The sequence below is a fragment of the Salmo salar genome, chromosome ssa26 (assembly GCF_905237065.1).
Source record: "Salmo salar chromosome ssa26, Ssal_v3.1, whole genome shotgun sequence".
Lineage (NCBI taxonomy): Eukaryota > Metazoa > Chordata > Actinopteri > Salmoniformes > Salmonidae > Salmo > Salmo salar.
Window position 1 is genome coordinate 37,750,647 of NC_059467.1, and position 144,179 is coordinate 37,894,825.

The window sequence follows — 144,179 nt, forward strand, 5'->3', positions numbered from 1 at the left end:
CTAACGGATAGCATCCCTAAGTCTATATATTGCTGTTACATTGTACAACCTTTAATGTTATGTCATAATTATGTACAATTCTGGCAAATTAATTCCGGCCTTTCTTAGGAATAAATGGACTTCACACAGTTCGCAATGAGCCAGGCGGCCCAAACTGCTGCATATACCCTGACTGCTTGCACGGAACGCAAGAGAAGTGACACAATTGCCCTAGTTATAAGAAATTCATGTTAGGAGGCAATATTAACTAAATATGCAGGTTTAAAAATATATACTTGTGTATTGATTTTAAAGAAAGGCATTGATGTTTATGGTTAGGTACATTGGCGCAACGATAGTGCTTTATTCGCAAATGCGCTTGTTAAATCATCACCCGTTTGTCGAAGTAGGCTGTGATTCAATGAGAAATTAACAGGCAACGCATCGATTATATGCAACGCAGGACACGCTAGATAAACTAGTAATTATGTTAAGATTGATTGTTTTTTATAAGGTAAGTTTAATGCTAGCTAGCAACTTACCTTGGCTTCTTGCTGCCCTCGCATAACAGGTAGTCAGCCTGCAACGCAGGCTCCTCGTGGAGTGCAATGTAAGGCAGGTGGTTAGAGCGTTGGACTAGTAACCGGAAGGTTGCAAAAACGAATCCCCGAGCTGACAAGGTAAAAATCTGTCGTTCTGCCCCTGAACAAGGCAGTTAACCCACCGTTCCTAGGCCGTCATTGAAAATAAGAATGTGTTCTTAACTGAATTGCCTAGTTAAAGATAGTGCACTACAAAGGGAATAGGTTTCCATTTGGAACAGAGACATTGTAGCGAGAAAAACTGTGGGAAGGTTTAAATTGTCTCTGAAGCAACGTGATAGCAACATCATCCAAAACGTGGAGAGCAGTTGCTATTTCCACACAGAAGAAGGAAAAAAAAAAAATGGGCTATTATAGCTATTTGGTTCTTTCCATAAAAGCTTTAACAATATGTTGTTATTGTCTTCCGTGCATCCTGTTTTGACAAGACCTTCATATTTTACCAGAATTCAATAACACAATCTAACAAAACGTCAATGTATTATCTACAATCTAATAGCAGTAGTAGCTGAACTTGTATTACGCAAAATAGACGTCATGACCTCCATGCATTTTATAAAACGCATCCCAAAAGAACTACAAATCCCCAAAATACAGCACCCAAAAGAACTACACATCCAACAATGCAGCCTCCAAAAACACTACAAATCCAACAACGCAGCATCCAAAAACAATACAAAAAAAATATCTAATTAATATATACAATTGAATTCGGAAGTTTAAATACACCTTAGCCAAATACATTTCAACTCAGTTTTTCACAATTCTTGACATTTAATCGTAGTAACAATTCCCTGTCTTAGGTCAGTTAGGATTACCACTTTCTTTGAAGAATGTGGAATGTCTGAATAATAGTAGAGAGAATGATTTATTTCAGCTTTAAATTTGGGTGTGTCAGAAGTTTACATACACTCAATTAGTATTTGGTAGCATTGCCTTTAAATTGTTTAACTTGGGTCAAACGTTTCGGGTAGCCTTCCACAAGCTTCCCACAATAAATTTGGTGAATTTTGGCCCATTCCTCCTGACATAGCTGGTGTAACTGAGTAAGGTTTGTAGGCCTCCTTGCTCGCACACACTTTTTCAGTTCTGCGCACAAATTTTCTATAGGATTGAGGTCAGGGCTTTCTGATGGCCACACCAATACCTTAACTTTGTTGTCCTTAAGCCATTTTGCCACAACTTTGGAAGTATGCTTTGGGTCATTGTCCATTTGGAAGACCCATTTGCGACCAAGCTTGAAACTTCCTGACTGATGTCTTGAGATGTTGCTTCAATATATCCACACAATTCCTCATGATGCCATCTATTTTGTGAAGTGCACCAGTCCCTCCTGCAGTAAAAAACCCCCACAACATGATGTTGCCACCCCCGTGCTTCACGGTTGGGATGGTGTTCTTCGCCTTGCACGCCTCCCCCTTTTTCCTCCAAACATAACGATGGTCATTATGGCCAAACAGTTCTATTTTTGTTTCATCAGACCAGAGGACATTTCTCCAAAAAGTACGATCTTTGTCCCCATGTGCAGTTGCAAAACATAGTCTGGCTTTTTTATGGCGGTTTTGGAGCAGTGGCTTCTTCCTTGCTGAGCGGCCTTTCAGGTTATGTCGATATAGGACTCGTTCTACTGTGGATATAGATACTTTTCTACCTGTTTCCTCCAGCATCTTCACAAGGTCCTTTGGGATTGATTTGCACTTTTCGCACCAAAGTACGTTCATCTCTAGGAGACAGAACGCATCTCCTTCCTGAGCGGTATGACGGCTGCGTGGTCCCATGGTGTTTATACTTGCATAGTATTGTTTGTACAGATGAACATGGTACCTTCAGGCGTTTGGAAATTGCTCCCAAGGATGAACCAGACTTGCGGAGGTATACAATTTTTTCTGAGGTCTTGGCAGATTTATTTTCATTTTCCCATGATGTCAAGCAAAGAGGCACTGAGTTTGAAGGTAGGCCTTGAAATACATCCACAGGTACACCTCCAATTGACTCAAATTATGTCAATTAGCCTTTCAGAAGCTTCTAGAGCCATGGCATAATTTTCTCGAATTTTCCAAGCTGTTTAAAGGCACAGTCAACTTAGTGTTTGTAAACTTCTGTCCCACTGGAATTGTGATACAGTGAATTATAAGTGAAATAATCTGTCTGTAAACAATTCTTGGGAAAATGACTTGTGTCAGGCACAAAGTAGATGTCCTAACCGACTTGCCAAAACTATAGTTTGTTAACAAGAAATTTGTGGAGTGGTTGAAGAACGAGTTTTAACCTGTTAGGGCTAGGGGGCAGCATTTGCACGTCTGGATAAATTTTTTTTACCCGATTTAATCTGGTTACTAATCCTACCCAGTAACTAGAATATGCATATACTTATTATATATGGATAGAAAACACTCTAAAGTTTCTAAAACTGTTTGAATGGTGTCTGTGAGTATAACAGAACTCATTTGGCAGGCAAAACCCTGAGACATTTTCTGACAGGAAGTGGATACCTGATGTGTTGTATTACCTTTAAACCTATCCCATTGAAAAGCACAGGGGCTGAGGAATATTTTGGCACTTCCTATTGCTTCCACTAGATGTCACCAGCCTTTACAAAGTGTTTTGAGTCTTCTGGAGGGAGATCTGACCGAACAAGAGCCATGGAACGATGATGTCCCATTAGACACCTGGCGCGCGAGTTCATGTTGGGTACCCTCGTTCCAATACGTTATAAAAGAGTATGCATTCGTCCACCTTGAATATTATTCATGTTCTGGTTAAAAAGGCCCTAATGATTTATGCTATACAACGTTTGACATGTTTGAACGAACGTAAATATATTTTTTCCCCTCGTTCATGACGAGAAGTCCGGCTGGCTTAGATCATGTGCTAACAAGACGGAGATTTTTGGACATAAATGATGAGCTTTTTTGAACAAAACTACATTCGTTATGGACCTGTGATACCTGGAAGTGACATCTGATGAAGAGAATCAAAGGTAATGGATTATTTACATAGTATTTTCGATTTTAGATCTCCCCAACATGACGTCTAGTCTGTATCGCAACGCGTATTTTTCTGGGCGCAGTGCTCAGATTATTGCAAAGTGTGATTTCCCAGTAAGGTTATTTTTAAATCTGGCAAGTTGATTGCGTTCAAGAGATGTAAATCTATAATTCTTTAAATGACAATATAATATTTTACCAATGTTTTCTAATTTTAATTATTTAATTTGTGACGCTGACTTGACTGCCGGTTATTGGAGGGAAACGATTTCCTCAACATCAATGCCATAGTAAAACGCTGTTTTTGGATATAAATATGAACTTGATAGAACTAAAAATGCATGCATTGTCTAACATAATGTCCTAGGAGTGTCATCTGATGGAGATTGTAAAAGGTTAGTGCATCATTTTAGCTGGTTTTATGGTTTTGGTGACCCTGTCTTTGAATCGACAAAACATTACACACAACTCTTGTAAATGTACTGTCCTAACATACTCTAAATTTATGCTTTCGCCGTAAAACCTTTTTGAAATCGTAAAACGTGGTTAGATTAAGGAGATGTTTATCTTTCAAAGGGTGTAAAATAGTTGTATGTTTGAAAAATTTGAATTTTGACATTTATTTGGATTCAAATTTGCCGCTCTTGAAATGCACCTGCTGTTGATGGAGTGCACCACGGGTGGCACGCTAGCGTCCCACCTAGCCCATAGAGGTTAACCTCTTGACGTTACCCTAGGATAGGGGGCGCCACAGCGCATTTTGGAAAAAATTCGTGCCCATTTTCAACGGCCTACTAATCAGACTCAGAAGCTAGGATAATTAATACCTGTGGATAGAAAACACCCTAAAGTTTCTAAAACTGTTTGAATGGTGTCTGTGAGTATAACAGAACTCATATGGCAGTCAAAACCCCGAGACAGATGGAAACAGGAAGTGGAATTCTGAATTGCGAACTCAACTTCATCACGTTGCCTATTAATCACACCGTGAGATATCGTTTATTGAGCACTTCCTATTGCTTCCACAAGATGTCGCCAGTCTTTACAAAGTGTTTTGAGCCTTCTACAGTCGAAACTCAGTGAATGAGACGCGTTGGAAATTGGTCACAGCGGGAGGGCCATCACCATTATGACGCCGGCGGCCCTGTCTACCCCCACCTTTGGAAACGTTTTGAAACACATTGAAATCGTCCCCCTCGAATCTTATTGGCTCTCTTGTTGAAACAGGCCCTGAAGATTTATGTTATACAACGTTTGACATGTTTGAACGAACCTAAATGGGAAAAAATTGCTTTTTTCCAACACGGCTGTCCCGCGGCCGGCAGAGCTTTGGAATACTGCCTTCAGACGCGCTAACAACAGCAAGCTAATGGAACATAAAGGATGGACTTTTTCGACCGAAAATACATCTGTTGTGGACCTGGGATTCCTGGAAGTGCTTTCTGATGAAGACAACTAAAGGTAAGGGATTATTGACAATATTATACAACATTAGATTTGATATGCGATTGTTCCAAGATGGCGCCGAGCTGTATTTACCAGCTCATTTTCTGAGTATCGCATCCCCTTTTATCGCTAAGTGTGATTACCCAGTAAAGTTATTTTTAAATCTGGTATGACAGGTGCTTTCAAGAGATATTCATCTATAAATCTTAGAATGACAATATTACATTTTAAACATGTTTTCGAATAGTAATTCAGTAAATTGTAGCACTGTTTCATCGGATGCTTTTGACGGGAAAATAGTTAGTCAACGTCAGACGCCGATGTAAAATGCTGTTTTCATATATAAATATGAACTTTATTGAACAAAAGAATGCATGCATTGTGTAACATGATGTCCTAGGTGTGTCATCTGATGAAGTTTGTAAAAGGTTAGTGCTGCATTTAGCTGTTTTTTTGGTTATTTAAGATGCTTGTGGTTGGTCGGAAAATGGCTATGTTGCTGCTTTTTACGATGGACTCCTCTAACATAATCTAATGATTTGCTTTTCCTGTAAAACCTTTTTGAAATCGGACGACGTGGGTCGATTCAGGAGAGGTGTATCTATAAAACAAAAACAAAAAAAAACACAAAAAAAAAAAAATTATTACATTTTGTTATGCTAATGGCGATATGATTTTTTGCTGGATTTTGATCCCGCTGACGGGATGAGACGCTGAAGAGGTTTGACTCCAACCTAAGTGTATGTAAACTTCTGACTTCAACTGTATATTTTTTGTATACACTTCATGTACACATTCATTTAACATTCCTTAAAATATACTGATAAAAAAAATAAAGGGAACACTTAAACAACACATCCTAGATCTGAATTAAATAAATAATCTTATTAAAGACTTTTTTCTTTACATAGTTGAATGTGCTGAGAACAAAATCACACAAAAATAATCAATGGAAATCCAATTTATCAACCCATGGAGGTCTGGATTTGGAGTCACACTCAAAATTAAAGTGGAAAACCACACTACAGGCTGATCCAACTTTGATGTAATGTCCTTAAAACAAGTCAAAATGAGGCTCAGTAGTGTGTGTGGCCTCCACGTGCCTGTATGACCTGGGCATGCTCCTGATGAGGTGGCAGATGGTCTCCTAAGGGATCTCCTCCCAGACCTGCACTAAAGCATCCGCCAACTCCTGGACAGTCTGTGGTGCAACGTGGCGTTGGTGGATGGAGCGAGACATGATGTCCCAGATGTGCACAATTGGATTCAGGTCTGGGGAACGGGCGGGCCAGTCCATAGCATCAATGCCTACCTCTTGCGGGAACTGCTGACACACTCCAGCCACATGAGGTCTAGCATTGTCTTGCATTAGGAGGAACCCAGGGCCAACTGCACCAGCATATGGTCTCACAAGGGGTCTGAGGATCTCATCTCGGTACCTAATGGCAGTCAGGCTACCTCTGGCGAGCACATGGAGGGCTGTGCGGCCCCCCAAAGAAATGCCACCCCACACCATGACTGACCCACCGCCAAACCGGTCATGCTGGAGGATGTTGCAGGCAGCAGAACGTTCTCCATGGCGTCTCCAGACTCTGTCACGTCTGTCACGTGCTCAGTGTGAACCTGCTTTAATCTGTGAAGAGCACAGGGCGCCAGTGGCGAATTTGCCAATCTTGGTGTTCTCTGGCAAATGCCAAACGTCCTGCACGGTGTTGGGCTGTAAGCACAACCCCCACCTGTGGACGTCAGGCCCTCATACCACCCTCATGCAGTCTGTTTCTGACCGTTTGAGCAGACACATGCACATTTGTGGCCTGCTGGAGGTCATTTTGCAGGGCTCTGGCAGTGCTCCTCCTGCTCCTCCTTGCACAAAGGCGGAGGTAGCGGTCCTGCTGCTGGGTTGTTGCCCTCCTACGGCCTCCTCCACGTCTCCTGATGTACTGGCCTGTCTCCTGGTAGCGCCTCCATGCTCTGGACACTACGCTGACAGACACAGCAAACCTTCTTGTCACAGCTCGCATTGATGTGCCATCCTGGATGAGCTGCACTACCTGAGCCACTTGTGTGGGTTGTAGACTCCGTCTCATGCTACCACTAGAGTGAAAGCACCGCCAGCATTCAAAAGTGACCAAAACATCAGCCAGGAAGCATAGGAACTGAGAGGTGGTCTGTGGTCCCCACCTGCAGAACCACTCCTTTATTGGGGGTGTCTTGCTAATTGCCTATAATTTCCACTTGTTGTCTATTCCATTTGCACAACAGCATGTGAAATGTATTGTCAATCAGTGGACAGTTTGATTTCACATAAGTGTGATTGACTTGGAGTTACATTGTGTTGTTTAAGTGTTCCCTTTATTTTTTTGAGCAGTGTATTTCAAACTCATGAGACATTGGGACCAAAATACACTATACATTCAAGAATGTAATGTTTTGCACTGTAGTTTTGAAGGCCGGTCGATGATCTGTGAGCCAAACTTTTGTGAGTGTAATGTAAAACTATTCATTTTTTCTGGTCTATTTCACTTTTGTTTAATATCTATTTCACTTGCATTGGCAATGTAAACATATGTTTCCCATGCCAATAAAGCCCCTTTGTCACAACGTCCACAGAAGGTGGCGCCACTCCTCGGTCGGGCAGCGCTTGGCGGTCGTCGTCGCCGGCCTACTAGCTGCCACCGATCCATGTTTCATATGTCTGTTAGTTATGTCTGTTTAGTACGCACCTGTTCCTTGTTTGTAATTAGTGGGAGGCTATTTAGTTTGTCCGTTTCTTGTTTGGGATTTGTGCGGGATTGATTTGTGTTACGTTGAGGTAGAAGGGCTGGATAATTTTTGGATAGGCCATAGGGTTGCCGGGCTGCGCCCCGTGTATTTTTTGAGTTTGGAGCTGTTCTCCCTCTTGTTTGTGGTTTGCACCCTGCCTAGTCGCTGTGTTCACTCTGGACTTTATAAAATATATATTCTACGGACCTTTCATCTCCTGCGCCTGACTCACCCGTTTCCTGCTCCTTTAAATACGTGAAACCCTTAAATTGAAATTGAATTGAAATTGAATTGAGAGAGAAAAAGAGAGAAAAAAAGCGCAGACAGATCAAAAAAGCAAGAGAAAAATAAACAGAGACAGACAGAGAGGGACAGACAGACCGACAGGCAGACAGAGAGACAGTCAGACAGAGACAGACAGACAGAGCAGGCCCCAACAGGAGTTTAAAGAGAGGAAATGCACATTAAAACAAGGCCCAGCTGCCAGCCCTAAAACGCCTCTCCTTCCAACAGATTGAAGCTAAATAAACATCAAAGAATGTAAATATTGCTCAGAAACCCATGATTTATGAGACCTACACCAGGACGACTCCTGAATACTAAACTACTGTACCACAAAGACATGGGGAAGAAGATGGCGTCAAGGATTGGGCAGTAACTGATTACATGTCAGTTACATGTAATTTGATTACAAAAAAACTGTAACTGTAGTCAGTTATTTCACCAGCGAAAAATATTGTAATCAGATTACAGATACTTTTGAAAAACTATACAACAACTTCTTGGAATATTTTATAATTCAGAAAGGATGTTTACGAAAAAATGTATTATGGCACCTTGCTGTTTTCTCAATGAAATTCAATTCAGCATTGAAAAAAGGTGCAAGTTTAAGTTTGTTCCACCTGAGCGAGTCTGACCATGATGAAACACCAAATGGGTTTGATGGATCCTTTTTGTCTTCTTCTAATGCCTCTTAAGGGGATGGCGTTCAAATTGGAAAAGGTTTTAATGCTCTGAGGCATTTCAAGGGGGTCACGTCAATTCAACTCAGTCAATTGACCATCACACAGTCTGCATGGATGGTCTACTTCTCTCCTTCCTTCAAAGCTTCTGATGGATTACTTCTCTCCTTCCTTCAAAGCTTCTGATGGACTACTTCTCTCCTTCCTTCAAAGCTTCTAATGGACTACTTCTCTCCTTCCTTCAAAGCTTCTAATGGACTACTTCTCTCCTTCCTTCAAAGCTTCTGACGGACTACTTCTCTCCTTCCTTCAAAGCTTCTGATGGACTACTTCTCTCCTTCCTTCAAAGCTTCTGATGGACTACTTCTCTCCTTCCTTTACAGCTTCTGATGGACTACTTCTCTCCTTCCTTCAAAGCTTCTGATGGACTACTTCTCTCCTTCCTTCAAAGCTTCTGATGGACTACTTCTCTCCTTCCTTCAAAGCTTCTAATGGACTACTTCTCTCCTTCCTTCAAAGCTTCTGATTACATTTGAACCCTACTGACTAGAATAAGTTATGCATAGAAGTTACAAAGGGGCCTAATAAACTTCCATGTATGGTAATGAAGCTTTTGAAAATCAATTAGACCACAACCATAACATTACTGTTATCTAATGTACATGCAGTTGTCACTTCGACTATTGATTGATCGTTACTAAAACAATGACAAAGTACAGCCACACTTCACAGACATGGAGGATCCACTCTCTCACTCCAATCCCTTTCCTTTCCCTTCCAAAATCCACCAAATCAATCGAAAGTGGCAGTGGCGGTCCAATGGTATCCAATATCCACTATCCACCATTCAACATTTCTGTCACTCACCTGTAATGGTGCCGCAGTCCTTGGGCTGCTTGTCTGCAGCTGTGGATCCAGGGGGAGGGACAGAAGGAGGGCTGGTCTTGGCTGAGCGTCGGTGTCGGACCACCCTGTGCTGCAGCCCGGAGAAGGAGCTGGAAGAACTGCTGGCCGGCTGGATGAAGAGACTGTCCTCTCCTGTATAGACCAGTCCAGTCTGAAGAGAGACAGAGAGAGAGAGAGAGAGAGAGAGAGAGAGAGAGAGAGAGAGAGAGAGAGAGAGAGAGAAAGAGCAAAAGAACAACAGAGCAGCCGTTAACATTCATACTCCCCTCATGTTTTTAGGCTAGATCAGCTTTTAACATATCTCTTGGTTTTCTCTCACGAGATCCCAGATAGTTGTTTGCATCATGCCACCTCCCCTTTCCCCCCGATCAGAGCTGCCTCAAGCCCCACCTCTATACCCCCAACCTCAACCCCAACCAAAAACCAGCCCCTGGCCAACACCATGCAGGGCCTTATAGGAACAAATACCTTATAGTCTAACCCAAAGCCTTCACTGACGTAGTCCAGTGAAACGTGAATAAACTGCAACGTATAAACACGGCCGGCCCGCTCAATAGGCAGGATTAGTCGGCCGCTTATGGCGGCAGATTGACGAGGGCAGCGTTTTCTGAACTAAACTGACCAACACGCATTTTGTTTGTCCACATTTTGTTACGTTACAGCCTTATTCTAAAATGTATTAAATCGTTTTTTCCCCCTCATCAATCTACACACAATACCCCATAATGACAAACCAAAAACTGTTTTTTATACATTTTTGCAAATGTATTAATAAAAAAAATGAAATATCACATTTACATAAGTATTCAGACCCTTTACTTAGTACTTTATTGAAGCACCTTTGGCAGCGATTACAGCCTTGAGTCTTCTTGGGTATAACGCTACCAGCTTGGCACACCTGTATTTGAGGAGTTTCTCCCATTCTTCTCTGCAGATCCTCTCAAGCTCTGTCAGGTTGGATGGGGAGCGTCGTTGCACAGCTTTTTCAGGTCTCTCCAGAGATGTTCGATTAGGTTCAAATCTGGGCTCTGGCTGGGCCACTCAAGAACATTCAGAGACTTGTCCGGAAGCCACTCCTGCATTGTCTTGGCTATGTGCTTAGGGTTGTTGTCCTGTTGGAAGGTGAACCTTCACCCCTGTCTGAGGTCCTGAGCGCTCTGGAGCAGGTTTTCATCAAGGATATCTCTGTACTTTGCTCCGTTCATCTTTCCCTCGATCCTGACTAGTCTCCCAGTCCCTGCTGCTGAAAAACATTGCCAGGTTTCCTCCAGACGTGATGTTTGGCATTCAGGCCAAAGAGTTCAATCTTGGTTTCATCAGACCAGAGAATCTTGTTTGTCATGGTCTGATAGTCCTTTAGGTGCCTTTTGGCAAACTCCAAGCGGGCTGTCATGTGCCTTTTACTGAGGAGTGGCTTACATCTGCCCACTCAACCATAAAGGCCTGATTGGTGGAGTGCTGCAGAGATGTTTGTCATTCTGGAAGGTTCTCCCATCTCCACAGAGGAACTCTGGAGCTCTGTCAGAATGACCATTGGGTTCTTGGTCACCTCCCTGACCAATGCCCATCTCCCCCATTGCTCAGTTTGGCCGGGTGGGCCAGCTCTAGGAAGAGTCTTAGTGGTTCCAAACTTCTTCCATTTAAGAATGATGGAGGCCATTGTGTTAATGGGGACCTTCAATGCTGCAGAAATGTTTTGGTTCTATTCCCCAGATCTGTGCCTCGACACAATCCTGTCTCAGAGTTCTTCGGACAATTCCTTCGACCTCATGGCTTTGTTTTTACTCTGACATGCACTGTCAACTGTGGGACCTTATATAGACAGGTGTGTGCCTTTCCAAATCATATCCAATCGATTTAATTTACCACAGGTGGACTCCAATCAAGTTGTAGAAACATCTCAAGGATGATCAATGGAAATAGGATGCACCTGAGTCTCATAGCAAAGGGTCTGAATACTTATGTAAATAAGGTATTTCTGTTTTTTATTTCTAAAAAACTGTTTTAGCTTTGTCATTATGGGGTATTGTGTGTAGCTTGATGAGGGAATTTTTTTTTAATAGAATTTTATCAATTTTAGAATAAGTCTGAAATGTAATAAAATGTGGAAAGAGTCAAGGGGTCTGAATACTTTCCGAATGCACTGCAATACTGCCCAAAAACAATGACAATTTCTCTCAACCAATGGCAAATGGGCTTTTTAGTTGAGCACTGATGCTGCCCTGTGATAAACAATGCCCACTTTGTCAAAGGCAGGGGTGCAAAATATTTAGCTTGTCCATTCCCAGCGCGCCTCTCAAGGGTGCTGTTGGAGAGACACATCGCTGCGGCGCTCCACCAACATTTCATCATAAAAATCATCTAACATAAATCATGTAGCAGATATAGGGTATGGTAGAAAGAATATGTGGCCTTTTCTGTAGCCTACAGGCTGGAGATAAAATGGATGACAATGTAATGAGACGGACACTTTTTACATCATGCAGGTTTCTCCAATCAAATAGCCTAACCTAAATGGCACCCAATCAAATTAAAAATGGGCTGTCATGTTAACAAACAAAATACCCTGAGAACAGGACAGGTCAAAGTAAAATGGACATTATGGAATGGACAATCACAACTGTTGTACAGAAGTTTCACCCTGTTGGCATGATCAGTGGTTTCAAGTTTGTATCACAGGAAAAAATAAAATACTTCAACATTTCCCGCTGTGTAAACACACTGCAAAAAGGCTCACGATAACTCCTGATAAAGTTGGGTAGCTGATATTCAGAGCTTAAATCACCAAATTGATTAGTCACAGAATTCCATTGCTGCCGACATGGTAGGCTACACCCCAGTAAGCATGAGCCGACGTCTTTTGGTCCAGACCCTATGTATTTTTTTGTGTTTACAAACGGTAGTCTTACCACATAGATAGGCATTCATAACATTTCATTTTGGAAAATACGTATTTTTCCGCCTAGGGTGGCAGAATGGCAAGAACCAGCCCTGTGCATCACAGCTCCTTGTGTAGGGTGCACTGCCAAAAGAAGAGTCAGCACAAACTCTCCAATTTACATCTCAGCACACACCTCCTCAGGGCTAGGGAGAGGAAGCATGGAGGAGTGCTGAGAGAGAGGGGAGAAGAGAGAGAGAGTTGAAGAGAGAGAAAGAAGCAGAGAGGAGTGCTGAGAGAAATAAGGAGGAAGAGAGAGAGAGAGAAAGAAAGAAAGAAAGAAAGAAAGAAAGAAAGAAAGAAAGAAAGAAAGCAAGAAAGAAAGACCATAAACCTCACTCTTTCATCCTCTCTGACAGGTACAGACAGACACAAACTCCCTACAACATGAATCATGGTGGGAAAAGTAGAAGTGGAGTGCTTTAAGGTTTTGTAAGGCTTTACAAAGGATCCATCGTTGTATTGTAAAGGTGCGCCTGGCAGGGCTAGTAAAATGAGTTGACATGGCATTAACAAGCAATCCAGAGCCACACACAGTGTCTTAAAGGTATTCCAAAAGCCCAGCGGCAGCAATTATAGGACCTATGAGCCGTTTCCATGGCAACTAGCATTGGAGGGATAATGTTGTCTTCTTCTCGGTCAGAACAAGCTGAAGGTAAAAAAGACGCAGATGATTAATTGTCCATTCAGCAATCACGGTTATGTACACAGTGAAGTAGAGAGAGAGAGAGAGAGAGAGAGGGAGAGAGAGAAAGAGAGATAGAGAGAAAGAGAGAGAGAGAGAGAGAGAGAGAGAGAGAGAGAGAGAGAGAGAGAGAGAGAGAGAGAGAGAGAGAGAGAGAGAGAGAGAGAGAGAGAGAGCGAGAGAGAGAGAGAGAGAGAGAGCGAGAGAGAGAGAGAGAGAGAGAGAGAGCGAGAGAGAGAGAGAGAGAGAGAGCGAGAGAGAGAGAGAGAGAGAGAGAGAGAGAGAGAGAGAGAGAGAGAGAGAGAGAGAGAGAGAGAGAGAGAGAGAGAAAGAAAGAAAGAAAGAAAGAAAGACAGACAGACTTAGCCCTAAACAGGCATGTGGCTGTTCACTTGGCCACATTCACAACACGACACAATGTGAAAGCAGAGAATGCATGCGGCCAGCCTCGGAGCTTCCAGTGTGAGGCAGGGTTAAGTGAATAACGGCTGGTATTTCAAGGTAAAATAGAACACTGTGCTAAGTGTGTTACAACATACTGTAGCCACAGCAGGCTAACACAGGAAAGACATCCACCGGGCAATAGCTCCAAGCTAAGCCTCAGGGTAAACTATGCTGCTGCAGCACAGCAAAGACATCCACCAGGCACTAGCTCCAAGCTAAGCCTCAGGGTAAACTATGCTGCTGCAGCACAGCAAAGACATCCACCAGGCACTAGCTCCAAGCTAAGCCTCAGGGTAAACTATGCTGCTGCAGCACAGCAAAGACATCCACCAGGCACTAGCTCCAAGCTAAGCCTCAGGGTAAACTATGCTGCTGCAGCACAGCAGAAAACCATTTCATATTTCCCCTCACTTAAAGGGTGGTACATCAATCGTATTTTTTCACACCACGTGGCCTGACCAGCAAAATATCTACAGCCAATTATAGTGTATGAAGTTGTTGCCTGGTGATGGTAGTTGTAATGCTGCTGTTCACTCCCGGACACTGATGTACTGTCTCTTGTACTGTATAGGGTCCTATAAACAGACAGACTGACAGACTGACAGACACACACTTCCAAGGCTACAAGGCCAGGTAGGGGGATACTGTCACATGGAATGACGCTGGAGAGACGAAGCAGGTACGGGGAGTCAAACATTTAATAAAGAACGGACATAGAACGAGACAGGAACAGCGTCAGCAAACTAGTAAAACAAAGACAAAAAACAATCAATGCAGAAGCGGGGAACAGAGCTGGGGAACTGACAAATATAGGGGAGGTAATAACAGGTGATGAGTGAGTCCAGGTTGGTCCAATATCGCTGATGTGCGTGACGAGGGAAGGCAGGTGTGCGTGATGGATGATAGGACTGCGTGATACAGGGCAGCCTGGTGCCCTCACGCGCCAGGGGGGGGAAGAGCGGGAGCAGAAGTGACAGATACTTCCAGTGACCTGGCCACAGACAGAGAGAGCTATCCAGGGAAGATAACTATTAGGGCCCACTTTGTCCTGGGTCTTCTCCCCTCAACTAGCCTACTGACACTAACACAGAGAGACCACACACACACACAGACACACAGACACACACACACAGGTGGGACTGGTCTCTCCAATGGTCTTAGTCTGAACTGAACTCCGGCCAAAAACAGCCCAACGATTTAACAACACAAATAAAACTGTCTTGAAGTGCCACTGTACAAAACTAGGGTTTTCACATATACACGCACTTACACACACACACACACAGTTTGTCTTACCTTGCATTTGACCTACTGAGCAAAAACAAACAATTAAATGAACAAAAGGAGGGCCTGCATAGTGTGTCTTTGACATAGTGTGTGTGTGTGCGTGCGCACGTGACTTTGTGTGTGTGTGTGTGCGTATGTGTGTGTGTGTGTGTGTGTGCGTTTCATGCGTGTGTTTGTGCGTACGTGCTGGCACACACATGCATGTATGTGCACACACACCCACACAACTTAAGTCAGCCTTCGTCCTTATATACGGCTGTAGGTGTCAGCTATCCTGACCCACTTCTTTCCCTCCAAGAATGGATAGAACATTTAAACAATCGTGACCTCATTTTCCAGATAATAATATCTCACGCAGGCCTGGGGAGAGAAAACAACCTGCCAGGCCCACTGAGCTTAGAATACATGAAATGCCAAGAAAAAGATCATGCAATTTGTCCAATTCTTTTGACTTTAACTCATATGCTCATGTTGGTTTGGATCCATCCGATCTGACTCTACTGTCAATGACATAAGATGCTGTGTGTAATACAGGGTAGTTATTATGGTGTGTGTAGTACAGGGTAGTTATTATGGTGTGTGTATTACAGGGTAGTTCTATGGTGTGTGTAGTTCAGGGTAGTTATTATGGTGTGTGTAACACAGGGTAGTTATTATGGTGTGTGTAGTACAGGGTAGTTATTATGGTGTGTGTGTAGTCAGGGTAGTTACTATGGTGTGTGTAGTACAGGGTAGTTATTATGGTGTGTGTAGTACAGGGAAGTTATTATGGTGTGTGTAGTACAGGGTAGTTATTATGCTGTGTGTGTAGTTCAGGGTAGTTATTATGGTGTGTGTGTAGTACAGGGTAGTTATTATGCTGTGTGTGTAGTACAGGGTAGTTATTATGGTGTGTGTAGTACAGGGTAGTTATTATGGTGTGTGTAGTACAGGGTAGTTATTATGCTGTGTGTGTAGTACAGGGTAGTTATTATGGTGTGTGTAACACAGGGTAGTTATTATGGTGTGTGTAGTACAGGGTAGTTATTATGGTGTGTGTAACACAGGGTAGTTATTATGGTGTGTGTAGTACAGGGTAGTTATTATGGTGTGTGTAGTACAGGGTAGTTATTATGGTGTGTGTAGTTCAGGGTAGTTATTATGGTGTGTGTAGTACAGGGTAGTTATTATGGTGTGTGTAGGTCAGGGTAGTTATTATGGTGTGTGTAGTACAGGGTAGTTATTATGGTGTGTGTAGTACAGGGTAGTTATTATGGTGTGTGTAGTACAGGGTAGTTATTATGCTGTGTGTGTAGTTCAGGGTAGTTATTATGGTGTGTGTAGTACAGGGTAGTTATTATGGTGTGTGTGTAGTACAGGGTAGTTATTATGGTGTGTGTAGTACAGGGTAGTTATTATGGTGTGTGTAGTACAGGGTAGTTATTATGCTGTGTGTGTAGTTCAGGGTAGTTATTATGGTGTGTGTATTACAGGGTGGTTATTATGGTGTGTGTAGTTCAGGGTAGTTATTATGGTGTGTGTAGTACAGGGTAGTTATTATGGTGTGTGTAGTTCAGGGTAGTTATTATGGTGTGTGTAGTACAGGGTAGTTATTATGTTGTGTGTAACACAGGGTAGTTATTATGGTGTGTGTAGTTCAGGGTAGTTATTATGGTGTGTGTAGTACAGGGTAGTTATTATGGTGTGTGTAGTACAGGGTAGTTATTATGGTGTGTGTAGTACAGGGTAGTTATTATGGTGTGTGTAGTACAGGGTAGTTATTATGGTGTGTGTAGTACAGGGTAGTTATTATGGTGTGTGTAGTACAGGGTAGTTATTATGGTGTGTGTAGTTCAGGGTAGTTATTATGGTGTGTGTAACACAGGGTAGTTATTATGGTGTGTGTAGTACAGGGTAGTTATTATGGTGTGTGTAGTACAGGGTAGTTATTATGGTGTGTGTAGTACAGGGTAGTTATTAAGGTGTGTGTATTACAGGGTAGTTATTATGGTGTGTGTAGTTCAGGGTAGTTATTATGGTGTGTGTAGTACAGGGTAGTTATTATGGTGTGTGTAGTACAGGGTAGTTATTATGGTGTGTGTAGTACAGGGTAGTTATTATGGTGTGTGTAGTTCAGGGTAGTTATTATGGTGTGTGTAGTACAGGGTAGTTATTATGGTGTGTGTAGGTCAGGGCAGTGTTATGAATGGAAGTGACAGTCATCTGAGTGTGTGTGTGTGTGTGTGTGTGTGTGTGTGTGTGTGTGTGTGTGTGTGTGTGTGTGTGTGTGTGTGTGTGTGTGTGTAACAATAGAAAGCTACCGTATGAATTCCTGAACACTTAAAACTTCCCAGAATAATATCAGGTGAAGGAGAAGTAGTTTACCAGACCGCCGCAGGTGTTGAGGGAGGCAAAAGAGTCGGTGTGGTTGACAATCCATCCCGAGTAAAAGCAGAGCTGGTCTCTGGCCAGGTGCGACCATTTAGGGGGGTCTCTTTCGCCTCCCCTCTCCTCGACCACAAACCCCTCAGACAGAAAAGAAGCATCCCTTTTCAGGCGTAAGTACAGGTCTTTTCCAAAAGCAGGTAAAGAGAAAAATAAGCTGTCCTCCACAGAGTTTAGTCCACCCCGGGAATCGACAGAGCGCTGGCCGCGTCGACGCGCGCTGCGCCTGGATGAGTCATGTAACAGGTGAGCTTCCTCTCCAGAGAGCTCCACCGGGACCACCATGTCCACTAAGTCCGTGTCATAACAGGAGTGATCTATGGGAAAGGAGAAGGGAATAACTTATTAAACATTGAGTGTAACTTTCAGAGCTTTCTGTGTCAACGTCTGTTAGAAAACAATATGCTATTGTTTTCATATTGCCAAGTCGCCTTGAACTGTCTGTGGTGTGATGTAGGCTAGTTATTCAATGACATAGCAGCCTATTTCACAACAGATGGGGAGAATTGTACTATGTATTGGTAATTAAATATGGTATATTTGGGGTCATCTAAGTTATTCAAGTCACTTATTCAACTCATCTCGCATTGTGCGTAACTTCGTTGTGAGAGGGGCGCTGGAGAACCGCAGAGAAAACGCAGCCAAAGCTGCAGCAAAGTTACTCTTGCAGAGCAGCACAGAACATTTTGAGAGAGAGATAGAGGAAGAGAAAAATAAAAGAGAGCGAGAGAGAGATTCCCCAAGCAAATAAAGCCCATTTAAATTGAATTGAGAGAGAGAGAGAGAGAGAGAGAGAGAGAGAACCGACAACCGCTACAGGCTCCCTGGCAAAACAATGATTCAAAGTTACAAAGTATCTACAACGCTGGTGTTACGTTGTACTTACCAGTCATCGCCTTCACTCCGAAACAGAAGAGGAATATAGACAGGAAAAGCTGCGGAGCATGGCTGTCATACATGATAAAGACTAGCTGAGTGACTGCAGAGGGTGTACGCGCCTGCAAAGCGAACCAGGACTGCAGGGAACTTTGACAAAGTTAATCGGAACTCCAGGCAAAGTGAATTTCAAGCGCTAGACACGCCTGTCGCACTTCGGCACTGCCTCTGTGACCACCGGATTGGTTAGGGTAGTTTAACCAAAACATCTCTAACGTTTGATTGGACAGAAACAACGTTAATCATCGGGGGGCTGCACCTTAACACGTGGTTTTAGTGTAGAGGAGAAAATATTTGGGAATGTTATATTTAGGAAAGTTTTCTTTCAAGGGTTGTGCAGTGCAGTTGCAATATAACCCACTGTTATTTGATATATACTTGTTTATGAACTTGTGGGACAAAGTCCACATTAAATGTGTAGGGCCTGTAATAGCCTATCGACAGTATTTTCAGCCCAAGTGATAGGAATCAATAGGCAACTAAATGAAAGCTGTGAATGAATTCATGCAGTGCAATTGTAGCTTGTTCAGCCTGTATTTGCTAGACTGATTGAGATGACTGTAGGTCTAGCTGGCTACATGTCTGTTCACAGGCCAAGAAACATGTTGCTTCAATTCAAGCTCTTGGATAAAACAAAATGCACAAGAAGAAAAGCATGCAGAAAAACCACAGTACAAATCACATAAGGGGGCTTTAGCTGGGCTAGCTAATGGACTGTTAAAGTCTCTCATCAGCTTCTAATTGCAAATGGGAAGAAAATGTGTTTCAATTAGTGAGGGAGATATTACACATCAGTGGTTGGCCTCTGGCAATGTGTCCCAGTTTGATAAGTCAGGATGAAATTCCCAGCCGTCCTGAGTGTGCTTACATTGTCTAGTGTACCACAACAAGGGCCTCTGTGTGCCGGTCTGCCTCCCTGTCTGTCTGTCTGTCTGTCTGTCTGTCTGTCTGTCTGTCTGTCTGTCTGTCTGTCTGTCTGTCTGTCTGTCTGTCTGTCTGTCTGTCTGTCTGTCTGTCTGTCTGTCTGTCTGTCTGTCTGTCTGTCTGTCTGTCTGTCTGTCATGGTTCAATCTGTCTGTCTGTCTGTCTGTCTGTCTGTCTGTCTGTCTGTCTGTCTGTCTGTCTGTCTGTCTGTCTGTCTGCCTGCCTGCCTGCCTGCCTGCCTGTGGGTGTGTCTGTGTGTCTGTGTGTCTGTGTGTCTGTGTGTCTGTCTGTCTGTCTGTCTGTCTGTCTGTCTGTCTGTCTGTCTGTGGGCGTGTCTGTCTGCCTGTCTGTCTGTATGCGTGTCTGTGTGCCTCTCTGCCCATCTGTCTGCCTATCTGTCTGTCTGTCCATCTGTTTGTCTGTGTGCACACACTGCTCTTTTCATCAACAACCAAACGGTTTTCTAGATGATATAGCCTACAGAGATAAAGGGTGTGGAGAGGGCAATCAGTTTGCCTCTGTCTCCAGCAGGCAGCACAGCCTCTGCATCAGCCACGGTCGAACACTGCCACCAGATATGGATGCAGTCATTTACAATAGGCCAACCCGGTCTATCCTAACCCAGCCCAGAGCCAGCCCCACACACAAAAATACTATTCTGTCTATCCAACTACACTGGCAGTCATTTGATTGCCTTTACTGCTTCATTGGTTATGGGGTGTGCTTCAGAGCATCAATCACAAACAAATAGACTCAGCCCATTGGAAGACACTTTAACAGATCAGCACTGACCGGACAAAAGCTGATTGGTGGCACTACTGCCGACTCACGTTCCTGTTCAATCGAGTAGAAAAATGGCTGAAGTAACTGAATTGTGTGAAAGAAGCATGTGTGTGTGTGTGCGTGTGTGTGTGTGTGTGTGTGTGTGTGTGTGTGTGTGTGTGTGTGTGTGTGTGTGTGTGTGTGTGTGTGCGTGCGTGCTACACCAGGACTACATCCCAAATGGCACTCTCTTCCCTATATGGTGCCAGACTTTTGGACCAAAGTAGTACACTATAAGTGGCAATAGGGTTCCATTTGGGACGTGGCCATGGTTCAATCTAATTTCAGTGGTAGCCATGGTTCAATCTAATTCCAATGGTAGCCATGGATCAATCTAATTCCAGGGGTAGCCATGGTTCAATCTAATTCCAATGGTAGCCGAGGTTCAATCTAATTCCAGTGGTAGCCGTGGTTCAATCTAATTCCAGTGGTAGCCGTGGTTCAATCTAATTCCAGTGGTAGCCATGGTCGAATCTAATTCCAGTGGTAGCCGTGGTTCAATCTAATTCCAGTGGTAGCCTTTCTCATAACTCTCTGTCTTCCATCAATAGTCCATACATCATCCAGATCACAGGAGTCTGCTGGGGGAGGACCACTCATAATAATGCCCAGAACGGAGCGAATGGAATGGCATCAGAGAGTTATGAGAAAGGCTACCACTGGAATTAGATTCAACCATGGCTACCACTGGAATTAGATTCAACCATGGCTACCACTGGAATTAGATTCAACCATGGCTACCACTGGAATTAGATTCAACCATGGCTACCACTGGAATTAGATTCAACCATGGCTACCACTGGAATTAGATTCAACCATGGCTACCACTGGAATTAGATTCAACCATGGCTACCACTGGAATTAGATTCAACCATGGCTACCACTGGAATTAGATTCAACCATGGCTACCACTGGAATTAGATTCAACCATGGCTACCACTGGAATTAGATTCAACCATGGCTACCACTGGAATTTGATAACATTCCACCAATTCCGCTCCAGCCATTACCACGAGCCGGTCCTTCCCAATTGAAGTGTCACCAACCTCCTGTGATCCACACCCATATCAACACAGAGATTGTTTTATCATACCTCTGGTTTCCTATCCTGGTCCTATCTGTTTGTACTGCCTTGCCAACTCGTTCATTGTGACACCAAACAGACAGACTATAGGATCTGGTAGGGCAGCAAAGATCTAGGACCAGGCTATACTCTTTTCCTCTGAGAGTGACTGAAAATCTTTTGTCATTGCAGTTTGGTTTTGTTTCATGGACCATGGTTAGACTGTGGGGTAGTGAGTCTGGCGACATTACATTTCTTCTTTTGCCCAAGTGGCTTGAGACCTGACAGACAAGGCCCAGAGTATCAGGACTGAAGGAAGCTAAGCTGTCTTTTCTAAGGAAGGAACAGGTCCTAGACTAATCCTCTATGGAGCCTGTCGTCTGTATAGACCCTCTGTGTATGTATGTGTGTGTGTAACTCTGGAATGAGTCTCTAGAGTGAGTCTGTCTCAATAGACTCCGGCTTGTGTGTGTTTGCGTGCTTGTGTGTGGATTAATCCCAATTCCAGGGCTTTGATTTCTAACGTTCTAAAGCTAGGGGAACCTCCAAGGACCTCTGCTTTCTCTCCTGGACAAGCAGCCAGCCACCATGACGGTTGACCCTAAACACTGATCTGAAGTCCGTCAAATATTTTCCTTATAATGGCAAACGATAGGATTCAGGGAGGGTAAACTGATCCCATATCTGTGCTAACCAATAAAACAGAGCTATCCCACTATAGCAGACCCAGGGACCATCAACTAGATTCAGCCGCCGGCAGATTTTCTTCTTGAGCAGATGGTCGGGGGGCCGTAATGTAATTACAAATAAATTGTAGGCTGCAGATTGACCGCAAAAAGCCGAAACAGATACAATATTTGACAAAAACATAGTAATTTCAAACCTTGCTTACATTTGTATACAATCACATGTCTACTATGCGTGGGAATATTTACAAACAGATTTTCTAAACTAAAATCACTTGGAGATGATTTCCAGGTGTTTTTACAGTCTTAAGTTTACTCAGAAACCTTGGGGGCCAAGTAAAATCACCCATGGGTCAAATTCGTCCCGCGAGCCGCCAGTTATAGAACCCTACAGTGTCGAGTGACTGGGAAGTGATTTTCATCACTGATAGACTAGGACAATGTGATCAACTTGACGCTTTCAAATGACTCCACATCAATCAAATCAAAATTATTGTTCACATACAGATATTTAGCAGATGTTATTGCATCTATAGCGAAATGCTTGTGCGATCACGCATACACACACACAATCTGTGCACCTCACTTTGACATTATAATCCCCAAGCCATAGGGCCCTGAAAAATTGCTTATGTCATAGCAGGCAGTAAGTAGTGCATCCCAAATGACACCCTATTCCCTATAAAGTGCACAATAAAGTGCACTTCTATTGACCAGAACCCGATGCCATTTGGGACAAAGCCTTTTTCTCATTTTTTTGTCCAACATTTCCTTGCTGAATTCAGGGGTGTGTTCATTAGTGCACGTGACTGAAAAAAATTGAAACAAACTACTCAAATGTCTTATTGGACAAACCCGGGTAAGTCCCTCCCTGTTTCAGTTAGTTTTCTTCTGTTTGGTTGAACACGACCCAGGTAAACAGTCTCCACCTCTGACAGACTACGGCCAGCTTTCTATTCTCTCCGTCTCATCCAGGTTTGTGACTCACCATAGTTATACCTGGCTCGTATCAACAATCCTTTCAGCGATGTCCGTCTCTCTTGCCCACCAATGGAAAATGTCTAATTCAAAACTGTTAAAGAATCTCTCCACCTTGTAGATAAGTGTAAACAAGCCTGGCTTGAACCAATGACCATACAGTTCCAATCAAAACAAGCACACTAACTCCTACGCCAAAAAGGTCCAGACCTGCACTCTTCCTACAACATAGTATTCTTTGTTCCAGCCCAGCACTAACACACCTGATTCAACCACCAATTCATTTAACATAGGTGTTTTAGCACTAGGATGCACCCCACCCCCATCCCTGCCTCCCCTCTAGACTTGGAGTTGAGTTTCACATAGGAGGGACCTAGGACATGACCTTTGACCCAGAGGCTGTATGTGTCTTATTTGGGCTCCAGACAGTCAGGCGGTAAGACAGGCCGACGGATAGACAGATGGAAATGGACAGACGGAGACGGACAGACAGATACAGACATACATATACAAACAGACACAGTACATGCAGACAGACAGAAACAGACAGACAGAAGCATCTCTCAGTCTGTGAGTCTGGCATTCCACACGGTGAAGTACAGTTGTGGCCCGTGTAATATTCATGTGTAAACATACTGAATTATAATTGGATGCATTTTACCGCCGTATCATACTGTGCTATGATTGGTTAAGACCACCCAGATGGTTAGGTCATGGTCAGTTGATCATGGTTGGAGATAAGTGAACATGCCAGTTGTAGCTAGCTAATAAAGAGCTACGTTAAGAAATATCCTGTAGTACTGCATTTTATTATTTTGTACAAAGCGTGCAAAACAAGACAGCCCGCATTTGCTGTTTTCAAGCCTGCTCACTCTGGTGGGAACAATCCTGGAAGCATTCAGTGTCAGTCAGGAGTGTGTGTGTGTGTGAGACTTTCATCCCAAGTATGAAAGCCATGACAAGGGAGGTGGAGTTTGAATTTAGTCACTGAATGTGTTGAGAATGATTTCTGCTTCTCAAAGAGGGCTCTCTTTGACTGAATGGGTTACCCTGGGAATCAGTGGTCTTGGATATACGACTCTTAAAACTGCAGAGCCAGCAATCTCCATCCAAGTTGGTTTGACTGAAGACCGTGGGGATCTACTCCCTCTAGAGGCCAGTTGTGGTAACATAGGACTGGTACATCAAACAGATGAATGACACACAAAAGACAATGGCATGATAGTATATAAAATTAAAATAAAACATCAAAAAGACGGCGTCCAAAAATTGCACCTTACTCCCTATATAGTGCAGCAGGGTCCATAGGGCGCAGGGCAACATTATTGCACTATAGGGGATTGGGTACCCCCTGTATATAGCCTCATTATTGTTATTGTGTTACTTTTTTCACTTTAGTTTATTTAGTAAATATTTTCTTAACTGTTGGTTAAGGGCTTGTCAGTAAGCATTTCACGGTAAGGTCTACACCTGATGTATTCGGGAGGCATTTGGGACACATCCCATAGATGTCATCAGATAGCATGGCTTTTGAGAATCTCTCAGGATATTCCCTACAGAGCCATTCCCTACAGAATCTCTATAGTATACAGCTCAATTCCTGTTAACACAGTGCACCTACTTCAATATGATCTTAACACCTTAGAAATGTGTTGGGTTGTATAAATCTGATGAATAGGAAAGATTTGTTTTGGACCAGTAGAAAGATGTCACACACACACACACACACACACGGTGCTGGTCGAAGACAGGTTTATTGCAGTACATAAAACACACGACATTAGACAGTTATAGTTTCAAGGTCACGTGCACAAGTACAGTGAAATGCCTTTCTTTCGAGCTCTAGTTACAGTGGGATGTTCACTATAACATCCCAATCTTCACCTTTTAGAAACCTGTTTTACAGTGCTTCATTAAAACAGTGTAACATTGTTTCATTGTTACGTAAATGTTTCTTCAGCATTCTGAACGACATAGGATCTTTCCTCTGGCTCACACGTTCTCATAAATCATTAAAACAGGTGTAACATTGTCTCATTGTTACGTAAATGTTTATTCAGCATTCTGAACGACATAGGATTTTTCCTCTGGCTCACACGTTCTCTTGATGTAGTATTTAATCATATGATTAAATACTACATCAAATAAATGCACTTGTAAAATACAGACCATAGTTACTGTATGGGTCAATCAATTAGCCAAATATTGGCATGTTGTTTTTAAAAAATCTGAGGAAATGTACATAAAGTACTAAAAAGTGTTGATCGTATTCAATAAAAATGCTTGTGGCAAGAGATGAAAGGAAAGAGAGGACAGAGAGTAGGAGAGAGGGAGAAGGAGAGGGAGTAGGAGAGAAGGAGAGGGAGTAGGAGAGTAGGAGAGAGGGAGTAGGAGAGAGGGGGGAGAAGGAGAGAGGGAGTAGGAGAGCGGGAGTAGTTAATGAAGGAGAGAGGGAGTAGGAGTCAGGAAGTAGGAGAGAAGGAAAGAGGGAGTAGGAGAGAGAGAGTAAGAAAGAAAGAAAGACCATAAACCTCACTCTTTCATCCTCTCTGACAGGTACAGACAGACACAAACTCCCTACAACATGAATCATGGTGGGAAAAGTAGAAGTGGTGTGATTTAAGGTTTTGTAAGGGAATAGGAGAATGAGAAGGAGAGAGGGATGAGAAGGACTTGTAGAGACACAACCCCCCCCATAACTAACCCCCATAGCCAGCAGAGGTTGAAATAAAACATGTCGGCCGCTAGTGAATGAACGCAGCCCATAAACTATAAACCCTTGCCAGGCCTTGATGGATGAAGGGCTCAGGCGGAGCGTCCGTGTGGCACCGCTTTACGACATGCTTGCGCACCACCTTTCTGCAACAATACTGAACAGATTAAATATGACGATGAACAAAAACACAAGGGTTTTAGTGTTTTTTGGTTTTGGTTTTCTGGTCTTTGTCTCATTGCTGTCTGAGGAGGGTTCCATGTGAAACTGTGCCATCGTCAACATTGTTTTCCTTGAAGATGAGAGGAGTTTGGACGTAGAAGAAACTACAGGCCAAGAAAAACGGTCTCTTTCTGTGTGTGATGTATTTCTTTTTTTGCCAGGCTACACTCCAATTTCTAGAGTCATAAATCTTAATCTAAATGTTTGTCTGCTTGCTGTTGTTTTTCCATATGGGATGGAATCTGTTTTGTGTTGTTCCAGCTTCTCCTATGACCTTGATCCCACCACTCCCTGCCTCTGGTGCAGGGCTCCGCCAATCATGACGCGAGCTTGGTCAGTAGACGGTTTTTGATGGGCAGACGTTCTCCGAGAGAGATAAGTGTCTGAAGCAGCCGTTGTTGCCCTCCTTTGTGCCCAGTCCAGAACCGTTGGTGTAACAATAACTGCTCTCCTCTTTTTCCTCTTCAGTCAGACTGCTTTCTTCACCATCCTCCTCATCATCACTTCTTTCATCTCTGGTCATCTGGAGTAGAGAGAAAGAGACACAGAGACACAGAGACAGAGACAGAGAGAGAAAGACACAGAGAGAGAGAAAAAGACAGAGACATAGAGAGACAGAGAGACAGAGAGAGAGAAAAACAATGTACTCAGAACATACATGGAGATATAATGCCACTTTCTACCTCAGAGACCATCATCATCATCATCATCATCATCATCTCTAACACAGTAGTTCCCATAGTTCTCTCTCTAAAGTCATTATTTGTGATCCAAGAAAATAAAACCAGTGTCTCAAGCCAGTACTCTGTCAAAAAATAAATCAGCTGTGCCCAACCATTTGGGAATCGCTGCTCCTGCATCACATACAACACAGTTCTGTGTAGCCCAATATCACTCAGAACAAAACATTCACCTAAAAGTAGCATTGAAACCTGGGGCTGCATGTATTGAGCGTCTCAGAGCAGGAGTGCTGATCAAGGATGAGTTTAGCCTTTCAGATCACAATGAATAAGATTACATGGATAGCTGATCCTAGATCAACAGTCATACTCTGAGACGCTACATACATACAGCCCTGAGCTATTTCAACTAACGCTGAAACCCAATTGGCCGCCTTCGATCAATCAAAAACACCTGGAGTTTAATCCATGGTAGGTCAGGTCAGTCTTTCAAACTTACCATAATAGACTCTATTCTCTCTCCTTGAGCCGTCTGACCACTCTGAGCCACATTGTGTTTTCCAGAAATATAATTATGTTCGGCACAATGCTAAATCACCAATAATTAGGTCCCAATGGCAACCCACTGTTGCCTTGTGACCTCGTGGGGGTTGAGTAATTGCCCCTGGCACCTTAGCTGTTTTCTGCCATTGCCGTAGTTGACAGGGATCAAGCACCTTGCCAAGCCCAACACAATTGCGCACACACACACGCGCGCACACTGTTCTAACTGCTCAGTTACTAAGTCTACATGGACAGAACGAGAACAATGAAACAATGAAAAAAAGGAGCGTTGGGTTTTCGGCTAGATTCTAGACCACACTGACAGAGAACAGACACTGTAGTCAACTGACAGAGAACAGACGCTGTAGTCATCTGACAGAACAGACACTGTAGTCACCTGACAGAGAACAGACACTGTAGTCATCTGACAGAGAACAGACACTGTAGTCAACTGACAGAGAACATACACTGTAGTCATCAGACAGAGAACAGACACTGTAGTCATCAGACAGAGAACAGACGCTGTAGTCATCTGACAGAACAGACACTGTAGTCATCTGACAGAAAAGACACTGTAGTCAACTGACAGAGAACAGACACTGTAGTCATCAGACAGAGAACAGACACTGTAGTCACCTGACAGAGAACATACACTGTAGTCATCAGACAGAGAACAGACACTGTAGTCATCAGACAGAGAACAGACACTGTAGTCACCTGACAGAGAACAGACACTGTAGTCACCTGACAGAGAACATACACTGTAGTCACCTGACAGAGAACAGACACTGTAGTCATCAGACAGAGAACAGACACTGTAGTCACCTGACAGAGAACAGACACTGTAGTCACCTGACAGAGAACAGACACTGTAGTCATCAGACAGAGAACAGACACTGTAGTCATCAGACAGAGAACAGACACTGTAGTCATCAGACAGAGAACAGACACTGTAGTCACCTGACAGAGAACAGACACTGTAGTCATCTGACAGAGAACAGACACTGTAGTCAACTGACAGAGAACAGACACTGTAGTCATCTGACAGAGAACAGACACTGTAGTCATCTGACAGAGAACAGACACTGTAGTCATCAGACAGAGAACAGACACTGTAGTCATCAGACAGAGAACAGACACTGTAGTCATCTGACAGAGAACAGACACTGTAGTCATCTGACAGAGAACAGACACTGTAGTCATCTGACAGAGAACAGACACTGTAGTCATCTGACAGAGAACAGACACTGTAGTCACCTGACAGAGAACAGACACTGTAGTCACCTGACAGAGAACAGACACTGTAGTCATCTGACAGAGAACAGACACTGTAGTCATCAGACAGAGAACAGACACTGTAGTCATCAGACAGAGAACAGACACTGTAGTCATCTGACAGAGAACATACACTGTAGTCACCTGACAGAACAGACACTGTAGTCACCTGACAGAGAACAGACACTGTAGTCACCTGACAGAGAACAGACGCTGTAGTCACCTGACAGAACAGACACTGTAGTCACCTGACAGAGAACAGACACTGTAGTCACCTGACAGAGAACAGACACTGTAGTCACCTGACAGAGAACAGACACTGTAGTCACCTGACAGAGAACAGACACTGTAGTCACCTGACAGAACAGACACTGTAGTCACCTGACAGAACAGACACTGTAGTCAACTGACAGAGAACAGACACTGTAGTCAACTGACAGAACAGACACTGTAGTCACCTGACAGAGAACAGACACTGTAGTCACCTGACAGAGAACAGACACTGTAGTCACCTGACAGAGAACAGACACTGTAGTCACCTGACAGAGAACAGACACTGTAGTCACCTGACAGAACAGACACTGTAGTCATCAGACAGAACAGACACTGTAGTCAACTGACAGAAACAGACACTGTAGTCAACTGACAGAACAGACACTGTAGTCACCTGACAGAGAACAGACACTGTAGTCATCTGACAGAGAACAGACACTGTAGTCATCTGACAGAACAGACACTGTAGTCACCTGACAGAGAACGGACACTGTAGTCACCTGACAGAGAACAGACACTGTAGTCATCTGACAGAACAGACACTGTAGTCACCTGACAGATAACAGACACTGTAGTCACCTGACAGAGAACAGACACTGTAGTCACCTGACAGAACAGACACTGTAGTCATCTGACAGAGAACAGACACTGTAGTCATCAGACAGAGAACAGACACTGTAGTCATCTGACAGAGAACAGACACTGTAGTCAACTGACAGAGAACAGACACTGTAGTCACCTGACAGAGAACAGACACTGTAGTCACCTGACAGAGAACAGACACTGTAGTCACCTGACAGAGAACAGACACTGTAGTCATCTGACAGAGAACAGACACTGGTGTAGTCATCTGACAGAGAACAGACACTGTAGTCACCTGACAGAGAACAGACACTGTAGTCATCTGACAGAGAACAGACACTGGTGTAGTCATCTGACAGAGAACAGACACTGGTGTAGTCATCTGACAGAGAACAGACACTGGTGTAGTCATCTGACAGAGAACAGACACTGGTGTAGTCATCTGACAGAGAACAGACACTGGTGTAGTCATCTGACAGAGAACAGACACTGGTGGAGTCATCTGACAGAACAGACACTGTAGTCAACTGACAGAGAACAGACACTGGTGTAGTCATCTGACAGAGAACAGACACGGGTGGAGTCATCTGACAGAGAACAGACACTGGTGGAGTCAACTGACAGAGAACAGACACTGTAGTCATCTGACAGAGAACAGACACTGTAGTCACCTGACAGAGAACAGACGCTGTAGTCAACTGACAGAACAGACACTGTAGTCACCTGACAGAGAACAGACACTGTAGTCACCTGACAGAGAACAGACACTGTAGTCACCTGACAGAGAACAGACACTGTAGTCATCTGACAGAGAACAGACACTGTAGTCAACTGACAGAACAGACACTGTAGTCACCTGACAGAGAACAGACACTGTAGTCATCTGACAGAGAACAGACACTGTAGTCATCTGACAGAGAACAGACACTGTAGTCACCTGACAGAGAACAGACACTGTAGTCACCTGACAGAGAACAGACACTGTAGTCATCTGACAGAACAGACACTGTAGTCATCTGACAGAGAACAGACACTGTAGTCACCTGACAGAGAACAGACACTGTAGTCATCTGACAGAACAGACACTGTAGTCACCTGACAGATAACAGACACTGTAGTCACCTGACAGAGAACAGACACTGTAGTCACCTGACAGAGAACAGACACTGTAGTCACCTGACAGAACAGACACTGTAGTCATCTGACAGAGAACAGACAGTGTAGTCATCTGACAGAACAGACACTGTAGTCAACTGACAGAACAGACACTGTAGTCATCAGACAGAGAACAGACACTGTAGTCATCTGACAGAGAACAGACACTGTAGTCATCTGACAGAGAACAGACACTGTAGTCAACTGACAGAGAACAGACACTGTAGTCACCTGACAGAGAACAGACACTGTAGTCACCTGACAGAGAACAGACACTGGTGTAGTCATCTGACAGAGAACAGACACTGTAGTCATCTGACAGAGAACAGACACTGGTGTAGTCATCTGACAGAGAACAGACACTGGTGTAGTCATCTGACAGAGAACGGACACTGGTGTAGTCATCTGACAGAGAACAGACACTGGTGTAGTCATCTGACAGAGAACAGACACTGGTGTAGTCATCTGACAGAGAACAGACACTGGTGTAGTCATCTGACAGAGAACAGACACTGGTGTAGTCATCTGACAGAGAACAGACACTGGTGGAGTCATCTGACAGAACAGACACTGTAGTCAACTGACAGAGAACAGACACTGGTGTAGTCATCTGACAGAGAACAGACACTGGTGGAGTCATCTGACAGAGAACAGACACTGGTGGAGTCATCTGACAGAGAACAGACACTGGTGGAGTCATCTGACAGAACAGACACTGTAGTCAACTGACAGAGAACAGACACTGTAGTCATCTGACAGAGAACAGACACTGTAGTCACCTGACAGAGAACAGACACTGTAGTCACCTGACAGAGAACAGACACTGTAGTCAACTGACAGAGAACAGACGCTGTAGTCACCTGACAGAGAACAGACACTGTAGTCACCTGACAGAGAACAGACACTGTAGTCATCTGACAGAGAACAGACACTGTAGTCACCTGACAGAGAACAGACACTGGTGGAGTCATCTGACAGAGAACAGACACTGGTGGAGTCATCTGACAGAACAGACACTGTAGTCAACTGACAGAGAACAGACACTGTAGTCATCTGACAGAGAACAGACACTGTAGTCATCTGACAGAGAACAGACACTGGTGTAGTCATCTGACAGAGAACAGACACTGTAGTCACCTGACAGAGAACAGACACTGTAGTCACCTGACAGAGAACAGACACTGTAGTCACCTGACAGAGAACAGACACTGTAGTCACCTGACAGAGAACAGATACTGGTGTAGTTATCTGCACCACAGCACCAATCAGAAGCTACTGACTCATAACACCACATGGACGTCAATGCAGGAGGGCTGAGGTCTCTGTTACCCTCCACCCACATCAGACAGCACTGAGTTTCAAAGAGACCACCTGTTGGCTCTGCATGATCTAGTCAGGCCAGTCAAGCAGCTGTAGGCTGGGGCTCTATGTGTGTTTAGAGCAATGTTTCCCAGAGCTCTCCCATAGTAGGATCCACTTACATCTAACATTTTAGTCATTCAGTAACTTTAGTGCATTCATCTTCACATAGCTGGGTGAGACAACCACATCAAAATCAAATCACATTTTATTGGTTGAGTAAACATATTTTGCAGATGTTATTAAGGGTGTAGTGAAATGCTTATGTTCCTAGCTCCAACAGTGCAGTAATACCTAACAACACAAAACAATACATGCAAATCCCAAAAATAATTGAATCAAGAAATATTAGAATATAAATATATATGTACTGTAAAGGATGGTGTGTAGAGACAGTATGGACAGTATATGAATAGAAAAAGTGTGTGCAGCAGTAGTTATACTAGTACACCCGTTTCAGCTGGACAACCCCTCATCAACCTCTGGTCAACTCATCATCAACCTCTGGTCAACTCATCATCAACCTCTGGTCAACTCATCATCAACCTCTGGTCAACTCATCATCAACCTCTGGTCAACCCATCATCAACCTCTGGTCAACTCATCATCAACCTCTGGTCAACTCATCATCAACCTCTGGTCAACTCATCATCAACCTCTGGTCAACTCATCATCAAGTTGATATTCTGTCAGTTTGTACCATCACAGTCGTAGCAAGATCATGTTCTGTCAATAAAGTAGTTATCAAAGTCAGTGTTAGTAGGAAAATACTTTTAAATACTTGATTCATTTAAGGTACTATTTGAAGAGGTAGGGTTTCAGATGTTTTCAGAAGATAGCCAGGGACTCTGCTGTCCTAGCTTCAGGCGGAGGCTGGTTCCACCATTGGGGTGCCAGGAGAAAGAAGAGCATTGACTAGGCTGAGTGGTAGCTGACATCCCCCCCGTAGGTTATTCCACTTATTTGTCTCATACAAAAACCAGCAAACCTAATTCCAACTAATCAAGAACGTGATGATGAGTTGACCAGATGAAACAGGTATGCTAGTACTGGGTAGATCAGTGGAAGACCACCTGTTGATGGAAGTAGAATGGCTGGGGGTACTCGGAGAGCGGTTTGGGGACCACTGGTTTGAGTGTCAGACTGGAATGATTCAGGCCTGCTTTAAGTGGTGACGTTGTGACCACATGATGGCTGTCATAAAGGGAATGGATGAAGAATGGAAAAGAAAGAGTGAAATAAACCACTGCCAAAAAGATGACTCACTTTGCCAAAGAGGAACTTGTTGACCATGCGCAGGATGAGGTAGGCCCAGAAGATGTGCAGGAACAGGAGGACCACCAGCATGACGTTGAAGAAGTAGTAACCAAAGAACGGGGGGTACTGGAGTGTGGGGTACACCCACGTACAGTGGATCAGCCTGGAATGACAACCAATACACACAATGATGGTGATGATGATGGTAATGCATTTTATTTGCAAGATATTTTTTCACAAACCCGAAGTGCTAAAATATAGATTTATATGATACATACTACTAGATATGATAAGCTCTGTTAAACATTTAAACTTGTCCTGGGTGGTGTTCAGTGTGCAGGGAACGTGAGAAAACGACTTGAAGGAGAGGCGGTATAACCAGTAAGAATTCAATAAGATTATTTTTCCTATTCAAAAAATGTTTTTCTTTCCATGCCTACTAAACACAAGCCTTTGTGAAGGAAAATAACGGCTACGCTTTGCTTTATAGGGATTTTTCATTATTGAAATAAGTAGGTAAATACTATGTAACTATCTGTATAAAAATGATAGCTAAGAAATCTGGTATTCTGTCAATTTGTAAGTAATGTCCATGAGAGAAAGGGGACATTGTTCAGCTTTCCAGCTTTCGTGCTCATTCAATGCTGTCCAACGCAGGAAAGTTAACCAGTTGCGGAAACACTGGATCATATTCAATAGGCACCAGACTGAAACAGGAAGGGAAAACCTGAGCCTGACCAAAAAGAAACATTCGATTTTTGGTGGGGGGGCTGACTACAGAAAAAAAAAAATCTAGAATTAAAACATGTGGGGGGAAAAAAATCAAACGTTTGTTTTCGCTTTCAGTTGCATAACCTTTTTCTACGGTGTGCACTAATGAACACGACCCTGGTTTATTTTCTCTGCAGAGAACAGAACATGATGTTTTGTGCTTTTGCAAAGTTCAACGTCTCTTTGTTTGGCCTTTCAGAGTGAAATGAGATGGTTGATTGTTTCTCACAGGAGAGGTAGACAGAACATAATTCAATAAATATTGGCTTCTGTATCACTGAGCGCTCATGAGACAAAGACATTCCCCTGACAATTACTCCTCCTGTGTGCCTACTGGTGAACATACAATAGAGAGACACACACACACACACACACACACACACACGCGCACACGCGCACACAGCTAGGGTTCGTCAGTTGCCTTACCAGAATGGGAAGATGATCAGTCTGGTTACCATGAACACAATGGCAAACACCACAAAGAGACTGTTGCAGGTTGTCTCCCATTTGGCGTAGTTAAACAACTTGGCAGACTGGGGTAGGAGAGAGAAGAGAGAAAAACACAGTGAGTCTCCCCGCTACCAGAAACACACGACACAGCTCACTCTATGGGGGTGTTCTATATGCACCCATTTCTCTTCAGTGCACTACTTTTAACATGAGCCCTATGTTTACCAGGGGGCCATTTGGGACGTATCCGTTGCTCTGGATAAAAGTGTCTGCCACTCTTGGCCTCCCGAGTGGCTCAGTGGTCTAAGGCACGGCATCGCAGTGCTAGCTGTGCCACCAGAGATTTTGGGTTCGAGTCCAGGCTCTGTCGCAGCCGGCCGCAAACCGGGAGACCCATGTGGCGGCGCACAATTGGCCCAGCATCGTCCGGGTTAGGGAGGGTTTGGCCGGCAGGGATGTCCTTGTCTCATCGCGCACTAGCAACTCCTGTGGCGGGCCGGGCGCAGTGCACGCTGACACGGTGGCCAGGTGCACGGTGTTTCCTCCGACACATTGGTGCGGCTGGCTTCAGGGTGAAGTGGGCATTGTGTCAAGAAGCAGTGTGGCTTGGTTGGGTTGTGTTTCGGAGGATGCACGGCTCTCGACCTTCGCCACTCCAGAGTCCGTACGGGAGTTGCAGCGATGAGACAAGACTGTAACTACCAATTGGATACCACAAAATTGGGGAGAAAAAGGGGTAAAATAAATAAATAGAAAAACACACACAGAACACACCACACAGAACACACCACACACCACACACCACACAGAGACACTCCACATGGTAGCAGACCTCTAGCAGGACGTCGGAGGCATCGTGGATGAGCATCACCAGGGTTCCTATACGGATGTAGTTGACACACCAAGAGAAGGACAGCAGTGTCAGGGTGGCCAAATGGTGGATGATCTGTTCCTTAAAGTCCTAGAGGAGACAACACAACAAACATCTTCACCTGTTGTTTCTGTTGCTACTGTTGTTATTCTACTACGTGTCTTCAAAATCACTTGATAGTGTGACATGCATAACTAAGCAGGCAGATGGTCAATGTTAGGCATGTTGGAACAACTAATAAACGGCTAATAGTGTGTATCATATAGTGGAAATGATAATTAACTGTAATTGCTTCTGAGTAGCCAACTGCAATTTACTTTGATAAAAAATACTTTGTTGATTTCCTGATATGGTCATTTCTACATACTTTCTACTTTTCATCTCCATAAGACATTTAATGCTCTGGCCTGTCAGAGGTGGCAGGCAGGCCGCTATCTAATTAGGACTGCAGTAGGAAACTAATGTGAGAAAGCAGAGCTTCAGGACCTCTTGTTTTTCCATTTTATGAGAAGCAGCTAAACGGGTCAGAGAGTGGAAGATAATGCAGGTGTATGGGAAAGAAAGCAGAGCTTGAGAAAAGCCCATAGGGGCTGGCAGGGACTGGGATCCCCGACTCTCACCTTCCTCTTGACATCAAAGGTGACTCTGAAGAGAAGAGAACCATAGAAGCTCATCTCCAGGATGTAGTACCAGTACTGAGAATCCAGCATAGTCTATAGAGGGAGAGAGGGAGAGAGGGAGAGAGAGGGAGAGAGGGAGAGAGAGAGAGAGAGAGAGATAGATAATGAGATGTGTGTAGAGAGAGAGAGAGAGAGAGAGAGAGATAATGAGATGTGTGTAGAGAGAGGGAGAGAGAGAAACACCAGTAACAGGTAACATAATCTTACAGTGCCATGAATGAATCACAGTCCAACAGAACGGGCTCAAAACAAAGAGCTCTCCAAATCCCTTCTCCTTTGTCTGAGTGTTTGCGTCTGAAATGGCACCGTATTCCCTATATAGTGCAAATGCCTCTGTACAAAAGTAGTGCACTAAATAGGGAGCCATTTCGAACGGAGACAGTGTCTCTAGCTGGGGCAAAGAAATCAGGGGCTGTGTAGCCATCAAGCATCTTACAGTAGAGTGATGATTTAAGATCAGTTTTGACATTTAGATCACAATGAATAAGAGAACATGGACAGGGGACAACTGGTCCTAGATCAGCACTCCTACTTAGAGACCCCTGTTTCAAGGACAGCTTTTTCCATCTACGTAACATTGCAAAAATCTTAAACTTTCTGTCCAAAAATGATGCCAAAAAATGAATCTATGCTTTTGTCACTTCTAGATTAGACTACAGCAATGCTCTCCTTTCCAGCTACCCGGATAAAGCACTAAATAAACTTCAGTTAGTGCTAAACACGGCTGCTAGAATCTTGACTAGAACCAAAAAATTGCATCATATTACTCCAGTGCTAGCCTCTCTACACTGGCTTCCTGTTAAAGCAAGGGCTGATTTCAAGGATTTACTGCTAACCTACAAAGCATTACATGGGTTTGCTCCTACCTATCTTACCGATTTAGTCCTGCCGTACACACCTACACGTACGCTACGGTCACAAGACGCAGGCCTCCTTACTGTCCCTAGAATTTCTAAGCAAACAGCTGGAGGCAGGGCTTTCTCCTATAGAGCTTAATTTTTATGGAATGGTCGCCTATCCATGTGAGAGACGCAGACTCGGTCTCGACCTTTAAGTCTTTATTGAAGACTCATCTCTTCATTAGGTCCTATGATTGAGTGTAGTCTGGCCCAGGAGTGTGGAGGTGAACGGAAAGGCACTGCTGTCTCTGCCTGGGCGGTTCCCCTCTCTCCACTGGGATTCTCTGCCTCAAACCATTTTACGGGGGCTGAGTCACTGGCTTACTGGTGCTCTTCCACCTAGGAGGGGTGTGTCACTTGAGAGGGTTGAGTTTTTGACGTGATCTTCCTGTCCGGGTTGGTGCCCCCTTGGGTTGGTGCTGGGGGGAGACCTTCGTGGGCTATACTCTGCCTTTTCTCAGGGTAGTAAGTTGGTGGTTGAAGATATCCCTCTGGTGGTGTGGGGGCTGTGCTTTGGCAAAATGGGTGGGGTTATATCCTGCTTGGTTGGCCCTGTCCGGAGGTATAGTCGGATGGGCCCACAGTGTCTCCCAACCCCTCCTGTCTCAGCCGCCTGTAATTATGCTGCAATAGTTTATGTGTCGGGTGGCTAGGGTCAGTTGGTTATATCTGGAGTATTTCTCCTGTCTTATCCGGTGTCCTATGTAAATTTAAGTATGCTCCCTCTAATTCTTCCTAGGTTACTGCCTTTCTAGGCAGTTTTTCCTGGCCACCGTGATTCAACATCTGCATTGCTTGCTGTTTGGGGCTTTAGGTTGGGTTTCTGTATAGCACTTGTGACATCGGCTGACGTAAAAAGGGCTTTATAAATACATTTGATTGATTGAATTTGATTGATATATACCCCAGAGCTACATGGTGTTTTATACTACGCTACACCTGGTTTTTACTTAGCAACTACATGGTTAAAATTGCAATTGCGTAATAATTAGTCTATCTAATACCACTTTTTATTTTGGGGATTCATCAAAATGAGCCCTACTAAGTAGGCCAACAAGTTGGATACCAAGTAGTTACCAACTGTGTTGAATTCTTTGTTGCAAATACGATCACATAAAACACATCCAAAATCTCTCTACAAACTATGCCTTCATCCCAAATGGCACTCTAGTCCTGATATAGTGCACTACGTTTGACCAGGGCCAATTGGAGGTGCCATCTGGGACGTGACCTGTATATACTTAGACCTGCTTTAAACACCAAGCAACATTGTTAGGTGTGGAGCCTGGTCAAACATAATCCTAGCCTCGCCGTTCCAGTTTGGGTGACATCATCATTCCTTTGATTAGGACTTGGCACCCAGTAAAGACTGAACAGCAATCTAAGCCATACACACATTCCCCCACTTGTTAAAAATAAATACAAAAATAGTCTCACTACTAAATATGGACCTGTGTATGTGTATTTTGGACCTGAGAATAAGTATTATCAACAAGCTTTATGCTTTATGTGTGAGCAAACTCGTAAATCTGGACATGGTTTGAAAATGTTAGCCAAGTTGCGGCTGTTCAAGTATGATATGTTGTTGTTCTTCCTGGTTGGTTATACTAGTGTGGAGACACGTGAGAAGAGTCTTCAAAATCACCCTGGTAAATGACCAGTAGTGCTGAGCGATTAACCGAAAACATTTAACAACTAATTGACCAACGTCAGTTCAATTATTCAAATTTTTTCTGTGAGCTCAATGCGCAGTTTCTCTAGAGAGAAATCAGATCAAGCCTGAACTGTGCGATGTAGTAGGGAGTTGAAGTTTCCAACCCACTAATGTTCTATATGCCTACTTGTCCGGTCGGTGTGGGCAGAGATCTGTATATAACGACGAGATGATCATGTCTCCGTCACAACAATGGGAGTCGTTGTCCCAAAGGCGGGAAGGCAGGCGACAAGCTTAGGTCCAAAATAAGCCCCAAAAATATTTTATTAAAGTAAAGTAATGTGAATAATAAGCAGTAATGGGCGGTCACTACCATCACGGCACTGTTATTCACTGTTTTATTCTGTGTTGTTTCAGCATTCAATCCACATAATGCATACAGAAACCAAAAATCCTGATCATTTGATTAATAATCGAACTGACCTCAAAAAGCACTAATCGCTCAGTACAAGGCCTAATGACTAGAACACACACACACACACACACACACACACACACACACACGTGTCCATACTCACACACACTATTCACACACATACATACACACCTGTTTTGGAAATCCATTCCACACTTCCCGCGTATCATAAAACCATTCTTTCTGAAATACAAAACAAAAGGAGAAACATGCAGTGAAATCTTTAAAGAACATTACAGGACAATCTCATCATGATGCTTTCAATTTCAACTGGCATTGCCCTCGAGGCCTTCAGACACTTGCTGAAGCCATCACCGTCAAATTCCCATAGAGCTTACCGCTCTGTCCTCTCCTCCCCTCTTCCCCTCATCCACCTCTCCCCTCCTTCACTTCAGGGCAGAAGGACTGAAAAGAAGTTCAGCTCAGCTCAGATAATATTTTTATCCAGCAATTGAGTCTTCCATTTTGACCTCCTCCCTGCTTTTACCCGGGACAACCAGTTAAAGTTCTACTTTGAGGATGTTAATTTGATGTGTATAACATATCATAAAGTGTTAGGAATTTGTAGCCGGTGTGTGTTTTGGTGGTTCTGAATGTAACAGAGTTAAGATACAGTAACCTCACTCCACATCTTGAGATCTCTCCACACGCGCTGAATTGCTATCTTGTAAACACTTGTGTTTGTGAAGCAGAGGATCACTAGAGTCACTACTCACATCATACAGGGACACAACTCCTCCAATTAACGCCAACAGATAGAACACAAACCTCCAACTGCAAGACAGAGACAGACAAGGGACACTAATATAAGAAGAAGAAGAATAACACTACTGAGTGAAAGGTGAAAATGTGGAATAAGCATACTCTCACACACAGCACACCGTTTTACCTCGCCTCTCTGAACTTCTTCACTACTCCGGGACGATCCTGGTTTCTTCTCTTTCTGAACCAGCGCTCCACCTGCCTAACGCACCAGCCGCTCTTCTTAGAGAGACCATCTATACCTGCCTGGGACACACACACACACACACACACACGAGTTCAGAACCAAGTGTGTTTGATTAGTGCCAGCTGCCAGCTAAACAGAGGACTACTAACCCCTATGCTAAGTTGACTTCAATAAATTGGGGTAAATCAGATGTCACCAAATTCGCTTTAGTAGGGCAAATGTGTCCCCACTAGCTGGCTACTTGTTTCATTACGCTGCCTACTTGTTTCATTACGCTGGCTACTTGTTTCATTACGCTGGCTACTTGTTTCATTACGCTGGCTACTTGTTTCATTACGCTGGCAACATGTTTCATTACGCTGGCTACTTGTTTCATTACGCTGCCTACTTGTTTCATTACGCTGGCTACTTGTTTCATTACGCTGGCTACTTGTTTCATTATGCTGGCTACTTGTTTCATAACGCTGGCTACTTGTTTCATTAAGCTGGCTACTTGTTTCATTAAGCTGGCTACTTGTTTCATTACGCTGGCTACTTGTTCCATTACGCTGGCTACTTGTTTCATTACGCTGGCTACTTGTTTCATCAAGCTGGCTACTTGTTTCATTAAGCTGGCTACTTGTTTCATTACGCTGGCTACTTGTTTCATTACGCTGGCTACTTGTTTCATCAAGCTGGCTACTTGTTTCATTAAGCTGGCTACTTGTTTCATTACGCTGGCTACTTGTTTCATTACGCTGGCTACTTGAGATTTCGGTAAGACACTGGACCATGAGTGCTGTGTAGCAGCCATCAGCAGACAGTTATTAGCAGATAGAGGAGCTGATAATCTCTCCCTGGAGATCGTCTCCATTCAGCAAAACAACCATCAGGATATTTAGATCTGAGAGAGAGGTCTCGTGGTGTGAGGTTTCACTAATCCCTTCAAAGACTGTCGAGACCGTCTGACGATATACACACATCAGGAGGCTCACACACACACGCACACACACACACACCTCATGTGGAGAGATGGGTAAAGGGCGAAAGTCATGTGGATAAACATTAACATCCCTCATGACCACATGGTGAGTCATGGACTAAAACATTTGGCCTGGAGCATAGCATCTGCATTAAAGGTTGGTTAGCTGGACATTTGGGTGATGTACACGATCACAGGTCTGAACAGGAGATAAACTGTATGATAGTACCCCTGTCTGAGCCAGAATGGCCCATAGGGCTGGAGCCCATCTCCTATACCTGTAGCCTGAGGCAGCTGGACAAGTACACCCCCTGGACAGGTGCTTTAACTTGAATCCAACCAAATTTACTTGAATTTCTATCGCAGGGCCATATGCTACAATCCAGCTCCTTAATGCTGACTCCCTAGCAGAGCAGTGTCAGGAAATATTTGTCGTCTTTGGTATGACTAGACCAGGGATCAAACCCCCAACCTTCCAATCTCAGGGCTGACACTCTAACCACAAGGCCACTGAGTTGGTCAGAGCATCAGCATCCTCCAACCAGGATTTCATGAGTGACAGATTGGTCAAACCCTGCCATCTGGCACCCTGCCTGAGTGCCAGATGGGCAGGGTTTGACCAGAGTGCCAGATGGGCAGGGTTTGACCAGAGTGCCAGATGGGCAGGGTTTGTACTATTCAGGCTATTAGAATGTCTATGATCTCATAGTGCAATGACGTTTGATATTGACACTAATATTTAGGTCTATATGTAAAAGGTGTAAGTGTGATTTCTAATATGTAGGGTTAATACCTGGCCAGGGTTTCTGGAGTGAGAGAGATAGTAGAGTTCGAGGATGGGGTTGTCTGCTACTCTCAGTCTGGCCTTCTCCTGGATCCCCACTGAGGCTGCTAGAGGCGTGGCTATCAACCTGGGGGACAACATACAGATGCAGTCAAATATATTGGACTACAATGGGCAGAATGTTCAGATTTTTTAATTTTCAAAACTGGTGGAATTTTTACCTTGTAGGCACATGCAAGTTACCACAGGTGAGATTAACTACACAGCAAACACGAATCATTGCCTCCAACTAAATTAACTTGAATAAAGACACGCACGCACGCACGCACGCACGCACAAACACAGTAGAAAAGCAGGTTAAATTGTAACTTAACATCTACTTCCCTGTAGCAACCTATAAAAGGGGCTTTTTTTTGTTCAGCAAGCTCTCCTTTCAAACTGGTATCTGATGAGTAGGAATTCTATGATGTAGGGAGACAGTGAGGTAGAGGTTTGAACTAAAGGTTTGATCTAAACATGGTTTAGTAGTATATAAACAGCACAGAGTATGAGCCGGTTCTCTGGACACAGCACAGTCCTGGACTAGAAACCATTTCAATGGAAAATCTCCATTGAACAAAATATAATATTATACAGTGCTGTGAAAAGGTATTTGCCCCCTTTCTAATTTTCTCTACTTTCACATATTGTTTACACTGAATGTTACCAGATATTCAACCAAATCTTAAAATTAGATAAAGGAACCTGAGTGAACAAATAACACAACAATTACATACTTATTTCATAAACAAAGTTATGCAACACCCAATGCCCCTGTGTGAAAAAGTAATGCCCCCTTAGACTCAATAAGTGGTTGTGCCACCTTTAGCTGCAATGTGTGGCAGGTAGCCCCTAGTGGTTAGAGCATTGGGCCAGCAACTTAAAGGCTGCTGAGTCGAATCCCCAAGCCGAAAATACTCTGTCAACGTGCCCTTGAGCAAGGCACTCAAACCTAATTGACCCATGACGCCCAAAATGTTATACTTTTGACTCATCTGTCCATAGAACATTCTTCCAAGAGTCTTGATGATCATCCAGGTGTTTCCAGGTGCTTTTTGGCAAACTAGTCAACTTTTTAGACGACTTGGTTCCCATTATGTCTGGAGAAAAGCAAACACTGCATTCCACAGTAAGAACTTCATACCAACACTCAAGCATGGTGGTGGTAGTGTGATGGTTTGGGGATGCTTTGCTGCTACAGGAGTCAGGACCTGGACGACTTGCCTTAATAAAAGGAGCCATGAATATTGCTCTGTATCACAGAATTCTACAGGAGAATGTCAGGCCATCCGTCTGTGAGCTGAAACTGAGCTGAGTCATGCTGTAAGACAGTGATCCAAAACACAGCATCAAGTTTACATGAAAATGGCTAAAAAGCAACACATTTGAATTTTTGGAATGGCCTGGCCAAAGTCCAGACCTAATCCCAATTGAGATGTTGTGGCAGGACTTGAAACGAGCAGTTCATGCTTGAAAACCCACAAATGTCGCTGAGTTAAAGCAGTCCTGCATGCAAGAGTGGGACAAAATTCCTCCACAACAATGTGAGAGACTGATCAACAACTACAGGAAGTGTTTGCTTGCGGTCATTACAGCTAAAGGAGGCACAACCAGTTATTGAGTGTAAGGGGGCAATTACTTTTCACACAGGAGAATTGGGTGTTGGATAACTTTGTTAATTAAATAAATAAAACAAGAATCCATTTTTTTGTGTTATTTGTAAACTCAGGTTGCCTTTATCTAATACTAGGTTTAGGTTGAAGATCTGATAACATTCAGTATCAAAAATCAGGCAAATACCTTTTCACTGCACTGTACATGCTATTTAGCAGACTTTTATCCAAAGCCACATACAGTCAAGTGTGCATACATTTTAGGTATGGGTGGTCCCGGGAATCAAACCATCAATCCTGGCAATGCAAGCGCCATGCTCTGCTAACTGAGCCATACAGGACTACAGGAGAACATGTTTCTTAGTCAAGACTTAATCTTTGTCTGGGAAACTGCCCCTATATGTTCAGCAAGCTCACCTTTCGAACAGGTATCTGACCAGTAGGAAGGCTATGGCGCAAGGCAACGTCACATAGAGGTCAGAGGCTTTGGCGTAGACACGCCCATCTCGGTCCTCTAGGTCCGCCCAGGTCAGGTTGACTGGCAGCCAGAAGCGGTCCCACCAGATCCACTCGTATAGGGTGTCAATCATCCTGACAACATAGGGGTGGAAGAGGAGGGTTATGTTAGAAAACACATGTCAATAGGTATCACGTTACCGAACAGAGGAGGCTGGTGAGGAGAGGACGGCTCATAGTAATGGCTAAAATGGTGTGAATGGAATGCTTACAAAAACATGCAACAAGTGTTTGATACCATTCCATTTATTCCGTTCCAGCCGTACTAAGCTCTCGTCTTCCGATTTAACGTGCCACCAGCCACCACTGTTATCAAGTGAGGCCTGAGGAAGACCTAAAGTAAAGTGGAAACGATGTCGCTAATTAACCACATGGGAACAAGATTGCAGTGTGCAGAGTCTCTTTCAATCATTTGCTGAATAGATGTTTTTATATCCAGACATTGTACCATCTAAACCGCTGTGAAATATATTTAACAACCAAAAAACATCGTATTTTCAGCAGTTTGAACCTGGTGTACGAAACGCTAAGTTAAAAAAACGCAAAAAGGAAACTTCGAGAGGGGAAGCATAGAAATAGTGCACATGGAATTGCTTCAATGACAGATCTATAACTCCCATTTATATCTGAATTGTGTCAGGTTGCGCACAAAGCGATGCAGCTTTAACCATGTTTTGAAGCAATGCAGTTTGTTTACAAGTACACTGTTAACAAACAACAGAGTAAAACAAACAAGCTAATATGTTGGGTTCTGATGGGGTTAGGCAATTGAACTAAGCTGATTAGGCATTTATAAAAGTTATATTCTTCAAGAAACAATGTGTATATACCGTTAATTTATAAGTCCAAAAATAGAAGTATCAAATCGCAGATTGACCCTTAAAGATGGAATCCGCAGTAGAGGAAACAGAGTCACTGTCCGCCCCATGGCCGCTGTTATTGTTTGTTTTGTCAACGAAGGTGAGTGTCGCAAAGTAAAATTGCAGTACACTATTCTGCTGTTCTATTACGTGTGCAATGATGTCCAAGAGAAAAACAAATGTTGGTATGTGTTCTAATCTGGCAAACTGACATGGCAGTTGAACCAATAAGGATTCCAGTTAAGGGGTTGAACTTAGAATTGGGTAAAGTAGCAACTTAATTTGCATGTACTTTATTTATTAACCAGGAATTGATAATGATATATTGCTCATAAATCACAGGTTCCGGATTTCAAGAGTGCATTCATTCACCATCAGTCAGATTTGATACCATTTTACAACATGAACTCATAAACTCATTGGACACCAGTGCTATAGGTTGTGTAGATAGTGTGGGTGTGTATAACCTAGGTCACTCCAGTCAAGTGCACATGCAGTTCTTTATTTCCAATTCAAATATTGACACAACAGCCTTCGCCTCTTTCTCAAGATGCTTCCCCACACCTAGTCCAACACACACACGTCAGCAGAGAAAACATCACTGGCTGCGGTAGACAATGAAATCCAGGGCTGCAGTCTAACAACATATATCCCAGTAAATCACGGACTACAAAAAACTTTGTCGTTTTTTCTAAACCAAGGTCAATGCTGAAACGGATCACAACCCCTAGTGGTCAAGTCATGGTTAAATAGTTATGGAGTTCTTCGAATCCCAGATGGCAGTGAGTTGACATACAGCAGGGTTCCCCCAATGGGTGGTTTTATTAGGCCCCCAAAGTTTTCAGCCCAATTATTTATTTATTGTTGGACATAAGACTGTAAAAACACCTGGAAATCAGCTCCAAGTGATTTTAATTTTGCAAATCTGTTCCCAAGTATTCCCACGCATAGTAGAGAGACGTGGCGTATACAAATGTAAGCAAGGATTGAAATGACTATGTCTTAGTCAAATATTATATCTGTTTGGGCTTCTTGCGGTCAATTTGCAGTCTACACCCCGACCATCCACTCAAGAAAGAAATCGTCTCTAGGCTGAATCTAGTTGATGATCCCTAACAGACAGACTGATTAATGTGAAGGGAAAACAAACTACTACTGAATATCAATATCAATAGGGGGCCTCTATGGCCCTGGGCAGGTTCTGATGACACACACACACACACACACACACACACACACACCCCTAAACGAGCGCAGATTATTTATTCTTCTTGTCATTTAGTCTTTCACACAGATGTGTGTGTGTGTGTGTGTGACGTGCTCTCGTTTGTGTGTGAGACTCGTTGCCCCCATGGGGACCATTTTGATGACATCACTGCTGATGTCAGCACATCCCGGGGCTCTCTGCAGTGTTCTGTATAGTCAGTGTGTAACTCAGCACATTTCACTGCCCTGCAAAAACATAACAACAACGCCACATCACAATGACTTTGCGGAGACAATGGAACCACCAACCAAACACATCTACAGGTTGAAATGGAACAACAAAACAACCTTTTAACCACAGAAATGGAATACTAGTTAAATTGCTGTGGTCTGATGGGCAACGTCCTTTCTAGTAAATCTATGTCTACGTGTTTAACCTTATCTTGCACTGATTACACATCTGTGACGCAATTGCATTATGATTCAAAGATAATATCATGGCGCCAAGCGTATTACATACTGGCGCTACCTAGCCTGGGCACCTGTATGTTTCTTTGTTTTACAACATCAGATACAAACTACCTATCAAACACCTGTCTATCAAGTACCTTTCTATCAACACCTAAACAGCAATAAGTCCAACTGAGCTGTGTTAGTATGCCACAGAGAACATTCTGGAATGGCAGTGTACAATATGTATTGTGTATGTTGCCGTATGAGACGAGTTCAATGTGTTTGACATTGGTAATATTCAATGTACAGTATTATTATGTTGAGGGTGTAATGTACAGTATGTATTATGTTGAGGGTGTAATGTACAGTGGGGTGTAATGTACAGTATGTATTATGTTGAGGGTGTAATGTACAGTATGTATTATGTTGAGGGTGTAATGTACAGTGGGGTGTAATGTACAGTATGTATTATGTTGAGGGTGTAATGTACAGTATGTATTATGTTGAGGGTGTAATGTACAGTATGTATTATGTTGAGGGTGTAATGTACAGTGGGGTGTAATGTACAGTATGTATTATGTTGAGGGTGTAATGTACAGTGGGGTGTAATGTACAGTATGTATTATGTTGAGGGTGTAATGTACAGTGGGGTGTAATGTACAGTGGGGTGTAATGTACAGTATGTATTATGTTGAGGGTGTAATGTACAGTGGGGTGTAATGTACAGTATGTATTATGTTGAGGGTGTAATGTACAGTATGTATTATGTTGAGGGTGTAATGTACAGTGGGGTGTAATGTACAGTATGTATTATGTTGAGGGTGTAATGTACAGTATGTATTATGTTGAGGGTGTAATGTACAGTGGGGTGTAATGTACAGTATGTATTATGTTGAGGGTGTAATGTACAGTATGTATTATGTTGAGGGTGTAATGTACAGTGGGGTGTAATGTACAGTATGTATTATGTTGAGGGTGTAATGTACAGTGTTTATCATGTATACAGCAGTACTGTGTGTCTAAGACCATTTTCACCTGGGGAACATTACAGTTTCTCCTATACTAGCAGCCATGCTAGACACACTAGTCACGTTGGACTGGTCCATAGAGCGATGAGCAGTGTGTATTAGCGGTGTACTGCCAGAACACAGCCGATAAGGAAGGCCTTTTGTATTGTTAGCGTTCTGATGTTGAAGATCATCTGGGGATTCAGACATTCAGTCAATGAAGAACATGACAAAGCACACTCTGTCTGCATATTGTAAGGGGATGTTTCCTTCTCTTTCTCCTCTCCCTCCCTGGTCTCGCTCTGTTTCTTTCTCTCTCTCCCTCTGATATGTGTCCATCTCTTATTCTCCTCTCTCTCTCTCTCTCTCTCTCTCTCTCTCTCTCTCTCTCTCTCTCTCTCTCTCTCTCTCTCTCTCTCTCTCTCTCTCTCTCTCTCTCTCTCTCTCTCCGCTCTCTCTCTCTCTCTCTCTCCCTCTCTCTCTCTCTCTCTCTCTCTCTCTCTCTCTCCGCTCTCTCTCTCACTCTCTCTCCATCCCACATACAGGGGCACAGGGTTCAACTGTACTGGTATCATACTTTTTCATCAACTTTCTCAGGCACGAAAAACGTTTTTCAGTAGGGAAGCATACCAGAACTAGGGAGTGATTTCTTATCTTTGACGTGCATGATGAGATAAAATACATACATCACGCAAAAGAGGTTTGCAGAATATGACTTAGTGGGAAAGACGTTATACGTGAATACAGAGACATGATTAAGACAGAACCTAGAACAGACTGTATGCTCAACTCACATAGTATTTTAATGATTGAAAAACAATGGCTCCAATGTATCAAAGATGATCTTTACATTTTAACCCTGAAAATGACTGTTCGGTCCAAAACTTACAACTAAGTGCAGAATAGGAGGCCAAAAGGTGAAAGGGAGGATAAATAGAGTGTTTTCCTCATTCACACACACACACACACACACACACCACTAGATATCCCAAAGAACTGTGACAGGCACTGTTAACTGTAAAGCAATCCGTTTCCATGAGTACATGCTCTCCAAACACAAACATATTTAGAGTACAGTAAACCCAGTCAAGATTTATCTTAAAACTCTGATTACATTTGGAGATATTTTTTTATAGTTCCATTTAAACCAAAATGGTAATTACTCGTCACTGGTTAAATGCTGATGACTTCACGTGGGCTATCCAGCTAAAGTGCCAGAGATCCTTCATAGTTTGAGTTTAGTTACAAAACTATAAATCAATCAACCTCGAGAGCGTTCAGAAAAGCCTTAGGTGGAGGATCTCTATACACTCACTGACCTACTAAGAAAACAGAGGGTCTATTCAGTCCAATCCTAACATGTAAGATAGAGCTTAGCTCCTCTAACAAGGGGACATGCTCACCTGAAGAGACGATTCCACGTCAACCTCACTCATACAACTCCCACCGGTTGCTTCGGACAGACTCGAGTTGAAACCCGCTCCTCCGTTAACTAGAGCAGGTGTAAAACAAAAGAAAATCAGCGATAGCTATTTACATCCCAGGTAGAAGAGCCCAGACAACACTACTACAGCACATTCCCTGAAACCATCCAATGAATCCAAGGTCATAGGGAAACAGAATATACCACTCAGCTTCCCACCGTTCCACCCTCAATATGCAAACCAGGTAACGTAGGTCCTGTCCTCACCCTCAATATGCAAACCAGGTAAGGTAGGTCCTGTCCTCACCCTCAATATGCAAACCAGGTAAGGTAGGTCCTGTCCTCACCCTCAATATGCAAACCAGGTAATGTAGGTCCTGTCCTCACCCTCAGTAGGGAAACCAGGTAAGGTAGGTCCTGTCCTCACCCTCAGTAGGGAAACCAGGTAATGTAGGTCCTGTCCTCACCCTCAATATGCAAACCAGGTAAGGTAGGTCCTGTCCTCACCCTCAATATGCAAACCAGGTAATGTAGGTCCTGTCCTCACCCTCAGTAGGGAAACCAGGTAAGGTAGGTCCTGTCCTCACCCTCAGTAGGGAAACCAGGTAAGGTAGGTCATGTCCTCACCCTCAGTAGGGAAACCAGGTAAGGTAGGTCCTGTCCTCACCCTCAGTAGGGAAACCAGGTAATGTTGGTCCTGTCCTCACCCTCAGTAGGGAAACCAGGTAAGGTAGGTCCTGTCCTCACCCTCAGTAGGGAAACCAGGTAAGGTAGGTCCTGTCCTCACCCTCAGTAGGGAAACCAGGTAAGGTAGGTCCTGTCCTCACCCTCAGTAGGGAAACCAGGTAATGTTGGTCCTGTCCTCACCCTCAGTAGGGAAACCAGGTAAGGTAGGTCCTGTCCTCACCCTCAGTAGGGAAACCAGGTAAGGTAGGTCCTGTCCTCACCCTCAGTAGGGAAACCAGGTAAGGTAGGTCCTGTCCTCACCCTCAGTAGGGAAACCAGGTAATGTTGGTCCTGTCCTCACCCTCAGTAGGGAAACCAGGTAATGTAGGTCCTGTCCTCACCCTCAGTAGGGAAACCAGGTAAGGTAGGTCCTGTCCTCACTAGAGCTGTTGATGTAATGTTGACTGTGGGAAACCAACAGGCGTGACAGTCCCTCCATTCAGTAGGCAGACTCTCTCCCTCGCTACCTCTCCCTGTCTTTGTTTGACATTCTTTAAAGGGTCACACCCAGCTCAGGCACAATTGGACAGGAGTTTTTTCCTACCCCTCCAGGTACGTTGTCGTAGAGGGACGATAATGGAAGTGTCACGACGCAACACACACACACACACACACAGAGAGAGATAGAGTGAGAGGCACACACACGAACAGCCCCCACTACCTGCAGCCATTGGTGCCCTCAGGTGATAATCTGTGGCTTGTTTGCATTGTTCTCCAGATAACACAGACAGGAGCTACTCCTCTACACAATAGTCCCTCTAGTAAAACATAGAACGAGGTGAAAACAGGAGTAAGGAGAGGATCAGCAGAGACAGGTGGGAAAAATAGTGCTGTTTAAGTGACGTTTGGATGGACTGAAGGGAGGAAGCCAAAAGGAAATATACATAGTTGAAAGAGGTGTGTGTTTACTTACAATGGTCATGCAAACAGGACATGAAATGTAGTTGGAAATAAAAGGAAGTGGTTATCATAACCATCCCTTCATAAACAATCATCCAACCACAAGGTCCCCAAAAAGAGCATCCATTCACAAATAGGAAATGTATATGTATTAAAATATACATTTAAGAAATCTAGAAGCCGCTGTTGAAGGATTCCCACAATTCATGCTTATTCCATCCTGATTCCAGGAGTCTTCCAAAAGCAATTTATTTCTGTCAAACTGGAAATTTTGGTAAAGTTATTGGAATTTTACAACACTCAAAATATTACAAATGAGACCAAATGCATTTACCACCATGTAACATTTATTTAGTCATTATGGAATTCAACGCTGTGAACAACTTCTCTTCGCTTCAATCTGTGTCAGCAGTTTCAAGAGCGAGGTGGCATTGTAAGGGAACAGACTCCTCCTCTGCAGTCTAGTCACCACCACTCTGAGCTCTGTCAGACACATAACCGTCCTATCAAAAGAGTGGCTGTTGTGTGTGTGAACCACAGAGTCGCTGTGTAGCCTATCCTGTGTAAGGCCTGATGGGAGGTCACCGTCCTCAGTCTCAGACTCCTCTGAGCTGCCGTAGTCCACCAGACGGGGAGGGGGAGTAGAGGCCAGGGCAGTTGCACTCCCTGAAGGGAGACACAAGCTGGGCTGCAGACATGGAGCTGGCTCTGGGTCCACGATGGTAACTGATCCTCCAGAATGGCTCCAAGTAGACACACTTCCACGAGAGAGACACAACGACTGCTGGAGTTCCTCTCTCAGGTTGTCCAATAGTTGATTGTCTTTCTGGCTAATCTTCCAGCTCAGTTTACACCGGTCCGACCCATCAATCTTCTGACAGACCGTTCGGAAGCCTTCCCAGTCATCCCGGAGGTGTTTTAGGTAACGGACAAAGTACTCGAGGAAGCAGGTTTCCGTTGAGATGAGGAAATCGAGGAGAATGCTGTGGTCAAAGGAGATGCTGCGGAGGAGGAAGAGAAAGTGACAGTGGGGGTTGCCGCCGACGACACACGCAGCATCAGCTTCCAGGTCAGAGGACACTCTGTAGGAAGACAGAGAGAAGAGTCAGACATCTCTAGGACATAATAGGCTTGTTTCCCGGACACAAAATAAGACTAATCCTGGATTTGCCTGAATCTGCATTGAGCATTGTTTTTAGTCCAGTGTCTGGGAAATTGGTCCAATCAGGTTCTCAACCTACTACTTTATGTGGGTGACTGATCTCAGATAATCAGAGATTTCAAAATCAAAATGTCAGATTTTCATAAGCAGAATCAAACCAACCACTGACAACACTACAATTCAGAATTCATCCAAAAGAAAGCCACACAGAAATACTGCCTTTTGGCCATCAGCCAGTGTTTCATTATTATAAACCAGCCATTCTACTCTTACTGTTCATCCATGTTGTCCGGACCTCTGGCAGTCTCTATGGGGGTACCACAGGGTTCAATTCTTGGGCTGACTCTTTTTTCTGTATATATCAACGATGTCGCTCTTGCTGCGGGTGATTCCTTGATCCACCTCTACACCATTCTGTATACATCTGGCCCTTCTTTGGACACTGTGTTAACAAACCTCCAAACGAGCTTCAGTGCCATACAACTCTCCTTCCGTGGCCTCCAACTGCTCTTAAAACGCTAGTAAAACTAAATGCATGCTCTTCAACCGATCGCTGCCCACACCGGCCCGCCCGACTAGCATCACTACTCTGGACGGTTCTGACTTAATATGTGGACAACTACAAATACCTAGGTGTCTGGCTAGACTGTAAACTCTCCTTCCAGACTCATTAAGCATCTAAATCTAAAATGAAATCTAGAAACGGCTTCCTATTTCGCAAAACAAAGCCTACTTCACTCACGCTTCCAAACATACCCTCGTAGAACTGACTATTCTACCGATCATCAACTTCGGCGATGTCGTTTACAAAATAGCCTCCAACACCCTACTCAGCAAACTGGATGCAGTGTACCACAGTGCCATCCGTTTTCTCACCAAAGCCCCATATACCACCCACCACTGTGACCTGTATGCTCTCGTCGGCTGGCCCTCGGTACATATTCATCGCCAGACCCACTGGCTCCAGGTCATCTATAAGTCTTTGCTAGGTAAAGCTCCGCCTTATCTCAGCTCACTGGTCACCATAACACCCAACCGTAGCACGTGCTCCAGCAGGTCATCCCCAAAGATAACACCTACTTTGGCCGCCTTTCCTTCCAGTTCTCTGCTGCCAACGACTGGAACGAATTGCAAAAATCGCAGAAGCTGGAGACTTAAATCTCCCTCACTAACTTTAAGTATCAGCTATCTGAGCAGCTTACTGACTGCTGCAGCTGTATACAGCCCATCTGTAAATGGCCCATCCAACTACCTACCTCATCCCCATATTGTTTTTATATACTTTTTTTGCACACCAGTATTTCTACTTGCACATCATCATCTGCACATCTATCACGCCAGTGTTAATTTGCTAAATTGTAATTACTTCGCTAATATGGCCTATTAATTGTAGATTTTTGCATTGTTATTGACTGTACGTTTGTTAATGTGTAACTCTGTGTTGTTTTTTGTCGCACTGCTTTGCTTTATCTTGGCCAGGTCACAGTTGTAAATGAGAACTTGTTCTCAACTGGCCTACCTGGTTAAATAAAGGTGAAAGTAAAAAAATTATGACAGTATGTATTAGGTGGTATAGTACCTGTGATGGAGGTATAGTAGGAGTAAAGCCTTTGCCGCTTCCATCATGTCGTCGTCCTGCTCTCCAAACACCAAGGACACCCAGCAGCAGGAGTGAGATCCCTGCTTCAGCTGGACCCCACGCTGGCTCAGGAACAGCAGCAATGCACTTAAATAGCCATGGATGCCTATGGTATTACATACACCTGTGGGACCAGAGACAAGTGAATGGACAGAGTGGGTAGAAGTTGCCTCTACCCACTGATTCCAGATCAGATATTTCACAGCCATAATGGATCTGGGTAGGGTAATCTGATTCTAGACCTGTGGTTAGGGGTCCTGAGGAACTTTTGCCTTGAGAGACAATACTTACTGAAATACTGTTCTTGTGTGTTATGTGTTGGGAGACATTGCCCCCTATTGTATACATCTGTCTGAATTATCGTTCCTGTCATCATTATGTTTTTCTCCTTCTGATTATTTGAGCTTTAGAAACTAGTCATGTTAAAGTTAGACTCAGCGATATGACAGATGCAGAAAGTAAACAGCATAGTGGGTCAATTTCTGCAACAACTTCCACGAGGCTCAACATCGCTGTTTTGGTACCATGGCTACCACGCTCAAACAGAGCAAAGCGAACACGTGCACATGTGCAGATACTGTGTATGACTGTGTGAGAGAGAATTCTTGCATGTCTCTCTTCTCAATATCTGCGGTGCTGCTCGTGGCAACGTCATTTCGCTGAGTCTACCTTTAAGGTAGAATAAACATTGCGCCTAGCGTAGATATGGTTAATAACATTTACAAATAGTCCTATATTACCTTTCCCACCAGCGGATTGGATTTTGTATTCCAGTGACTTGAGCACAACTAGACTAACAGCCCTCAGCATCACATGATCAAACGCATCACTGCTCCCGCCACACAATTGGCCCGTCCCTCCAAAGAAAATGGCCGCCGACTCCACTGGAACACACTGTAACCAATCAGTGTGCACTGCCTGCAACACATCATCAGCCAGTGTAAGAATGTCACTGGTCATGTGATCATCTCCATGCGTTAGGGAGGACGCCTCGCCAAAACCCATGTCCTCGCCTGCCTTCTGAAGGAGAATCCTCTTTAAAAGCAGAAGCACTTGCTTCTTCACAAAGTAGTGGACATGAGAGTCGACTATCCGCAGTAGCGCTGATGCCTGTACGAGGGAGAGCCTTGAGCTGGTGAAACAGACCCTGGTGGTGCTTAGTTTGAACCTGGCTGCAGTGAGCACTTCCAGTAAGTCTAGGAGGTTAGTCAGAGTTGTAGCCCAGTCTGCCGTGTTACTACTGGGGTATGATGCAGAGTTCCCATGGCCCAGACTCTCTACAGGGACAAGCTGGGAGTAAACAGCAGTGAGAGCTGTGTCGAATGTGGCAAGAAGTTTCTCCAAAGTCCCTGAGGGGAAAAGAAAGAGAAGGCCCCACTGTGGCTAAAACCAATGTACATTGTATTTACATGGAAGATGCATAGGTAGGTAGAATACAATTACAATGTCAACACATTCATAGCCACACTGTAGTTACACTATTCCAGCCTATGTGGCCTAACTAACACGTAAATACATGGTAACGACATAGGATTTGGCACCAAGTGGAACTTATTTGGAGTAAAATAAAAGATACATGTTGGTACAATTGATGGATGAATTGTGTTTCAATACCAGGTTTATATTGTGATGTTTCTTTTAGAACTGCTTTCAGGACAGTGGTAAGTGACCATGTGCATGCATCCAGTGCGTTGCCAGAGCAAGGGTTCTGGAGCACTTGCAAGCACTTCCATTCCCAAATCTGGTTGACTGTATTCTAGTCAGAAAAAAAGAGAACTGAATGTAAGAATCTGCTTAAATAAAGCCTGGTAGGCCTGTGTGTAAATAGGATTTTACAGTATCGGGTGACAGATTTGGGTTCTCTAATGTGAGACTGTCTGATGCACACAGATCTCCAAGAGTTACTTGACTAGTATTCAATATAACTTACTTGACTGTGCAATACAATATAGTCATAAATCACACAAGACTTGAGGGCAATCAGAAAACTCACAAAGCAACGCAGCTCATAAATAACATAGGAGGATACACTCTTTGCAGCTAGATGAGACAGCAACCTGTCCTTGCAGCAGGCAAGGTGAACCTGTGAGAGGTGGGAACAAAAATGTTATTACTATAAACAAACCCAAACAAAGGACAATACAATTATATATTCCAATCATATGCAGGAAACCAAACTCACAAGTTTGGACATAAAATCCATATACTGGAATAATACTGTAGAAACATCTTTGAAGTAAAGGCTGGTTTCTTGAGACAGTTGTTGAGATGTCAGCTTGGAGCTTATTTTCTCCACCAGAGTCAACACAAGACAAGCCAATTCAGTTCCATTTGGGTTTGGAGAATATTTGAAGGACGTTATGGGATCTCTGGACTGGTCCTGGTGCTGAGAACCATCACTGGCATCAAGAGTCAGTTCACATACACATGTGAACATGGAGGATGCCAACTCATGGCTACTCATTTTGTTGGGTAATGTTCTCGACAATAAACTTCTGTAAGCATCATTTAGGACATGAAATTGTTCATTCATGTTGACACAGCGTTTGGGTTTTCAATGATCACGAGGGTCTTGGCAGTGGTCAGATTTTGATTCGATTTCTGCCACGCGAACAACGTTCTACACTTTACTAAGCGCGCATAAAATAAATTGCAAGGATGTTTTCTGTACACTTTTGTATAACGCAACACTGGATATTAAAATGTTATGCCGCCGCAATTAATTTACCTTTTGAAAAATAAGCATTCTTCGACTTTGCGCCGACCATCTCGAAACAATCGTTAACATCTCTTCCTGTTTGGTTTGCGTTGCATGCTGTGACTTGTAGTACGATTTATAATGTACAGTTAAATCACTTTAAATGTTGTCGTACACCCTAACGTTTCTGGACCTAAAATGATCCATTTAGTCTATATTGTATATAAAATATCAGTTTGTAATTTTCTTTTTTTAAGTATTATCTTAATTGTAAGTTCTGGCTGTGTTGTATACAGACAGTGCACCACGTGACTGAACACGGAAGTATAGCGTGCGATAACATTTAGTAGAAAATTGGAAAGGAGTTCACTCATTCTATTGTGTCAACAATGAGAAGAATTATAGCCATACAAACCGTTTGCCTACTTTGTTAGAAATCGAGCTAAACAGACTGAAGTTTATAAAGTTTTGCAGAAGGATGCTGATTTGACAGCTCAAATTCCTCGCTTCTTGTGCCTGATTGGCTAAAACAAGCCCGTTGAAATTGGGGGTTCGTATCGGTGGAGAATGGCTAGCAAGCCTGCTAGCTTCGTATTTTAAGTAAGAATAATGCATTCATTCATCAAAGCTAGCTAACACCTACCTTGTGTAGTTGAAGTATGGTTGCCTTCTCGAGTTGTGCACATGTTCACATAGCTATTAAATTGTTACAAATGTTTTAAAACTCTGAAATCCAATGCAGTCCAAGTAGCTTGAAAACTGGGTAACGATTTAGGCTAATTGCTAACCAGCAGTAGTTGATCGATTAATTTATTCCTTAAAAGGGAATTGTGTGTATATATAGCAATATATCCGCACAATGTACCGTAGTATCATGCCGTAGTTTGTGGGCATGTAGATATATAATTAAAATAAGTCAGAAAGGAGTGGAACAAGTTGGGGTCGCAGTGCTAGCTAGCTAACGTTAGCTAACTAGCTAACATTCCATTGTTTGAGTGTATAGTTATCTAACTATTAGCTGGCCAGTGGCTACTTAGCTAGATAGGTTGCTGTGAATTATTTTTACTTCAACTTTGTCTAAAATGCATTGTCTAGTCTAGCTTTAAAGAACACCGCTAAAGCTATAACATTGCCCTAATTTGGAAGACAAAAGACAGCAGCCGACCTTCCAATACAAGTAGCTATCTAACTGTTAGCAAGTAAGCTAGCTACCACTACTAGCTAGCTTTTGTTTGTATCGTATTATAAGCAATTAGCCTACTAGCTTGCTTGTTTTTACATTCAACATTGTTATCTAGGTAGTGAAATGGCTATCATACCGCCATCCCATTTGGATAGAATCTAGCTGCAGGTATAGCTAACATTACATTTATGTAAAATGTTTAGCTATTCCCATTTCTCAGTTGCTGTCATAATGTTATGACTGTCTCAATGCAGTAAGTTTTTGAATGCCTTCTAGTGGATAATATAAACTGTTGAATTTGAATACTCATTAAATTGTCTTTGTTTTTTTCAGTCAGTGCTAGCCCACAATCCATTTGAGCGGAGTTCTTATCTGTCTGTCCTACTGTTGCGCAAGAGAGACACATGAAAATTGGCTTGACTACATAATCAAGCTTGACAAAAGGTGAACATCTGCTGCTGCACAGTATGGAATACCATAGGGTCCGTAAAGTATACAAGTGTTCTGCACACCTAGAAGTGGTGCTGCGGTGGTCACCAACCCTGATTCCTGCCAAGCATCAAATAGCCTACCTGTTTCAACTGATCACCGGAGCTGGTGACCACTGTGGTATAGTGCAGTGGGGACCCCCAGTTGTCTAACAGATTTCCTCTATTCCACCCGAGCACCCCTCAAGCCCTTGGTTAGTTGAATGAGATGTGCTAGAACTAGAATGTGCAACGGCTTTTGATCCCAGCGGAACAGTTGGATTTAGAAAACCTGCTAATGTATAGTCAGCTGATTTATACCAATAACATAAATGTATCCATGACGATGTAGTGGTATCAAAACGTAGGCCTAGCTATTTTCGACTAATAACCCAAATTAAGTGATGCAGCTTACGTGTTTACTGTCTCAACTCTCCAGACAGAGGACTAGGTGTGGATGACCCCTCCCCTTACGAGATGTAACAGGATGCTGAACCATCACTGTAGAAGGAACCCCGAGCTTCAAGAGGAGCTGCAGATACAGGCAAAGACACTTAATACCAAGACGTTCTACTCTACCGTTAGCATTTCCCACTGGTAAATGACTGCTTATGCTAGAGATGAATGCTAATGCTCTTGGTTTGTTCTGTCTTTGCTCCAGGCTGCAGTGGCAGCGGGGGATGTGTACACTGTCAGGAAGATGCTGGAGCAAGGCTACTCTCCGAAGATCCGTGATGCCAACGGGTGGACCCTGCTCCACTTCTCCGCTGCCAAGGGGAAGGAGAGATGTGTCCGGGTCTTCCTGGAGCACGGAGGTGAATACGAGGGTCTGGTGTTTTGGTCCACAGGATGTTGGGCGCACCTTAATTGGATAGGACGGGCTCCTAGTAATGGCTGGAGCGGAATCAGGGGAATTGTATCAAACACATGGTTTCCATGTGTTGGATTCCATTTGCTCCGTTCTAGCCTTTATTATTTATTATTATGAGCCGTCCTCCCCTTAGCAGCCTCCTGTGCTGTTGTCACATGTCGAATGCAGTGTTCTGCCTTCTTTCTTTTTCCTTAGCAGAACTCAAAAAGCCCCCAAGGTTATAGTCACGGCTAAATTGAAACCAATGGAGGCCAAGTGTTAGTAGAGATGGGTGCTAGGGAAACACTTCTCACAATTGGCCTGGTGACAAGGTCGGTGAAAGGATTTGTGAGGTCCCCTGTCAGAATCCATGTTCACAAAGAAAAGGAGACTAGCAGAGGAAATGGTTGTTACACATCAAGGGTCTGCCATATGATGCTACATGCATCCATTCAGTGGCTTTATATCAGTAATCTAATCACATATTTGTTCATAATGATTATCCTTTCACATGTGTTGTTTGTTTGAGATATATTTCATATTGGTGCACCATGACAGTGCAACCTGAATCAAACTCCACCTTTGAATTGTTGGTCTATAGATGGCAGTATATAACCAGTCTGGGAATGGCAGCAGCTAATCTTCTCCACAGCTTCACTCCCAGGTCATTCTAACACGGTATATAGGCTGTAGGGTGAAGTTGCCCCTCGATGCTGATCTTGGGTCGGTTTTACATTTTCCCCACTAATGGTTAAGGTTAGGACAGGGGGAAGCTCATCCTAGATCTGTACCTAGGGGAAACTTTACCCTATAGCAGTCTAACAGTATGCTTCTGAGCAGAGTGAAAATCATGTTCATTTTAGGAAATTATGATGGAATAGTGTTGCAATCATTTATTGTTTTTATTTTTTGCTATTAAAATGTGTACAGATTTTGATTCCAAATCGTAGATGCAGTGATCATGACATCAAGTCCAGAGGGCGCTGTAGACCGTCTCTCAGTAACTGTTTTTCTCTGAACAGCTCATTGGACGAGTCAGGGATTTATTTTGGATTATGCGCAGAAAAAATTGAGACCGTTGAAATGTATGCATAACCAACAAAGCAAGAGTATGTTGTTACCCTTGACTTAATTGTCTAAAATAATTTAATGATACTCTAAAAATAATCTCTTTGCTAGTCAGTCATATAGCCTACTTAATGGATTTATGTTGGATAAGAGGGGAGCCAGCCATTTTTAACAAGGCTGTTTGAATGGAAAATTCCCCTCTAGGCCCTAGCGGACACTGACGTGGTCATTACCAGCACTCTCGGCCTTGGCTAATTGAAATAGCAGGACTTTAACCCCTGACCCTGCTTTCACACTCTAACGTCTCACTGATGCTAATTGTTCTAATGCTCCAGCATCTGCCGGCCCACTCTTTCCATTCACACCACAGCAGGCTTTAAAGTGGCAATCAGCAGATGAAATAATAACACAGTGGAATCCCCGCTCCTGTTTTGGTAAAAAGCTGAGAGATGGGACTGTTGAACTGTAACCACCCTCAAATTCATAGACAGAGCTATGGATGCAAGGACTGACCATGATATCAAAGTATAGTTTAAACCATTTTTTGAGGCTGTGTAGCGATTGTTTACATTTACTTTGTTTACAAACATTGGCGTAAAACAAGCTTATATTATTGGTTCTGATGGGGTATGATAGTTGAACTGAGCTCATGAGGCATTTATAAGTTATGTTCTTCAAAAATCTATGGAAACATATAATTAATTTGTAAGTTCAGAAATGTATGTAGTAATTGCAGATTGTCCCTTTAATGTTTTACGCTGCTGTCACTCAATCATCCATTCTCTCTCTCTCTCTCTCTCTCTCTCTCTCTCTCTCTCTCTCTCTCTCTCCTCTCTCGGAGTCTGTTTGATTGTTATTTGTTAGTGTTTTAACCGACTGGGTCTTTTTGTTGTTGTAATAAAGAGCCTGTAGAAGACAGTTCCCCTCACCCCCCCTTGTCCCCTGTCTATCTCCCGCGCAGCTGACCCCACAGTAAAGGACTTCATCGGCGGCTTCACGGCGCTCCACTATGCCGCCATGCACGGCCGCGCGCGCATCGCCCGCCTCATGCTGGAGTCGGACTTCCGCAGCGACATCATCAATGCCAAGAGCAACGACGGCTGGACGCCGCTGCACGTGGCCGCCCACTACGGCCGTGACTCTTTTGTGCGGCTCCTCCTTGAGTTCCGCGCCGAGGTGGATCCCCTCAGCGACAAGGGCACCACGCCCCTCCAACTCGCCATCATCCGCGAGCGCTCCAGCTGCGTGAGAATCCTGCTGGACCACAGCGCCAACATCGACATTCAAAATGGCTTCCTGCTGCGCTACGCCGTCATCAAGGGGAATCATTCCTACTGTCGTATGTTCCTGCAGCGGGGTGCGGACACTAACCTGGGTCGCCTCGAGGACGGGCAGACCCCGTTGCACCTATCGGCACTAAGAGACGACGTGCTGTGTGCCCAGATGCTCTACAAGTACGGCGCCGACACCAACACAAGGAACTACGAGGGCCAGACTCCCGTGGCGGTGTCGTCGAGCATGTCGGGCATTAGCCGGCCCTGCCTGGACTTCCTACAGGAGGTCACCAGTAAGTCTTGGGCAGGGAGGGGCACCGTCTGGGGACACTAGGCTGTTAGTAGTACTAGTACCGTATCGCTAGTGGATATAAACACTGTTTTTAATGTCATGGCTTGACTGGGACTCAGCGTTTCCCCTAGATTGCTTTATCAGACAGACGGAACGATGACGCCCTAAAATTAACATCCAAGGTTGTGTTAAATATAATTGCCAATGTATCAATTCAACTTAACATATTCGTTGTTGGTTGTCAAAAACATTTGTGCAGATCAGACCAGAAAAGTAAATGAGAACTTTCTATGAACCTGAACAGAAACCTGACTTCAGGACAGGGCGATGGAAACGCTTCAAGTCTGGTTCAGAAAGTGTTGGAGCAAGATTGTAAGTTGAGAGGAGAAAAATAACCTCCAGAAACATAGGGACAGGGAGCGTTGCCATGGTTTTATAATGACCAGTGTTCTGTTGGGGGGGGGCACGACGTTACCTGAAGCAGAAATGATTTTAGAGGCACAATGCCCTGCTGCATTCCTCTGTGTTTCTCACTGAACTTTGATATGGAGATATCAAAGCGCTCTGGGCTGCTCCCAAATGGCACCCTGTCCCCATACTGTATATTCCCCATAGGGCTCTGGTCAAAAGTAGTGCACTATGTAGTGAATGGGGTGGCCATTTGGGACGAAGACCTGCTGTGCTATTTCAGACTGACAGCCATGTGAAGTCAGACCCCTCTATTCATTCAGACCGTAGCAAACGATCAGCCAGATCACATATCCCCCTTATTGATTACACTGACTACCTCAGTGGATGAACCCATCTGCTGCGGCTAGCAGGGCCTTGTTGAAGGATGAATGGCACCCAGCTCTTATGAAGCTCATTGTATATTATGCCATAGATGTATCAGTGTTTCCCTTAGGTTGTTTCTCAGGTGGGTTGGGTGTAGAGAGATGAAATGGAAACGAGAATGTCTTTTAAAAGTTGAAATACAACCAAACAGGATTTCACACTTACCTTGGCTGAAGTTGGTTCACCAACACTGATATTTCACCTGTAGTCTATAAATGATTGTCTTGAAGCCTATGGTTTGTAAAGGAGAACTGCGACTCATCTTCCGCATGATTTCTCTTTATTTAGACAGTGTGGATGAAGGGGTAGCCTATAGTTGAAGAGTGGAGAAAGCATTACCACTGTGCCACGCTGTCACACCTGTCTGAGATTTTTAAACCAAACCTTTAGTTCAGTTTCACCTGGAGAAAGGAAAGGACGGCTTAGTTCTGGAGACTGCAGACAGACACAGAGAGGACAGTATGGTTGTGGTGACTAGGGAGAAAAGAGGACAGTATGGTTGTGACAGGGAGAGGAGGCCAGTATGGTGACAGTAGACGGGGAGAGACGAGGACGGTATGGTTGTGGTGACAGTAGACGGGGAGAGACGAGGACGGTATGGTTGTGGTGACAGTAGACGGGGAGAGACGAGGACGGTATGGTTGTGGTGACAGAAGACTGGGAGAGACGAGGACGGTATGGTTGTGGTGACAGAAGACGGGGAGAGACGAGGACGGTATGGTTGTGGTGACAGAAGACGGGGAGAGACGAGGACGGTATGGTTGTGGTGACAGAAGACGGGGAGAGACGAGGACGGTATGGTTGTGGTGACAGTAGACGGGGAGAGACGAGGACGGTATGGTTGTGGTGACAGTAGACGGGGAGAGACGAGGACGGTATGGTTGTGGTGACAGTAGACGGGGAGAGACGAGGACGGTATGGTTGTGGTGACAGTAGACGGGGAGAGACGAGGACGGTATGGTTGTGGTGACAGTAGACGGGGAGAGACCATCCAGCTGGGTTGGGTCCTGCCCTTGTGTTTTTTCCTGCTGGCTTTGGTTGTGGTTGCTTCCTATGGCAGAGAGAACGAGAGACTGGGAGAGGGAATGTGAGGAAGAGGGATTTTTCTCTTGCCACATTAGACTGATAACACTCCAGAGCTAGCTTCCTGGATGCTAATAGATTTTTCCTCCAGTTTCCTAAACATTTTAAAACTGCCAATAAGAGGGTGTTTGGCCTTGAAAGGCTCATTGTTGAAAGGCTCATTGTTGTCCCATTTGAAGTGTGGAATAATCTAAAGTCACAGTGAGAGGGAGCTTACTGACCAGCTGCTTGTTTCACTTTGATTCAGAGTCAAATGTCATGAATCAAAGTGAAACAAGCAAATTCACACCACTAGACATGCTTGTCTGACTCACCCTGGCTGTGACTTCCAGTCTTCTGTTCACCTTTTACATCCTCAGTCTTTTGTGCAAGATTAGTTATCAAAACACGCTTAACTTCAACCTTTTATTTCATACACACGATTGTAGAATGACCAGTTCAAGGGCAATCCGCTTTGATATTGTTAACAGATGTGTTGTATCTTTTCAGGACAACCCAGGACTTTGCAGGACATGTGTCGGATAAACATCCGAAATCGCATAGGCCTCCAGAGCTTGAAGTTTCTGGAGGACCTGCCCATTGCCAAGGTCATGAAAGACTACCTAAAACACAAGTTTGACAATGTGTGATGACAAGAGTTTTTTTTATATATACACCCCCCCCCGAACCAGGCAGACGGAGAACGTCGTTCTCTCCTTTCATCAGACTATGCAAGCATTGTGCTACCTTCCGTTGTCTGAAGCCTGGAGGAGGTGGAGGACCAGGTTTTTGTACAACCTCCAGAGGTCACTTTGTAACCTCAGTTAAACACGCTGTCGGATGGTGGAGACGGAGTATCTTTCTCTCTCGGCTGTGTTTCCAACCGCGTTATCAGCGTTACGCCTTTGGATGGACGGGAACAGGTGGCAGTGTTTCAAGTAGGGCTTTCTTTCAATCATGATGAATGGTTGATGAAGTGGTGCAGTCCTAATTCATGTTGTGGAATAAAGCTTGTTTTGATAGAAATTAGATGACCGTCGATTCGTTGCTGTCATGTTACCCATAATGTATGTCACATGTCAGATTTCAGTCCACATCGTGCCAATGATTTTCTTTGTGGATATTAAGTGTTCCTATTAGTTTTCATGAAGATGCCAATGTTTCTTTGCTGTGGTAAATCTGGGGAAGTTGAGCGCGAGAGAGAAAGGATTGTCAGACTGGAAAACTTGTTGCAGAATGGGTCAATCTTGTGATACAACATTTCAAATAATCAGGTTATCAAAACCCCTTAATTATTCAAGTATTACAAAAGCTCAGTGCTGAGTTACCTCAAGCTTGAGTTGGCTAAAGTACACCCGTTTTGACTTGATTTATTGATTGAAGGATTCACAAGTGAGCGATACCGAGGAAGGTTTTCAGTAGAGGGAAGGCCTGAGTTTTCCACATTTACAGTAGGTGTTCACAAGATGAGTCATCCAGCATAGCTCGGTGAAGTCTGTCTGCAATGGTTTCCATGTACAGACATAAACATCGAAAAAAACAAATGTAAATAATTGTCATATGTACAGCAGATATTTTTGTAGAATTATTTAAGCGATGATCTCCTCTATTCTTAATGTATTTGTAATTTGTTGGATGGTATTGTGTGTTGATGTGACCCATGTATTGTTTTTCTATGTGTATGCGTGTCTTTTAAGAGTTTTACAAGACACGCACCTGTATTTTTTTTAACTAAATATTTAGTTAAAATACGTTAAAATTATTTTTACTTTGTGGGAGATGGAACGGGTATTGGGTTAAGAATAAATAAGTGAATTTGTGTTTAAATGTCAATGCCCCTGTTTTTAAAGCATATTTGTTCACATTTGTGTGAATTTAAGGTTAATCCAGATTTTTTTCCCCCATCACTTTGATTGTCACTGATACTAATGAATGGTGTTTACATAGATTTAGATGCATGATTTCAAAGACAGTATTTGCATAGTTTTTTTGCCCAACATTTCAAAGTGCAGTGATGTCTGCATTGTAATTCTGAACAGACATAAAGAGGTGGTAGAGGTCTTCCTCTTGCTGATGCAATGTTTTGTTTAATTTGCATCTGGCCTGTGGTCAAACGGCAGTACTCTGCTCCCTACCTTAGATTTGAATTATAAGCGCAGACTTTTTTCTAATTCACTTTGAATACTTTTAGACAGCACATTATTCAGTTGCAGAGACTTTAAAATGGGGGTTGGCAACAGGTGGCCCGCAGGCCCTCAGGATTTTCCTTTTTGGTCAAAAAATACACAACAGGAATTCAGCAAAAAATATATTTAATTTAGGAAATCTGTTCAAGTATTTCCATAAATAAATGATGATCATGTCTCAATGTAATCAAGGTATGAAATTGTACTTGAAAATAATCTATTTTTGGGATTAGTTGTGTTCAATTTGCAGTGCACAAATTATTAGAAATATGTTCTGGTGACAAACATCAGCCGGTGGTTTGAGTTGCCTACCCCTACCTTAACCAACTGTTAGAAATGTTGAAATGCAGGTTGATCCTCCATCCTTAGTTAATGGAGTTTATTTATCTATATATATATATACTGTATGTACCAGTCAAAAGTTTGGACACCTCATTCCAGGTTTTTCTTTATTTGTACTATTTTCTACATCGTAGAATAATAGTGAAGACATCAAAACTATGAAATGACACATGGAATCATGTAGTAACCAGAAGTGTTAAACAAATGTAAATATATTTCAGATTCTTCCAAGTAGCCACCCTTTGCCTTGATGACAGCTTTGCACACTTCGCATTCTCTCAGCCAGCTTCATGAGGTAGTGACCTGGAATGCATTTCAACAAGGCATTGCCTTGTTAATTTGTGGAATTTCTTTCCTTAATGTGTTTGAGCCAATCAGTTGTGTTGTGACATGGTAGGGTTGGTATACAGAAGGTTTCTTCAAGTGCAGTCGCAAAAACCAAGTGCTATGATGAAACTGTCTCACATGAGGACCGCCACAGGAAAGGAAGAACCAGAGTTACCTCTGCTGCAGAGGATAAGGTCATTAGAGTTATGTGATGGTGTGGAGGTGCTTTGCTGGTGACACTGATTTATTTAGAATTCAAGGCACACTTAACCAGCATGGCTACCACAGCATTCAGCAGCAATATGCCATCCATCTGGTTTGCGCTTAGTGGGATTTTCATTTTATTTTTCCACAGGACAATGACCCCAAAACACACCTCCAGGCTGTGTAAGGGCTATTTGACCAAGGAGAGTAATGGAGTGCTGCATCAGATGACCTGGCCTCCACAATCACCCAACCTCAACCCAATTGAGATGGTTTGGGATGAGTCAGACTGCTGAGTGAAGAAAAAGCAGCCAACAAGTGCTCAGCATAGTTGGGAACTCCTTCAAGACTGTTGGAAAAGCATTCCAGGTGAAGCTGGTTGAGAGAATGCCAAGCGTGTGCAAAGCTGTCATCAAGGCAAAGGGTGGCTACTTTGAAGAATCTAAAATATATTTTGATTTTAACACTTTTTTGGTTACTAAATTATTTCATATGTGTTATTTCATAGTTTTGATGTCTTCACTATTATTCTACAATGTAGAAAATAGTAAAAATAAAGAAACTCTTGAATGAGTAGGTGTCAACTTTGATTGATACTGTATATATATATATAGAACACTGCTTGCCATTGATCAGCATCATACATATGGACAAGTGTTTTTCTGACCATCTGTCTGACAAGGAAAAACCATGGGCTGGGGTGTATTCATTATGCCGATTCTGTTGCAAAAAGGAACAAAACGGGGAGGGACCAAGCTGAATTTGTCCAATACAAACTCTGGTTTTAACTGTTTGGACTAATGATTACACCCCTGATATTGTAGCCCATAACTAGGGCCCCAAGTTTTTCCTGGCCAGGTCATGTAGTCAGGAAAAACTGGGCCAAATCACAGAATATAAGCTGACAGGTAGACTAATTCAAGAGTTAGTTTTTAATTCTGTCACTAGTTGTTCCTCCCACAACCACACTTCAGTTGCATTTCCTGTGGTTTAATGTCCTCTGTCTGATTTTGGATACAATACCATTTTGTATGACGGACTGTTTATATACAGTGAGCAGAGAGAGAGAGATTGTTGTATGTGATTCACAGCATATCCTGGGTCTTGTTCATTAGGGCATGCAATGGAAAGCGTTTTAAAATGATTTCTGACAGAAACCAAAAATGTGTGTTTCTTATTGGACAAGTCCAAGTAGTCCCTCCATTTTCTTCAGTTTGGTGCATAATGAACACCACCCTGCATTGTGTGCCTCCACAAGCCTCGGGGGGGGGGATCCAATAGACTCTGGGTCTTTACAGTCAGGGAACAGTTCATACATGTCTTATGTTGTGTTGGGAGTAGGGTGTAGTCACTGCCCCTAGTCACTGATCAGTTTTACATTTGGCCCAGTATTGGTTACGGTTAGGCTTGGAAGAGGGGAAGCTGATCCTAGATCTGTACTTAGGGGAAACATCACCACGAAGCAATATGTTGCAGGGCTAGGAGTTTTACCTGGAAAATGGGATCTGACCAGGAAGATACTCAAGGCCCCTGAGTTTTTCCCAGCCAGGTTACATGGTCTATGGCCCTCAAACTCAACTCTGGACCTCGAAGCAAGTTCCACTGCTTTTTTTCCATTGTTCCCTTCATATCAGGGACTGATTTAGACCTGGGACACCAGGTGTGTGCAATTAATTGTCAGGTAGAACAGAAAACCAGCAGGCTGTTGACATCGTAGGGTAACAGTTGAATACCCTGGTCTATGGGATCTGACCAGGAAGATACCTAAAGCCCCCCCCCCCCGAGTTCTTCCCAGTCAGGAGAAACTACTGGTCCCTCCTATGTAGTTCTCTAATGGATATGTCTTCCACAACATCAACTACTGAATGTACATAATATGCAGATTTGTAAATGTAAAAATGTGTGAATAAACAAACGTCATAATATACTAGTCGTTGTGTTGTCTCCGGAATGGGAGAGAGCCAGCTGATAGTAAATTAAATTATAGACTGGTTTTGTAATTGTGAAATATCATTGATGATACTGTTTTTTATCTTTGGGGTCTGTGAAAAAGGAACACATTTTAAGATGCCAGAAATGCACATTAATGCTACTTGAAATCCTGTGCCTTGACTTTCTGCATCGTGGAGATTTTTTGTTTTTATGTGCATTTGTATATAGAAGCATCTTTTGAAATTTTGACTATAGAATATGCCTATACAGTGCAGCTTGTCAAACTATTTTCAACATGAAGCATCAATGGAGAACGTAATTGCAGCCAGGGCATTTAATAGTTTGAATGGCAGAAGTGGTAATGTCCACTCAATCATGTGTTTGTAGCTCTATCATGACCACCGTCTCTTCCTGACTGTTTCCAGGCTGTAAGAGGAAAACATTCTGTCCTGTCTGTCATGTCTAAGCCTGTTTCAGGTGAGGCTTTCCTACTGCTTATTTTCAGATTGAGGTGTGTGCGTGTGCGTGCGTGTGCACGCAAGAGGGGAGATTTATAATATCATCGGTCCCTTTCTATTTGACCACACATTCAAAAAAACAAGCAGATTATCAGAAACAACCAAATCCTAATAGCTGCATATAGATTTCTAAGAGGGAACACCTGGAATCACACATCTTGGCATTTTTTGTCAGCACTCTCCTGAGACATGAATCACTTACTTTACGACGGGTGTTTTTCTCCCTTCATAACCCCATTCCCTCATTCTCCTTTTCTCCCAGAATGATGTCTTAAGTAAAGTGGTTTCTACTTTGGTCCCGCTGTCCTCGCGTCAGGACGCAGGCCAACATTGACTGGCGCGGGTGGCCTAATAGCATTTGTGATATATTTATGTCTAACTTTACCAAACATGGAGTGCTATCGTTGATCAGATCACAGGTAGCATTACAGGATAACACAATGCCATCCCTCTTTAGCCAAGCAGGCCCACAGACAACAGGAACAATGCTGCCTTTGTAAGGAAACCTATACGGTCTGCAGGAAAACCTAGTGTCCTTGTCATGTCTACAAAATACTAATCCCTCTTTCCACTCCTCTGCTATCTCATGTCCTTTCTTCTTCCTGTTCTCTCTCCCTCCTCACCTCTTTCCTCTCCTCTCTTCCCTCTCTCTCTCCCTCACCTCTTTGCTCTCTCCTTTCCCTACTCTCCTCTCTTCCCTCTCTCTCTCCCTCCTCACATCTTTCCTCTTCTTTCCCTCCTCTCTCTTCCCTCTCTCTCCCTCCTCACATCTTTCCTTTTCTTTCCCTCCTCTCTCTTCCCCCTTCTCTCTCCCTCCTCACCTCTTTCCTCTTCCCTCTTCTCTCCCTCCTCACCTCTTTCCTCTTCCCTCTTCTCTCCCTCCTCACTTCTTTCCTCTCTTCTTTCCCCCTCTCCTCTCTTCCCTCTCCTCTCTCCCTCTCTCCTCACCTCTTTCCTCTCCTTTCCCTCCTCTCCTCTCTTCCCTCTCTCTCCCTCCTCACATCTTTCCTCTTCTTTCCCTCCTCTCTCTTCCCTCTTCTCTCTCCCTCCTCACCTCTTTCCTCTCTTCTTTCCCTCCTCTCCTCTCCTCTCTTCCCTCTCCTCTCTCCTCACCTCCTCACCTCTTTCCTCTCCTTTCCCTCCTCTCCTCTCTTCCCTCTCTCTCCCTCTTCACCTCTTTCCTCCCTCCTTTCCTCTCTCTTCCCTCTCTCTCTCCCTCCTCACATCTTTCCTCCTCTCTTCTCCTCTCAGGTAGGGTAACTCGGACCGTTCTTTCCGCTCTTTGCTCCCTCTACCTCTGTGGAAAAGGAAAAACCCAGGAGATAAAACATGAGAGTCTTTTTCCATGAGGCACTCTGCAGAACAGACTCCCCGACAGATTTGTAGAAGTTCTATTGTGCTATCTTAGATAACAGATATTCAGAGCTGCTGCTAAAATCACTGTCCTCTGCAGCTCCAACACAGTCCTGTGTCCAGGCCATTTCAGGTCATCTGTGCCGAGATGACCGTATGGGGTATCTCTCTTTACTGAAATACATTATTACTTCCCACAAGCTTGACTCAATTCAGTGCCTTGCATAGAAGATGAGACGTATGGACCATTCATTCACTAACATGCTCTGCTACTCTACAACAACAATAAAAGAGTCAATTCAATGCAGAATTTACTGACTGTATGGCACAGATATCTTTATTTTTTGCCATTAATCTTCCCCCGTAGGGTCTTCTCTAGTAGGTAGTAACAGCTATGAAAGAAAACAAATACCATTACTGATTTCCCAGTAAATCCCAAGTTGAACTGCAATTACGTGCTTCGTCTTTGGTCTCCTAAGCCACTCCGATGTCTTGAATTAATTTCATCTGAGCATTTTTTTCCCTTGATTTCACCCTTTATTTTGTCTGTTACTTAATGTGATTACAAGCTTTAGGAGAAATCCAATATGTGATTTAGAAACAGGCCCCATTTATGTCCTGGAAGGGTGCCGACACGCCAGAGAGAGGAGGAGGAAGAGAATACAGTATGTTTATTGTGCCGCTCGTTAGATCCTGGGAATAACACCCTTTTGGTTCAGCTTCCATTTTGGCGAGAACTGACAGCCGAATTCCTCTGAAATTTAATCAAATGGATATTTATTTATCAATGTATAATAACAAAGCAGAGATCAGTTAACAAAGTTGCATGGGCAGAAGTGTAGAAGGGAGTCATAGGCTAACAGTTGTACACAGAAAAACCATAAGTGTTAAATCAACACTTAAAAAGTGTCTATATTGTCCTGTTGCAGCTTAGCTTTTCAACCATTTAGTTTAACACTGTAAATACTAGAAAATTGGCCAACACTGGTGATTGTTGCATTCACTGGTGTAAAGTGTTGAAAATTAACTCAGAGTACATTTTTAACTCGTATTAGTTGACTACCATTGTGTAGGCCGTCATTGTAAATAAGAATTTGTTGTTAAATAAATAAATAAATGGTGTTAAAGCTGACATCTGCATAAGGGGAAACAGCACCACTGCTCGCACAGCACGTTTGTTATTGTTGTGATGTTGAAACAGGAGAGGAGCATCGTGCAATGTTTTTTGTTGCTTTACATACAAATTGCAGTAAATAAAAATTGCAGTATATACGGATGTGGCAGTTTCACCATACAAATCCCATCCAGCTTTAAGTAATGTTTTGCAAAATCAACATATAGAGTTGATTATCTTTTAACACTGTATGGTGTAAACTTCAATTAGTAGTAAGCCTAGATGCAATTGTAGTTTATGTAGAAAAGGTTGTAGTAGTCCTAGCAATGTATAGCCTAATCTGTAGCCTACAGTATTATAGTAGTTGGTGGTGGTGAAAACCACAATCCTCTCTTTCCCTTAATTGGCGTCGACACTATCCCTTTCAGCTGTGTAGAAAGGAAGTCATTACGCAGTCATCACACTTACTCAGTGTATCTTATCTGTTTTTAACTTGTTAAATCCTCTAACAGAACGGCAGCAGAATGCCTAGTTCAGGGCCTACGTGCTGTGGAGTGATGCATTGTTGTCAGTCTCGATGAATGAAACGCACACTCGTATTCCAGGAAATGAGAAGGCATTCCGCAGGGGCGCAGGATTGGCCCTTTTCCATATTGGCCGTTCTCAAGGGACTCTTTATCTTATTGCCTCAATCCAGGAGACATCAGAGTATCAACTGGGTCAGTGATGTGACATTGGGCCGCCCTGCGCTGCTCTGTCGCAAGTTCGCAAAAACAAAGAGTCCCTTCTTGACGGCCACTGTTCCTCTGTTACGGTAAGCAGCTGTTAGGAGCTACATTTTTTCTCAAGTCTTCATTTGGTCGGTGAAAGCTCCCGGCTTGACAGACAGATGCACAGGTTACTGGGGCAGAACGGAGGAGCGAGAGAGGCCAGGGAAGGAATGCCCTCCTGCTGGGACAATCTCACATGACAGCCTTGACACTGCCCAACCCTGTCCCAGTCCAACCCAGGCCTGCTCAGGTTCAGGTTCAGCTTGACCAAGACCTAGTCCTAGAACCAGACCCGGACATTCATGTTCATAGACAGGAGTTGTTTTAATTTCCATTGACCTTTATCCAGGTATTTTTTTATTTACAATCTTCTGTCTTGAGAATGAACCATAGTCATTAATGGACATTTCAGTGGTCTGTACAGGTGCAGTAAACCAGGAGGTGGAGTAGCATAACAACTAGTATACAAATGTCTTCCCTTCACTGAAAGTAGATAATACAAGTAGCATCACTTGTTAATACACATTTGAAATAAACGTCTGAAGAAGAGTGGTGGTGGTGGGGGTTAAAACATTAACATCTACCCCTCAGTAGTTTACAGGTGCACCACCACACCAGCAGCCAGAGAACCATAAGGCTGAGTGGCCTGTCATTAACAGGGGGAGACAGACCTCCCGTCCTGGGCACACAGATGTGGGATTCCAACTGGCACTGGGCCCCTGGTGATATGATGTTAAATGCCGCTGTGTAATGAGAAGGTCAACTGCTCACACTAAAATAATTAACTGTAAACAGCTTAAGTCAATTAAGAAAATACCTGAGTGCTTTCAATTGAATAACGCTTTTGTTCCAGAGGGGATCCTTTGTTTTGGTGGCTTATTATGGAATCATTTTCCCCCTTCCTTTATTTTAAAATTTTTCTCGATCTCTCTTTCAATTTTGTCCCATCATAGTGGACCAATCATAACCTCGATACGTGAAGTCCTCTGAAGGAGAATTCAGCTGTTGACATCAACCTACAACGCATGGGGAAAGTATTCAGACCTCTTCCCTTTTTCCACATTTTGTAACGTTACAGCCTTATTCTAAAATTGATTAAATAAAAAAAAATCGAAATTAATCTAGGCTCAATACCCCATAATGACAAAGCGAAAACTGTGTGGGGGGGAGGGGGGGACGACGACGCACTGGACTAACACAAAAACAACCCTTTAATACAGTTGAGGGTTTGCTTAATTACCTCGACCACAATCCAACCCCGTTTAACTCTTGCCTCTTGACCGCAGGAACCAGTTCTCCACCTAATGGAACAAAAACAACTGTTTGCCTGTGAGGGGGGAAGTAAATAGAGGGGACACAACAGAGGTAGAAGTAGTGGCATACGCTGAGACTTGCCCCGGCTTCCTCTGGGCACAAATGGCCCTGTTCAATCAAGGATCATTTGCTGTGTGCGATGTAACAATGCCTTGTGCATGTGTTTCGAATCAAGTGTTTCCACTGGCATTCCTATCTTCATCTCTTGACCTCCTCTTCACGAGAACTCTCCCCTTCTCTTTTTCTATCCCTCTCTGAGTAATAGAATGTGATTTCCCCAATTCCTATTGAAGAGAATACCTGACGGGTTCTTTTTTTAGCTCTCCTCTGACTTTCCCATGCTGGGCCAAGTGCTTTTATTCATGCTTTCTCCTACTTTTACATGACATCTATTTGCAAGCCCCTACATTCCTACACAGAAAAATACATGTGCTTGATTATTCCCCTGTCCGCACAAGTGTGTTTTGTTTTGTCTCGCCAAGCGGGCCCTGATTAAATATCCAGTGACAATAAAATGTGATGGCCTCTAATAAAAGACCCTGCATGGCACTGGGGTTGATGGGGTCTGGACCTGGGAGAAATGGGGGAGGAAAGGGGGAGGGGGAAGGGAGAACAGGGGAGAATTAACTCCCATGGGAGGTGGGGGGCAGCACAGTCCAGTCTGTGTGTCTGACTGAAGAAGACTATTGGCCCTGGTCTGACAGAGGGAGAGAGAGAGGGAGACAGAGAGAGGGAGGTAGAGGGTGAGAGAGGGAGGTAGAGAGTGAGAGAGGCAGGTAGAGGGGGAGAGAGGGGGAAGAGAGATACAATCCAGAACAAAAAGAGGGAGAGAGAGTAAGAGCGAGAGATGGAGAGATTTAAGCAAGAGAAAGCGCAAAAGAAAGAGAGAAAGAGGGAGGGAGGGAGGGAGGGAGGGAGGGAGGGAGGGAGGGAGGGAGGGAGGGAGGGAGGGAGGGAGGGAGGGAGGGAGGGAGGGAGGGAGGGAGGGAGGGAGGGAGGGAGGGAGGGAGGGAGGGAGAGTTGGATGGCTGTCAGAGTCCTGGGAGCTGTACGACCGGTCAGACAGACCACACTACGAGCAATTATCCAGGACACTCACTCATGCAAGCAGAACGCTTCTTGCTGCACAGCCGGGCGAGGAGAACAGGCCGGCCATACTTGACGGTGAACCAGCCCCTGAGATAGCCCCGGTTTGGGGTTTCCACAATCCACACAATAGGGCGTATTGATTCCGGATGCATGGAAAAAACACAGTGTTTTTTTGATGGAACGGTGTATTTCTAGTAGCCTCTGAGATATACCAAAATGGAAGGGGAGAGAAGTTGATATGGTGCTCTGTGTTTGTGAAGTGTGGCTATGCTATTAAGGCATAGTGTTTCTCAGCAGTAATTGACACCCGTGAGTGTGAGTTGTGTGTGTGTGTCTTCCTAAAACAGTTCCACATTAAATAAGTCTAGGCCGTCATTGTAAATAACAATTTGTTCTTAACTGACTTGCCTAGTTAAATAAAGGTTAAATAAAAAATACAAAAAATAAATAAAAATGAAAAAAATACAAATTCATTATCCACTATTAAACCCTGGAATGATTTGGCATTTGAATACTCCGACAGAGGTAGAAAATCTAAAGTGTTAACTCTCTTGTTTTTCACAGAGGACATTTCCTTCCCCTCGGGACGTGACCCATAAGTGAATATTGTGTTTGCTGTACCAGCTCTTTCTATTTGATCTTCATCTCATTTTACACTGCAAAGCTCTGTGCTTTGATCTGCTGAGTTGTCACAGGCAATGTTTGCAGCCCAAAGGGCACCCTATTCCCTAGATAGTGGGCCCTGGTCTCTATGGGCCCTGGATAAAAGTAGTGCACTATATATGGAATAGGATGCCATTGGGGATGCACACAATGCCTGTTGTTTTATTTATCAGGTGGTCTTGCTCTCTACACAGCGGTTTGATAGTTAGCTGTATATCAAACCCAATCATGCTTTATTCAGGATGAAGATACACCAAAGTGTAAATCATTTGTAGGCAATTGTGTTTAAAGACCGGGTTGTAAAGACAAAGCCTGGCAGACATTTAGCCTGTTGGTGCGATCTGATTCCACTGTGTGAACGCAGCCTGTCTTGACTTGAGGATCTTGTTTTGTTTTAATTAGTGACTGCTTATTATGGTCTTGGTGCTGTACTAGGTTCTGAAGTATTTATTGGGTATTTACTTACAACAATACCTACATTTTTTTTCCACAGTGTCAGCAACTATAGTACTCACTGTTCCTGTGTCATTGTAATCCAATAATCCACTTGAGGTGTGTGGTTGACTGAATTATATTCATAGTTATGGTTCGCATTTATGGTTTATAAACGATGAACCAAGAGGCAGATTCTTGACACGCACAATAGATGCTGTCAAATAAAATACATTAAGAGTATCTCTATCTCTCTCTCTATCTCTCTCTCCATCACTCTATCTCTCTCGCTCTCTCTCTATCTCTAACTCTCTCGTGGCTCTGCCACAAGAGAAGGTCATCACGATAAAGATTGGGGTCTAACTTGAATGACATCATGAAATGTATTTCTCTCGGTATCTGTCTGTCTCTCTGTGCCATAACTTTATAAATGGTCCTAACCTGACAGAAGATCCGTCCGTGAGGAGAAAGGAAGATGATTATTTAACAACCCACAGATTCCCCTATAAGTGTGTCACCGGCCCATCAACATTTTATTATCCTTTATTACAAAACCCCACAAGACTCAGGTTAGGGTTTCGTCTCATAATATTGCATAACTACTCTCCTCCTACACCACTTTTCTCTTCTTTAATAACAAAGATTCATTTACCTTTTCATTATGCTCATGGGGGTAATAATTTAGACCGATTACAAGCGTAGCCTTGTTGGCGTAATAACACAGACAACTAAAGACGCTTTGTTCCACAAAACCGGTGTTGCTAATAAAAAGCACTCCCTCTATCACTCTATCCCTAGTGTCCCCCACTCCGTGGCCCTCTATCCCTCGATCCCTAGTGTCCCCCACTCCGTGGCCCTCTATCCCTCGATCCCTAGTGTCCCCCACTCCGTGGCCCTCTATCCCTCGATCCCTAGTGTCCCCCACTCCGTGGCCCTCTATCCCTCGATCCCTAGTGTCCCCCACTCCGTGGCCCTCTATCCCTCGATCCCTAGTGTCCCCCACTCCGTGGCCCTCTATCCCTCGATCCCTAGTGTCCCCCACTCCGTGGCCCTCTATCCCTCGATCCCTAGTGTCCCCCACTCCGTGACCCTCCCAGGGCCAAAAGGGAGATGTAAACATTGTTCGGTCATTCAATCCTTCACATTAGGGCCAGTGCTTTTGACAAGAAGCCTTGCATCTCAGGGACAATGCGGACCACGTTCTTCTCTCTCCCCCGAGCGGGGACGCCGGTTCTGACTTCTACCTCATCGTTGATACACTATATCCCAGGCTGCATATCATCTCAAACAGTCAGCCACTGTAGCCACCAAGCAAGAAGACACACTTAGCGAAAAAGCAAGCCGCACTCCATTGCTGAAAGATGGAGGGGATGGTACAACAATTATTAGATAGTTTGTTAACTCGCACAAAACAGTTTTATGATTTTCGTTATGATTTTTATTTAGCTTATGTATTTCACCCAAACCAACTGTGGCCACCAAGCAAGATACACTTAGATAAAAGATTAAGGGGAATAGTAAAATAGTGTTATTGTAGCCTATTGTTGCCTGTAAATTGTGAATATGATTTCAAATTCTGGAAAGCATTGTCTATGGGTCCATTACTGCTTCCCTAACTCTCTACCATGGTTAGTAACAATTTCATTAAGGTTCTGCGTATAAGCTGTTCGTAAAACATAGTTCTACTGTTTCCTAAGCATTTGTAAATCCTTTGTAAATGATCATATTGTGTATGGCAATGTCTAGCATCACTTAAGATAATTATCAATTGCCAGCTAGTCGTCAGCAGTGGTCGAATGTAGACATTTTCCTCTTAAGAATGAGAGACAGCAGAACGGGGAAATTCAGTACATTTCTGTTCAAGTGCACCACAGAAAAGCAACCAAAACAACCACTTGTCATGACAGTCCTATATCAATTTAAAACAATTTCAGATTCAACACCTGGTTCTTAGTGGGTTTTCTCATGATTCATTTTTACTTTTTGGGGGGGGGGAACTGTCACTGCAAATGGCAATTGTTCAAACCAACACTTTAAGTACAGTATACTGAAAATGACATATCATAGTGTTAAGTGTTTTATAGGCCGATCCCACAGGAGGCTGCTGAGGGGAGAACGGTTCATAATAAAGGCCTTAATCATGTGATCTGATCAATTCTTTTTTATAAAATGTCCTTTTCTCCTTCTATAAACTATGTAACACCTTGACACATCTTAAGTGAATCATCAAATGAGTAGCATAATGAAGAGAGAGGTCAGACTCACCATGTGCTTTTCACTATAGTCCGCCTTCAATGAACATTTGACCCAGTAAGAAGTTGTCATGGGGTGTTGCATTTTTGCTGGTGTTTTTTATAATGGGGTAACACCTGTGACATGACATTGAGGAACGGCTATTCTCTGTCAAAAATTGATATTATTTAGTTGATATTTTAGTTTTTAAAGTAATCCCTTAAATTACTATAATAATTTCCTTTGTATTATGATATTCTTTTTTTTTTACAAATAATATGCCACTAAACCACGACTTCTTATCCAAGGGACAAGCCATTGTTCTACGATATATAAATACAATTACATATGCTTGATGAACAAAAAAACACTTCAATGAAAACAAAAACATAGAGTTTGTGTCATTATCTGAAGTTTTGAAGGGGTTTTCCTGGTGGTTAAGGTGAGGGACAGGAAAGACAACATTTTAATAGAATGACCAAATAATAATAATAATAATAATGACAACAATAATAATACGTTGATGGGTGCTTATATTTGTCCTATTTCACACATTTACTAGTGTGTGTCTTAATTACTAATGTATTTATCTTACTATGTATTCGTCTGTCTGTCTGTCTGTCTGTCTGTCTGTCTGTCTGTCTGTCTGTCTGTCTGTCTGTCTGTCTGTCTGTCTGTCTGTCTGTCTGTCTGTCTGTCTGTCTGTCTGTCTGTCTGTCTGTCTGTCTGTCTGTCTGTAGGATAATGTATTGTGTTGACTGTTCTGCTGAAGACACTAGCACCGTACACACTCAAGTTGTACAACTGATGTTCAATGCGTTTGGGCACAACGGTTGTGATACAACAGTCAGTTTTTCAGCAGAAAATTATTAGACAACCTTTGCATGTGACAACGCACAACGACAACGACAACGCACAACGACAACGCACTAAGGTTGTGTGAACTTTTGTGTGCAGGCAAACTCTCCGTGATTTATTACTCTATGGATTATTCCCACTTTATAATGGATGCAAGTTTGTTTTGGAAGAGAAAAGGAAACATGTTTCTGGAGGGGCAGTGGCATGTAACAGTCAGAACTATTAGCTAACTGCATGGGTTGGAATTGGGAGGCGGTGCTGTGAATATGACAAGGCTCTATGTCTTATCAATGCTTTATGTCTCACAAGGGACAGAGTTAATCAGTTGTGTATGTTTTCAGAGAGTGGAGAGTGAAGATAAATATTTAAGGTGTCAAGAGCTATCTCTCTAGTATGTTTGTGCTAACATTCCACTCCTTGCCACTCCTTGTCATGTCAAACATAGCAGTGGTACAGAGTAAAAGGAGTAGAATGTTAGCACAAAACAGGTTCTGGATTTCAGGCTATTACCTCCCATCTTTCAGAGTTAATGTTAAACATATAGTTTCATGTATAGGTGGGCTTGGAGATTGCTTATTGTGGTGAAATTCACTAAAGCCGTTTGAGCTTTTTGTTGACAGCGTTCAACACCATTACCACGATTACCACACATAGACATACTGTAGCATTTAAATTTAAACTGCAGTTATATTTCAAATACTTGTAAAAAAAAAATTATCATCTTAAAATGGAATGTAACCTTGAAACAATTTTTTCATACATTTTTCATTGGTCCACTTTTGATATAGTCCCACAAAATTGTGCATTTCAACATTCACATTTTCACTATATGACAGTATATGGCTTTCAGTCTTCCAATGCTTCATATAATCTACACTTTTGCTCTGAGAACTGACAAAATAATTCAAGATTGTTTGCTTGTCTGTATATTTGTCTATTTGATCCATTTTATACTTCTTGGCCAGGTCTACCTTGCAAAATAGGTCTTCTGACATCACTTGTGAATTCCTGGTTTAATAAATGTTAAATATACAGTATATATATATTTTTTATAAAAATGTAGTCAATTCAATCTAAAGTTGTGTAAATAAGGTGTACATAAAATCTCTCTCCACTGCACTATACTGTAGAATTGTCGAACTGGCTCTGGACTGGTGATATGTCATCAAGTGGGAAAGTAATCTACAGACGGAGAGAAACGATGATGATGGATTCTATATCTAAGCTTCCTTTGTTTCACGGTGTTCCTCAATGAGCTTGCAAATTGCTCTGATCTTAAACACAAAGCGCTCTCTCACTCCCTTTAACTGACTGGATAAGCGGCCCGGCGGGACCCCGGCAGGACGATGTGAATCGGTGAGAAACGACAGAGGATAAGAATCTCTTCCCTACATCAAAGGCTGAGTCACCTCTTTCATTCATGTCTACGCTCTTAGAATTTTTTTTTTTGACTGTCCTCATAGGAGAACCCTTTGTAGAACCCTTTTTGGTTCCAGGTAGAACCCTTTTGGGTTCCATGTAGGACCCTTTCCACAGAGGGTTCTACATGGAACCCAAAAGGGTTCTATGGGGAATGAAAAAGGGTTCTCCTGTGGGGACAGCTGAAGAACCCTTTTGGAACTCTTTTCTCTAGGTCTAGCTCTATCAGAGGCAACGCCTCTCCTTCATTTGCATCTTACTGAGTTTTGCCTCTGTTGTATCATATCTGCTGTTGTAATTTGGACACAATCTCCCATTAATTAAAGTTAGAATCCTTAGTTGAAACAATAACAAAGTGGCATCCCCGCCCATTTCGCTTAAAAATCTAGGGGATGGGGCTAGAGAAATGCATAGACAGAGCATAGACAGAGCTATGGATGCAAGGACTGACCATCCATTATATCAAAAGTATAATATTAACCACGTTTGTTTACATTTATGTTGTTTACAAACATTGGAATAAAAAAGCGTATATTTTAGGTTCTGATTAGGTACAACCTTTGAACTAAGCTCATGAGGCATTTATCAGTTACATTCTTGAAGAATGAATGTGTAAATATAAATAATTTACGTCCAAAAATGATTGTAGTGTAGCAGCTTATGACTCTAGCTTTAAGGCTATATATACTCAGTAACAATTCCTGATCAAGTGCATGAACTACAGTCTTTGGGCTACTCCCAAATTGACCCATATACCCTGTGCCTAATGCACTTGATCTGAGGGGATTGGACAGGTGTAAGCAATATGGTAATAGCACTATTTGCATTTAGGGAAGCACATCTTCAGAATTACAGATTATCAGAATTACAGATAACAGTATATTACTTCACACAGTAAAAGGTACCCAAAGTTTAATATGAGTGGTTTGTATCTCAAATTCCATGCTGTCAATCAACTAAACCCAACCCTCCCTCATTTTCAACCATGGAATTAGAATGACTTAGTAAATAATACGTTTTTTTGTCATTTAGCACACACTCTTATGCAGAGCAATTTACAGTAGTAATTAGTGTTAAGTACATTGCAGATTGGCAGATTTTTTTTCACCTAGTCGGCTCCGGGGATTCAAACCAGCAACTTTTTGGTTACTCACCCAACACTCTTAACAGCTAGGCTACTTGCAGTGTACCCAGTTTGACACTTGATATTACCTTTTGTATTAAATACGATGTCATTGTATGTTCATGGTGGATTCTATTCTCTGCACTATTAGGATGTTGTGCGTCTGTTCCGGCCCAGAGATGGAAATCAGGTTCATTGTTAATGGAGTATCATAGAAGTTATACAACGCCCTTTAGAAATCAAATCATCACATAATAACTTCACACACTATGGTAGTTCATCCTCAAACAATAGGAGAAGCTGATAGCGAGGTCTGTGGGATAGCAGCTCATCATGTATGGGACTTAATATGCCTCCAAAATGGCACCCTATCCCCTTTATAGTGCACAATGTTTTACCAGGGACACATTGTCCTCTGGATAAAACTAGTACACTATAAAGGGAATGGGCTGCTTTTTGGGACACAGTTTCATCTATGACCTGAACTATGGGCATCATTAATCAAAGGGCTTGTTATTGCCAATGAGAGCTCACTTGATTGCCTAGGCTTTCCTCTCACACATATTTTGCTACTGTAGTATAACCATCTGCCTGAGTTTTGTTCTCTCTTTCCCCTCCTGTATATTTTGCAACAAGCGGAGGGAGGGTTCTTTCTCATTGGAGTGCTGAAAAGAGTCATTGTCTGGGCCCCTGAGCACCTGGACAGAGTTATCTCACTGTGGCACTGGCCCTCTCTCAACCTCTCTTTCTCTCTACCTCTCTTTCTCTCAACCTCTCTTTCTCTCTACCTCTCTTTCTCTCACTGGATTGCTCTCGTCCTCCGCCCCACATGCAGGAGATGCTCTCTCTCCCTCTCTCCACCCCACGTGTTCTCCCTCTCTATCTCTCTCTATCTCTTTCTCCCTCCCTTCCTCCCTCCACGCTCCAGAGATCTAGCACCATCTTTTCTCTCTCATTCTTATGGTGTTTCTTCCAGGCAGGCCATGAACTGGTGGCTGGCATTAGAGCTCACTCCCTGGCCGTCCCATCACTGATCAGATGGGTCTTAAGGGCCTGCCACTCACCAGTGATCTGATCAGCCACAAGAGGGGCACAGCCACTCTCAGTTAGGCTACTAGCTACCTGGGTCGTGTTCATTAGGGCAAAATATAGCAAAAAATATTGTGCAAGTTCAGATGTATTGTGCAATATATGTGCAAGTTCAGATGTATTGTGCAATATAATATTGTGCAAGTTCAGCTCCCTGTTTCATTCCATTTTGGACACTGTTTTATACCGTTCCCTGTCTTCTGAACATGAACCTGTATATGTGCTGGGTTGTGGAGATTGGTCAGGTTGCAGGGGTTGTGGATTATGATTCTGCAGTGTTAAAGTGTTTAAATCATATTCAGCATAATTAAATAGTTTCATAATTCCTGAATTCATACCTACATTATCTTGTCAATAGTCTCCTATTAACACATGCTGTTGCCACAATTAGCTGTCTGGGTGTGTGTTGAGTCTAAGTGGTGTTGAGGTGTGGTGGGGTGGGGTGGGGAGTAAAAGACTTGACCTCCATTAGAAGGTGTGGAACCCCAATTAACCTGACCGTCCAGCCCTGGAGGAGCACAGCACCTGGCCACACCTTCTCACAACACATCTGTACGTTTTCTGGATGTTTTTCACATCATCTATCGCCGTCTACCACCATAGCCATACAACTGTATTTATTGTGTCAAGTTGTGAAGGAAAATTCTATACATTTTTATTTAACATTTATTTAACCAGCTAAGACCCATTAAGGTTAAAAACCTCTTTTGTGAGGACAACCTGGTAAGAAAACGATTGTTTCCCCATCTCAGTTCTAGCCTTAGGAACAGACAAGGACAGCAGCGACTGTGAACAAAGATCTAGTGAGGATAATAACAAATATCAACTGCAGTACAGTTCAACTATCTTGAGCATTATTGAATGTTATTATAAGATGCCATTGTTAAAAGATGCATTGTTGCCTTGCTTTTGCCACTGTCAGGCTGACCTATGACATCTGGTTCCATTGCAACCCATGCAATTACAACCCATATGGAATAATCTGTAGGCCTACTTTAGTTCCTTCTTTGCATGGAATTCCTGATTATCATCAATGTCTCCAATCCTGATGCATATCAAATATACATTTCCAGAGCATTTGAAGACTATTTGCATAAACAATTTAAATAGGATGAGCCCATGACTGCAAAGTACCGCAAGCAAAGCAATGTGTCTGGCGATAACTCATTTAGTCTATAATCTTAACTGATCTGTTTGCTTTCCCTTCTTTGTTTTTCATCTCACTCTCTCTACAGTATCTCTCTCTCTCCATTCCTGCCCTGGCTTTCCTCTTGCTCAGTCTCTCTGGGTCTCTCTCTCTCTCTCATTAGGAAGTGTTAGAAACTTGCTGAAGTGAAAAATGCACCGGCGAGAGCTCGTTGTCCTCATTAGAACAAGAAGACAAGAAGAGTGACAAGAGGCAACGAAGGGGAAACAATGGCGACAGTGTTTGATTCTCGAGCCCCGAGCTGGTCGACGGCTTTGTCCCCCCGGAGAACAAAAGCATTTGTTTGCATGTGTTCAACTCCATTCAACTTCACCACGTCCAGGTGCAAAAACTAACTTTGCGAAGAACATCACAACTCATCACACCTTTGCACGGCTGATGACCGGCCAGCAGTCTCCCCCAATCCTCCGGCTGTGGCTGATCAAAGCTCTTGTGTTACAATGTAAATAATGTGCGGACAAATGAATTCTCACTCATTACTTGCATGGCTTTGACTGTAAAGACACAGACAATAATTTGGTGGTAGGCCTACAGTAATCTCTCTCTCTTTCGCTCGCTGGGGCTATTTTGGGGAGTTCACACACATAGGCCTACACAGCACGTGCGCATGGGTACACACACTCACTCTTCTATTTTACACACACACATACACACACACTGGGCGGTGTTAGAATTATTTAACGCCAATCAGGTTTGGTGATGTTGTTTGTGAACTTGATCTTGGCAACCATTTACAGTACCAGCCAAAAGTTTTGACACGCCTACTCATTCAAGGGTTTTTCTTTATTTTGTATATTTTCTACATTGTAGAATAACACTGAAGACATCAAATCTATGAAATAACACATATGGATTCATGTAGTAACCAAAAAAGTGTTAAACAAATCAAAATATATTTTAGATTTTAGATTCTTCAAAGTAGCCACCCTTTGACTTGGTGACAGCTTTGTAAACTCTTTGGAACAATCTTTTGAAAGTTATTAGAGCAATGCATGATGGGCAATGGTGTTCTACACTGACTTTATTTTGTGTCCCACATTTATTTATATAAAAAAAAATGTGTTAACAACCCAATATTGTTAATCCACCAGGTTGTCACCAAAAGAATCATAATATAATAGTAGCCTTTCGTGGTTTTTTAAATTTATTAATTTCAATACAGAATTTTTTTATATACATATTTTTGTATTTTACCCCCCTTTTTCTCCCCTATTTCGATGTTGTCTCATCGCTGCAACTGCCCAATGGGCTCGGGAGTGGCGAAGGTTAAGTCTTGTGTCCTCCGAAACATGACCAGCCTAACCGCGCTCCTTAACCTGTTAGGGGTAGGGGGCAGTATTTACACGGCCGGATAAAAAACGTACCCGATTTAAACTGGTTACTACTCTTACCCAGAAACGAGAATATGCATATAGTTATTGGCTTTGGATAGAAAACCCCCTAAAGTTTCTAAAACTGTTTGAATGGTGTCTGTGAGTATAACAGAACTCATATGGCAGGCAAAAACCTGAGAAGATTCCTTACAGGAAGTGGCCTGTCTGACCATTCCTTGAGCATCTTGCCTCTGTTTATTGAAGACTGAGGATCTTTGCTGTAACGTGACACTTCCTACGGCTCCCATAGGCTCTCAGAAGGCGGGAAAAAGCTGAATGATATCGAGGCAGCCCCAGGCTGAAACACATTTGCGCTTTTGGCAAGTGGCCGATCAGAGGACAATGGGCTTAGGCGCGTGCACGAGTCGACCCCATGCTTTATTTTCTTTCGTCTTTTTACCTAAACGCAGATTCCCGGTCGGAATATTATCGCTTTTTTTACGAGAAAAATGGCATAAAAATTGATTTTAAACAGCGGTTGACATGCTTCGAAGTACGGTAATGGAATATTTCGAATTTTTTGTCACGAAATGCGTCGTGCTCGTCACCCTTCTTTACCCTTTCGTATAGTGTCTTGAACGCACGAACAAAACTCTGCTGTTTGGATATAACTATAGATTATTTGGGACCAAACCAACATTTGTTATTGAAGTAGAAGTCCTGGGAGTCCATTCTGACGAAGAACACCAAAGGTAATAACATTTTTCTTATAGTAAAATCTGACTTTGGTGAGTGCTAAACTTGCTGGGTGTCTAAATAGCTAGCCCTGTGATGCCGGGCTATCTACTTAGAATATTGCAAAATGTGCTTTCACCGAAAAGCTATTTTAAAATCGGACATATCGAGTGCATAGAGGAGTTCTGTATCTATAATTCTTAAAATAATTGTTATGCTTTTTGTGAACGTTTATCGTGAGTAATTTAGTAAATTTTTTGTAAATTCACCGGAAGTTTGCGGGGGGTATGCTAGTTCTGAACGTCACATGCTAATGTAAAAAGCTGGTTTTTGATATAAATATGAACTTGATTGAACAAAACATGCATGTATTGTATAACATAATATCCTAGGTGTGTCATCTGATGAAGATCATCAAAGGTTAGTGCTGCATTTAGCTGTCTTCTGGGTTTTTGTGACATTATATGCTAGCTTGAAAAATGGGTGTCTGATTATTTCTGGCTGGGTACTCTGCTGACATAATCTAATGTTTTGCTTTCGTTGTAATGCCTTTTTTAAATCGGACAGTGTGGTTAGATTAATGAGAGTCTTGTCTTTAAAATGGTGTAAAATAGTCATATGTTTGAGAAATTGAAGTAATAGCATTTCTAAGGTATTTGAATAACGCGCCACAGGATTCCACTGGCTGTTACGTAGGTGGGACGATTTCGTCCCGCCGACCCTAGAGAGGTTAATACCCGCCAGCTTTACCCGGAAGCCAGCTGCACCAATGTGTCAGAGGAAACACCATTCAACTGACGACCGGGGTCAGCCTGCAGGCACCCGGCCCGCCACAAGAAGTCGCTAGAGTGAGATAAGCCAAGTAAAGCCCCCCATGGTGAAACCTTCCCCTAACCCAAACGACGCTGGGCCAATTGTGCTCCATCCTATGGGACTCCTGGACACGGCCGGTTGTGGCACAGCCCAGGAATAAACCCGGGTCTGTAGTAATGCCTCTAGCCACTCGGGACGCCAGCCAATACTATTTTTTATGCTTGTTTTCACTTAATACTTTGGGATACTGGTGCACTTGTAGTCAGAAAGACCCTTTTTTGGTGTAGGCAACAATAGATCTACATGATTTTCTTCATAAAGCATTTCATATTTTGTGGAGCCTACATTACACACTTTTCTTCATAATGCATTTAATACAAGGCTCAACTTTTTAGTGTATATTACACCATTTCTTTCATAATTAATTTTATACAAGGCTATGTGGAACTGTCTTGGCATAATATGGACTTGGTCTTTTACCAAATAAGGCAATCTTCTGTATACCACCCCTACCTTGTCACAACACAACTGATTGTCTTAAACACATTAAGAAGGAAATAAACTCCACAAATGAACTTTTAACAAGGCACACCTGTTTTTTTTTTATCCATTCCAGGTGACTACCTAATGAAGCTGGTTGAGAGAATGCCAAGAGTGTGCAAAGCCATCATCAAGACAAAGGGTGGCAACTTTGAAGAATCTCAAATATAAAATATATTTTGATTTGTTTAACACTTTTGTGGTTACTACATAATTCCATATGTGTTATTTCATAGTTTTGATGTTTTCACTATTATTCTACAATGTAGAAAACAGTAAAAATAAAGAAAAACCCTTGAATGAGTAGGTGTGTCCAAACTTTTGACTAGTACTGTATAACCCCTAACTTGAGTTCAGTCTTCGCCAATGAGAATCAAGAGGGCCCTAGCTTCGTCCTTCATGGCCGTAGAAAATCCTACATCCATCTCATTAGATAAGAACAGGATGGATCAACACTGATTCATATTACTGAATTGCATCCTAAAAAAGGATAGTTGTGTTTTGCGGCATAACACACTTACATTGTTTGTTGACCCATATGTTTTATTTTATTATATTAGGGATCCCCATTCGCTGCTGCCAAGGCAACAGCTACTCTTCCTGGGGTCCAAACATATTAAGACACTTATATTACACATAAAACAAAATATAAAACAGTACATCATATAAAACTGTCACACCACCACATATACACAACACAAAATATATGATACCACCATACAACAATATTACAATGTATGTGTGTAGAGTGTGTGTGCTAGCGCCCGTGTGTTTATGTCTGTCTGTACCTGTGTCTCTTCACAGTCCCCGCTGTTCCATAAGGTGTATTTCTATCTGTTTTTTTAAATCTGATTCTACTGTTTACATCAGTTACCTGATGTGGAATAGAGTTCCATGTAGCCATGGCTCTATGAAGTACTGTTCTGGACTTGGTGATTGTGAAGAGACCTCTGGTGGCATGTCTTGTGGGGTATGCATGGGTGTCCGAGTTATGTGCTAGTAGTTTAAACAGCCACCTTGGTGAATTCAGTTTGTTAACACCTCTTACAAAAACAAGTAGGGATGAAGTCAATCTCTCCTCCACTTTAAACCAGGGGAGATTGACATGCATATCATTAATGTAAGCTCTCTGTGTACATTTAAGGGCTAGCCGCACTGCCCTGTTCTGAGCCAATTGCAAGTCCCTCTTTGTGGCACCTGACCACACAACTGAACAGTAGTCCAGGTGCAACAAAATTAGGGCCTGTAGGACCTGCCTTGTTGACAGTGTTGTCAAGAAGACAACATTGCACTTTATTATAGACAGACTTCCCCCCCATCTTAGCTACTATTGCATCAACATGTTTTGACCATAACAGTTTACAATCCAGGGTTACGCCAAGCTGTTTAGTCACCTCAACTTGCTCAAGTTCCACATTATTCATTACAAGATTTAGTTGAGGTTTATGGTTTTGTGAATGATTTGTCCCAAATACAATGCTTTTAGTTAAAAAATATTTAGGACTAACTTGTTCCTTGCCACCCATTCTGAAACTAACTGCAGCTCTTTGTTAAGTGTTGCAGTCATTTCAGTCGCTGTAGTAGCTGACGTATACAGTGTTGAGTCATACGCATACATAGACACACTGGCTTTACTCAAAGTAATCAAAAAGTAAGGGGCCTAAAGAGCTGCCCTGGGGAATTCCTGATTCTATCTGGATTATGTTGGAGAGGGTTCCATTAAAGAACACCCTCTGTGTTCTGTTAGACAGGTAGCTCTTTATCCACAATATAGCAGGGGGTGTAAAGCCGTAACACAAGTTTTTTCATCAACAGACTATGATCGATAACGTCAAAAGCCATACTGAAGTCTAACAAAACAGCTCCCACAATCATTTTATCATCAATTTCTCTTAGCCAATCATCAGTAATTTGTGTAAGTATTGTGCTTGTTGAATGTCCTTCCCTATAAGCGTGCTGAAAGTCTGTTGTCAATTTGTTTACTGTAAAATAGCATTGTATCTGGTCAAACACCATTTTTCCCAAAAGTTTACATAAGTGTTGGTAACAAGCTCATTGGTAAGCTATTTGAGCCAATAACGGGGTCATTACTATTCTAGGTTAGCGGAATGACTTTTTCATCCCTCCAGGCCTGAGGACACCCACTTTCTAGTGGCTTAGATTGAAGATATGGCAAATAGGGGTGGCAATATCATCCACTATTATCCTCAATATTTTTACATCCAATTTTCAATTTCAGGTTATTAGATGTATAAGTTTCAGTAACAAAAGAACACCATGGTTGTAATAAGACTTTAAACAGGTAGTTTGTAAATGTGTAGAATGTGTTTGTTTTGGGTCCACATTGATAATTAAACTTATGTAAATTAGACAGTCACAGAGGATTTTTGCTGAATAACTGGTCAGGGCATACTGTAGCACTTTCTATTCAGCTTCAGGCTACTTTGATGTAAGGCTTGACGACACCTGTAGTGACTACTTCTATCCGTCACACCCATTGTTGCTTATCCATGGATCACAAGATATACAGTTGAAGTTGGAAGTTTACATACACTTAGGTTGGAGTCATTAAAACTCATTTTAATACCACTCCACAAATTTCTTGTTAATAAACTATAGCTTTGGCATGTCGGTTAGGACATCTACTTTGTGCATGACACAAGTAATTTTTCCAACAATTGTTTACAGACAGCTAATTTCACTTATAATCCACTGTATCACAATTCCAGTGGGTCAGAAGTTTACATACACTAAGTTGACTGTGCCTATAAACAGCTTGGAAAATTCCAGAAAATGATGTCATGGCTTTAGAAGGTTCTGACAGGCTAAATTATATAATTTGAGTCAATTGGAGGTGTACCTGTGGATGTATTTCAAGGTCTACCTTCAAACTCAGTGCCTCTTTGTTTGACATCATGGGGAAATCAACCAAAACCTCAGAAGAAAATTGTAGACCTCCACAAGTCTGGTTTATCCTTGGGAGCAATTTCCAAATGTCTGAAGGTACCACGTTCATCTGTACAAACAATAATAAGCTAGTATAAACACCATGGGACCACGCAGCCGTCATACCGCTCAGGAAGGAGATGCGTTCTGTCTCCTAGAGATGAACGTACTTTGGTGCGAAAAGTGCAAGTCAATCCCAAAACAACAGCAAAGGACCTTGTGAAGTTGCTGGAGGAAACAGGTAGAAAAGTATCTATATCCACAGTAAAACGAGTCCTATATCGACATAACCTGAAAGGCCGCTCAGCAAGGAAGAAGCCACTGCTCCAAAACCGCCATAAAAAAGTCAGACTACAGTTTGCAACTGCACATGGGGACAAAGATCATACTTTTTGGAGAAATGTCCTCTGGTCTGAGGAAACAAAAATATAACTTTTTGGTCATAATGACCATCGTTATGTTTGGAGGAAAAAGGGGGAGGCTTGCAAGCCGAAGAACACCATCCCAAATGTGAAGCACGGGGGTGGCAGCATCATGTTGTGGGGTTGCTTTGCTGCAGGAGGGACTGGTGCGCTTCACAAAATAGATGGCATCATGAGGGAGGAAAATTATGTGGATATATTGAAGCAACATCTCAAGACATCAATCAGGAAGTTAAAGCTTGGTCGCAAATGGGTCTTCCAAATGGACAATGACCTCAAGCATACTTCCAAAGATGTGGCAAAATGGCTTAAGGACAACAAAGTCAAGGTATTGGAGTGGCCATCACAAAGCCCTGACCTCAATCCTATAGAAAATGTGTGGGTAGAACTGAAAAAGCGAGCAAGGAGGCATGCAAACCTAACTCAGTTACACCAGCTCTGTCAGGAGGAATGGGACAAAATTCACCCAACTTATTGTGGTAAGCTTGTGGAAAGCTACCCGAAACGATTGACCCAAGTTAAACAATTTAAAGGCAATGCTACCAAATACTAATTGAGTGTATGTAAACTTCTGACCCACTGGGAATGTGATGAAAGAAATAAAAGCTGAAATAAATCATTCTCTCTACTATTATTCTGACATTTCACATTCTTAAAATAAAGTGGGGATCCTAACTGACCTAAGACAGGGAATTTTTACTAGGATTAAATGTCAGGAATTGTCAAAAACTGAGTTTAAATGTATTTGGCTATGGTTTATGTAAACTTCCGACTTCAACTGTATCATTGTAATTACACCCAACACAATGTTGAAAACCAGAATGCTTCCTAACACTAGATCACATAACTAGACGTTAGCTGGACGTGGTCCCAACGCTGCCACCAATGTAGCGGAATAAAGTGAAAGCTGCAACAGGGACTCTAACCAGGGCTCATACGTGGCAAAGTAAACTCTAAGGGCTGCTAACATGAAAGCCTAGTAGGCCTACAATGCTGACATATGCCTTGTTACAATAGCCTAAGTATATAACATGATTGACACGACCGTAATAATAATCATTAAACGGCCTTGGACGTGTCATAAGTGTATGCCAACATAATTCATTATTTTCCATTAACCTGTTTAACTGCATTGATATGGCTTAACTGATCATAGTCCAGACTCGTTATAGATGCAAATACCATGCAGTTGATTCAGGGGAATTTAAACATATATATATTTTTTTTAGGTCTTCTGTTTTCCCACCTTTGTTGGTGAATTCATTTCCCATCATGAAAATGTATCCCCATTCCCAATCAAATACCTTCATCGATATCACCATTTTTTGGGGGGACAAATACAGCTTTTTACTCCAATTTGGCAACCCTCATAGAATCCGACATAGCACCAGTATCCCAAAGTATTAAGCAAAAACAACCATAGAAAAAACGTAAGGCTACTATTATATTATAAGTATTTCGGGTGACAATCTGGTTGATTAACAATATTGGGTTGTTAACATGTTTATATATATATATATATATATATATAATATATATAATAAATGTGGGACACAAAAAAGGCAGTGTGGAGCACCATTGCCCAAAATGCATTGCCCCAATAACTTTTAAAAGATTGTTCTGAAGTTTTCCCCACAATTTTTTTTATCTATGAATGAAGTCACACAAAAATGTGTCTATATTGCTACGAATTAAGTCTCACAAAAATACATGTATTTTCACACGAATTAAGCCACACAAAAACGCACAAAATCTGCTGAAATACTTTTTGTACATATTTGCACGAACTGAGTGTGAGATTGTGTTGGAAATGTATACACTTGAACGTACTGCTGTCCGTGTTCTACAATTTTGCCATCTGTAGTCTAAAAGCATCCACAGTAATTAGCATCCATTTGAATGGCTTAAGTTCCATACTTTGACACCTTGCACTTTCCCCAATGAATAAGTTGACACGCAAAAATTGTACCTGCCACACATGTCCTTGAGTAGCCGACCGTCAATATAAAAGAGTATGTCATTATATCTTTATCCTGTTACGTTAAACATTCCTATTAACAACAATATTCCAGGAGGCTTTTGGTTTATGATTCCATGCTGCAGATACTGGGGCCTGATATTTTGATAAGGGCAGAGTTGGGTTACCCTCAGCTGCTCTGGGGAGAGAGCGAGAGAGAGAGAGCGAGGGAGGATTTTCGCATTCTTATAAAGACCGCTGGATGCGCTTGTAGTGCTCAGTAGACAGACACACATAGAGAATACAGTTGTGGCAGGACTGGACCGGTGACGCAGAATGGCTCAGAACGGAACTACAGAGAACGGGGTGACCGGGGCGAATGGCGATGGGAGCCCTCCCATGCCTTTTCCCCAGCCCGTCAAAGTGCAGGAGATACGCCACACCAAGGTGAGACGCACGTCTTATTAAGTAACATAGCAGCAATCACTGAATAGTGAAAATGTAATGTGAAAAAAAGTATTAAGCCGAAACATCTGAAACACCGGTATGCACAACTTTCGAAACTTTTTAACTGTTTTGAACTATATAAATATATACGTTTAGAAACGTTTTAACTGTTTTGAACATAGTACTACTGCATTGTTGGGAAAGAGCATTCAAGAAAGTAATTTCACTGTGCTAGTTAGTTAGTGCACGTACTGTACTAGTTAGTGCACGTGACCATAAAAATGTGAAACTTGAGTGTAAGGTATAAGGTATAATATAATGTCAAAGTACATGTTTAAGACATCATAAGCCAGGGCAGGTGAATTTCGTCAAGTTATTCTAATGCATTTTAGTCTGTAGCCTGTGCGCAGGCTAGAGTTTGTGGTTTGCCTGTTGGTGTGCTATCCATGTCTTCATATTGCAGTTGGATCCAAAAGATTGCATAAAAAATATATTTGAAAACCAAAAAACACTTGAGTTATGCTCCTGTGTTATATAGCTTACTGATAGTAGCCTAATGAACAAGTGTAAAACAGTATTTTTTTAAAACAGCATCTTTCTTTGTGTCCAACAGATTTTTATCAACAATGAGTGGCACACCTCTCTCAAAGGAAAGACGTTTCAGACCTTCAATCCAGCAACAGGTGTCAAAATCTGTGAAGTGGAAGAAGCAGACAAAGTATGTACCTAAAACATTAATTCATGTTTGATTAGGCCCATGTCTTAATTACTAAGATGACTTGAGGAAAAAATGAATGTTTGCTAAATCAAATGAACAGAATTTGATTACTACTACTGCAGTGATCCTGTCTTTTCTCCACCTCTCTATCTCTCTATCTCTCTATCTCTCTTCATCTGGTTCTGATTGCCATTTCAGGGACCGCAGGGGGTCTACGAAAATATATATATATATATATATATATATAAAAACGTTTTTTTTCTCCAATGTTTTTATGAATATCGCTAGCAGCAACAGAATAAACACATTTTTAATTGCATACCATAAAAGAGGATAATATTTTTACTTTATTTGTCAACTCCTAATATTGAGAAAATTACACTCACTGGAGCTAATACACTGACTGGAGTGTCTGACATAGGCTTTGAAAAAGCACCAGTCAATAGGCTACCTGTCAGTAGGCTACCTGTCAATAAGCTACCTGTCAGTAGGCTACCTGTCAATAAGCTACCTGTCAGTAGGCTACCAGTCAATAGGCTACCTGTCAGTAGGCTACCAGTCAATAGGCTACCTGTCAGTAGGCTACCTGTCAGTAGGCTACCTGTCAATAGGCTACCTGTCAGTAGGCTACCAGTCAATAGGCTACCTGTCAGTAGGCTACCAGTCAATAGGCTACCTGTCAGTAGGCTACCTGTCAGTAGGCTACCTGTCAATAGGCTACCTGTCAATAGGCTACCTGTCAGTTGGCTACCTGTCAATAAGCTACCTGTCAGTAGGCTACCAGTCAATAGGCTACCTGTCAGTAGGCTACCAGTCAATAGGCTACCAGTCAATAGGCTACCAGTCAATAGGCTACCAGTCAATAAGCTACCTGTCAGTAGGCTACCAGTCAATAGGCTTCCAGTCAATAGGCTACCTGTCAGTAGGCTACCAGTCAATAGGCTACCTGTCAATAGGCTACCAGTCAATAGGCTACCTGTCAGTAGGCTACCAGTCAATAGGCTACCTGTCAGTAGGCTACCAGTCAATAGGCTACCTGTCAGTAGGCTACCTGTCAATAGGCTACCTGTCAATAGGCTACCTGTCAGTAGGCTACCAGTCAATAGGCTACCTGTCAGTAGGCTACCAGTCAATAGGCTACCTGTCAGTAGGCTACCTGTCAATAGGCTACCTGTCAGTAGGCTACCAGTCAATAGGCTACCTGTCAGTAGGCTACCTGTCAATAAGCTACCTGTCAGTAGGCTACCAGTCAATAGGCTACCTGTCAGTAGGCTACCAGTCAATAGGCTACCAGTCAATAGGCTACCAGTCAATAAGCTACCTGTCAGTAGGCTACCAGTCAATAGGCTTCCAGTCAATAGGCTACCTGTCAGTAGGCTACCAGTCAATAGGCTACCTGTCAATAGGCTACCAGTCAATAGGCTACCTGTCAGTAGGCTACCAGTCAATAGGCTACCTGTCAGTAGGCTACCAGTCAATAGGCTACCTGTCAATAGGCTACCTGTCAATAGGCTACCTGTCAGTAGTCTACCTGTCAATAAGCTACCTGTCAGTAGGCTACCAGTCAATAGGCTACCTGTCAGTAGGCTACCAGTCAATCGGCTACCTGTCAGTAGGCTACCAGTCAATAGGCTACCTGTCAGTAGGCTACCTGTCAATAGGCTACCTGTCAGTAGGCTACCAGTCAATAGGCTACCTGTCAGTAGGCTACCAGTCAATAGGCTACCAGTCAATAGGCTACCTGTCAGTAGGCTACCAGTCAATAGGCTACCTGTCAGTAGGCTACCAGTCAATAGGCTACCAGTCAATAGGCTACCAGTCAATAGGCTACCTGTCAATAGGCTACCTGTCAGTCGGCTACCAGTCAATAGGCTACCAGTCAATAGGCTACCAGTCAATAGGCTAACAGTCAATAGGCTACCTGTCAGTAGGCTACCAGTCAATAGGCTTCCAGTCAATAGGCTACCTGTCAGTAGGCTACCAGTCAATAGGCTACCTGTCAGTAGGCTACCAGTCAATAGGCTACCAGTCAATAGGCTACCTGTCAGTAGGCTACCAGTCAATAGGCTTCCAGTCAATAGGCTACCTGTCAGTAGGCTACCAGTCAATAAGCTACCAGTCAATAGGCTACCAGTCAATAGGCTACCTGTCAGTAGGCTACCAGTCAATAGGCTACCAGTCAATAAGCTTCCAGTCAATAGGCTACCTGTCAGTAGGCTACCAGTCAATAAGCTACCAGTCAATAGGCTACCAGTCAATAGGCTACCTGTCAGTAGGCTACCAGTCAATAAGCTACCAGTCAACAGGCTACCAGTCAATAGGCTAACAGTCAATAGGCTACCAGTCAATAGGCTACCAGTCAATAGGCTAACAGTCAATAGGCTACCAGTCAATAGGCTAACAGTGCGGCAAGTGCCGTTCACTGCTGGTAATCTTTCTTGACCTGGACATGTTTGCCAAGACATGGCTAACCTTAGTTTAAACAGCTAAAACTCTTAGCGAAAATCTGTTTGGAGTTACTACCTTTTTAGCTAATAGTCTGTTAGAGACTACACTTCCTCTTCCAATTATAATGTGGGGAGGTCAAAATAATGAAAACTATTTACCAAATCTATCATTTTAAAATGTTGATTACTTCTCATTGCCATTATGATTCACCTGATGATTTTTTAAACATTTTACCTTTATTTAACTAGGCAAGTCAATTAAGAACAAATTCTTATTTTCAATGACGGCCTAGGAACAGTGGGTTAACTGCCTTGTTCAGGGGCAGAACAACAGCTTTGTACCTTGTCAGCTTGGGGATTAGATCTTGCAACCTTTCGGCTACTGGTCCAACACTCTAACCACTTGGCTACCTGCCGCCCATGATAAGACAAGACATGAAATAAATGTTTTTACTAACGTATGATGGGGTCCCTGGGTTGCCAGTTTAACTGGGAGGGGTCCCTGGTCAAGAAAAGATTGAAGACCCTTGATCTCGGCCTATATGTTCAATTTCCTTTTCCATAGCCTAATTTAAAACCGAGAGAGTGACTGTCTATCAACTCAATGTCAAGGTCCTTTATTAGGCTACAGGCAAAAATACATTTTTGCAAATTAATTAGGCCTATCAATTATCATTAGCCTGCTCATAATTGTAACTTATGCAAAACAATATTACCCATAGAAATGTTTTAGGTAGGTTATCAGTTGTCTGTGTGAAAGCTGTTGATGTGTACCTGCAGGCAGATGTGGACAAGGCTGTAAAGGCTGCCAGGGCGGCCAGCCAGAGGGGCTCGCCGTGGCGAAGGATGGACGTGTCAAGCCGGGGGCGACTCCTGCACAAGCTCGCTGACCTGATGGAGAGGGACCGGGCACTGCTAGCGGTAAGTTGTGGATATAACGGCCTATTAACATTATTTGTCTCTAGACTGTAGAAGGCTACAACTAGCAGCCTATTGGTCAACTGACATCTGTCACCTGCATTGTGAAGGTAGCCTATCATCTAGTTTGGGTGTCCAGAGAGAATTGACAGCAGCAGCGCAATGCACCAGACGCTGAAGGTGCATGATCTGTGATTGAAAATCTTTTCCAAGCTGCTATGTCGCGATTCGAGTAATATATATTTTTCAGTTCTACACTTGTTGCTATATAATCCCCACACAACCTTGACATTCATTCTAATATTGTTGGTGAGTGTCTGTGTGACATTAGGCCTGTGTGTGTTACAAGAGAAGACCGTAATTGGGAAAAAGTTTAACTGACATGGAATTGTATTGACAGTGGACTAATGGACAAAATACCAAAATATAGTTTTGGAGTGTAGTATTAATTTAACCTAAAAAAATATAACCGCCTTTTGTCAATAATCAAATAATGTACATACAAAACATCTATCAAAAACATATTTTTAAGTTGATTGACATAGACTGACCAGGTGAATCCAGGTGAAAGCTACTGTATGATCCCTTATTGATGTCACTTGTTAAATCCACTTCAATCAGTGTAGATGAAGGGGGACACAGGTTAAAGAAGTTTTAAGCCTTGAGACAATTGAGACATGGGTTGTTATTGTGTGCCATTCAGAGGGTGAATGGGCAAGACACAAGATTTAGGTGCCTTTGAACGGGACATGGTGGTAGGTGCCTTTGAACGGGACATGGTAGTAGGTGCCTTTGAACGGGACATGGTAGTAGGTGCCTTTGAACGGGACATGGTAGTAGGTGCCTTTGAACGGGACATGGTGGTAGGTGCCTTTGAACGGGACATGGTAGTAGGTGCCTTTGAACGGGACATGGTGGTAGGTGCCTTTGAACGGGACATAGTGGTAGGTGCCCTTGAACGGGACATGGTAGTAGGTGCCTTTGAACGGGACATGGTGGTAGGTGCCTTTGAACGGGACATGGTGGTAGGTGCCTTTGAACGGGACATGGTAGTAGGTGCCTTTGAACGGGACATGGTGGTAGGCGCCTTTGAACGGGACATGGTAGTAGGTGCCAGGTAGGTGCAACTGAATATTAAGAAGGTGTTCATAATGTTTGGTATAGTCAGTGTATAGATGAGTTAGAACAATGTTTTGGCCAACTTAAAATGTGAGGCTTATGCAACACCATCATTTGGTGGGTGTTTATATTTCTCCTATTTCATATATGTGCAAGGTTGTATTAATATGCATGTATGAATTGGAAATGTGTTTTCTGCATAACGATATCCCAACTCTACCTGAGAGGGTCTGCCATAATTAACAGCAACCCCTGGTGCTTGTAGGGTTATGTGTCCTGCTCCAGGCCACATCAACAGATTCTTCACCTTTGCGGGTCGAGGATTTGAACTAACAACTTTTCAGTTATTGGCCCAACGTTGAAAAACACAAGGCTACCTGCCGCCACTTCTCCAAAAAGTTGAGTCAACTCAAAAAGGCTGTGGAACTACTGTAGTTACTAAAGGATCTTGAGTTGGGCCACCTTGGATTATTTCAGACAGTGCAAATCAGATATTACAGTGGTGGGTGATCGAAGCCAAGTTCCAATGCCTTCTCACATGTTCCAATGCCTTTTCAATCGAGTTTCCAGATTGCATTAGGAGTCAGATTTGTAAATGAAACATTACAGATGAGAGTGAAGTCATATTATGGGATCGCATGTGGCTGCTAATTGAAAACATGCTCTGGGAGGGCTGCTTGTGCTGGGGTATCGCTAATTACGCTAACCCCTGTTCTGTTTGTGGGGGAAATAAAGACCAGATTTAGCGTTTAGCTCAATGAAAAGATACAGGATAAATCTATTGGTGTTCTAGCTCTGTGGCAGTGCTTCGTCTCTCATTATCTGTCCATTTGCATTGGGTTAAATTAGATCTTATTTGTCAGATAGCCTACATATGTCATTGCTGGTGCTGCACTTGATCTGGTTCTCCCATAGAGATAGATAGAGGACTCTAGTGCCCAAAAGTCTGATTTAGCATTGGCAGTGTCATTGAGGCCTTTCACCATTTTGAAGTAGCCAACTCGGTGGGAATTCCAATGGGTTAAGGAAGGAGCACAAATGGATATAGCTGGTCCGCACTCAAAAAGGAGATTCAAGGTTTCTTTATAGTATTTTGTTAATTCGGGGGTAGGTAGATAGACAAACATTTCGGCCTTCCTAAGCCTTCGTCAGTGTAATTCACAAGGATCACATAATTCCATCAGGGTCATCAGCTAATGAACTATACTCGTAAGCAAACATTCCATAACTGCAGGTGGCAGTAAATTGCCAGCCTTGACTTTATACCTGTTCAGACAACACACTCCAGGTGGCAGTATGCACCCTTTCAGTTTGTTTAACAACTCATAGAAGAAGTACTAGAACAAAATTGACTACTTCAAAATGGAGATGCCAGTGCACTCACAGATGCCATAATAGGACTGATACAATGTCCTCTATCATTCTCTATTGGTTATCCCAAACCCCAAGGTAAATCAAGCGCACCTCAAATACTTTCAAGTAGGCTTATTTTAAAGTATTTGACGTATGTATTTGACCCAGGTTTTTAGTAAACACTTGACTTGTGTCCCACTTGGCATGAGACAGTCAATTAAAGAACTTGAGTATCATAGCACCATATAAGTGTACAAATCATGTTTGACTGTGGGTCTCACCATACAATATTTTTCTCTTCCCCAACACATTCGGCTTAGTGGTTTCAAGCAGCTTGTGTCCGTCAAAGAGTTTAGTAACTTACGTACAGTCACTTTTTGAAATACTGTCAAATGCACAACATCATGGATTGCTTTTGTCAAGGTTTCTGTCCACCCCTCTGCTCTATAGAAATGATTGTTCATCTAGATTTGAAAAACATTTGATATGACATTCAGATTCAGATGGATCTGTTGTATTTTCTGGTCATCTAATGTTCCAGCTCACAGCAGCCTTGGCTACACAGAGAGACAACCGTGCTAGCGATGGCAGCCATGCCGTACCCTGGCCTCTGCTCAGCCTCCTATTAGCATTATTATTATTAGCATTATTACTTTTCTTTCTGAACCCATGAACTCCCACAGCATATTCACTTCTTGGCGCACGTCGAGGGCATAAAACATTGTTTTGTAGCAACCAAGGGGTTGATGGTGCTGCGCTTGCAGCCGACTGAGTAAAAGATGACAGAAACTCTCAAAATAGATTTTTGAGAACATATATTATTAGTTATTTTTTGTTCCACAACAGATATTTTTTCCTCCTATTGAGATGATTCTGCCTCAGGTTTCCCAGAAGTTAGGATAGCCTGCATTAATGTGGCCTTAATGCACTATGCTCAATGTTTCTGATTCTCTTTTACAGACTATGGAGACTATAGACACTGGGAAGCCATTCCTACATTCTTTCTTCATTGATCTGGACGGCAGCATCAAAACCCTTAGATACTATGCCGGTTGGGCCGACAAGATACATGGCAAAACCATGCCTGTAGGTAAGTGTCTCTGTGCTGCTTTAAAACCTTTTAGATTGCCAGGCTATTACTTTCACCTACAGGTATAGTGCATTATGATCTGTTAAAAGCACGTAGGCTTACGACCCCTTATAACGTCTCATTATCATCTCGTAATGATCCAGTTATTACCATTTCATACATTTATAATACAACAAGATTTCCAAACAGTGTTATTATATGCTTATCACAGGTAATAATGCATTATAACAGCCAGCTTTTATTAAAGTATTTCCCAAAAAGGTCCATGACCTGTCAATCTGATCAAGCTGTTTCGCAACAATCACTTGTCTCTCTCCTTTGTGGCGTAATGGCTCACATAGACTTTCTGTCCACTATATGATTAGCCCACTGGTTCCGCCCAGTCGTCAAGAAACAAGTTAATTAGCGGTCGAGTCACTCAGCCAATCCGTCAATTGTCCGCAGCCCTGGGTGGCATCTCGTCCATCCTCTTAATACTTCCCCCTATTGCAGTGTCAAAAACCATCCTCGGCTGCCACGGCAGGACGTCAGATAGACAAAACAGGCTTCCCTCTTTCCTCCTGATTAGATTCCAATGGGGCAGTTGAGAGACGAAAGGCTGGCGAGGACAAAGGAAGAGGAAGAGGGGGCTGATGGTAATCAGCGAGGTGCAACAGTCTGTGTCGGGATTAGCTGAGAATCAGACACTCCAGATCAGTGCCTGATCAACGCCTCTGAGCTAGCCCCCCCTCTCCTCTCCTCTCCTCTCCTCTCCTCTCCTCTCCTCTCCTCTCCTCTCCTCTCCTCTCCTCTCCTCTCCTCTCCTCTCCTCTCCTCTCCTCTCCTCTCCTCTCCTCCTCTCCTCTCCTCTCCTCTCCTCTCCTCTCTTTTCTCCTCTCTCCTCTTTTCTCTCCTCTCCTCTCTTCTCTCCTCTCTTCTCTTCTCTCTTCTCTCCCCTTTCTCCTCTCTTCTCTCTCTTTCGCTCTCTCTCTCTCTCTCTCTCTCTCTCTCTCTCTCTCTCTCTCTCTCTCTCTCCTCTCCTCTCCTCTCCTCTCCTCTCCTCTCCTCTCCTCTCCTCTCCTCTCCTCTCTGCTCTACTCTCTCCTCTCTTCTCTCGTCTCTTCTGTCTCCTCTCCTTTATCCTCTTACCGCTCTCTGTATCAGGAGCAAGTCACTGACTTAGATCATTATTTTCCTTTTGTAGATATCTGCAAGGCCCTCTCCTCTATCAGCCTCTGTCAGTAGCAACTCCCAGACTAAGATGACTATCCCCTGGTATAATAGTCTGTATACAGTCACTCCTCTACCTGTCAGGAACAACTCCCAGACTAAGGTGACTATCCCCTGGTATAATAGTCTGTATACAGTCACTCCTCTACCTGTCAGGAACAACTCCCAGACTAAGGTGACTATCCCCTGGTATAATAGTCTGTATACAGTCACTCCTCTACCTGTCAGGAACAACTCCCAGACTAAGGTGACTATCCCCTGGTATAATAGTCTGTATACAGTCACTCCTCTACCTGTCAGGAACAACTCCCAGACTAAGGTGACTATCCCCTGGTATAATAGTCTGTATAAGTCACTCCTCTACCTGTCAGGAACAACTCCCAGACTAAGGTGACTATCCCCTGGTATAATAGTCTGTATACAGTCACTGAACAACTCCCAGACTAAGGTGACTATCCCCTGGTATAATAGTCTGTATACAGTCACTCCTCTACCTGCCAGTAGCAACTTGGTGACTAAGAACAGCTCTGGGCCTTGGCCCGGAGTCTGGTTGAGCAGGTAACACTCTCACCTTTAGAACCATATAATACCCCCTGAGATGGGGCTGCTGGTTTCTGCTCTCTCTACTCTGTCTCTCTACTCCTAACCTGTCATGAAAATAATACAAATACGAAAGGAGTTTGGAATTCCTCTCTCCTTAAAAAAAAACAAAAAAAACACTCTGGGCCTAAAAAAGCAAAGGTGCACAGCTCAAAAGTAGTACACTACATAGGAAATAGGGTGCCATTTGGGACACAGTCTAATTCCCTGTACTCTACTGTACATCCCATGTCCACTCCCCTGACTATGGAAATGGAACCTTTGATAAGCTGTAAAGTGTGGGATGAGTGGGCTCACCCAGGACTCAGGGAGATAATGGATCCTGGGTGTGTAGGAGTCTGTCTGGCTGTAATCACCACATACATCAATAGAAGAAACAAGACAAGGTCAGAGTCCCGGAGTGAGACTGTCAGATTGAACCCGTTATCTAGGCTATCAGCTGGGCTTTTGACATGTCCGTGTGTGGAGGTGGAGGGGGATCATGCAAAATGTCACGGAAGGAAGAAAGGTGCCAAAAGTAGAGCACTATATCGGGAATAGGGTGTCATTAAGGCAGCATTGGAGTGAGTAAGTTGTTCCCGCTAGTTGCTATGTCAGAAGGGTGGACCTTAGTTGCACAGATACTGTGGTACAGTAGTGAAAAAGGATTTTGGAATGTCTTGTGTTGGTGTAAATTCATGTTACTGTGCAGTATTATACATGTATTTTTATAATAGACAGTTTCCTGTCTTTGTTTTATGTCGGACTACCTTAAGAGTTGTGCTGTTAGAGTTGAGGGCACTAAAAAGTTTGGTTGCACCACAGTAGACTATTGGTGGAACAATTGCTGCAACACATGTGCAACATGGCACACTAACATGTTGTAACAACAGTTGTTTGTGCAGGGTTTTAACAAACCTTTAGTACCCACAACACCCCAAGTAAGTACATTCTGCTGAACAGAGTAGTTTAAGGTCAAGTCTATCGCATAAACATTCCAACTTAACTTATTTATAAGGGGGGGGGTTAGAGATGGGGGACGCTTTTAATTGCCCCTCCATTCCAAGAAGGTCAAGGGTGACATTTCACTCCAAACAATAGGCTTAATAGTCTGGTTATTGGGGTCTCTGTATCTGCCCGCTCTATTTCCTTCTATTAAACAGGACTTTCAGCCATGTGAGTAGCAAGGCACAGGGACTTTTAGGACGGGCAGAGGAGGAACATGACTGTGTGCTCCCCGTTTATATGGAGACTTTAATAAGGATATTTTTCACCATCATTTCGAAAATGCAAATGGTTGATGTAGCAAAATAAATGGGAAAGGATGCCACATTTAAACAGACTTTAAACTAAATAAATGGGAAAGGATGCCACATTTAAACAGACTTTAAACTAAATAAATGAGAAAGGATGCCACATTCAAACAGACTTTAAACTAAATAAATGAGAAAGGATGCCACATTTAAACAGACTTTAAACTAAATAAATGAGAAAGGATGCCACATTTAAACAGACTTTAAACTAAATAAATGGGAAAGGATGCCACATTTAAACAGACTTTAAACTAAATAAATGGGAAAGGATGCCACATTTAAACAGACTTTAAACTAAATAAATGGGAAAGGATGCCACATTTAAACAGACTTTAAACTAAATAAATGGGAAAGGATGCCACATTCAAACAGACTCTAAACCTGAAGTAATATGTCATTTGGAGTGGAGAGAGATTGATAATGAGTCTCTTGTTGTTGTGTTGTTGTTTTCCAGATGACACGTTTATGTGTTTCACCAGACATGAGCCCATAGGTGTGTGTGGAGCCATCATCCCAGTAAGTCAGACCAGTGTTTTGTGTTTGTGACTCTGTAATAATAATTCATGTAGAATCTGATGGCAGGGTGTGAACAAGTACTAAACACATGCTACTGCTGTACAACAGCTAAACACAATGACTTGGCAAATAGAAGTGGTCAATTTGACCTACATTGACTGAAAGATGCATGCGTACACACCCACCCAACGACCAGAGGTGTACAGTGTCTGAGGTGTACAGTGTCTGAGGTGTACAGTGCAGTGAGTTTTCCTTCACTGTAACAGAATCCCCACAGACGATAACCATGGGACTCAGATACAGTACAGGCCTACAGTACAGCAGACTGTTGGACATTTACGATAGTGATGGACGCACCAATACTCTCCTTTATTCTAGAGACAAGGGAGGATGTTATCGTGAGTGTGCGTGTGTGTGTGTGTGTGTGTGTGTGTGTGTGTGTGTGTGTGTGTGTGTGTGTGTGTGTGTGTGTGTGTGTGTGTGTGTGTGTGTGTGTGTGTGTGTGTGTGTGTGTGTGTGTGTGTGTGTGTGTGTTTCTGTGCCAAACACAAGAGCCGTTCATCATGCTTTTTACTGTCAGTGCTGTCACCCCAAAAACCATATTGTTGTGTGCCTCAGCACCAAGGGCATTACGTGTCCCTGGCACATACAGAAATATAACTCTTAGCATGCGTGTTGACAGTCATAGATCAGTAGAGCTGCAGCAATAACCAGATAGTTCAATCAGCCTGCGCCCCAAATGGCACCCTAGTACCTACATAGTGCACTACTTTTTGACTGACCACTATAGGCTGTAGTGCACTACTTTTGACTGAGCACTATAGGCTATAGTGCACTACATTTGACTGAGCATAATAGGCTGTAGTGCACTACTTTTGACTGAGCATTATAGGCTGTAGTGCACTACTTTTGACTGAGCACTATAGGCTATAGTGCACTACATTTGACTGAGCACTATAGGCTGTAGTGCACAATATAGGGAATAGGGTTCCATTTGGAATGCATTAGAGTAAATTATCCCATTATATTCTCAGGTAACATCTTTCTTGAAAGTGCATTTTGAGGTAAATGCAACTTTATTTGGAATGATACAAAAATTAAGCTTTGAGTTTGGATTGGTCTTTAAAAATAATATTTGTAAGTGGTCGCAGTAAACTGCATTTTACCTAAGGTTCCAACTTCAACTCCATCTGAGGGTGAAATTAAATCCTGGACATGTACTGGAAATCTAATCCTAATCTCTACCTTTCTTCACAAAGCATTCTCTCTCTAAATCCAACTGAAGTGTACCGTTACAGGAACATGACTGTTTACAACTATACATTAAGGCTACGTCCCAAATGGCACCAGGCTCCCTATATAGGGCACTACTTATGACCAGGGACCCCCACTATATGGCGAATAGGGTGTCATTTAGGATGTACCCTTGCAGATCCAAAAACACATCCATATTTCCTTTTTGATTATAACATTGTCAGAAAGCTTGGGGTGGTATAGTGGTCCATGTAGGTTAGAGTAAAGGCTATCACATTGCACCGTGTTCACTAGAGTCTAGACCAGACTGGGGTATCATTTCTATTCCTACATTTTGACTGACTGAATGCGGCCGATGGGCTTTCTCTGCTAGCATAAGTATATGACTTCTTATGTTGCTCCGGCAACAAAGGAACAAGCAGGCTGTTGTTCGACATGGGAGATTATATCATCAAAATGAAATTTATACTGAAGGACGTCGTGTAATTACTAAAAGCACCACTGGCACTCACGCAGACCATGAGTCATCGCTTAGGAAAAACAGGAAGCTTGTATTTTGGGTTACACATCCCAAAAAATCCCTAATTGTGGCGGCTGTATCCAAAGCATTGTAAAAGTTAACAATGCTTAAACAGTAAACATTAGGATTCTTACACGCGTTTGCTGTCTAATTTGTGTTTGAGGGTCTGGTTATTTGTTCATTTATTTCATGAAGTTCTCTGTAGGGAAAATAACAGGGCAGAGAGAAGAGAGGTTTTCGAAGCAGATTGTTTGAATCATCACTTTATAGGATGACAGCACAGCGGTCTTGATTTGCTCTCTAATCAAATCATCACAGTACATCTCTGTACTGAAAGAGCTATATCTTGAAAACTTGGCTGCTGACATGCAACAAATAAAGGGATCATATTAACACTGGACTAATGAAGAAAATACTAAAAGATCGTTTTTGAGTGAACTATCCCTTTAAGTTTTCAACCTGCCTGTCAAATATACACTTGTTTTGTGTCTCCTAGTGGAACTTCCCCCTGCTGATGTTCATGTGGAAGGTGGCCCCGGCGCTGTGCTGTGGTAACACTGTGGTCATCAAGCCAGCCGAGCAGACCCCTCTCACAGCCCTGCACCTAGGATCTCTCATCAAAGAGGTGAGAGAAACTTTTAGGAACAACAGGGGCCTCCAACTCTGTTGCTGAAGAGCTATACTGGGTGAGCATGGTGCAGACTGAAGGGGCTGTGATTGGTTGATTATTTGGAACAGTCAGGTGTGTCAGTGTTGGATTGGTTGATTATTTGGAACAGTCAGGTGTGTCAGTGTTAGATTGGTTGATTATTTGGAACAGTCAGGTGTGTCAGTATTAGATTGGTTGATTATTTGGAACAGTCAGGTGTGTCAGTGTTGGATTGGTTGATTATTTGGAACAGTCAGGTGTGTCAGTGTTAGATTGGTTGATTATTTGGAACAGTCAGGTGTGTCAGTATTAGATTGGTTGATTATTTGGAACAGTCAGGTGTGTCAGTGTTAGATTGGTTGATTATTTGGAACAGTCAGGTGTGTCAGTGTTAGATTGGTTGATTATTTGGAACAGTCAGGTGTGTCAGTATTAGATTGATTGATTATTTGGAACAGTCAGGTGTGTCAGTGTTGGATTGGTTGATTATTTGGAACAGTCAGGTGTGTCAGTGTTGGATTGGTTGATTATTTGGAACAGTCAGGTGTGTCAGTATTAGATTGATTGATTATTTGGAACAGTCAGGTGTGTCAGTGTTAGATTGGTTGATTATTTGGAACAGTCAGGTGTGTCAGTGTTAGATTGGTTGATTATTTGGAACAGTCAGGTGTGTCAGTGTTAGATTGGTTGATTATTTGGAACAGTCAGGTGTGTCAGTGTTAGATTGATTGATTATTTGGAACAGTCAGGTGTGTCAGTGTTAGATTGATTGATTATTTGGAACAGTCAGGTTGACTATTACGTCTGTTGACCAGGAGACTCACCTGAGGTCAAACTATAGACCCTTCTCCTCTCCTCTCCCCTCCCCTCCCCTCCCCTGCTCTCCTCTCCTTTCCTCCCCTCTATCTCTCCTCTCCTCTCCTCTCCTCTCCTCTCCTCTCCTCTCCTCTCCTCTCCTCTCCTCTCCTCTCCTCTCCTCTCCTCTCCTCTCCTCTCCTCTCCTCTCCTCTCCCCTCCCCTCCCCTGCTCTCCTCTCCTTTCCTCCCCTCTATCTCTCCTCTCCCCTCCCCTGCTCTCCTCTCCTTTCCTCCCCTCTATCTCTCCTCTCCTCTATATCTCCTCTCCCCTCCCCTGCTCTCCTCTCCTTTCCTCCCCTCTATCTCTCCTCTATCTCTCCTATCCTCTCCCCTCCCCTCCCCTCCCCTGCTCTCCTCTCCTCTCCTTTCCTTTCCTCTCCTCTCCTCTCCTCTCCTCTCCTCTCCTCTCCTCTCCTCTCCTCTCCTCTCCTCTCCTCTCCTCTCCTCTCCTCTCCTCTCCTCTCCTCTCCACTCCCTCCTTTTCCCTTCTCTATTACAAACATCTTGATCTTTCCCTTTACTCTGCTCCTCATGTTGGGGCTCAGGAGAACAAATATCAAGGTCTTCAACGTAGATCCTACATCAAAGGCAGGGGATTACCCCACCAATACTGTGTGTGTGTGTGTGTGTGTGTGTGTGTGTGTGTGTGTGTGTGTGTGTGTGTGTGTGTGTGTGTGTGTGTGTGTGTGTGTGTGTGTGTGTGTGTGTGTGTGTGTGTGTGTGTGTGTGTGTGATGTGTGTGATGTGTGTGTGTGTGTGCTGATGTGTGTGTGTTTGTTTGTCAGTGCATGCCTTTGTGTGTGTGTGTGTGTACAGTATGAAATGAGACTGTAGTAGTGCCTCGCAGGTTATGAGACATTTGGTTTTAAACCTATTTGGCTTCTCTTACCGGCCATTAGTCCAAATGATCCCGGGCTGTTTTATACCCAGAGAAAAGCCCTGGTCTTATGTGATTAGGCCAGTTAGCTTTTATCATGTCGACAGTAATGATTTTTAAAGGGAAAGACCAGAGTTCTGCTTCTAATCATTGGGTATATGAGAGTTGTTCAGCCAATCAAAGACGACAATGGAAATTGAATAGAAAAAAATACTTATTTATTATATATATATATATATAAAATAAAAGGCACCTGGTGAAATTCCCAGAGTAACTCTCTCATACTCACACACTGTGCTCCTTAAAGGGACATTTCACTCATAAATGAAAGTTTGTCCTATATTTCCAGACCTTAAGAGTAGCCTAATGTTAAGGTGAAACCATGTCCCACAACATGGGTTTTAAAAGTGTAATGCATCTTTAACTCATCCATGTTGACTGGGTTAAGAAGTAGTGAGTAGCGTACCTTATTCCCTTGCACATGGTTCTGATCACTAACATTCGTCGTCGGGTTGCCATGATAGGCCGGTTTCCCCCCCGGAGTGGTGAACATCGTGCCAGGGTTCGGCCCCACAGCAGGCGCAGCCATTGCTAGCCACATGGGCATCGACAAAGTGGCGTTCACGGGTTCTACAAAGGTACGTGCATGTTTGGAAGTATGCATAATGTTGGAGTATTGTGTTTTTTTGTAACTGTTCACTATCTGTTCCCAAATGAACAGACCTGGGTTCAAGTAGTATTTTTCTTTCAAGTAGTCTGCCTGGAGTGTCAGATAGGCGGGGTTTGCACTTTTGTGCCAGACAAGCTCAATCAAATGCAGCTAAAGTATCCAAAGGAAACAAATACTATTTGAACCCAAGGCTGAAAATAAATGATTTTTCAAAGCTAAGTGGGGTACAGGATTGTAAAAGAAACACACTAAATGTTCAGAAATATACTGAGGGTTTTATAATAAATGTCACATTTATTTGACACTTGTTTAAAAATGTTGGTATCTCTCTCATTTCGGCATGCAGTACATGCTTTCATTAACAATCTGTCTCACCGATACCAGTCCCTCGTGCCCTATCAAATCCCAATATACATTTTTAAAAAGTATTTGTTTGAACTGAATGTGCCATATGACACATTGTTATATAACTTCCCTCTGTGATCCGTCCCCACCCTGTTTGTCTCCCCAGGTAGGCCAGTTGATCAAACAGGCCGCAGCAAAGAGTAATCTGAAAAGAGTGACCCTGGAGCTGGGTGGGAAGAACCCCTGCATTGTCTTTGCTGACTCAGACTGTAAGTGATGTGGTTTCTGTCTCTCTACTAAACCAACAAGGCAGAGAGGGAGAACAAAGACAGCAGCTCTGCTAGGCGCAGAGGAAAGGCCTTTGACACAGTGTGTGTGATCAACAGTGCGCCTGTAAGCAATAGAGATCGAGACTGATTGCGAACTGTGTGATGGTTATCGTGACGGACATTGTGTCATCGTGGCTCCTAGCCTATCCAAAATATCAATAATATAACATGATAACCCAGCGGGCAAAACTGGTTGCAATGACGTCTTTACGACGTCTCTGAAGACGTCGTGGTCAGGTTGTATACAAGCTGTAAAGTGACAGGGTTTCTTTTAAATGTGTTTGTGACCAGAAAAATACATATTTACCTGGTTCTAATCTTGTTATCTGACGTCTATACGACCAGAAACCAAGTTTACAACCAGAAAATGATGTCTTTATCATGCCAAATCTTGCCCTCAGGGAAGATGTGGCCAATTGTTATGTTATTACTCTGAGGGACTCTAAGGCATTTGGCGACAGCCTTCGTCAACATCTCTCCTATGTTCACTAACAGTGCAGTTGGCAGTGGAGGAGACCCAAAAGGGAGCCTTCTTCAACCAGGGCCAGTGCTGCACGGCCGCGTCGCGTGTCTTCGTGGAGGAACAGATCTATGAGGAGTTTGTACGCCGCAGCGTCGAGAGTGCCAAGAGTATCGTCATAGGAGACCCCCTGGACCCACGTACATCACACGGACCACAGGTGTCTTTTCTCTCCTCCTCTCCCCTTCTCTTTTCTCTCCTCCTCTCCCCCTCTCTTTTCTTTATTTTCTTCTGGCGCCTCTCAGACAGGTGTTTGGATAGCAGAGCAGACACAGTTTGTCAGAAAGTCTCCACTGATACAGAGCAAGCCGTCCAAACTGCACAACCCATAGTCATTGTGTCTGTGATACTGCCGGTAGAAAAGCATCTCAAATATGTCAACTTACAGCAAAATGCTCAAATATGGGGCAACAGACAGTATACAGTATTCAATTGTATTTATGACACGTGCTGAATACAACTGATGTGGACTTTACAGTGAAATGCTTGCTTCTGAACCTTTCCCAATGATGCAGAGCTTGAAAATAATAATACAAAATAAAATAGTAACACAAGAGGAATACAATACAATACACAAGAATGGAGCTATATACAGGAAGTACCAGTACCAGATCAATGTGGAGCTATATACAGGGAGTACCAGTACCAGATCAATGTGGAGCTATATACAGGAAGTACCAGTACCAGATCAATGTGGAGCTATATACAGGGAGTACCAGTACCAGATCAATGTGGAACTATATACAGGAAGTACCAGTACCAAATCAATGTGGAGCTATATACAGGGAGTACCAGTACCAGATAGATGTGAGGCTATATACAGGGGGTACCAGTACCAAATCAATGTGCTACTATATACAGGGAGTACCAGTACCAGATCAATGTGGAGCTATATACAGGGGAGTACCTGTACCAGATCAATGTGAGGCTATATACAGGGGGTACCAGTACCAGATCAATGTGGAGCTATATACAGGGAGTACCAGTACCAGATAGATGTGAGGCTATATACAGGGGGTACCAGTACCAAATCAATGTGCTACTATATACAGGGAGTACCAGTACCAGATCAATGTGGAGCTATATACAGGGAGTACCAGTACCAGATCAATGTGAGGCTATATACAGGGGGTACCAGTACTAGATCAATGTGAGGCTATATACAGGGAGTACCAGTACCAGATCAATGTGGAGCTATATACAGGGAGTACCAGTACCAGATCAATGTGAGGCTATATACAGGAAGTACCAGATCAATGTGAGGCTATATACAGGAAGTACCAGTACCAGATCAATGTGCAGCTATATACAGGGAGTACCAGTACCAGATCAATGTGGAGCTATATACAGGGAGTACCAGTACCAGATCAATGTGGAGCTATATACAGGGAGTACCAGTACCAGATCAATGTGGAGCTATATACAGGGAGTACCAGTACCAGATCAATGTGGAGCTATATACAGGAAGTACCAGTACCAGATCAATGTGGAGCTATATACAGGGAGTACCAGTACCAGATCAATGTGGAGCTATATACAGGGAGTACCAGTACCAGATCAATGTGGGGCTATATACAGGAAGTACCAGTACCAGATCAATGTGGAGCTATATACAGGGAGTACCAGTACCAGATCAATGTGGAGCTATATACAGGGAGTACCAGTACCAGATCAATGTGAGGCTATATACAGGGAGTACCAGTACCAGATCAATGTGAGTCTATATACAGGGAGTACCAGTACCAGATGAATGTGGAGCTATATACAGGGAGTACCAGTACCAGATCAATGTGGAGCTATATACAGGGAGTACCAGTACCAGATCAATGTGGAGCTATGTACAGGGAGTACCAGTACCAGATCAATGTGGAGCTATATACAAGGAGTACCAGTACCAGATCAATGTGGAGCTATATACAGGGAGTACCAGTACCAGATCAATGTGGAGCTATATACAGGGAGTACCAGTACCAGATCAATGTGGAGCTATATACAGGGAGTACCAGTACCAGATCAATGTGAGGCTATATACAGGGGGTACCAGTACCAAATCAATGTGCTACTATATACAGGGAGTACCAGTACCAGATCAATGTGGAGCTATATACAGGGAGTACCAGTACCAGATCAATGTGAGGCTATATACAGGGGGTACCAGTACTAGATCAATGTAAGGCTATATACAGGGAGTACCAGTACCAGATCAATGTGAGGCTATATACAAGGAGTACGAGTACCAGATCAATGTGGAGCTATATACAGGTAGTACCAGTACCAGATCAATGTGGAGCTATATACAGGAAGTACCAGTACCAGATCAATGTGAGGCTATATACAGGGAGTACCAGTACCAGATCAATGTGGAGCTATATACAGGGAGTACCAGTACCAGATCAATGTGGAGCTATATACAGGAAGTACCAGTACCAGATCAATGTGGAGCTATATACAGGAAGTACCAGTACCAGATCAATGTGGAGCTATATACAGGAAGTACCAGTACCAGATCAATGTGGAGCTATATACAGGGAGTACCAGTACCAGATCAATGTGGAGCTATATACAGGGAGTACCAGTACCAGATCAATGTGGAGCTATATACAGGGAGTACCAGTACCAGATCAATGTGGAGCTATATACAGGGAGTACCAGTACCAGATCAATGTGGAGCTATATACAGGGAGTACCAGTACCAGAACAATGTGGAGCTATATACAGGGAGTACCAGTACCAGATCAATGTGGAGCTATATACAGGGAGTACCAGTACCAGATCAATGTGGAGCTATGTACAGGGAGTACCAGTACCAGATCAATGTGGAGCTATATACAGGGAGTACCAGTACCAGATCAATGTGAAGCTATATACAGGGAGTACCAGTACCAGATCAATGTGGAGCTATATACAGGGAGTACCAGTACCAGATCAATGTGGAGCTAAATACAGGAAGTACCAGTACCAGATCAATGTGGAGCTATATACAGGGAGTACCAGTACCAGATCAATGTGGAGCTATATACAGGGAGTACCAGTACCAGATCAATGTGGAGCTATGTACAGGGAGTACCAGTACCAGATCAATGTGGAGCTATATACAGGGAGTACCAGTACCAGATCAATGTGGAGCTATATACAGGGAGTACCTGTACCAGATCAATGTGGAGCTACATACAGGGAGTACCAGATCAATGTGGAGCTATGTACAGGGAGTACCAGTACCAGATCAATGTGGAGCTATATACAGGGAGTACCAGTACCAGATCAATGTGGAGCTATATACAGGGAGTACCAGTACCAGATCAATGTGGAGCTATATACAGGAAGTACCAGATCAATGTGGAGCTATATACAGGGAGTACCAGTACCAGATCAATGTGGATCTATATACAGGGAGTACCAGTACCAGATCAATGTGGAGCTATATACAGGGAGTACCAGTACCAGATCAATGTGAGTCTATATACAGGGAGTACCAGTACCAGATCAATGTGGAGCTATATACAGGGAGTACCAGTACCAGATCAATGTGGAGCTATATACAGGGAGTACCAGTACCAGATCAATGTGGAGCTATATACAGGAAGTACCAGTACCAGATCAATGTGGAGCTATATACAGGGAGTACCAGTACCAGATCAATGTGGAGCTATATACAGGGAGTACCAGTACCAGATCAATGTGGAGCTATATACAGGGAGTACCAGTACCAGATCAATGTGGAGCTATGTACAGGAAGTACCAGTACCAGATCAATGTGGAGCTATATACAGGGAGTACCAGTACCAGATCAATGTGGAGCTATGTACAGGGAGTACCAGTACCAGATCAATGTGGAGCTATATACAGGGAGTACCAGTACCAGATCAATGTGAGGCTATATACAGGGAGTACCAGTACCAGATCAATGTGGAGATATATACAGGGAGTACCAGTACCAGATCAATGTGGAGCTATGTACAGGAAGTACCAGTACCAGATCAATGTGGAGCTATATACAGGGAGTACCAGTACCAGATCAATGTGGAGCTATGTACAGGGAGTACCAGTACCAGATCAATGTGGAGCTATATACAGGGAGTACCAGTACCAGATCAATGTGAGGCTATATACAGGGAGTACCAGTACCAGATCAATGTGGAGATATATACAGGGAGTACCAGTACAAGATCAATGTGAGACTATATACAGGGAGTACCAGTACCAGATCAATGTGAGGCTATATACAGGGAGTACCAGTACCAGATTAATGTGAAGCTATATACAGGGAGTACCAGATCAATGTGGAGCTATATACAGGGAGTACCAGATCAATGTGGAGCTATATACAGGGAGTACCTGTACCAGATCAATGTGGAGCTATATACAGGGAGTACCAGTACCAGCTCAATGTGAGGCTAGATACAGGGAGTACCAGATCAATGTGGAGCTTTGTACAAGGATGTGAATGTGTGAGGGATTTGTGTGGGAGTGACACTGTGGTGTGAGTTAGTGTATATATGGTGTTTATATAAAGTCTAGTGAATGTGTTTATGGTGTGTGTATATAGTATAGTGAGTGTGTTTATGGTGTGTGTATACAGTCTAGTGAGTGTGTATGTGGTGTGTATATATAGTCTAATGAGCGTGTATATGGTGTGTGTATATATACTCTAGTGAGTGTGTATATAAAGTCTAGTGAGTGTGTATACGGTGTGTGTATATAATAGTCTAGTGAGTGTGTATACGGTGTGTGTATATAGTCTAGTGAGTGTGTATACGGAGTGTGTATATAGTCTAGTGAGTGTTTATACGGTGTGTGTATATAGTCTAGTGAGTGTTTATACGGTGTGTGTTTATAGTCTAGTGAGTGTTTATACGGTGTGTGTATATAGTCTAGTGAGTGTGTATACGGTGTGTGTATATAGTCTAGTGAGTGTGTATACGTTGTGTGTATATATAGTCTAGTGAGTGTGTATATAGTCTAGTGAGTGTGTATACGGTGTGTGTATATAGTCTAGTGAGTGTTTATACGGTGTGTGTATATAGTCTAGTGAGTGTTTATACGGTGTGTATATATAGTCTAGTGAGTGTTTATACGGTGTGTGTATATATAGTCTAGTGAGTGTGTATACGGTGTGTGTATATAGTCTAGTGAGTGTGTATACGGTGGGTGTATATATAGTCTAGTGAGTGTGTATATATAGTCTAGTGAGTGTGTATACGGTGTGGGTATATATAGTCTAGTGAGTGTGTATACGGTGTGTATATAGTCTAGTGAGTGTGTATATATAGTCTAGTGAGTGTGTATATATAGTCTAGTGAGCGTGTATACGGTGTGTGTATATAGTCTAGTGAGTGTGTATACGGTGTGTATATATAGTCTAGTGAGTGTTTATACGGTGTGCATATATAGTCCAGTGTGTGTGTGTGTATATATAGTCTAGTGAGTGTTTATATGTTGTGTGTATATATAGTCTAGTGAGTGTGTATACAGTGTGTGTATATAGTCTAGTGAGTGTTTATACGGTGTGTATATATAGTCTAGTGAGTGTGTATACGGTCTGTATATATAGTCTAGTGAGTGTGTATATATAGTCTAGTGAGTGTGTATATATAGTCTAGTGAGTGTGTATACGGTGTGTGTATATATAGTCTAGTGAGTGTGTATACGGTGTGTGTATATATAGTCTAGTGAGTGTGTATATGGTGTGTATATATAGTCTAGTGAGTGTGTATACGGTGTGTGTATATAGTCCAGTGATTGTGTATACGGTGTGTATATATAGTCTAGTGAGTGTGTATACGGTGTGTGTGTATATATAGTCTAGTGAGTGTGTATATATAGTCTAGTGAGTGTGTATACAGTGTGTGTATATATAGTCTAGTGAGTGTGTATATGGTGTGTATATATAGTCTAGTGAGTGTGTATACGGTGTGTGTATATAGTCTAGTGAGTGTGTATGTGGTGTGTGTATATAGTCTAGTGAGTGTGTATATGGTGTGTGTATATAGTCTAGTGAGTGTGAATACGGTGTGTGTACAGTGCCTTGCGAAAGTATTCTGCCCCCTTGAACTTTTCGAGCTTTTGCCACATTTCAGGTTTCAAACATAAAGATATAAAACTGTAATTTTTTGTGAAGAATCAACAACAAGTGGGACACAATCATGAAGTGGAACGAAATTTATTGGATATTTCAAACTTTTTTAACAAATAAAAAACTGAAAAACTGGGCGTGCAAAATTATTCAGCCCCTTTACTTTCAGTGCAGCAAACTCTCTCCAGAAGTTCAGTGAGGATCTCTGAATGATCCAATGTTGGCTTAAATGACTAATGATGATAAATAGAATCCACCTGTGTGTAATCAAGTCTCCGTATAAATGCACCTGCTCTGTGATAGTCTCAGAGGTCCGTTTAAAGCGCAGAGAGCATCATGAAGAACAAGGAACACACCAGGCAGGTCCGAGATACTGTTGTGGAGAAATTTAAAGCCGGATTTGGATACAAAAAGATTTCCCAAGCTTTAAACATCCCAAGGAGCACTGTGCAAGCGATAATATTGAAATGGAAGGAGTATCAGACCACTGCAAATCTACGAAGACCTGGCCGTCCCTCTAAACTTTCAGCTCATACAAGGAGAAGACTGATCAGAGATGCAGCCAAGAGGCCCATGATCACTCTGGATGAACTGCAGAGATCTACAGCTGAGGTGGGAGACTCTGTCCATAGGACAACAATCAGTTGTATACTGCACAAATCTGGCCTTTATGGAAGAGTGGCAAGAAGAAAGCCATTTCTTAAAGATATCCATAAAAAGTGTCGTTTAAAGTTTGCCACTAGCCACCTGGGAGACACACCAAACAAGTGGAAGAAGGTGCTCTGGTCAGATGAAACCAAAATCGAACTTTTTGGCAAAAATGCAAAACGTTATGTTTGGCGTAAAAGCAACACAGCTCATCACCCTGAACACACCATCCCCACTGTCAAACATGGTGGTGGCAGCATCATGGTTTGGGCCTGCTTTTCTTCAGCAGGGGCAGGGAAGATGGTTAAAATGGATGGGAAGATGGATGGAGCCAAATACAGGACCATTCTGGAAGAAAACCTGATGGAGTCTGCAAAAGACCTGAGACTGGGACGGAGATTTGTCTTCCAACAAGACAATGATCCAAAACATAAAGCAAAATCTACAATGGAAAGGTTCCCAAATAAACATATCCAGGTGTTAGAATGGCCAAGTCAAAGTCCAGACCTGAATCCAATCGAGAATCTGTGGAAAGAACTGAAAACTGCTGTTCACAAACGCTCTCCATCCAACCTCACTGAGCTCGAGCTGTTTTGCAAGGAGGAATGGGCAAAAATGTCAGTCTCTCGATGTGCAAAACTGATAGAGACATACCCCAAGCGACTTACAGCTGTAATCGCAGCAAAAGGTGGCGCTACAAAGTATTAACTTAAGGGGGCTGAATCATTTTGCACGGCCAATTTTTCCGTTTTTTATTTGTTAAAAAGTTTGAAATATTCAATAAATTTCGTTCCACTTCATAATTGTGTCCCACTTGTTGTTGATTCTTCACAAAAAAATTGCAGTTTTATATCTTTATGTTTGAAGCCTGAAATGTGGCAAAAGGTCGAAAAGTTCAAGGGGGCCGAATACTTTCGCAAGGCACTGTATATAGTGTAGTGAGTGTGTATACGGTGTGTATATATAGTCTAGTGAGTGTGTATATGGTGTGTGTATATAGTCTAGTGAGTGTGTATACGGTGTGTGTATATAGTCTAGTGAGTTTGTAAACGGTGTGTGTATATATAGTCTAGTGAGTGTGTATATATAGTCTAGTGAGTGTGTATACGGTGTGTATATATAGTCTCGTGAGTGTGTATACGGTGTGTATATATAGTCTAGTGAGTGTGTATACGGTGTGTGTATATATAGTCTAGTGAGTGTGTATATATAGTTTTGTGAGTGTGTATACGGTGTGTATATATAGTCTAGTGAGTGTGTATACGGTGTGTATATATAGTCTAATGAGTGTGTATACAGTGTGTGTATATAGTCTAGTGAGTGTGTATGTGGTGTGTATATATAGTCTAGTGAGTGTGTATACTGTGTGTATATATAGTCTAGTGAGTGGGTATACGGTGTGTGTATATAGTCTAGTGAGTGTGTATACGGTGTGTGTATATAGTCTAGTGAGTGTGTATACGGTGTGTGTATATATAGTCTAGTGAGTGTGTATATGGTGTGTATATTTAGTCTAGTGAGTGTGTATACGGTGTGTGTATATAGTCCAGTGATTGTGTATACGGTGTGTATATATAGTCTAGTGAGTGTGTATACGGTGTGTGTGTATATATAGTCTAGTGAGTGTGTATATATAGTCTAGTGAGTGTGTATACAGTGTGTGTATATGTAGTCTAGTGAGTGTGTATATGGTGTGTATATATAGTCTAGTGAGTGTGTATACGGTGTGTGTATATAGTCTAGTGAGTGTGTATGTGGTGTGTGTATATAGTCTAGTGAGTGTGTATACGGTGTGTGTATATAGTCTAGTGAGTGTGAATACGGTGTGTGTATATAGTGTAGTGAGTGTGTATACGGTGTGTATATATAGTCTAGTGAGTGTGTATACGGTGTGTGTATATAGTCTAGTGAGTGTGTATACGGTGTGTGTATATAGTCTAGTGAGTGTGTATACGGTGTGTGTATATATAGTCTAGTGAGTGTGTATATATAGTCTAGTGAGTGTGTATACGGTGTGTATACATAGTCTAGTGAGTGTGTATACGGTGTGTATATATAGTCTAGTGAGTGTGTATACGGTGTGTGTATATATAGTCTAGTGAGTGTGTATATATAGTCTAGTGAGTGTGTATACGGTGTGTATATATACATTTTTTACATTTACATTTTAGTCATTTAGGAGACGCTCTTATCCAGAGCGACTTACAAATTGGTGCATTCACCTATAATATCCAGTGGAACAACCACTTTACAATAGTGCATCTAAATCTTTTAAGGGGGGGGTTAGAAGGATTACTTTATCCTATCCCAGGTATTCCTTGAAGAGGTGGGGTTTCAGGTGTCTCCGGAAGGTGGTGATTGACTCCGCTGTCCTGGCGTCGTGAGGGAGCTTGTTCCACCATTGGGGTGCCAGAGCAGCGAACAGTTTTGACTGGGCTGAGCGGGAACTGTGCTTCCTCAGAGGTAGGGAGGCGAGCAGGCCAGATGTGGATGAACGGAGTGCCCTTGTTTGGGTGTAGGGCCTGATCAGAGCCTGAAGGTATGGAGGTGCCGTTCCCCTCACAGCTCCGTAGGCAAGCACCATGGTCTTGTAGCGGATGCGAGCTTCGACTGGAAGCCAGTGGAGAGAGCGGAGGAGCGGGGTGACGTGAGAGAACTTGGGAAGGTTGAACACCAGACGGGCTGCGGCGTTCTGGATGAGTTATTATTCAGTGTGTCTAGTGAGTGTGTATACGGTGTGTGATATATAGTCTAGTGAGTGTGTATAGTGTGTATATATAGTCTAGTGAGTGTGTATACAGTGTGTGTATATATAGTCTAATGAGTGTGTATACGGTGTGTATATATAGTCTAGTGAGTGTGTATGTGGTGTGTATATATAGTCTAGTGAGTGTGTATACGGTGTGTGTATATAGTCTAGTGAGTGTGTTTACGGTGTGTGTATATAGTCTAGTGAGTGTGTATACGGTGTGTGTATATATAGTCTAGTGAGTGTGTATATGGTGTGTATATATAGTCTAGTGAGTGTGTATACGGTGTGTGTATATAGTCCAGTGAGTGTGTATACGGTGTGTATATATAGTCTAGTTAGTGTGTATACGGTGTGTGTATATATAGTCTAGTGAGTGTGTATATATAGTCTAGTGAGTGTGTATACGGTGTGTATATATAGTCTAGTGAGTGTGTATACGGTGTGTGTATATAGTCTAGTGAGTGTGTATACGGTGTGTGTATATAGTCTAGTGAGTGTGTATACGGTGTGTGTATATATAGTCTAGTGAGTGTGTATATATAGTCTAGTGTGTGTGTATACGGTGTGTATATATAGTCTAGTGAGTGTGTATACGGTGTGTATATATAGTCTAGTGAGTGTGTATACGGTGTGTGTATATATAGTCTAGTGAGTGTGTATATATAGTCTAGTGAGTGTGTATACGGTGTGTATATATAGTCTAGTGAGTGTGTAGACGGTGTGTATATATAGTCTAGTGAGTGTGTATATGGTGTGTATATATAGTCTAATGAGTGTGTATACGGTGTGTATATATAGTCTAATGAGTGTGTATACGGTGTGTGTATATAGTCTAGTGAGTGTGTATGTGGTGTGTATATATAGTCTAGTGTGTGTATATATAGTCTAGTGAGTGTGTATACGGTGTGTGTATATAGTCTAGTGAGTGTGTATGTGGTGTGTGTATATAGTCTAGTGAGTGTGTATACGGTGTGTGTATATAGTCTAGTGTTTATGAATACGGTGTGTGTATATAGTGTAGTGAGTGTGTATACGGTGTGTATATATAGTGTAGTGAGTGTGTATACGGTGTGTGTATATAGTCTAGTGAGTGTGTATACGGTGTGTGTATATAGTCTCGTGAGTGTGTATACGGTGTGTGTATATAGTCTGGTGAGTGTGTATACAGTGTGTGTATACGGTGTGTATATATAGTCTAGTGAGTGTGTATATATAGTCTAGTGTGTTTGTATATAGTCTAGTGAGTGTGTATACGGTGTGTGTGTATATAGTCTAGTGAGTGTGTATACGGTGTGTGTATATATAGTCTAGTGAGTGTGTATACGGTGTGTATATATAGTGTAGTGAGTGTGTATACGGTGTGTATATATAGTCTAGTGAGTGTGTATATATAGTCTAGTGAGTGTGTATATATAGTCTAGTGAGTGTGTATACGGTGTGTATATATAGTCTAGTGAGTGTGTATATATAGTCTAGTGTGTGTATATATAGTCTAGTGAGTGTGTATACGGTGTGTGTGTATATATAGTCTAGTGTATATATAGTCTAGTATATATAGTCTAGTGTATATATAGTCTAGTGAGTGTGTATACGGTGTGTGTGTATATATAGTCTAGTGAGTGTGTATATATAGTCTAGTGAGTGTATATACGGTGTGTGTATATAGTGTAGTGAGTGTGTATACGGTGTGTATATATAGTCTAGTGAGTGTGTATACGGTGTGTGTATATAGTCTAGTGAGTGTGTATACGGTGTGTGTATATAGTCTAGTGAGTGTGTATACGGTGTGTGTATATATAGTCTAGTGAGTGTTTATACGGTGTGTGTGTATATATAGTCTAGTGAGTGTGTATACGGTGTGTGTATATAGTCTAGTGAGTGTGTATACGGTGTGTATATATATAGTCTAGTGAGTGTGTATACGGTGTGTGTATATATAGTCTAGTGTGTATATATAGTCTAGTGAGTGTGTATACGGTGTGTGTATATATAGTCTAGTGTGTATATATAGTCTAGTGAGTGTGTATATGGTGTGTGTATATATAGTCTAGTGTGTATATATAGTCTAGTGAGTGTTTATACGGTGTTTGTATATATAATCTAGTGAGTGTGTATACGGTGTGTGTATATAGTCTAGTGAGTGTGTATACGGTGTGTGTATATATGGTCCAGTGAGTGTGTATACGGTTTGTGTATATTTAGTCTAGTGAGTGTGTATATATAGTCTACTGAGTGTGTATACGGTGTGTATATATAGTCTAGTGAGTGTGTATACGGTGTGTGTATATAGTCTAGTGAGTGTGTATACGGTGTGTGTATATAGTCTAGTGAGTCTGTATACGGTCTGTGTATATAGTCTAGTGAGTGTGTATACGGTGTGTGTATATAGTCTCGTGAGTGTGTATACGGTGTGTGTATATAGTCTAGTGAGTGTGTATACTGTGTGTATATATAGTCTAGTGAGTGTGTATACGGTGTGTGTATATATAGTCTAGTGAGTGTGTATATGGTGTGTATATATAGTCTAGTGAGTGTGTATACGGTGTGTGTATATAGTCCAGTGAGTGTGTATACGGTGTGTATATATAGTCTAGTGAGTGTGTATATATAGTCTAGTGAGTGTGTATACAGTGTGTGTATATATAGTCTAGTGAGTGTGTATACGGTGTGTATATATAGTCTAGTGAGTGTGTATACGGTGTGTGTATATAGTCTAGTGAGTGTGTATGTGTTGTGTGTATATAGTCTAGTGAGTGTGTATACGGTGTGTGTAAATAGTCTAGTGAGTGTGAATACGGTGTGTGTATATAGTCTCGTGAGTGTGTATACGGTGTGTGTATATAGTCTAGTGAGTGTGCATACGGTGTGTATATATAGTCTAGTGAGTGTGTATACGGTGTGTGTATATATAGTCTAGTGAGTGTGCATACGGTGTGTATATATAGTCTAGTGAGTGTGTGTACGGTGTGTGTGTGTATATATAGTCTAGTGAGTGTGTATACGGTGTGTGTGTATAGTCTAGTGAGTGTTTATACGGTGTGTGTATATATAGTCTAGTGAGTGTGTATACGGTGTGTGTATATAGTCTAGTGAGTGTTTATACGGTGTGTGTATATAGTCTGGTGTGTGTATATATAGTCTAGTGAGTGTGTATATATAGTCTAGTGAGTGTGTATACGGTGTGTGTATATAGTCTAGTGAGTGTGTATACGGTGTGTGTATATATAGTCTAGTGAGTGTGTATACGGTGTGTGTATATAGTCTAGTGAGTGTTTATACGGTGTGTGTATATATAGTCTAGTGAGTGTGTATACGGTGTGTGTATATAGTCTAGTGAGTGTGTATACGGTGTGTATATAGTCCACTGAGTGTGTATACGGTGTGTATATATAGTCTAGTGAGTGTGTATACGGTGTGTGTATATATAGTCTAGTGAGTGTGTATATATAGTCTAGTGAGTGTGTATACAGTGTGTGTATATATAGTCTAGTGAGTGTGTATACGGTGTGTATATATAGTCTAGTGAGTGTGTATGTGGTGTGTGTATATAGTCTAGTGAGTGTGTATACGGTGTGTGTATATAGTCTAGTGAGTGTGTATACGGTGTGTGTATATAGTCTAGTGAGTGTGTATACGGTGTGTGTATACGGTGTGTGTATATATAGTCTAGTGAGTGTGTATATATAGTCTAGTGTGTGTGTATACGGTGTGTATATATAGTCTAGTGAGTGTGTATACGGTGTGTATATATAGTCTAGTGAGTGTGTATACGGTGTGTGTATATATAGTCTAGTGAGTGTGTATATATAGTCTAGTGAGTGTGTATACGGTGTGTATATATAGTCTTGTGAGTGTGTAGACGGTGTGTATATATAGTCTAGTGATTGTGTATACGGTGTGTATATATAGTCTAATGAGTGTGTATACGGTGTGTATACATAGTGTAATGAGTGTGTATACGGTGTGTGTATATATGGTCTAGTGAGTGTGTATACGGTGTGTATATATAGTCTAGTGAGTGTGTATATATAGTCTAGTGTGTGTATATATAGTCTAGTGAGTGTGTATACGGTGTGTGTATATAGTCTAGTGAGTGTGTATGTGGTGTGTGTATATAGTCTAGTGAGTGTGTATACGGTGTGTGTATATAGTCTAGTGTATGTGAATACGGTGTGTGTATATAGTGTAGTGAGTGTGTATACGGTGTGTATATATAGTGTAGTGAGTGTGTATACGGTGTGTGTATATAGTCTAGTGAGTGTGTATACGGTGTGTGTATATAGTCTAGTGAGTGTGTATACGGTGTGTGTATATATAGTCTAGTGAGTGTGTATATATAGTCTAGTGAGTGTGTATACGGTGTGTATATATAGTCTAGTGAGTGTGTATATATAGTCTAGTGTGTGTATATAGTCTAGTGAGTGTGTATGTGGTGTGTGTATATAGTCTAGTGAGTGTGTATACGGTGTGTGTATATAGTCTAGTGAGTGTGTATACGGTGTGTGTATATATAGTCTACTGAGTGTGTATATATAGTCTTGTGAGTGTGTATATATAGTCTAGTGAGTGTGTATACGGTGTCTATATATAGTCTAGTGAGTGTGTATATATAGTCTAGTGTGTGTGTATATAGTCTAGTGAGTGTGTATACGGTGTGTGTATATAGTCTAGTGAGTGTGTATACGGTGTGTGTATATAGTCTGGTGAGTGTCTATACAGTGTGTGTATATAGTCTAGTGAGTGTGTATACGGTGTGTGTATATAGTCTAGTGAGTGTGTATACGGTGTGTGTATATATAGTCTAGTGAGTGTGTATACGTTGTGTATATATAGTCTAGTGAGTGTGTATACGGTGTGTATATATAGTCTAGTGAGTGTGTATATATAGTCTAGTGAGTGTGTATATATAGTCTAGTGAGTGTGTATACATAGTCTAGTGAGTGTGTATATATAGTCTAGTGAGTGTGTATACAGTGTGTGTATATATAGTCTAGTGAGTGTGTATACGGTGTGTATATATAGTCTAGTGAGTGTGTATGTGGTGTGTGTATATAGTCTAGTGAGTGTGTATACGGTGTGTGTATATAGTCTAGTGAGTCTGTATATGGTGTGTGTATATAGTCTAGTGAGTGTGTATATGGTGTGTGTATATAGTCTAGTGAGTGTGAATACGGTGTGTGTATATAGTGTAGTGAGTGTGTATACGGTGTGTATATATAGTCTAGTGAGTGTGTATACGGTGTGTGTATATAGTCTACTGAGTGTGTATACGGTGTGTGTATATAGTCTAGTGAGTGTGTATACGGTGTGTATATATAGTCTAGTGAGTGTGTATATATAGTCTAGTGAGTGTGTATACGTGTGTGTATATAAAGTCTAATGAGTGTGTATACGGTGTGTATATGTAGTCTAGTGAGTGTGTATACGGTGTGTGTATATATAGTCTAGTGAGTGTGTATATATAGTCTAGTGAGTGTGTATACGGTGTGTATATATAGTCTAGTGAGTGTGTATATGGTGTGTATATATAGTCTAATGAGTGTGTATACGGTGTGTGTATATATAGTCTAATGAGTGTGTATACGGTGTGTGTATATAGTCTAGTGAGTGTGTATGTGGTGTGTATATATAGTCTAGTGAGTGTGTATACGGTGTGTGTATATATAGTCTAGTGAGTGTGTATACGGTGTGTATATATAGTCTAGTGAGTATGTATATATAGTCTAGTGTGTGTATATATAGTCTAGTGAGTGTGTATGTGGTGTGTGTATATAGTCTAGTGAGTGTGTATACGGTGTGTGTATATAGTCTAGTGAGTGTGTATACGGTGGGTGTATATATAGTCTACTGAGTGTGTATATATAGTCTTGTGAGTGTGTATATATAGTCTAGTGAGTGTGTATACGGTGTCTATATAGTCTAGTGAGTGTGTATATATAGTCTAGTGTGTGTGTATATAGTCTAGTGAGTGTGTATACGGTGTGTGTATATAGTCTAGTGAGTGTGTATACGGTGTGTGTATATAGTCTGGTGAGTGTCTATACAGTGTGTGTATATAGTCTAGTGAGTGTGTATACGGTGTGTGTATATAGTCTAGTGAGTGTGTATACTGTGTGTGTATATAGTCTAGTGAGTGTGTATACGTTGTGTATATATAGTCTAGTGAGTGTGTATACGGTGTGTATATATAGTCTAGTGAGTGTGTATATATAGTCTAGTGAGTGTGTATATATAGTCTAGTGAGTGTGTACACATAGTCTAGTGAGTGTGTATATATAGTCTAGTGAGTGTGTATACAGTGTGTGTATATATAGTCTAGTGAGTGTGTATACGGTGTGTATATATAGTCTAGTGAGTGTGTATGTGGTGTGTGTATATAGTCTAGTGAGTGTGTATACGGTGTGTGTATATAGTCTAGTGAGTGTGTATATGGTGTGTGTATATAGTCTAGTGAGTGTGTATACGGTGTGTGTATATAGTCTAGTGAGTGTGAATACGGTGTGTGTATATAGTGTAGTGAGTGTGTATACGGTGTGTATATATAGTCTAGTGAGTGTGTATACGGTGTGTGTATATAGTCTACTGAGTGTGTATACGGTGTGTGTATATAGTCTAGTGAGTGTGTATACGGTGTGTATATATAGTCTAGTGAGTGTGTATATATAGTCTAGTGAGTGTGTATACGGTGTGTATATAAAGTCTAATGAGTGTGTATACGGTGTGTATATGTAGTCTAGTGAGTGTGTATACGGTGTGTGTATATATAGTCTAGTGAGTGTGTATATATAGTCTAGTGAGTGTGTATACGGTGTGTATATATAGTCTAGTGAGTGTGTATATGGTGTGTATATATAGTGTAATGAGTGTGTATACGGTGTGTATATATAGTCTAATGAGTGTGTATACGGTGTGTGTATATAGTCTAGTGAGTGTGTATGTGGTGTGTATATATAGTCTAGTGAGTGTGTATACGGTGTGTGTATATATAGTCTAGTGAGTGTGTATACGGTGTGTATATATAGTCTAGTGAGTATGTATATATAGTCTAGTGTGTGTATATATAGTCTAGTGAGTGTGTATACGGTGTGTGTATATAGTCTAGTGAGTGTGTTTACGGTGTGTATATATAGTCTAGTGAGTGTGTATACGGTGTGTGTATATATAGTCGAGTGTGTATATATAGTCTAGTGAGTATGTATATGGTGTGTGTGTATATATAGTCTAGTGAGTGTGTATACGGTTTGTGTATATTTAGTCTAGTGAGTGTGTATATATAGTCTAGTGAATGTGTATACAGTGTGTGTATATAGTGTAATGAGTGTGTATACGGTGTGTGTATATAGTCTAGTGAGTGTGTATACGGTGTGTGTATATAGTCTAGTAAGTGTGTTTACGGTGTGTGTATATAGTCTAGTGAGTGTGTATATGGTGTGTATATATAGTATAGTGAGTGTGTATACGCTGTGTGTATATAGTCCACTGAGTGTGTATACGGTGTGTATATATAGTCTAGTGAGTGTGTATACGGTGTGTGTATATATAGTCTAGTGAGTGTGTATATATAGTCTAGTGAGTGTGTATACAGTGTGTGTATATATAGTCTAGTGAGTGTGTATACGGTGTGTATATATAGTCTAGTGAGTGTGTATGTGGTGTGTGTATATAGTCTAGTGAGTGTGTATACGGTGTGTGTATATAGTCTAGTGAGTGTGTATACGGTGTGTGTATATAGTCTAGTGAGTGTGTATACGGTGTGTGTATATAGTCTAGTGAGTGTGAATACGGTGTGTGTATATAGTGTAGTGAGTGTGTATACTGTGTGTATATATAGTCTAGTGAGTGTGTATACGGTGTATGTATATAGTCTAGTGAGTGTGTATACGGTGTGTGTATATAGTCTAGTGAGTGTGTATACGGTGTGTATATATAGTCTAGTGAGTGTGTATATATAGTCTAGTGAGTGTGTATACGGTGTGTGTATATGTAGTCTAGTGAGTGTTTATACGGTGTGTGTATATAGTCTAGTGAGTGTTTATACGGTGTGTGTATATATAGTCTAGTGAGTGTGTATACGGTGTGTGTATATAGTCTAGTGAGTGTTTATACGGTGTGTGTATATATAGTCTAGTGAGTGTGTATACGGTGTGTGTATATATAGTCTAGTGAGTGTTTATACGGTGTGTGTATATATAATCTAGTGAGTGTGTATATGGTGTGTGTATATAGTCTAGTGAGTGTGTATACGGTGTGTGTATATATGGTCTAGTGAGTGTGTATACGGTGTGTATATATAGTCTAGTGAGTGTGTATACGGTGTGTATATATATAGTCTAGTGAGTGTGTATACAGTGTGTGTATATATAGTCTAGTGTGTATATATAGTCTAGTGAGTGTGTATACGGTGTGTGTATATATAGTCTAGTGTGTATATATAGTCTAGTGAGTGTGTATATGGTGTGTGTATATATAGTCTAGTATGTATATATAGTCTAGTGAGTGTGTATACGGTTTGTGAATATTGAGTCTAGTGAGTGTGTATATATAGTCTAGTGAGTGTGTATACGGTGTGTATATAGTCTAGTGAGTGTGTATACGGTTTGTATATATAGTCTAGTTAGTGTGTATACGGTGTGTGTATATATAGTCTAGTGAGTGTGTATATATAGTCTAGTGAGTGTGTATACGGTGTGTATATATAGTCTAGTGAGTGTGTATACGGTGTGTGTATATAGTCTAGTGAGTGTGTATACGGTGTGTGTATATAGTCTAGTGAGTGTGTATACGGTGTGTGTATATATAGTCTAGTGAGTGTGTATATATAGTCTAGTGTGTGTGTATACGGTGTGTATATATAGTCTAGTGAGTGTGTATACGGTGTGTATATATAGTCTAGTGAGTGTGTATACGGTGTGTGTATATATAGTCTAGTGAGTGTGTATATATAGTCTAGTGAGTGTGTATACGGTGTGTATATATAGTCTAGTGAGTGTGTAGACGGTGTGTATATATAGTCTAGTGAGTGTGTATACGGTGTGTATATATAGTCTAATGAGTGTGTATACGGTGTGTATATATAGTCTAATGAGTGTGTATACGGTGTGTGTATATATGGTCTAGTGAGTGTGTATACGGTGTGTATATATAGTCTAGTGAGTGTGTATATATAGTCTAGTGTGTGTATATATAGTCTAGTGAGTGTGTATACGGTGTGTGTATATAGTCTAGTGAGTGTGTATACGGTGTGTGTATATAGTCTAGTGAGTGTGTATACGGTGTGTGTATATATAGTCTAGTGAGTGTGTATATATAGTCTAGTGTGTGTGTATACGGTGTGTATATATAGTCTAGTGAGTGTGTATACGGTGTGTATATATAGTCTAGTGAGTGTGTATACGGTGTGTGTATATATAGTCTAGTGAGTGTGTATATATAGTCTAGTGAGTGTGTATACGGTGTGTATATATAGTCTTGTGAGTGTGTAGACGGTGTGTATATATAGTCTAGTGATTGTGTATACGGTGTGTATATATAGTCTAATGAGTGTGTATACGGTGTGTATACATAGTCTAATGAGTGTGTATACGGTGTGTGTATATATGGTCTAGTGAGTGTGTATACGGTGTGTATATATAGTCTAGTGAGTGTGTATATATAGTCTAGTGTGTGTATATATAGTCTAGTGAGTGTGTATACGGTGTGTGTATATAGTCTAGTGAGTGTGTATGTGGTGTGTGTATATAGTCTAGTGAGTGTGTATACGGTGTGTGTATATAGTCTAGTGTATGTGAATACGGTGTGTGTATATAGTGTAGTGAGTGTGTATACGGTGTGTATATATAGTGTAGTGAGTGTGTATACGGTGTGTGTATATAGTCTAGTGAGTGTGTATACGGTGTGTGTATATAGTCTAGTGAGTGTGTATACGGTGTGTGTATATATAGTCTAGTGAGTGTGTATATATAGTCTAGTGAGTGTGTATACGGTGTGTATATATAGTCTAGTGAGTGTGTATATATAGTCTAGTGTGTGTATATATAGTCTAGTGAGTGTGTATGTGGTGTGTGTATATAGTCTAGTGAGTGTGTATACGGTGTGTGTATATAGTCTAGTGAGTGTGTATACGGTGGGTGTATATATAGTCTACTGAGTGTGTATATATAGTCTTGTGAGTGTGTATATATAGTCTAGTGAGTGTGTATACGGTGTCTATATATAGTCTAGTGAGTGTGTATATATAGTCTAGTGTGTGTGTATATAGTCTAGTGAGTGTGTATACGGTGTGTGTATATAGTCTAGTGAGTGTGTATACGGTGTGTGTATATAGTCTGGTGAGTGTCTATACAGTGTGTGTATATAGTCTAGTGAGTGTGTATACGGTGTGTGTATATAGTCTAGTGAGTGTGTATACGGTGTGTGTATATATAGTCTAGTGAGTGTGTATACGTTGTGTATATATAGTCTAGTGAGTGTGTATACGGTGTGTATATATAGTCTAGTGAGTGTGTATATATAGTCTAGTGAGTGTGTATATATAGTCTAGTGAGTGTGTATACATAGTCTAGTGAGTGTGTATATATAGTCTAGTGAGTGTGTATACAGTGTGTGTATATATAGTCTAGTGAGTGTGTATACGGTGTGTATATATAGTCTAGTGAGTGTGTATGTGGTGTGTGTATATAGTCTAGTGAGTGTGTATACGGTGTGTGTATATAGTCTAGTGAGTCTGTATATGGTGTGTGTATATAGTCTAGTGAGTGTGTATACGGTGTGTGTATATAGTCTAGTGAGTGTGAATACGGTGTGTGTATATAGTGTAGTGAGTGTGTATACGGTGTGTATATATAGTCTAGTGAGTGTGTATACGGTGTGTGTATATAGTCTACTGAGTGTGTATACGGTGTGTGTATATAGTCTAGTGAGTGTGTATACGGTGTGTATATATAGTCTAGTGAGTGTGTATATATAGTCTAGTGAGTGTGTATACGGTGTGTATATAAAGTCTAATGAGTGTGTATACGGTGTGTATATGTAGTCTAGTGAGTGTGTATACGGTGTGTGTATATATAGTCTAGTGAGTGTGTATATATAGTCTAGTGAGTGTGTATACGGTGTGTATATATAGTCTAGTGAGTGTGTATATGGTGTGTATATATAGTCTAATGAGTGTGTATACGGTGTGTATATATAGTCTAATGAGTGTGTATACGGTGTGTGTATATAGTCTAGTGAGTGTGTATGTGGTGTGTATATATAGTCTAGTGAGTGTGTATACGGTGTGTGTATATATAGTCTAGTGAGTGTGTATACGGTGTGTATATATAGTCTAGTGAGTATGTATATATAGTCTAGTGTGTGTATATATAGTCTAGTGAGTGTGTATGTGGTGTGTGTATATAGTCTAGTGTGTGTGTATACGGTGTGTGTATATAGTCTAGTGAGTGTGTATACGGTGGGTGTATATATAGTCTACTGAGTGTGTATATATAGTCTTGTGAGTGTGTATATATAGTCTAGTGAGTGTGTATACGGTGTCTATATATAGTCTAGTGAGTGTGTATATATAGTCTAGTGTGTGTGTATATAGTCTAGTGAGTGTGTATACGGTGTGTGTATATAGTCTAGTGAGTGTGTATACGGTGTGTGTATATAGTCTGGTGAGTGTCTATACAGTGTGTGTATATAGTCTAGTGAGTGTGTATACGGTGTGTGTATATAGTCTAGTGAGTGTGTATACGGTGTGTGTATATATAGTCTAGTGAGTGTGTATACGTTGTGTATATATAGTCTAGTGAGTGTGTATACGGTGTGTATATATAGTCTAGTGAGTGTGTATATATAGTCTAGTGAGTGTGTATATATAGTCTAGTGAGTGTGTATACATAGTCTAGTGAGTGTGTATATATAGTCTAGTGAGTGTGTATACAGTGTGTGTATATATAGTCTAGTGAGTGTGTATACGGTGTGTATATATAGTCTAGTGAGTGTGTATGTGGTGTGTGTATATAGTCTAGTGAGTGTGTATACGGTGTGTGTATATAGTCTAGTGAGTGTGTATATGGTGTGTGTATATAGTCTAGTGAGTGTGTATACGGTGTGTGTATATAGTCTAGTGAGTGTGAATACGGTGTGTGTATATAGTGTAGTGAGTGTGTATACGGTGTGTATATATAGTCTAGTGAGTGTGTATACGGTGTGTGTATATAGTCTACTGAGTGTGTATACGGTGTGTGTATATAGTCTAGTGAGTGTGTATACGGTGTGTATATATAGTCTAGTGAGTGTGTATATATAGTCTAGTGAGTGTGTATACGGTGTGTATATAAAGTCTAATGAGTGTGTATACGGTGTGTATATGTAGTCTAGTGAGTGTGTATACGGTGTGTGTGTATATATAGTCTAGTGAGTGTGTATACGGTGTGTATATATAGTCTAGTGAGTGTGTATATGGTGTGTATATATAGTCTAATGAGTGTGTATACGGTGTGTATATATAGTCTAATGAGTGTGTATACGGTGTGTGTATATAGTCTAGTGAGTGTGTATGTGGTGTGTATATATAGTCTAGTGAGTGTGTATACGGTGTGTGTATATATAGTCTAGTGAGTGTGTATACGGTGTGTATATATAGTCTAGTGAGTATGTATATATAGTCTAGTGTGTGTATATATAGTCTAGTGAGTGTGTATACGGTGTGTGTATATAGTCTAGTGAGTGTGTTTACGGTGTGTGTATATAGTCTAATGAGTGTGTATACGGTGTGTGTATATATAGTCTAGTGAGTGTGTATATGGTGTGTATATATAGTCTAGTGAGTGTGTATACGGTGTGTGTATATAGTCCAGTGAGTGTGTATACGGTGTGTATATATAGTCTAGTGAGTGTGTATACGGTGTGTGTATATATAGTCTAGTGAGAGTGTATATATAGTCTAGTGAGTGTGTATACAGTGTGTGTATATATAGTCTAGTGAGTGTGTATACGGTGTGTGTATATAGTCTAGTGAGTGTGTATGTGGTGTGTGTATATAGTCTAGTGAGTGTGTATACGGTGTGTGTATATAGTGTAGTGAGTGTGTATACGGTGTGTATATATAGTCTAGTGAGTGTGTATACGGTGTGTGTATATAGTCTAGTGAGTGTGTATACGGTGTGTGTATATATAGTCTAGTGAGTGTGTATATATCGTCGTGTGTATATATAGTCTAGTGAGTGTGTATACGGTGTGTATATATAGTCTAGTGAGTGTGTATTCTGTGTGTGTATATATAGTCTAGTGAGTGTGTATATATAGTCTAGTGAGTGTTTATACGGTGTGTATATATAGTCTAGTGAGTGTGTATACGGTGTGTATATATAGTCTAGTGAGTGTGTATACGGTGTGTGTATATAGTCTAGTGAGTGTGTATACGGTGTGTGTATATAGTCTAGTGAGTGTGAATACGGTGTGTATATATAGTCTAGTGAGTGTGTATGTGGTGTGTGTATATAGTCTAGTGAGTGTGTATACGGTGTGTGTATATAGTCTAGTGAGTGTGTATATGGTGTGTGTATATAGTCTAGTGAGTGTGTATACGGTGTGTGTATATAGTCTAGTGAGTGTGAATACGGTGTTTGTATATAGTGTAGTGAGTGTGTATACGGTGTGTATATATAGTCTAGTGAGTGTGTATACGGTGTGTGTATATAGTCTACTGAGTGTGTATACGGTGTGTGTATATAGTCTAGTGAGTGTGTATACGGTGTGTATATATAGTCTAGTGAGTGTGTATATATAGTCTAGTGAGTGTGTATACGGTGTGTATATAAAGTCTAATGAGTGTGTATACGGTGTGTATATGTAGTCTAGTGAGTTTGTATACGGTGTGTGTATATATAGTCTAGTGAGTGTGTATATATAGTCTAGTGAGTGTGTATACGGTGTGTATATATAGTCTAGTGAGTGTGTATATGGTGTGTATATATAGTCTAATGAGTGTGTATACGGTGTGTATATATAGTCTAATGAGTGTGTATACGGTGTGTGTATATAGTCTAGTGAGTGTGTATGTGGTGTGTATATATAGTCTAGTGAGTGTGTATACGGTGTGTATATATAGTCTAGTGAGTGTGTATACGGTGTGTATATATAGTCTAGTGAGTATGTATATATAGTCTAGTGTGTGTATATATAGTCTAGTGAGTGTGTATACGGTGTGTGTATATAGTCTAGTGAGTGTGTTTACGGTGTGTGTATATAGTCTAGTGAGTGTGTATACGGTGTGTGTATATATAGTCTAGTGAGTGTGTATATGGTGTGTATATATAGTCTAGTGAGTGTGTATACGGTGTGTGTATATAGTCCAGTGAGTGTGTATACGGTGTGTATATATAGTCTAGTGAGTGTGTATACGGTGTGTGTATATATAGTCTAGTGAGTGTGTATACAGTGTGTGTATATATAGTCTAGTGAGTGTGTATACGGTGTGTGTATATAGTCTAGTGAGTGTGTATGTGGTGTGTGTATATAGTCTAGTGAGTGTGTATACGGTGTGTGTATATAGTCTAGTGAGAGTGAATACGGTGTGTGTATATAGTGTAGTGAGTGTGTATACGGTGTGTATATATAGTCTAGTGAGTGTGTATACGGTGTGTGTATATAGTCTAGTGAGTGTGTATACGGTGTGTGTATATATAGTCTAGTGAGTGTGTATATATAGTCTAGTGAGTGTGTATACGGTGTGTATATATAGTCTAGTGAGTGTGTATACGGTGTGTATATATAGTCTAGTGAGTGTGTATTCTGTGTGTGTATATATAGTCTAGTGAGTGTGTATATATAGTCTAGTGAGTGTGTATACGGTGTGTATATATAGTCTAGTGAGTGTGTATACGGTGTGTATATATAGTCTAGTGAGTGTGTATGTGGTGTGTATATATAGTCTAGTGAGTGTGTATACGGTGTGTGTATATAGTCTAGTGAGTGTGTATGTGGTGTGTGTATATAGTCTAGTGAGTGTGTATGTGGTGTGTGTATATAGTCTATTGAGTGTGTATACGGTGTGTGTATATAGTCTAGTGAATGTGAATACGGTGTATGTATATAGTGTAGTGAGTGTGTATACAGTGTGTGTATATAGTCCAGTGAGTGTGAATCCGGTGTGTGTATATAGTGTAGTGAGTGTGTATACGGTGTGTATATACAGTGTAGTGAGTATGTATACGGTGTGTGTATATAGTCTAGTGAGTGTGTATACGGTGTGTGTATATATTCTAGTGAGTGTGTATACGGTGTGTGTATATATAGTCTAGTGAGTGTGTATATATAGTCTAGTGAGTGTGTATACGGTGTGTATATATAGTCTAGTGAGTGTGTATACGGTGTGTATATATAGTCTAGTGAGTGTGTATACGGTGTGTATATATAGTCTAGTGAGTGTGTATACGGTGTGTATATATAGTCTAATGAGTGTGTATACGGTGTGTGTATATAGTCTAGTGAGTGTGTATACGGTGTGTGTATATAGTCCAGTGAGTGTGTATATATAGTCTAGTGAGTGTCTATACAGTGTGTGTATATATAGTCTTGTGAGTGTGTATACGGTGTGTATATATAGTCTATTGAGTGTGTATACGGTGTGTGTATATATAGTCTAGTGAGTGTGTATATATAGTCTAGTGAGTGTGTATACAGTGTGTGTATATATAGTCTAGTGAGTGTGTATACGGTGTGTGTATATAGTCTAGTGAGTGTGTATGTGGTGTGTGTATATAGTCTAGTGAGTGTGTATACGGTGTGTGTATATAGTGTAGTGAGTGTGAATACGGTGTGTATATAGTGTAGTGAGTGTGTATACGGTGTGTATACATAGTCTAGTGAGTGTGTATACGGTGTGTGTATATAGTCTAGTGAGTGTGTATACGGTGTGTGTATATAGTCTAGTGAGTGTGTATACGGTGTGTGTATATATAGTCTAGTGGATGTGTATATATAGTCTAGTGAGTGTGTATACGGTGTGTATATATAGTCTAATGAGTGTGTATACGGTGTGTATATATAGTCTAATGAGTGTGTATACAGTGTGTGTATATAGTGTAGTGAGTGTGTATGTGGTGTGTATATATAGTCTAGTGAGTGTGTATACGGTGTGTGTATATATAGTCTAGTGAGTGTGTATACGGTGTGTATATATAGTCTAGTGAGTTTGTATATATAGTCTAGTGTGTGTATATATAGTCTAGTGAGTGTGTATACGGTGTGTGTATATAGTCTAGTGAGTGTGTTTACGGTGTGTGTATATAGTCTAGTGAGTGTGTATACGGTGTGTGTATATATAGTCTAGTGAGTGTGTATACGGTGTGTATATATAGTCTCGTGAGTGCGTATACGGTGTGTGTATATATAGTCTAGTGAGTGCGTATATATAGTCTAGTGAGTGTCTATACAGTGTGTGTATATATAGTCTAGTGAGTGTGTATACGGTGTGTGTATATAGTCTAGTTAGTGTGTATGTGGTGTGTGTATATAGTCTAGTGTGTGTGTATATAGTCTAGTGAGTGTGAATACGGTGTGTGTATATAGTGTAGTGAGTGTGTATACTGTGTGTATATATAGTCTAGTGAGTGTGTATACGGTGTGTATATATAGTCTAGTGAGTGTGTATACGGTGTGTATATATAGTCTAGTGAGTGTGTATATGGTGTGTGTATATATAGTCTAGTGAGTGTGTATATATAGTCTAGTGAGTGTGTATATGGTGTGTATATATAGTCTAGTGAGTGTGTATATATAGTCTAGTGTGTGTATATATAGTCTAGTGAGTGTGTATACGGTGTGTGTATATAGTTTAGTGAGTGTGTATGTGGTGTGTGTATATAGTCTAGTGAGTGTGTATACGGTGTGTGTATATAGTCTAGTGAGTGTGAATACGGTGTGTGTATATAGTGTAGTGAGTGTGTATACGGTGTGAGTATATAGTCTAGTGAGTGTGAATACAGTGTGTGTATATAGTGTAGTGAGTGTGTATACGGTGTGTATATATAGTGTAGTGAGTGTGTATACGGTGTGTGTATATAGTCTAGTGAGTGTGTATACGGTGTGTGTATATAGTCTAGTGAGCGTGTATACGGTGTGTGTATATATAGTCTAGTGAGTGTGTATATATAGTCTAGTGAGTGTGTATACGGTGTGTATATATAGTCTAGTGAGTGTGTATACGGTGTGTATATATAGTCTAGTGAGTGTGTATGTGGTGTGTATATATAGTCTAGTGAGTGTGTATATATAGTCTAGTGAGTGTGTATACGGTGTGTATATATAGTCTAATGAGTGTGTATACGGTGTGTGTATATAGTCTAGTGAGTGTGTATACGGTGTGTGTATATAGTCTAGTGAGTGTGTATGTGGTGTGTATATATAGTCTAGTGAGTGTGTATATATAGAGTTGTGAGTGTGTATACGGTGTGTATATATAGTCTAGTGAGTTTGTATATATAGTCTAGTGTGTGTGTATATAGTCTAGTGAGTGTGTATACGGTGTGTGTATATAGTCTAGTGAGTGTGTTTACGGTGTGTGTATATAGTCTAGTGAGTGTGTATACGGTGTGTGTATATAGTCTAGTGAGTGTGTATACGGTGTGTATATATAGTCTAGTGAGTGTTTATACGGTGTGTATATATAGTCTAGTGAGTGTGTATACGGTGTGTGTATATGTAGTCTAGTGAGTGTGCATACGGTGTGTGTGTATATAGTCTAGTGAGTGTGTATACGGTGTGTATATATAGTCTAGTGAGTGTGTATACGGTGTGTGTATATAGTCTAGTGAGTGTGCATACGGTGTGCATATATAGTCTAGTGAGTGTGTATACGGTGTGTATATATAGTCTAGTGAGTGTGTATACGGTGTGTATATATAGTCTAGTGAGTGTGTGTACGGTGTGTGTGTGTATATATAGTCTAGTGAGTGTGTGTACGGTGTGTGTGTGTATATATAGTCTAGTGAGTGTGTATACGGTGTGTGTGTATATATAGTCTAGTGAGTGTGTTTACGGTGTGTGTGTATATATAGTCTAGTGAGTGTGTATACGGTGTGTGTATATATAGTCTAGTGTATATATAGTCTAGTGAGTGTTTATACGGTGTGTGTATATAGTCTAGTGAGTGTGTGTACGGTGTGTGTGTGTATATATAGTCTAGTGAGTGTGTATGTGGTGTGTGTGTGTTTATATAGTCTAGTGAGTGTGTATGTGGTGTGTGTGTGTATATATAGTCTAGTGAGTGTGTATACGGTGTGTGTGTATATATAGTCTAGTGAGTGTGCATACGTTGTGTGTGTATATAGTGTAGTGAGTGTGTATACGGTGTGTATATATAGTCTAGTGAGTGTGTATACGGTGTGTATATATAGTCTAGTGAGTGTGTATACGGTGTGTATATATAGTCTAGTGAGTGTGTATACGGTGTGTATATATAGTCTAATGAGTGTGTATACGGTGTGTGTATATAGTCTAGTGAGTGTGTATACGGTGTGTGTATATAGTCCAGTGAGTGTGTATATATAGTCTAGTGAGTGTCTATACAGTGTGTGTATATATAGTCTTGTGAGTGTGTATACGGTGTGTATATATAGTCTATTGAGTGTGTATACGGTGTGTGTATATATAGTCTAGTGAGTGTGTATATATAGTCTAGTGAGTGTGTATACAGTGTGTGTATATATAGTCTAGTGAGTGTGTATACGGTGTGTGTATATAGTCTAGTGAGTGTGTATGTGGTGTGTGTATATAGTCTAGTGAGTGTGTATACGGTGTGTGTATATAGTGTAGTGAGTGTGAATACGGTGTGTGTATATAGTGTAGTGAGTGTGTATACGGTGTGTATACATAGTCTAGTGAGTGTGTATACGGTGTGTGTATATAGTCTAGTGAGTGTGTATACGGTGTGTGTATATAGTCTAGTGAGTGTGTATACGGTGTGTGTATATATAGTCTAGTGAATGTGTATATATAGTCTAGTGAGTGTGTATACGGTGTGTATATATAGTCTAATGAGTGTGTATACGGTGTGTATATATAGTCTAATGAGTGTGTATACGGTGTGTGTATATAGTGTAGTGAGTGTGTATGTGGTGTGTATATATAGTCTAGTGAGTGTGTATACGGTGTGTGTATATATAGTCTAGTGAGTGTGTATACGGTGTGTATATATAGTCTAGTGAGTTTGTATATATAGTCTAGTGTGTGTATATATAGTCTAGTGAGTGTGTACACGGTGTGTGTATATAGTCTAGTGAGTGTGTTTACGGTGTGTGTATATAGTCTAGTGAGTGTGTATACGGTGTGTGTATATATAGTCTAGTGAGTGTGTATACGGTGTGTGTATATAGTCCAGTGAGTGTGTATACGGTGTGTATATATAGTCTAGTGAGTGTGTATACGGTGTGTGTATATATAGTCTAGTGAGTGCGTATATATAGTCTAGTGAGTGTCTATACAGTGTGTGTATATATAGTCTAGTGAGTGTGTATACGGTGTGTGTATATAGTCTAGTTAGTGTGTATGTGGTGTGTGTATATAGTCTAGTGTGTGTGTATATAGTCTAGTGAGTGTGAATACTGTGTGTGTATATAGTGTAGTGAGTGTGTATACTGTGTGTATATATAGTCTAGTGAGTGTGTATACGGTGTGTATATATAGTCTAGTGAGTGTGTATACGGTGTGTATATATAGTCTAGTGAGTGTGTATATGGTGTGTGTATATATAGTCTAGTGAGTGTGTATATATTGTCTAGTGAGTGTGTATATGGTGTGTATATATAGTCTAGTGAGTGTGTATATATAGTCTAGTGTGTGTATATATAGTGTAGTGAGTGTGTATACGGTGTGTATATATAGTCTAGTGAGTGTGTATACGGTGTGTATATATAGTCTAGTGAGTGTGTATACGGTGTGTATATATAGTCTAGTGAGTGTGTATACGGTGTGTATATATAGTCTAATGAGTGTGTATACGGTGTGTGTATATAGTCTAGTGAGTGTGTATACGGTGTGTGTATATAGTCCAGTGAGTGTGTATATATAGTCTAGTGAGTGTCTATACAGTGTGTGTATATATAGTCTTGTGAGTGTGTATACGGTGTGTATATATAGTCTATTGAGTGTGTATACGGTGTGTGTATATATAGTCTAGTGAGTGTGTATATATAGTCTAGTGAGTGTGTATACAGTGTGTGTATATATAGTCTAGTGAGTGTGTATACGGTGTGTGTATATAGTCTAGTGAGTGTGTATGTGGTGTGTGTATATAGTCTAGTGAGTGTGTATACGGTGTGTGTATATAGTGTAGTGAGTGTGAATACGGTGTGTGTATATAGTGTAGTGAGTGTGTATACGGTGTGTATACATAGTCTAGTGAGTGTGTATACGGTGTGTGTATATAGTCTAGTGAGTGTGTATACGGTGTGTGTATATAGTCTAGTGAGTGTGTATACGGTGTGTGTATATATAGTCTAGTGAATGTGTATATATAGTCTAGTGAGTGTGTATACGGTGTGTATATATAGTCTAATGAGTGTGTATACGGTGTGTATATATAGTCTAATGAGTGTGTATACGGTGTGTGTATATAGTGTAGTGAGTGTGTATGTGGTGTGTATATATAGTCTAGTGAGTGTGTATACGGTGTGTGTATATATAGTCTAGTGAGTGTGTATACGGTGTGTATATATAGTCTAGTGAGTTTGTATATATAGTCTAGTGTGTGTATATATAGTCTAGTGAGTGTGTATACGGTGTGTGTATATAGTCTAGTGAGTGTGTTTACGGTGTGTGTATATAGTCTAGTGAGTGTGTATACGGTGTGTGTATATATAGTCTAGTGAGTGTGTATACGGTGTGTGTATATAGTCCAGTGAGTGTGTATACGGTGTGTATATATAGTCTAGTGAGTGTGTATACGGTGTGTGTATATATAGTCTAGTGAGTGCGTATATATAGTCTAGTGAGTGTCTATACAGTGTGTGTATATATAGTCTAGTGAGTGTGTATACGGTGTGTGTATATAGTCTAGTTAGTGTGTATGTGGTGTGTGTATATAGTCTAGTGTGTGTGTATATAGTCTAGTGAGTGTGAATACGGTGTGTGTATATAGTGTAGTGAGTGTGTATACTGTGTGTATATATAGTCTAGTGAGTGTGTATACGGTGTGTATATATAGTCTAGTGAGTGTGTATACGGTGTGTATATATAGTCTAGTGAGTGTGTATATGGTGTGTGTATATATAGTCTAGTGAGTGTGTATATATAGTCTAGTGAGTGTGTATATGGTGTGTATATATAGTCTAGTGAGTGTGTATATATAGTCTAGTGTGTGTATATATAGTCTAGTGAGTGTGTATACGGTGTGTGTATATAGTTTAGTGAGTGTGTATGTGGTGTGTGTATATAGTCTAGTGAGTGTGTATACGGTGTGTGTATATAGTCTAGTGAGTGTGAATACGGTGTGTGTATATAGTGTAGTGAGTGTGTATACGGTGTGAGTATATAGTCTAGTGAGTGTGAATACGGTGTGTGTATATAGTGTAGTGAGTGTGTATACGGTGTGTATATATAGTGTAGTGAGTGTGTATACGGTGTGTGTATATAGTCTAGTGAGTGTGTATACGGTGTGTGTATATAGTCTAGTGAGCGTGTATACGGTGTGTGTATATATAGTCTAGTGAGTGTGTATATATAGTCTAGTGAGTGTGTATACGGTGTGTATATATAGTCTAGTGAGTGTGTATACGGTGTGTATATATAGTCTAGTGAGTGTGTATGTGGTGTGTATATATAGTCTAGTGAGTGTGTATATATAGTCTAGTGAGTGTGTATACGGTGTGTATATATAGTCTAATGAGTGTGTATACGGTGTGTGTATATAGTCTAGTGAGTGTGTATACGGTGTGTGTATATAGTCTAGTGAGTGTGTATGTGGTGTGTATATATAGTCTAGTGAGTGTGTATATATAGTGTTGTGAGTGTGTATACGTTGTGTATATATAGTCTAGTGAGTTTGTATATATAGTCTAGTGTGTGTGTATATAGTCTAGTGAGTGTGTATACGGTGTGTGTATATAGTCTAGTGAGTGTGTATACGGTGTGTGTATATAGTCTAGTGAGTGTGTATACGGTGTGTGTATATAGTCTAGTGAGTGTGTATACGGTGTGTGTATGTAGTCTAGTGAGTGTGTATACGGTGTGTATATATAGTCTAGTGAGTGTTTATACGGTGTGTATATATAGTCTAGTGAGTGTGTATACAGTGTGTATATATAGTCTAGTGAGTGTGCATACGGTGTGTGTGTATATAGTCTAGTGAGTGTGTATACGGTGTGTATATATAGTCTAGTGAGTGTGTATACGGTGTGTGTATATAGTCTAGTGAGTGTGCATACGGTGTGCATATATAGTCTAGTGAGTGTGTATACGGTGTGTATATATAGTCTAGTGAGTGTGTATACGGTGTGTATATATAGTCTAGTGAGTGTGTGTACGGTGTGTGTGTGTATATATAGTCTAGTGAGTGTGTGTACGGTGTGTGTGTGTATATATAGTCTAGTGAGTGTGTATACGGTGTGTGTGTATATATAGTCTAGTGAGTGTGTTTACGGTGGGTGTGTATATATAGTCTAGTGAGTGTGTATACGGTGTGTGTATATATAGTCTAGTGTATATATAGTCTAGTGAGTGTTTATACGGTGTGTGTATATAGTCTAGTGAGTGTGTATGTGGTGTGTGTGTGTTTATATAGTCTAGTGAGTGTGTATGTGGTGTGTGTGTGTATATATAGTCTAGTGAGTGTGTATACGGTGTGTGTGTATATATAGTCTAGTGAGTGTGCATACGTTGTGTGTGTATATAGTGTAGTGAGTGTGTATACGGTGTGTATATATAGTCTAGTGAGTGTGTATACGGTGTGTACATATAGTCTAGTGAGTGTGTATACGGTGTGTATATATAGTCTAGTGAGTGTGTATACGGTGTGTATATATAGTCTAATGAGTGTGTATACGGTGTGTGTATATAGTCTAGTGAGTGTGTATACGGTGTGTGTATATAGTCCAGTGAGTGTGTATATATAGTCTAGTGAGTGTCTATACAGTGTGTGTATATATAGTCTTGTGAGTGTGTATACGGTGTGTATATATAGTCTATTGAGTGTGTATACGGTGTGTGTATATATAGTCTAGTGAGTGTGTATATATAGTCTAGTGAGTGTGTATACAGTGTGTGTATATATAGTCTAGTGAGTGTGTATACGGTGTGTGTATATAGTCTAGTGAGTGTGTATGTGGTGTGTGTATATAGTCTAGTGAGTGTGTATACGGTGTGTGTATATAGTGTAGTGAGTGTGAATACGGTGTGTGTATATAGTGTAGTGAGTGTGTATACGGTGTGTATACATAGTCTAGTGAGTGTGTATACGGTGTGTGTATATAGTCTAGTGAGTGTGTATACGGTGTGTGTATATAGTCTAGTGAGTGTGTATACGGTGTGTGTATATATAGTCTAGTGAATGTGTATATATAGTCTAGTGAGTGTGTATACGGTGTGTATATATAGTCTAATGAGTGTGTATACGGTGTGTATATATAGTCTAATGAGTGTGTATACGGTGTGTGTATATAGTGTAGTGAGTGTGTATGTGGTGTGTATATATAGTCTAGTGAGTGTGTATACGGTGTGTGTATATATAGTCTAGTGAGTGTGTATACGGTGTGTATATATAGTCTAGTGAGTTTGTATATATAGTCTAGTGTGTGTATATATAGTCTAGTGAGTGTGTATACGGTGTGTGTATATAGTCTAGTGAGTGTGTTTACGGTGTGTGTATATAGTCTAGTGAGTGTGTATACGGTGTGTGTATATATAGTCTAGTGAGTGTGTATACGGTGTGTGTATATAGTCCAGTGAGTGTGTATACGGTGTGTATATATAGTCTAGTGAGTGTGTATACGGTGTGTGTATATATAGTCTAGTGAGTGCGTATATATAGTCTAGTGAGTGTCTATACAGTGTGTGTATATATAGTCTAGTGAGTGTGTATACGGTGTGTGTATATAGTCTAGTTAGTGTGTATGCGGTGTGTGTATATAGTCTAGTGAGTGTGTATACTGTGTGTATATATAGTCTAGTGAGTGTGTATACGGTGTGTATATATAGTCTAGTGAGTGTGTATACGTGTGTGTATATATAGTCTAGTGAGTGTGTATACGGTGTGTATATATAGTCTAGTGAGTGTGTATATATGTCTAGTGAGTGTGTATACGGTGTGTATATATAGTCTAGTGAGTGTGTATATCGGTGTGTGTATATATAGTCTAGTGAGTGTGTATATATAGTCTAGTGAGTGTGTATACGGTGTGTATATATAGTCTAGTGAGTGTGTATATATAGTCTAGTGGTGTGTATATATAGTCTAGTGAGTGTGTATACGGTGTGTGTATATAGTCTAGTGAGTGTGTATACGGTGTGTGTATATAGTCTAGTGAGTGTGTATGCGGTGTGTATATATAGTCTAGTGAGTGTGTATATTTATATAGTCTAGTGAGTGTGTATACGGTGTGTATATATAGTCTAATGAGTGTGTATACGGTGTGTGTATATAGTCTAGTGAGTGTGTATACGGTGTGTGTATATAGTCTAGTGAGTGTGTATGTGGTGTGTATATATAGTCTAGTGAGTGTGTATATATAGTGTTGTGACGTGTGTATACATATATAGTCTAGTGAGTTTGTATATATAGTCTAGTGTGTGTGTATATAGTCTAGTGAGTGTGTATACGGTGTGTGTATATAGTCTAGTGAGTGTGTATACGGTGTGTGTATATAGTCTAGTGAGTGTGTATACGGTGTGTGTATGTAGTCTAGTGAGTGTGTATACGGTGTGTATATATAGTCTAGTGAGTGTTTATACGGTGTGTATATATAGTCTAGTGAGTGTGTATACAGTGTGTATATATAGTCTAGTGAGTGTGCATACGGTGTGTGTGTATATAGTCTAGTGAGTGTGTATACGGTGTGTATATATAGTCTAGTGAGTGTGTATACGGTGTGTGTATATAGTCTAGTGAGTGTGCATACGGTGTGCATATATAGTCTAGTGAGTGTGTATACGGTGTGTATATATAGTCTAGTGAGTGTGTATACGGTGTGTATATATAGTCTAGTGAGTGTGTATACGGTGTGTGTGTGTATATATAGTCTAGTGAGTGTGTGTACGGTGTGTGTGTGTATATATAGTCTAGTGAGTGTGTATACGGTGTGTGTGTATATATAGTCTAGTGAGTGTGTTTACGGTGTGTGTGTATATATAGTCTAGTGAGTGTGTATACGGTGTGTGTATATATAGTCTAGTGTATATATAGTCTAGTGAGTGTTTATACGGTGTGTGTATATAGTCTAGTG

At 41.8% G+C, this 144,179-nt stretch overlaps 5 protein-coding genes across 16 annotated transcripts in view; 2 read left to right on the forward strand and 3 right to left on the reverse strand.

Annotated features, from left to right (window-relative positions):
- Positions 1 to 9,017: 9,017 nt before the first annotated feature.
- On the reverse strand, positions 9,018 to 18,518 carry LOC123730741 (A disintegrin and metalloproteinase with thrombospondin motifs 17). Its single transcript, XM_045708168.1, has 3 exons — positions 18,310 to 18,518; positions 17,364 to 17,740; positions 9,018 to 9,796 (listed from the first exon to the last, which is right to left on the reverse strand). The coding sequence occupies exons 1-3, from the start codon at positions 18,380 to 18,382 to the stop codon at positions 9,599 to 9,601; spliced, it is 648 nt and encodes a 215-aa protein (XP_045564124.1). The 5' UTR covers positions 18,383 to 18,518; the 3' UTR covers positions 9,018 to 9,598.
- A 6,049-nt stretch (positions 18,519 to 24,567) lies between these two features.
- LOC106562576 (ceramide synthase 2) lies at positions 24,568 to 49,798 on the reverse strand. 9 transcript variants are annotated; one of them, XM_045708789.1, is made up of 12 exons: positions 49,170 to 49,798; positions 48,483 to 48,571; positions 43,455 to 43,628; positions 41,395 to 41,512; positions 39,581 to 39,699; positions 39,408 to 39,465; positions 38,824 to 38,874; positions 35,604 to 35,696; positions 34,945 to 35,073; positions 34,089 to 34,195; positions 32,901 to 33,054; positions 24,568 to 26,290 (listed from the first exon to the last, which is right to left on the reverse strand). In XM_045708789.1, the coding sequence occupies exons 3-12, from the start codon at positions 43,625 to 43,627 to the stop codon at positions 26,102 to 26,104; spliced, it is 1,191 nt and encodes a 396-aa protein (XP_045564745.1). In that variant the 5' UTR covers position 43,628; positions 48,483 to 48,571; positions 49,170 to 49,798; the 3' UTR covers positions 24,568 to 26,101. The 9 variants fall into 9 exon arrangements, with proteins under 9 accessions (XP_045564745.1, XP_045564748.1, XP_045564742.1 ...); XM_045708792.1 differs by having other exon boundaries at positions 49,050 to 49,798; XM_045708786.1 differs by having other exon boundaries at positions 48,890 to 49,798.
- Positions 49,799 to 50,331: 533 nt separating this feature from the next.
- On the reverse strand, positions 50,332 to 55,754 carry LOC106587824 (protein Lines homolog 1). Of its 2 annotated transcripts, none has more exons than XM_045708785.1 (6): positions 55,112 to 55,754; positions 54,923 to 55,012; positions 54,544 to 54,685; positions 53,670 to 54,278; positions 52,870 to 53,053; positions 50,332 to 51,210 (listed from the first exon to the last, which is right to left on the reverse strand). In XM_045708785.1, exons 1-6 carry the CDS (start codon positions 55,460 to 55,462, stop codon positions 50,496 to 50,498), a joined length of 2,091 nt encoding a protein of 696 aa, XP_045564741.1. In that variant the 5' UTR covers positions 55,463 to 55,754; the 3' UTR covers positions 50,332 to 50,495. The 2 variants fall into 2 exon arrangements, with proteins under 2 accessions (XP_045564741.1, XP_014031942.1); XM_014176467.2 differs by having other exon boundaries at positions 55,658 to 55,731.
- A 173-nt stretch (positions 55,755 to 55,927) lies between these two features.
- LOC106587825 (ankyrin repeat and SOCS box protein 7) lies at positions 55,928 to 64,490 on the forward strand. 3 transcript variants are annotated; one of them, XM_045708797.1, is made up of 6 exons: positions 55,928 to 56,227; positions 57,144 to 57,492; positions 57,717 to 57,821; positions 57,939 to 58,092; positions 60,157 to 60,762; positions 63,168 to 64,490. In XM_045708797.1, exons 3-6 carry the CDS (start codon positions 57,735 to 57,737, stop codon positions 63,305 to 63,307), a joined length of 987 nt encoding a protein of 328 aa, XP_045564753.1. In that variant the 5' UTR covers positions 55,928 to 56,227; positions 57,144 to 57,492; positions 57,717 to 57,734; the 3' UTR covers positions 63,308 to 64,490. The 3 variants fall into 3 exon arrangements, with proteins under 3 accessions (XP_045564753.1, XP_045564751.1, XP_045564752.1); XM_045708795.1 differs by having other exon boundaries at positions 57,144 to 57,254; XM_045708796.1 differs by lacking the exon at positions 57,144 to 57,492 and having other exon boundaries at positions 55,929 to 56,227.
- Positions 64,491 to 91,694: 27,204 nt separating this feature from the next.
- The window catches only part of LOC106592019 (aldehyde dehydrogenase family 1 member A3-like), a 59,897-nt gene continuing 7,412 nt past the window's right edge, over positions 91,695 to 144,179 (forward strand). Inside the window, 9 exon segments of the mRNA XM_045708827.1 lie at positions 91,695 to 92,002; positions 92,616 to 92,720; positions 95,948 to 96,088; positions 99,518 to 99,647; positions 103,203 to 103,264; positions 105,535 to 105,663; positions 107,946 to 108,059; positions 108,603 to 108,705; positions 109,261 to 109,445. Of these exon segments, the coding sequence (XP_045564783.1) occupies positions 91,892 to 92,002; positions 92,616 to 92,720; positions 95,948 to 96,088; positions 99,518 to 99,647; positions 103,203 to 103,264; positions 105,535 to 105,663; positions 107,946 to 108,059; positions 108,603 to 108,705; positions 109,261 to 109,445 (1,080 nt within the window). The 5' untranslated portion in view covers positions 91,695 to 91,891.

Bases quoted from the DNA above. Each gene is read 5' to 3' on its own strand.
- LOC106587825 (XM_045708797.1), top strand. From the start codon at position 57,735: ATGACCCCTCCCCTTACGAGATGTAACAGGATGCTGAACCATCACTGT. The intron at 58,093-60,156 runs GTGAATACGAGG...TCTCCCGCGCAG, and splicing joins GGTCTTCCTGGAGCACGGAG to CTGACCCCACAGTAAAGGAC. The intron at 60,763-63,167 runs GTAAGTCTTGGG...GTATCTTTTCAG, and splicing joins CTTCCTACAGGAGGTCACCA to GACAACCCAGGACTTTGCAG.
- LOC106562576 (XM_045708789.1), bottom strand. From the start codon at position 43,627: ATGATTGACACCCTATACGAGTGGATCTGGTGGGACCGCTTCTGGCTG. The intron at 39,466-39,580 runs GTAAAACGGTGT...TCTGTCTTGCAG, and splicing joins AAGAAGTTCAGAGAGGCGAG to TTGGAGGTTTGTGTTCTATC. The intron at 26,291-32,900 runs GTGAGTCATCTT...TCTCTACTCCAG, and splicing joins ACAAGTTCCTCTTTGGCAAA to ATGACCAGAGATGAAAGAAG.
- LOC106587824 (XM_045708785.1), bottom strand. From the start codon at position 55,462: ATGAATGAACAATTTCATGTCCTAAATGATGCTTACAGAAGTTTATTG. The intron at 53,054-53,669 runs GTAATATAGGAC...CTGGTCCCACAG, and splicing joins CCAATCCGCTGGTGGGAAAG to GTGTATGTAATACCATAGGC. The intron at 51,211-52,869 runs GTACTATACCAC...GTCTTCCTACAG, and splicing joins CTACTATACCTCCATCACAG to AGTGTCCTCTGACCTGGAAG.
- LOC123730741 (XM_045708168.1), bottom strand. From the start codon at position 18,382: ATGTATGACAGCCATGCTCCGCAGCTTTTCCTGTCTATATTCCTCTTC. The intron at 17,741-18,309 runs GTAAGTACAACG...CCTTTCCCATAG, and splicing joins CGGAGTGAAGGCGATGACTG to ATCACTCCTGTTATGACACG. The intron at 9,797-17,363 runs GTAAACTACTTC...GTCTCTCTTCAG, and splicing joins TCAACACCTGCGGCGGTCTG to ACTGGACTGGTCTATACAGG.